At 39.2% G+C, this 144,179-nt stretch overlaps 3 protein-coding genes and 1 pseudogene across 6 annotated transcripts; 2 read left to right on the top strand and 2 right to left on the bottom strand.

Moving 5' to 3' along the window:
• The first annotated feature begins 29,670 nt into the window (after window positions 1–29,670).
• On the top strand, window positions 29,671–65,949 carry CCDC80 (coiled-coil domain containing 80). 2 transcript variants are annotated; one of them, XM_054504174.2, is made up of 9 exons: window positions 29,671–30,619; window positions 31,059–32,965; window positions 36,134–36,220; window positions 40,964–41,120; window positions 53,196–53,332; window positions 54,981–55,129; window positions 61,820–61,923; window positions 64,356–64,436; window positions 65,446–65,949. In XM_054504174.2, exons 2-9 carry the CDS (start codon window positions 31,070–31,072, stop codon window positions 65,790–65,792), a joined length of 2,958 nt encoding a protein of 985 aa, XP_054360149.1. In that variant the 5' UTR covers window positions 29,671–30,619; window positions 31,059–31,069; the 3' UTR covers window positions 65,793–65,949. The 2 variants fall into 2 exon arrangements, with proteins under 2 accessions (XP_054360149.1, XP_045758818.1); XM_045902862.3 differs by lacking the exon at window positions 36,134–36,220 and having other exon boundaries at window positions 29,675–30,619.
• A 10,195-nt stretch (window positions 65,950–76,144) lies between these two features.
• On the bottom strand, window positions 76,145–95,951 carry SLC35A5 (solute carrier family 35 member A5). Of its 2 annotated transcripts, none has more exons than XM_045902863.3 (7): window positions 95,650–95,951; window positions 94,681–94,829; window positions 90,494–90,592; window positions 89,024–89,157; window positions 86,389–86,456; window positions 79,150–79,930; window positions 76,145–77,622 (listed from the first exon to the last, which is right to left on the bottom strand). In XM_045902863.3, exons 1-7 carry the CDS (start codon window positions 95,691–95,693, stop codon window positions 77,554–77,556), a joined length of 1,344 nt encoding a protein of 447 aa, XP_045758819.1. In that variant the 5' UTR covers window positions 95,694–95,951; the 3' UTR covers window positions 76,145–77,553. The 2 variants fall into 2 exon arrangements, with proteins under 2 accessions (XP_045758819.1, XP_045758820.1); XM_045902864.3 differs by having other exon boundaries at window positions 89,024–89,154.
• Window positions 95,952–96,002: 51 nt separating this feature from the next.
• On the top strand, window positions 96,003–132,360 carry ATG3 (autophagy related 3). Of its 2 annotated transcripts, none has more exons than XM_064589989.1 (12): window positions 96,003–96,471; window positions 99,997–100,038; window positions 103,642–103,691; window positions 106,636–106,706; window positions 108,203–108,310; window positions 111,868–111,917; window positions 114,196–114,277; window positions 117,669–117,703; window positions 118,177–118,332; window positions 119,130–119,257; window positions 121,415–121,483; window positions 128,370–132,360. In XM_064589989.1, exons 1-12 carry the CDS (start codon window positions 96,400–96,402, stop codon window positions 128,410–128,412), a joined length of 906 nt encoding a protein of 301 aa, XP_064446059.1. In that variant the 5' UTR covers window positions 96,003–96,399; the 3' UTR covers window positions 128,413–132,360. The 2 variants fall into 2 exon arrangements, with proteins under 2 accessions (XP_064446059.1, XP_045758821.1); XM_045902865.3 differs by lacking the exon at window positions 128,370–132,360 and adding an exon at window positions 123,355–123,592 and having other exon boundaries at window positions 96,005–96,471.
• A 1,629-nt stretch (window positions 132,361–133,989) lies between these two features.
• Window positions 133,990–134,974, bottom strand: LOC123834897 (primary cilium assembly protein FAM149B1-like; annotated as a pseudogene).
• Window positions 134,975–144,179: the final 9,205 nt, after the last annotated feature.

The raw sequence follows: 144,179 nt of genomic DNA, 5'->3' as shown, positions 1-144,179 counted from the left end.
GTGGAAGACTGGGAAGAAGAGACTACCAAGGACCACAAGAAAACTTTTGGGGGTGATGCATATGTTCACTTCCTTGATTTTGATGGTGGTCTTATGGGTGTATATCATATATATTCTCAAAATTTATCAAATTGCCTACTTTAAATATGTCAGTTATACCTCAGAAATAGTTTTTTTTTTAAATAACAGAATTATGACTATAAATTGAAATTTAAAAAAGTTCAGTGATCAAAAACATGTAAGTTTTGGGGCCCCTGTGTAACTTATTCGTTAAGTGTCTACCTTCGGCTCAGGTCATGGTGCAAGGGTCCTGGGATCGAGCCCTGCGTCGGGCTCCCTGCTCCACAGGAAGCCTGCTTCTCCCTCTCCCACTCCCCCTGCTTGTGTTCCCTCTCTCACTGTCTCTCTCTGCCAAATAAATAAAATCTTTAAAAGAAAATTTTGGTATTGTGGCTAAACGTTCTTAATCCTCCCAGTATTAAGTAGTAATAAACAGGTATACTTGGTGAAAGCGTCCCATGAAGTATATAAAATTTTAAGTACTTTACATGTATTCACTTGCTTAATACTCACAACATCCCTGCGAGCTAGATAACCCACTATAACATTTTATAGTTGGGGAAACCGAGGCATGGGTAGCCTTAATCAAGGGCTCACTGCTAAAACTAGCCAAGCCAGGATTTAAATCCAGACTGTGTGGCTCTTGTATGTTTACTCTTGACCACTGCACTGTATAACCTCCCAGACAAAACTCTCAAATGGTTGTGAACTGAGCTAACTGGCTGGAAATAGAAATATTAGGACAAGAAGGGAGACTTCCAGAGAGCCAAGGAGGAGGGCTGCATGAGGTCCAGACAGAGTGGCCCAAGTCATCCAGATCTGGCTGGGTGCCTGTCCTGCAAGGGCCCGCCTGGCTCTGTGCACCCTACAGCACCACCTAGGTCAAAGGGTTTAGCCTACACCTTGACTCCTTCCCTCATTTGGGAGGTTTGACTGTTTCTGCCCCAGGCCAACCTTGATGCTCAAGGCCCTTCACCAGCTTTCACAAGAAATTCAACCATACTGAGAAAATCCAGAACTTTTTAGTTTTCATGGAGATCTGGGGCTTTGTGTGAAAGAGGGACACCTCCCAGTGCACAGCATTTATTCAACTCCTTCACATCCTGCAAACCTCTCTTCTTCCTTCCCCGGCCAGTCTCCCGTCCCCCCTTCATATCTGTCCTGCCATGCTTGGTTCCAGCTTCCCTTTGATTTTCCTTCTCCACTCAAAACCTAGTGCATGGCTTCTACCCTCCTCCCAAGCCTGTCAAAGTCATTCTCAAGTCAGTTGCTAAGAAGATAAAGTTGTCTCCATATCCTGATAGGAGCTCTTGGCCGACTTCCCAAGGCTGACCTGTCTGTGTTGCAGTTGCAAGCCTATCTAAAAGAAATGCCTGGAGGACAGGCAAGGACCTTCCTCCCAGATGGAACCTCAGCCCTTGGGTACGGAAGCAAAGGCCCAAACTCAATAGTCCCTCAGGAATCTCACTGAGTTTTCGCAGACTGATACCAGAAATCTGCGTGGGCGTCAGTTTGTGTGGTTCTGTTAAGGAGGAGAGAAAAAGGCTTGGATAGTTCTCCCCTCTCCACAAGCTTTGTACAGCTGTCCCACTTGGGCTTGCAAAACAGTTTGCAGTGTGAAGGCAGCATTGACAGAGGGGGCATTTATAACTCAGGATCTCAGGTCGCAGAAGGTAGGAAAAACAGAAGGAGAATGATCTCAGCCACCCCCTGCCCCCGATCTGGATTACCCTGCCACCCCCTCTCTGTGACTGCATGTGGGAGAGTAAGGGGTGGAGAGGGAGGAAGAGAAAGCAGTTGGGGCCTCTCTCCAACAGTGTGCGCAGACCGAGGTGTGGGAGCAGAATAAATTCTGTGAAAGGAAGTGAAATCCCCGATGGGACAGTCGTAGGGCCCTCACTACGCCTCTTCTTTGCTGTGTTGCCCCCTCACTCCAGTGATGACTGAGCTGATTCATTCAGGGCACATCCATTTTCAAATGGAGAGGAAGAGTTAGGGCTTGGGAGGGAAGGAGAGAGGGCTCAATGTCCTCTCCTGTAAGAGCAAAGATGTGTGTGCAGGACAGAAAGATCTGTAGACCCATCTTCTGATAAGTAATCACAGTGTTTTACACAAGCCTGAATTAGTTGCCAGTGTGTGAGAAAGGGAGTTAGGGGTTATTTTTACATAAAAAATCAGAATTCATGAGTATCAGCGCATCTGATAACCTCACCTTATCACTTTAACAGCTTCCTAGCAGGTCTCCCTGTTTACAGTCTGTTTTAAACCCAGCAGCCAGAGGGATCCTTCTACAGTGTAAATCACATCATGTCACATCATGGATCGAATCTGCCTATCATGGCCCATCTCATTCAGAGCAAAAACCTGAGCCCCAGAAGTGTTCTGCAAGACCCTGCAAGGCAGGGCACCGGATTTCCTTAGCTCCCTCCTCCTCCTCTTTCTCCTCCTCCTCCTCTCCCCACAGACTACCAGATTCAAGTCCTGACTCTGTTCTCTGTGTGTCTTTGGGTAAATAACTTAGCTGGGCTGTGTCTCACTTCCTCATCTGTAAAACGAAGCTAGTCATCTTATCTTGCTCACCAGGTTGTTATGAGGACAAAAGGAATTAATATTTTAAAAGCCCTCAAACAATCCTGTTGCTCCTCTGCTCCAGCCAAGCGGCTTCCTTGCTTTTCTGAAGATAAGCCCCTTCTGTACCTTCCTCAGTGCCTTCTGCATGGCCCTGGCTTCCAGAGATACCCACGAGATTTGCCCCCCACATCCCCCCACCACCTCCAAGCTTACTTACCAGTATTTGGGATGAATCAAAATTTTAAAAAATTCAAAGCAAAAATGGACCAAAGAAGAAGAAGAAGAAGAAGAAGAAGAAGAAGAAGAAGAAGAAGAAGAAGAAGAAGAAGAAGAAGAAGAAGAAGAAGAAGAAGAAGAAGAAGAAGAAGAAAAAGCCAGTGCAGAGGAAATGAAATGGGTATTGACTGAATTTAGGAAAGAAATGGGAGAAAAAGATAATTACCTCAAAATAAAGATTCAGTTACAAAGTGGCTAAAGGAGAAGAGATTCTGATAAGAATTTAACAAGGAGCATTGAAAAAAGACTGAAAAATAACAAAGACAATTAAAATATGTGATAATTTTTTTCTAGAAAATCATGAGGACACCTAAAGTTATAAACTAGATAGGCATCAGTGCTGTCTCATTTAGGATTTACTAAACTGTGTTCTAGATGGTCTGTCTGAACATCCAAGACCAGCTTGTCACCGTCCCTGGCTACTGAAAATTTTTACCATGATTTCCATTCTGCTTCTTCCCCCAGTCCAGGCTGAACTGTCCTGTCCGGCCCTGTGGCCACCCAGGAAGCAGAAAGGTACTCCCTGTACCTGTGTCTAGCCCTGGCTGAGATGCACCATCACAAGGCTCCCCAGAGTTTCCAAGTGGCAAATTATGCCACATGCCCAGCTCCTCCATCCCCTCTCCATCCTTCTTCTTCCCCTCCAAACTCCATGGTCAGGGTCAGGGTTAAGGTTAGATCCTGTGGACCCTTTGCTTCTCTGGAAAATCACAGTTTTTCCATTTCTATTGGGCATGCCAGCAATGATTACTTTCATTCATTCATCAACAATATTTATTTTAAGCAGTAAGTATCTAGTAGTTCCTTTATTTCTAGAGAAATCTGAACAATTTTATGGGTTTTTTTTCTTATTTCCAAAGAACTCTGAACAATTATAAAGGGATACTTCAGTGTGAGTGCCTTAAATTAATATCACCTATTCAGAGACAGTAGAAGATGCGAGAGGGGCACACTCCAAATTCCTGCTTTGGTCCCAGGCTAGGGAGGGGAGGCTACAGAAAACGGTCTCTTCTAGGCAATTTGGAAGATTGCCTGTAGCTCCTGACCCACCCTCCCCTTGGTGATGCCTCTTCTGGGCTCCTTGGCAGCATAAGGGTTATGTAGGGAAGCCTGGCCCAAACTACAAGAGAGAAAGAGATGTTTTCTCCTGCTCCTGGCACAAGCCCCCTCCGCACATTGTCCAGAAGAAGAGATGCTGAAGTCTGGGAGAACCAGGCAGACTAGAGTGCATCCAGACATATAGGAGCTGTCAAATGGGTGCCAGTGAACGTCACATGATTGAAAGCTTTCCAAAATACTAAACAGCTCAGGGTGGGGAAGGGAAACAAAAATAGAGGAAAAAAACTGAATCTCCAAACGTGTAAAGATTTTGTTTGATGTGCTTTGAATGAGAACTGGAGTTAGAGTGGAGACAGTAGTCACTGGCCTTTCCCTGCCCCTTCTGCCTCCCACCCCCCACCCCAACCCCGCTAGACTTGTTTTAGGGGAGGGAGGAGGCTTAGGGATCTCAGATGTTGAGTAGTTTTTTTTTTTTTTTTTCATTTCAGGAAGCTTGTCTGTTGGAGCCCTCATCTAACAGCTCTCTGCCCCTTCAAGGGAGATCATTGTTTTGCTAACAAGTTTTGGGGTGGAAAAAAGTCTTGTGGATTTGTTCCAGAATACTGTCACTTTAACTGAAGCTCACTCATTGATTAGTGTTTTCCTTCAACCTGAAACAAAACCAACTTCCCCATTCAGCCACACCCCTCTTTTCTCCTCTCCTTTCTACCAGAAGCAGGGTTCTGTCACCACACTATGGAGGCAGTAAGCTGGTCCAGCATTCCCACCTCTGCAGAACCCTAATGAGCATGAAATGACCCTGTTCAGGATGCTCGTTGGCATCACCCACTGTCTCTGACCTGTGGCAGAGGGAAGAAGGCGCAAGAAACATCGTGCCAGGGAAAGGGATTAATTAAGAGGCCAAACATTAAGAACACTCATGAATGTTTTGTAATTAAAATTTGGGTTTATACATGTGTCAATTCTATAAATAGAAATTTTAGGAAAATTCTAGATTTGTACATTTTCCCAACTGAAGACCATGTTAATATTCATTTCTGTAGTCACATAATATGCTACTTTGCCTAGTTGTCCATTCAACCCCAATACTACTGCACTCTGAGATTATTTAAGATTTAACCATTTGAGTTTTGACTTTTGAAATTAGATATGTTTTCAAATATAAAATAAACTGTCTTTTAAAATCCAGAAGTGAGGGGTGCCTGGGTGGCTCAGTAGGTTGAATGGCTGACTCTTGATTTCAGCTCAAGTCGTGACGTCAGGGTCATGAGATAGAGCCTCCATCAGGCTCTGCATTCAGCAGGGAGTCTGCTTGGGATTCTCTCCCCTCCCTCCAAAAAAGAAATCAAATCAAATCAAATCCAGAAGTGAATAGCTTTCAGTCTGACACCCACATTGGAGCATATCAAGGTTTCCGGAGACACTTCTGTATATGACCCCACTCTCATCAGATTTCTCCCCCTGTCACATGGATATACTTGTCCACCTCTGTTCTTACCTGCTGCCCCTGGATGAAGCCTGACTGCTGTTTATATATTCTAGGCTGTGTAAGTGGTAAGACCACATTCTGAAGGTTGACTGCCTGAGAACATGTCATGGCTTTGCGACTTCTTGGCTGTGTGACTTTAGGCAAGTCACTTAGTTTCTCTGTGCATATTGCCTCATCTTTAATATAGGGGATAATTTAGTTCTTATGTCATAAGGATATTGTAAAGAATAAAATCAATTTGTACGTATGAAGTGCCTAGAACAATGCCTGGCAATGTTATGTGACTGTTAGCCATAGTTACTCTTCAGTCCTAGAGTTCATATTGTCTCTCCATGAGCCTCTCCCGGGTCATCCCTCTGTGATAATCTGAACCCTTCCTGTTCCTTTTAATCTCAGATAAATCTCATCTTTCCTACGAAGCCATTACGAGTACCATGTACTTAATCCATAGTGTGTCTTACTTTATTGTATAATGAATTTTTCCCTATGTACCTTTTATCTGCCTCAATTAGACCAAAGTCCTCAAGAACAATAATGCTCTTATATGAGTTTTTTCTATCTCCTGTGTCCTGTACAGTGTTTTGCCCACATAGATCCTCAAATAATTTTTGTTACTGGGGCTAGTGAAAATAATAACAAAGAAGATTTGGAAAGAGCATGGCATAAAAATGAAGAAACTCTATTTTGGGTGTGTTGGCTCCTATCCTGATCCTGAAGAAGGGAGAATTTCCATCCTTTCTGAGTTGTAGAGCTGGGATGATCACAGTCCTCTTTGTTGATACCATGTGGGTTTTCTTTGAAATGTTATATCTGCAAACCACACAGGAATTTTCATTTGTCTTCAAATTTATCCGATAAGGATAAGACGCTGACATGCATTAGCCAATGCAACTCCAGTTTCGTTTTTCTCTCAAAATAGTCTACACATCCCTCCACAGAAAGTTCTGCAGGGCTTTGGCATGAGTGTTGCCCAGCACCTTGTCACCACACATGGTCATGTAGAAGGCAGGCTTTCTACCTGGGCCAGTGTTCCTGCAGCTGGTGTTCCTGCTGAGATTCTGGTAGTGAGATGGATGCATGCAAGTAAGTGCAGAGGGAGGGTGGAGAGAGAGATGCATGAAGGCGTCCTCATATTCTCTCAGGCTCAGGTGGAAGAGCCTGTCTAGTCTGGCTTAGCTTAAAGGATGTGGGTTTGTCTTGGCGTGAGCTTGATGGGAAAAGTTTACTCTAGTTCTGAACTCAGTTCTTGGAAACTCCTGCCAAATTAATGTCTGCTGAATGAAGAAATGAGTCAGTGAATGAGGGAGTGGACTTAAGAAAACCGAGTTTGGTATAAGCCCTCAAACTGAAAATGTGAAAAAGACTACATTGGTCTGTGTGGCTATCCTAGTGTCTCAGGCCATACCTTCGATGTCTCCTGAGTTTTAGAATAAAATGGCATCAAAAATTATACAATCTTTCCACCTGGGTCTCTAAGCCTTATACCATCCTCTAATCCATTTCTACAGTTATCTAAGATGCAAATGTGATCATGTGATACTCACTCCTTCAATGGCTTTTTGCCACACTCAGAAAATGTCCAAAGCCCTTGGCATATCATGCAAAGTGCTCCATGTTTTCCCCTCTGACTTTTTTTGTCATCTTTCTCTTGGTCTTCGATTTAATATTTAAAGTTCCATTTCTTGTTCTTTGACTATGGGAAGCTATTTGCTGTCCTCCAATGTGTAGGACACCCTCAAGCCTCCTCACCTTTGCATAAATGGTTCCTCTGCCAGGCATGCCCACCAGTCTTTTTTCCCTGGCTACCATCTACTCATTCCCCAAGGATTAACTCAAGAGTTTATTCCTGGATGAATCTTTCTCTGATCCCCTTCTAAGTAGTTAGGGGCTCTCTTCTCCATGTTCTCCCAGCAACTTTTGCTGATTTCTTTTGTAACACACTTTCTGTCTCTCCAAACACATTGTGACCTACTCAAGGAAAAATACTTCCATCGTACACATGAACATAATTCTGGTAGAGAGCTATTGTTGTCCCTAAATTTAATGACGGAATTGTAATATAGTCTAATGATGATATTATGGATATTGAAGTTAGTATTGCCTGAATTTCCATTATAGACAACCCCATTTTCTGAATTGTGTTGGTTTTGTAACCTCTTTAAGCCTCAATATCTCCATCTATGAAACAGAGATAATAATCAGCCTCTTGTGAGTATTAAAAGGAAATGTTGACTGTCAATGTCTCAGCACAGTGCCTTGAACACAGTGTGTATTCAGTATTGTAGTGCAGACACAGACGAAGATAAAAGTTTTGTTTTCTCTGCTTCAGCAAAGAAGAAGCCAGAGAAGCACTTTGAACTCACTGAGGCCAACCTTATTTAGAAGGAGGTTGGAATGAGGGATGTTCTTTAGAATCACTGTGGATGGCTACCCTTAGAAGGGTAAAGGGATGGAGAAAAGGGACAGACTAAGACTGTGTTGAAGCCCAGACCGTGGGCTAGAAGGGAGAAGAGGAGGATAGGGTTCTGGGTAGTGGCAGACTGCTCAGCCAAACCTCACTCTGTGCTCCAGGTCTGACATGTAGCTAGAGTGGGGTGAATCTGTACAAAGGAGAAACACTGATGTAAAAATGCTGGAATTGAGAATTAGCCCTGCAACTGAGTGCTGGGCTCAGGTCTCACAGCCAGCTTCTCCTTAGCTCTCAGGGTCTCACCACCCAGAGGTAGTGCAGCAAAGTCAGGTGGTGCTAGGCTGGAATGCCGCTCCCAGCCCAAGATACTCTTTTTTTTCTAGCCCTATATACTTTCTTTTTTTTTTTTTTCCTTGAATGAAAGAGAGTGCAAGCCGGGGCGGGGGTGGAGGGGTGGGGTGGGAATCAAAGGGAGAGGGAGAGAGAGACTCTTAAGAAGTTTCATGCCCAGTGTGGAGCCCAACATGGGCTTGATCTCACAACCCTGAGATCATGACCTGAGCCAAAATCAAGAGTCAGGCACTTAACCAACTGAGTCACCCAGGTGCCCCTCAGCCCAAGATACTGTTATACTGGAACAAAATAGAGTCCAGGGTTTTGGATTGGCTCCATTACTGTAGGTAGAAGGATGGTCTTCTTCATTAGGTCTCTGGATTGAAACTGGATCATAATAGTTGTGTAAGGATACTTAGGAAGGGGTTGGGGACACTCCCATTATGATGTTGCCATCAGCTGTTAAATGAATTGACTCTATAAGGTGGGGTTGATTTTGAGTTTCCTAAGAGTATCCAAAATGGATGTATATGCCACAAGCTATGCAAGACAGTCCACTGAAGTGTGGGAAGAAAATATTAGAACTTCTATTTATAATTTTTAATATATGTATAAAAATACATAGAGTTTGGTTTAACCTAGACAAACCACACAAAATGAATAAGTAGCATAAAAAAGATTTCTGCAAAAAACTCCAACACCAAAATCTCCACAATACTCCACATCTTAAAGATAATACTAACAGTATAAAAACAAGAAAATAATAAAACGTGTCAAAACTGACACTTTTCTTACTTTTAGTTGTTAAAAGATAAACTGAGGCATATTAAAAATTTTTAGTTTATTTGAACAAAACTTGATTTGAATCAGGCAGCATCCAATCTAGTAGATAGGAACTCTGAGGAGCAGTACAAAGTGAAAGACTTTTATAGGGAGAAGAGAACAGGAACTACGAAGTTGCACTAGGCAAAAAAAGACAGTTGGTTATTGCAGTTACTTTCCCTTAGGGGATGGCGGGGGTTTATCTGGCAGATGACCTAACTTCTGCTAATCAAAAGATTCCTGATCCCCGTGGTTTAGATTCCATTCTGGAAGACCTGAAACTGTAATTAGGTCTCTGTGTGCTGATGTGGGGATAAGGATAAGCAACTCCTTTTGGGGCCTATTGTCTTGTTTTCAACATAGTATAAACTTGTCAACCATGAAATTATATTAATATAATGATGACTTAAGCAGATAAGACAGTATGCTATATTACAGATATTTTGTAAAAGTAAACTCAACATCTTTTTTCAAGGTAAAGAAAGTATTTTAACAATGAGAGAGACAATGATTGTTTTTCAAAAGAACCCCATACTCTGAAATATGCTTTATGAAAATGATGCTTCCATTAATAAGTGATTTTGTTGCTGAAAATGATTTCATGTTATCAGATATTATTCTTTATACACCTACAAAATTAGAAAATACTGCTTTCTGAACTATTTTTAAAGCCTTCTAAAAATATTTAGTGTTGTTTTGACTCATTTGCTTAAAATATATAAAAGTGCAACACCTTGCAGTTCACTTGCAAGAGTAATTGATATCAGGACAAATGTTAATTTGCTAGTTAATTTCATTAAAAAATTTTAGCCTAATTTTAGTGATTTGACTATCCACTCAAATTCTAGAAGCAAAGAAGAGTGAACAGAAGTGTTTTTCTACCCCACTATCCTTACATTATTAGATACCTTTCAATGAGGCAAATGGAGTCCATCTCTCAGTTGGAAGATAATTTTGTGTCTACATCAAATAATTTTTTTCCCAACAAATATTAAGCCACATAGGAAGTATGACCATACTTGTCTTACTGTTTTTCCCCAAATAGGAAGTTTGCGCCACAAATGTGTGAGTACTTTTCTTTCTGGGACTCCAAGTTTCTGAGGAATTTACCTTCAGGAATAAAGAGCTGGCCAGCATTCAATTAAAAGTGAACACCGACCCAGGGACTCAGATTCTAGGATTTCCTGTGGGTAAATCGCTTAAATGAAAAATATTAAAACTAACATTTTATTTAATCTTCATGAGAAAAATCAGAATCTTAACGTACTAAAAATTACAACACACACACCCCTGGAATTAAGAAAAGAAAAAAAAAAAGAAAAGAAAGGAAAAATGACACTGATACATTTGACTATGTCTTTTATTTAATAGGGTAACAGGGGCAAACCCAGCAGGTAATCAGAAACTGCTTCAGTTTCTAGGTAAACTGCTTCTTGTCCACCTTTTCTTTGGAGAATTATGCCTACAGACTGTAGCTCAAATGAATGCCAAACCTTCTGACTATGGGCTGTCCTGATTACTGCCCCACTCACCTCCAGCTGTCCCCTAGATCCAACACACATTCTGTCAGAGTACTGGGGATGGGAGAAAAAAACGTATCAGTTATGATTAGGTTCATTTGCGAGTAAAATAGACCACTTTTCCACCCTTCCTCTCACACACAAAAAAGTGCCTTAAAACAGAAGTACCATTCCCTCATGTGAAATAATTTCAGAGATAGTAAGTCCAGGAATGATGACAACCTCACAATAATCAAGGAACCAGTCTTTCCCCAAGGTTCTGCTTCAACGTGCTTAAGAGGTGGTCCTTGTTCTTGGGGTTCAACGTGGCTGCTGGAACTCCCGCCATCATAGCAGCAGGATGGAGGAAAAGCAAAGGAGGGCTTTTTAATTAAGAAGAACTCCTGAAGTGTCACACAATGCTTCCACTTATGTCATATGGCCCCAAATTAATCATGTGGTTAGTCCTAGCTGAAAGGGAAATTGAACATGTATATTTTTTACTATATTCTAGGCTAAAATATGTATCTCTTATTACTAAAAGGAAGGGGGACGGAAACGAATATTAAAAGACAAGTATCAGTCTTTCATGTTTTATAAGAATGACAAAGTCCATCTCAATTATGTAAATGTGACCCTTTTATACTATGGAGTATATAATTGCTTTTAATCCATTTCCCAAAGAATTTTAAGTTATTGGCCCAGAAGCCAAACTCCAGAAATGTAGACTTCCATATGGCAGTGATCTCTAAATGTGACCCACATCTTTGCTCCAATCCAAAGGTCAATGATTCCCCAAACCATTTGTTTATTGATCCCACTATCCATCTTTTTATTAATAGCTATAGAAAATGGATACTCTCAAATATATTCAGATTCACAACATGTACTTAGAAGTCTGGTAATTCTACGTGATGCTACTCAAAGCATTGTTATTTTTTTAAAAATAATGAAATTATAGGGCCTACATGACAAGTAACTCAATATTTCCAAATTTCTAGATATTAAAGCATTGTGAGATCCCAGCTACTTGAGAATCAACCACTTATCTTTTATATGGATTTTTTGGCCTCATTTAAAAATAATATTTTCTTTTTGTCCAATTCCAGATTTTTGAAAAATCATCTTCTTGGTATTCCAGGTTCTTCTGTAAAGATTTTGTGAGCTATTTAAGATATCTGCCATCTCTCATTTGATACTTATTAAATCCACTTCTTTATCATTCCTAACTTCCTAACTTATCTTCTTAGTATTTTTAGTATTTTCTTAAAATCTTGGGCTTTCTTCTCAAAACTTCTAGAAGACTTCCTGATTATAGAGGCCATATATGCATGAATAAACATATATCTCCTGTTTCAATTCCCTCAAAAAGATTTTTTTGTGCCAGTGATAGGTGGACAGAGCATGGAGATTCCTAGGAAATCCCAATCCTAGACTGTACTCTAGTGTTTCCCTCACTTGTAGTTTGTACACAACAATTTTGATGTAGTCAAATGACCAAAGAAAGGTACAGTGACCTGGGCATGGTCTTTGCAAGATGTTTTCTAAAACCCACATTTTAGCTATTGAAATAAGTAGAGGAGTTAAATTAATTTACATGTTTGTATAAAATTTATTTATACCTCTCAAATGGTCCTTATGGGTTTTGGCTTGTTTCTCCTCATTTGAAGGTATCGGTATGTGCCTGTGGTATTGTCCTTGTGGTTTTGTTTTATCTCTTCTCTTTAACTTATTCTGACTCATATTCCCATGTCGGAAGAAGAAGAGCACAGCAAAGGAGAGAGCTGGAGGTACAAAGAGAATGAGAGAAAATGGCAGAGGTTATACGGAGTATAGGCTGCCACATCACATTGGTTAGGCAACTAATTCCTTCAAAACCATCATTATATATTACATATCCATTACACCTGGGTATGTCTTGCCAATCCCTGAAGGGTGAACTTCCCCTGGGTCAACAACTGGGGTTATACCTGCTTGGAGCGGGAGGGGGCATTAAATGGCTATTATGGTGGGAAATTCCAGTGGGAGAAGGGGACTAGAGTAATTTACAGGTGGGCAGTAAGGACTGAAAGTAGGCTGGTGCTCTATCAAGACCAGAACCAGACAACTGAAATGAAATGACGTTTAAACCTGATGATGAAGAAATAACAGTTAACACCAGAGTGTGTGATAGTTATAAATCGTGAGGGGTCAAGACTAAGGACTATGGGGGACACCTGGGTGGCTCAGTCGGTCAAGCATCTGCTTTCAGCTCAGGTCATTTTCCCAGGAGTTCTGGGATCGAGTCCCACATCGGGCTCCTTGCTCAGTGGGGGGCCTTCTTCTCCCTCTGCCTGTCACTCCCTCTGCTTGTGCTCTCTCTCTCTCTCATTCTCTCTGACAAATAAATAAATAAATACATAAATCTTTTTTTTTAAAAAGGCTAAGGACTATGGTAAAGAAAGGGAACTGTGCTCATTATAGGTGGCAGCAGAAATGGGAAGAGCTTTCAAGGCATTTGCAAGAGCCCCTTCTCTTACCTTGCTGTTCTTGACAACTTCTCATCTCTTTGGATCTGGGAACTCTACAGAACTGACCTGGAGCCCTGGAGTACATAGGTGGATACAGGGGCCTATCAAAGAAATGACAACTTATTCCCTATCTTCAGAAGAGGAACTTCCATTTCTATTTAAATTTTATATATGTGTGTGTGTGTGTGTGTGTGTATATATATATAATGGAATATTACTCACCCATCAAAAAATGAAATCTTGCCATTTGTAACAATGTGAATGGAGCTAGAGGGTATTATGCTAAGTGAAATTGGTCATTCAGAGAAAGGCAAATACCATATGATCTCACTCATATGGGGAATTTAAGACAGAAAACAGATGAACATAAGGGAAGGGAGAAAAGAGAAAAAGGAGAGAGGGAAACAAGTCATAAGAGACTCTGATTTTTTTTATTTTATTTATTTTTTTATTTTGTTATGTTAGTCACCATACAATAGAGAGTGCGAGAGAGCATGTGCAGGGAATGGGCAGAGGGAGCAAACTCTGAGCTGAATGCATCGGCCAACAGAGGTCTTGATCTCAAGACCCATGAGATCGGGGCGCCTGGGTGGCTTAGTCATTAAGCGTCTGCCTTCGGCTCGGGTCATGATCCCAGGGTCCTGGGATCCAGCCCCTCATCGGGCTCCCTGCTATGGGGGATGCCTGCTTCCCCCTCTCCCACTCCCCCTGCTTGTGTTCCCTCTCTCGCTGTGTCTCTCTCTGTCAAATAAATAAATAAAATCTTAAAAAAAAAAAAAAAGACCCATGAGATCATGACCTTAGCCAAAACCAAGAATCCAAAGCTTAACCAACTGCACCAGCTAAGCACCCCTACCATAAGAGACTCTTCATGATAGAGAACAAACTGACAGCTGATGGAGGGAGGCGGGCAGGGGATGAGCTAGATGGGTGATGGGTATTAAGGAGGGTACTTGTTGTGATGAGCACTGGGTGTTGTTTTTTTTAAAGATTTTATTTATTTATTAAAGAAAGAGAGATAGTGAGAGAGAGAGAGAGAGCACAAGCAAGGGGAGCGGCAGGCAGAGGGAGAAGCAGGCTCCCTGCCAAGCTGGGAGCCCGACATGGGGCTTGATCCCAGGACCCTGGGATCATGACCTGAGCCGAAGGCAGACGCTTAACCGACTGAGCCACCCAGGTGCCCCAAGCACTGGATGTCGTATGTAAGTGATGAATCACTGAATTCTACTCCAGAAAACAATATTGCACTGTATGTTAACTAAGTAAAATTTAAAATAATTAATAATTATTTCTGCTTCAACATGCTTAAGAGGTGGTACAAATACTTAGAAAACTCTATCCCAAAGGTGTGTTTTTATTTATTTATTTATTTTACAGTTTGCATTTCAGTGTTCCCAACTCCCTTTGCAGATGTCTTTTTCAAGGGGGTGTTGGCTGTAAAAGTGCCCGGCAACAAATTTGAAGTAAGACCATGAAGACAGTAGCAAGAAGACATAAGATATCTTTCCAGTAGTTGTTTTCTTTTGCAAAGCTGGGTTCACGTAAGTATTTTGCACCACAAGTAGCCATGAGAACAGAAATTTTTACAAGATTCTGTGTGATGTCAGCTTTGGATCACTTTGAGAGTAATGGTTCCATCTAGGGATTTTTAGATGTTGCTAATCTGCTGTTTTTAAAAGCTTTCTTTAAATCCGTATCCCAGTGATAGGAACCTGCTGTGGGTAAAAGCAGGGTTCATGGGAATGGTATTAGAGCACAAAACTTTGGCCTACAGGTCTTTTGTTTTGATCCAGTACATTTTGTGAATGACTAACTGCATACCAGTAGTTTGGTAGGTGAGGTCTGCACAGAAACAAAGAAAAACACATTGTCACTAAAGGCACCATAAATATTAAAGATGCAAATTAGATGATGAGTAGTAAAGATTGATTAACACTGATTTATAAAATATGAATAAACTGGATTCCCTCTTAGAAATCATGTTGAAACAGCCTACCTTTCAAATGAAGTTTTAAACTTGGCTTCCCAAATGTATGTTGGGAAAGAGAAGTCAAACAAATATATTGATCTTGTTATAAAAAGAAAACAAACATTTAAAATCATCATCATCATCATCATCATCATGGGCATTATTTAACTCTCATTTTTGCACACATGTGTTAACCAAACACACCATTTCAAGCCCAATGACTTGACCACCAACCACAGTATGAAAACACTATGAAAGAGGACTCAGAAAATTACAAAGTTAAAGACTCCCTTTTGACTTTAGGCATGAGGAAAGTTGTTAAGTCAGAAGAAAGTCTTTCCCCAAATTTCACATAAAGAAAAAGGAGATTTAGACAATTCAATCACATTCTTTTCTTTTGAAATTCAAAAGATATAAAAATAAACCATTCTTAAAAATGAAAGCAATAACATTTCCCTTTGTAAAATAGAGGTAATAATAATGCCCACCTCATCAGGTTATTCACCTCAGAAGTCCTGGCATGGGGCGATTGCTCAATATATGTTCGTTTTCTCTCTTCAAAGACAGCAATCAAAATGTAACTATAGGGGCGCCTGGGTGGCTCAGTCCTTAAACGTCTGCCTTCGGCTCAGGTCATGATCCCAGGGTCCTGGGATCCAGCCCCGCATGGGGCTCCCTGCTCAGCAGGAAGCCTGCTTCTCTCCCTCTCCCACTCCCCCTGCTTGTGTTCCCTCTCTCACTGTGTCTCTCTCTGCCAAATAAATAAATAAAATCTTTAAAAAAAAAATGTAACCGAATATTCATCTGGATCATTTAGGACAAAGCAAATTGTGATGGGGACTTATTTTTTACTCTTAGATCAAAGCAATTCTTTCATTTCAAGAAAGCAGAGACCTACAGTAGAGGTAGAGAAATCCTTAGAAAATCATTTCCTCCCTTCCAAGAGTACACCCCCATCTACCTTCACACAGTGATACCACTGGACTCTGTAATTGTGACTAATAACTTATCCACTATTTTATAAATACAATGTCTATAATTAACAGAGATAAATATTTAAGAGTTAAGGTAACCTTTGAAAATGTCTTTCTTCTTATAGGATTACAAAGCAATTAAAAGTAAAAAAATAACAAAAGAAAGACTACTTAAAGGCACTTCATAGAAGGCTGATGGTATGAAGGAAAAGACATCAGATCTATAATCACAAGAACTGGGTTTCGATTTCAGCTACACGCACAAGCACTGTGTGCCCTGGAGACTAGATTTCCTTGCCTGTGAAATGGAGGTGATACCTGCTGTGAGAATAACATAATGTACATAGAACACTCAGCCCACTTCTTATCTCATGGTATTCACTCCTTCCTCCATTCAGCAATGTTTAATGAATTTTTATGTCTGGCAATGTGCAAGGCACTGGAAATACAAACACGGTTCCTGCTCTCATGGAGCTTACAATATGGTGGAAGAGGCAGACATTAAGAATGGCACAAATCATAGTTTGATAAATAAGTAAAGGTTAATTCTGACTAAAAATTAGTTCTGTTTCCCTTCTCCGCATTTATAATAAAGAGAACACATGTTCTTTGTACTTTCACTTATGAGAATTAACTGAATTGATGAATGGGAATCTACTTTGGAAATTCTACAGCTTTCTACAAATGTCCATTACTATATTTGTAACAAAAATTGATCATGCACCCACTATCTGCAAGCCCTAGGGCAAGTACAGAGGTTACCTGGACGCAGGTTCTGCCTGCCCCTGCTGGGGCAAGGTAGGACAACTGGGCACTGTGAGCTATAATTCCAGGCAGAAAGTCCTAAAAAGTGCTTTAAGATAACTTGGGGAAAGTAATTAGCTATTTGGAGGCAGCAGAGATGGGATTTATTGAGAAGGCTTAGGGAGACTTTAGAGCAGGTATATTTGAACTGGCCTTGACAGGAAGCATTTAGATTTGAGGAGATCAGGAAACAATAAGCAAAAGCACAGAAGTGGGATAACAAGGGGCAACAAAGAAACAGTACATGGTGCATTTTGGCTAGATTGAAGGAAGTGTTAATGATAGTACTTGGCAATTAAGAGTTTTGACAAGTAGTTTGAGATCAGATCATAAAGGACCTCGAATGCCAAGCTATGGAGTATGACCTGTATTTTTTAACAGCTTCAAGCCATGGAAGGAATTTGAGCGAGACAATAACATGATTAGAGCTGTGAGTCAGGAAGAGTAATCATCCTATAACAGCGTGTCAAAAGGAGTGTTATGACTATTGATATAACTTTGCTGAAGGGCCTGGAGATGAAGCTTTTGAAGTCTTGTATTTTGTCTTCTTGAAATCCAGGGTCTTGAAGCTATGGTCTAGGGAGCTTAAAGCATTCTCGTAGTTGGTGGTACTGACACAGGTAGAAAATAAACTTCCTTTTCCAAATAATATAGAACTCATAATATAGATCCAAAGAGCATTTTTCTTCGGTGAAAATAAAGCACTCTTTGCAACCACATCTCTCATTTGCCTTAGCATGGGTCACATTATAATATCATCTCACAGACATAGACAAGAGAGACACCAGGAGGTAAAAACAATTGCTCTAAAAACTAAGCTGCTATGACTCACCATTCTAAAAGGTACACACCAGACCCTGTTTCACACCCACTCAGGGCTGTGACTTTAGCATTCAGTAATGGCTGATCAGAGCAGCTTAATGAAATATCCCTGCTTCTGGAACTCCCATGGGCTGCAGCACAGAACAAGCTGACCCTGACCCTCTCCCTGTACACCCAAGAGCCTCTCAAAGCCAAAACAGCTGTGGGAGATGAGTGGCAGCTGGTCAGCCAATCAACAAACAGCTGGTGGATGACAGGCTCCATTTGTGACTCTACAGAGGTGGTGGGGGAAGAAAAGTTGCCCTACCCAGCTGGGTTCAGAACCTCTTGACTGAAAGAGAATAACAGATGTTCATTTAAAAAGTCCAACTACAAACCCCAAACGTAATTTTACTGCACAAGTACATGCCAGTGAATATTTGGGGAATAAGAACATTTTTTTTTTTTCGCCAGCCCTCACAGGGCGTTTGGAAGATAGACACAGAGAAAGGTCTACATATTTCTAATCTTTATCACATTTCCATGATGAACTCCAGAGAGTGTGAGACACTGTCTTGGTATGTCCTACAGAGCTCTCAGGGCTTGCACTGGGTTTGTTTAGAGCTGGGACAAACATGGGACTGGGCTTCCTATTCCCAAGGCAAGAAGAATTTATTTAGTAGGAACAAGATAGGTATCTGAAGGCTTTGTACTATTACTTCATATATAAGTTTTCACATTAGATAGACACATCTGGCATGAATTGACCAACATAGAAGAAAATGACACTAAGCCATCTACATAAGCTTTTAAAGAATTCAAAGTCCATAAAGAACTTTTCATCCAAATAAGCAACGAGCAACTAGGGTTGGGCCTCGTGATGAATGGATTATGTAATAAAGGGAGGCAGCCAGAGGTTAAGCTCTTTCTCCCAATGATGAGCAAGGAAATGGAAATCTCCTATCATGGAGAAGATCATCTGAAGGCCTGTTCTTCAAAAGCTTCACCTTGTTGCCTTGGCCCAAATATCAATGTGTTTATGGCCAACATGTGAGGTTATGAGTTCTGTAAAGGTCAAGGAAGATGCCAGAAAGGTCTTGAAAAGTTGTTTAGGCTGGTCTTTGGGCTCTAGTCTATTTGTGGCTCTGTCTTGTCTGAAATTGCCTCCAAAGTCAGAAAGCTCAATTATGAGAAGGCTGAACCTCCATGTCTGTATCAGGATTTCCTGATCTCTCCTGGAGGGCATTACTCTGTAATGAGGGAAGGAGAAAATTGGCTTCGAGTAAACTAGAGGTTTTGGGTATCCAGTTCCCTGGTACTTCGCTTGGGGTAGAGTTAAGTTTACTTTAGAAACCAGGTGATATCTGTGAGGATTGTGAGAGTAGAAATGGACTCCAATAGGCACTCAAACTGATGTGCTGGATCCCAAAACACTAGAGGTAGGTCAAGAGACCAAGGTAGGGTTCATAGAGTAGAGATCACAGGCAGAGTTGGGATAGACCTGGTTCAGGAGTAAACACCCGAGTCTCAGTATGCTGAATCACCTAAAAATATATCCCATTGTCACCCATAATTGCATTCAGTGACTGAGATCCCTCATGCTTCCTGCCTTGTGTAAACTGTTTTGGGTATAATTGATTAGTGGAATTATCTTAGATTTCTAAAGAAGCTTCTGACACAACAGCATAGACTTTTTCCTTTTAAGTTAACATAATGTCTGCTATTTCTACTGCGGACTTGTGTAGAGTGGGAAAGTTTAAATAATTTCTTTAAAATGATTAATACAATGCTTCTCATTATATATGTTTGTTTTCAGATTGCTTTAAGGCGCTCCCTTGGAAAATACACTAAGTCTTTACTGCTCAACAAAAATGTAATCCTGAGAGAAGACCACCAAAACGAATCCATCTCAACAAGTACTAAATGTCAGAAAATAGTTCAAAGTTTCTTTGCAACTTTATCTTGAAATCTGAGAGAAAAATATAAAGTTTACTTATTTTAGGTATAACATATTGAGTTGCAATTGCAAATGTGGGTTATGTTCTTAGGATGATTAAAGAATGACTCAGCCCTTGATTTGGGGCAGAGTACAATTTTCCCAGCCAAATCACATAATGTGACCCAGTATCCATCACTTCACAGTGGACTTCTATAGCACAGTCCCAATGAGGATCACATTTTTAAGCTTATTCAATGGCTTTTCAGTGGCTTAATTGATTTTCTGAAAGACCTATTTCCAAATAATTTTCAAGTGCAGTACCAATCATTTTTTCACCCTTGTTGATTTTTGTCTTCTGCCGGATCCATTTGCGTGTATCTTTAGCAGTTCTTCACTATTTCTTGTTAGATAAAGATGCTAAATGATGGGCACAGTTGTTACATGGAGAAGAACTTTTGGAAACTAACTTTGTAAGTTAGTTACGACACTTTGTAAGCAAGTGTCGTAATAATGCAAAAGTAGTGGACTGTCTACTTACTTACAACTTATTACTTACTTTTGCGTTATTAGGACACTTGCTTCTTTTCTACCTTGTGTCTTTAGATAACAATTTTGATGACAGGTATTTCATTAAATTTTTTTTTTCTCAAAAGCAAGCCAGGGAAATTACTTCAATTCATACACAGTAATTATAGTAACCATAGACTCCCAGACTCAAGGCAAAATATTTACCTGGGGTAGCCACTCTCCAAATGTTTGAATTCTCTGTGAAGGAACCCCTATTTTAACACTTTCTCCAACAGGATGCTTACTGCCTCCCCAGGCATCTCTTTTCATGTTTGAACAGCTCTGGTATTTATAACATTTTCCTTATAGTAAGCTGAAATCTTATCGAGTATTTGGGCATATGAAAGTACAGCTGTCAGGATGCTGGAAAAACACAGCGGGGAAAAGGGAGGAAAAAATGAACTGGGTTATTTTTGCCATGGAGGCAAATTGAGTTTGAATAGTGAGGTGAACATTTAGCTGGGTCTACTGTAGTTGAAAACACGAAAAGAAATTGTTCTTTTAAGCATCTGTCAGATTATCATGCTCTGACTATCTACAGAACAAATAGTTTGAAATCTCTCTTTAAGTACTCGTGTCATTTCAATAAACTGGGTGAATATTAAACATTTAAACATAATAAAATATTTGTTTTTCAAAAAAACTCTTAAAAATAACCTGTGGATTTAAAATCTTTTTTTTTTTTTTGCTCTATGTCTATCTATAATCACTTACTGAATCAGAAATCTTGATAATTTAGACATACTAGCTTACCATGAACATGAACAGATGTACATGTGTCATGTTTTAATGCCCATCTATTTGAGACAACACTTAAATTAAAAATAATTTAAAGCTACCATATTTTAAAAATCAAAAAAATTATTTTATTTACAAAAGTAAAATTAAAGGCATAATTTTCTTTTCTTCCTTTTTTCTTTTCTTAAGTTGTATGTTATAGCCAGGTTAATTTAGGGGCAACATAGTAAAAACAAATTATTTCCTTGTTATTCCAAGTTTACACTCAGGAAAACTTTTTTATAATTAAGTTGTTAAAACCCTTAATTAATGGAATCACAGCTCAATTTCTAATGCGATTGCACTGCTCTTTAATTAAAGACAAAGGCTCTGGGGCTCTGCTTTCCCTTCTTACATGGGGATGTTCACCATTTTTGGTGGACCCTATAAAATGTGTCTGGGAAGGGGCGCCTGGTTGGTTCAGTCGTTAAGCGTCTGCCTTCGGCTCAGGTCACGATCCCAGGGTCCTGGGATCGAGCCCCGCATCTGGCTCCCTGCTCTGCGGGAAGCCTGCTTCTGCCTCTCCCACTCCCCCTGCTTGTGTTCCCTCTCTCACTGTGTCTCTGTCTGTCAAAAAATAAATAAAATCTTTAAAAAAAAAATGTGTCTGGGGAGTTTCATAGTTCCCTGCATTTTGAGCAACTCACATTCAAACCATGTTCTTCTGAAGACCATGGCCCTGAAGGTCATGCATTTCTCATGTTCCTCTAGGGCACCTTCACACTCATCTCTTGGTTAAAGTTCAAAACCTTCTTTGCAGGAGGAAATCGCAGGGTCCCAAGCTCCACTCAGGTATTTTTACTGAAGGCCTACACTCTCATGACCACTTCCAGCTTGATCTGACTTCACACCCTCAGCAGGTTTCCATCGTCACTGCTAAAATCAGTGCCTATTTTCCAGCTCACTTCTAGACCAGGGGAACTGTGAGTTTTCTCTCTAAAGTTCTCTGCTCACTGTTGAGGAATTTGCAGCAGGAATGAAATATTGATGTTTGAGGAAAATTACAATGACAACCATTTCGGGGATAGATGAGAAGGATGAGTCTGGTGGCCAGAAGACCAATTGGAAGACTTTTGCAGCTGTAGAGGTGAAAGCTAACAGGAGACACAAAATGTAAACACTAGTCTGGCTTCTGATTTCACGACAGATTGGTACAAAATACTTATTAGGTGAGTCCTCTTCCAGTGTCTAACCATTTCTCTTTGTGTTTGGTGCTTAACACTTCTGTCTGACACTCTAGTTCCTTCCCACATTGCTCCAGTAGCCTTTCACCTTAGGCTGGAAGCCTGAGTTTATGGCTGTTCTTGTGCAGGCACCGTTCCCCTCTCCCCGAGTCAGCTGAGTGTTAGCATTGTGGTAGGCACATTGCATACATTAAAAATAGCCATTCACAGTCCAATCCATAGAGACAGAAGGTAAAATAGTGGTTTCCAGGGACTGAGGAAGGGCAGGCAACAGAGAACAACCGTTTAACAGGTAGAGTTGCAGTTGGGGAAGATGAAAAAGTTCTGGAGATGGATGGTGGTGATGGCTGCACGACAAAGGGATTGCACTCAATGCTGCTCAACTGGACACTTAAAAATCGTTAAAATGAGGGCGCCTGGGTGGCTTAGTCGTTAAGCGTCTGCCTTCGGCTTAGGTCATGATCCTGGGGTCCTGGGATCGAGTCCCGCATCGGGCTCCCTGCTCAGCGGGGAGCCTGCTTCTCCTTCTCCCACTCCCCCTGCTTGTGTTCCTGCTCTAGCTATCTCTCTCTCTGTCAAATAAATAAATAAAATCTTAAAAAAAATCGTTAAAATGAGAAAAAATCGTTAAAAAGGTAAATGTTATGTTATCTATATTTTATCACAATGAACAAACAAACAAAAAAAGAACGAGAACTCCTGGGGCAAATCAACCCAGAAGCTTGCCCTACTTCAAGATACTTTATTTGTGTGAGCTAACTAATTCCCTGTTGTTTACAGCAGTTAGCTATGGATTTCTTATAATTTGAACCATGAAGCACTCTAATAAAATCACTGTTAGAGAAAAATTAACCCTATTGTTTACATAAAAAAACAACCATTCACATTTTTATAGAAGAAGAAACTGAGAGGTTCAGGGAAATTGACAGCTTGCCCAAGTCACACAGTTAGTGAGTAGAGAACCCCACATTCCAATCTAAGGCTTGTTCAGCTGCAAATTTTATACTACCTTCTCTTAAGCAAAACAAATCTTAGCCAATGAATATATGAAATCTCAAACTATGGGAACTGGGAACTGTTCTTCAACCAGGAACAGGAATTTTTTTTTTTAATCTAAGTTGTTTCTCTTGTTTTTGATGCAGTTACTTACCAACATTATTTGTAGTGATTGAATTTCATGATAGTTAATGCCAAGACTCCTGCCAAAATCCATCAAACCAAATTATTTGTAAAGGGACCACATGCTTTTGTTTTCCATGCTTAACTTTTAAATAAAAATCACACTTAAAGCTTTGGAATGTTACCTGTTAACATATTCAGAATGAATTTTGTTTTGAACTTTTTAAACTCACTTTGAAGACCACTTTGTATTTGATCTTGATTCTGGAATTTGTGCAACAGATTTTGGCTAAAAATATTTAAGTTATAACAATATAATTTTTAAGCTGAGATTTCTGAGATGTGATTACAAACTAATGTGACTTTTTAGAAAACAGTGGAGTCCAAATTCATATCATTGACTTCAAAGCAAACATCTTGGGAGACTGTACATACTGATATTTAATTATCCATTCACTGAAACACATAAGAAGTACTTATTCTGTCAAGACACTCAGAGAATTTTTGAAATTCCTTTTTGATATTTCTTCCAAAGCCAGTTAATGAACCATGCAGAAAGCTTATTTATTTATTTATTTTTAATTTTATTTATTTACTTGAGAGAGAATGAGAGAGCACAGAGGAAGAGGGAGAAGCAGACTCTCCACTGAGCAGAGAGTCTGATGTGGAGCTCAATCCCAGGACCTAGAGATCATGATCTGAGTTGAAAGCAGATGCTTAACTGACTGAGCCACCCAGGTGCCCCAGAAAACTTATCTCTTTATAGTCATCTATTATTTTGACCCCCAACCAAAAATATACAATTTGGTCATCTACTTTATTCAATACATTTGGCTTCTAGAGACTTCAGGCTATGACTAAAACTCAACTCCAACTTCAGATGTTGAAGAATTGACAAAGCGGAAGATATCCTAAAGATTCCTTTACATGAAGCATACAACTACTCTCGTAAGGCTTGCACTTGGTAATACCTGATCACCCCGTCTTAAATAGTACCTTTCTTCCTTCATTCGCTATTACTTTCCCCTACGTTGTTTTTCTCTATGGTGCTTATCTCTCACTAATAGAATGTGAGTCTCATGAGAGCAGAGACTTTTGTCTGTTGCTGTCTTCCTGACACTGGAATAATGCCCAACACATAAAAGGTGCTCCATCAACAGTTGAATGAATGAATGAATAAAATGAAGATTTATATTCCTTTACATAAATGTTTTGCTTCAATTTCACAATTCCATAATTCAATGCAAGCATAAGGTTTCATTGTGATGACTTACAGTGCCATGTACTCTGTTACTACTCTTATTATTCAATAAATAGAAATAAAGTGATTCTTTGGTTCATTAACAGTGTAGATTCTTTTCTTCTGTTCTTTCCTACTTTTAGGTGATAAGTCATAGTTGGATTGTCTTCTGGAACTTTGCTGTCTCTCCTTTTAACTGTATTAGATTGGTACAGGCTTCCCATTTTTGTACCATAACTACATGCAGGGTGCTAAGAAAAATGCAAAATAAGAGTAGGGTTACTCCATGTTTTCAGAAGGTTAAAGATGTGTTTGGAAGAACAAGAACCTGTATTTGAAGTACAAAACAATTAGAAGAGTGATGTTCTGCAGAATACCTTCTCAGAGAAAGTAGAATGGCTTGTGTTGGGGCTTCTCAGAAAACACTGTGGAAGAGATAGTACAGGGCCTGGACACTGAGAAATGAGCTGAATGTGGACACATGCAGTAAGGACCTGTTGAGAAAGGGTCAGAGGCAACATGTGATTCAAGCTGTGGAAAACAGCACGTGCTCTTGCCTTCCTCCTACCCCATCAGCTGCTCCTCCTCCGCGTCCTTGACTCCTCTTCTCATCTTTTAAACATTGTGCTTCAGGCCCCAGGACTCTTCTTCTCTACGTGTACTCACTCCTTAAGTGATTTCTTCCAGCCTCATGCTTCAAACAGCCTCCCAAGTTTATAATTCCAGCCTTAGTCCTCCCTGACGTCCAGACTCATGTACCAACTGCCAACTCAACATCTGTACCACAGCGTCTTAACAGAATTTTCAAACAAAACATTTGATTGTCTCCCCCACAAACTACTCATATAAGCTCTGTCTTTAAAGTATATACCAAGAAGGATGGCTTTTCTACACCACCCTCCTGCTAACAGCCTAATTTAAGCTACCACACTGTTCACTTGCTCTAGGACAATGTCTTCCTAACTGGTCTCCCTGCTGTCATTCTATACTCACCATGTAGTACCCATAGTGATCTCTTCAAATTATGTATCAGTTCTGGCCACATCTTGCTTAAAATCCTTCAAACATTGCTCTTCTGTGACACACTTGTGTAACAGAATCTGCTTCAGTGCCTGTGTACCTGCTATTCCCTCCACTTAGAATGTTCTTCCACTCCCCCAGTACTTGGGTGTCTCGCTCCCCTAGCTTCACTTAGGACCATTACGCTTGACCCCTATCTAAAATGGCCATCCTACTCTGAAAAACAAACTGAGGGTTCTAGAGGGGAGGGGGGTGGGAGGATAGGTTAGCCTGGTGATGGGTATTAAAGAGGGCACATTCTGCACGGAGCACTGGGTGTTATATGCAAACAATGAATCATGGAACACTATATCAAAAACTAATGATGTAGGGCGCGTGGGTGGTTCAGTTGGTTAAGCGACTGCCTTCGGCTCAGGTCATGATCCTGGAGTCCCGGGATCGAGTCCCGCATCGGGCTCCCTGCTCAGCAGGGGGTCTGCTTCTCCCTCTGACCCTCTTCCCTCTCGTGCTCTCTGTCTCTCATTCTCTCTCTCTCATACCAAACAAGATTTTCCAGTGCCACGCGGTAGCTGCCATGGGAAGCCTCTTTCTGGGGAAAAGCCTGCTCCAGGAATCAAAGGAGCAATGTCTCCAACAGGACTGGTCTCCATGCATATTGGCTGCAACCATAGTCAGCACTGAATTTTTACATGAGAAAGTTGGCTGTACTGCTGTGGAAATATAATTGATAATTGTTTATCTTCTCCAATGGGCTGTGAACTTCTAAGGGGAAGAGACTTCCTGGTTCTGTATTGTTCTTGATACAAAGTCTGCACTCCTGGCAAGCATGTGAGAGAATGGCTGAAAGAAGGGAGAAAAAAAATGGATCATTAATCTCTTCTTGGCAATACCCACAGGTGTGCAGAGAAGCATAATCTCAATTTGCCTCTTTAAAGCTGATTGATAGAAATCTTTTGCATGCATTGAATGGCCAATGGTTAAGACTTTGAACACAGTACAGTCTATCCCTTCCCAACCCTGAACTGACCCCCTAAGCAGCAAACTGATATGTCCACCAATTTACACCTCTTGCACAGATAGAATGGCAACCAGTACAGATATAAATTTCAAATCATTGATATTAAAGATTTAAAATGAGCCATTAGGTTATTCACATAGTTCCTTAATCTCTGCCAGGGCAAGATCTTTCAATTTGTTCTAATTAAGAGTTCAACATTCTCTTAACTAAATAACCTTCCACTTGGGAAAGAAAAGTGCCTTTACGCCACACCCCCTACCCCAGCAAATTCTAAAGTAATTAAAAATAAATGAATAAAAAATATACTTATAACTGTTTCTCAATAGTTTTGGCCATTATCCTGTCAAGTATTTCTTATTTTTATTTATTTTTTTAAATACACATATTCCTCAATTTTGGATTAAACATGTGACCCCGTTGACATTCCAGGAACAATTTCAGAGTGTTTCTTTTTGGGGATTAGCCTTTCTCAGAGCCTCTCTGGGCTGGCACCATCCTGAATTAACACATTGCTGGCTTTCCCCTGGACCCTGTTGTTTATATTTCTTCCATTGTCCTACCCTGTGAATACTGAGAAAAAGGAGAATTCGTTTTCATTCCGAAGGACATAAACGTGGTCTTCATCCTTAAGACTGAACCTGTGATTAAGGTCTGCAAGTGAAAAGGAAAAGCACACAGCAATCTTCAATGTATAATTCCACATCTCTGTCACAAAGATGTGATAAAATGGCTCTGCTATTTCCCGGAGTCTTCGTCCCAGGTTGCTGAAGCCTTGGGTCAGTGTGGAGCTGACCAGTGAGCACACCTCCTTCTGGATGCCTCCTTACATTTATTCTAACTTCCATCAAATAACTACCCCCATCCTCGCGTCTCTAATCCCTGGGCCATTCTGTTTTGCACGTTCATTTCCTTTCCTTCTTCCAAATCACTGTGCAACCAGTGTCAGGCAGTTTCAACCAGTGAATTCCCAAGCTGGCATTTCTAAAATCTACTTTCAAATGTTACTCCTTTTACCTTTCTCTGGCGCAACATCCATCTCTTCCAAATCTCTCTTCTCAGCTAATGGGTTAATGCCTCTTTTTTAGGTTACAGGGGGAAAAAATGGAAAGATCTAAGTGGGAGACTTTTTAATACAGAGCTCTTAAATCTTGGACTAGAAATTGAGAATCTTTGCAAACCATATATCATTATAGGGTTCTCTGGAAAGGTGTGGATGCTAACCTGCTTACCTAATCGCTCTTATTAAGTATGTGCTCCCTGGACTTCTGAGGTCTCAGGGAAGGCTTTAGGTATAGAGAGTGAAAAGTTCTGAACAGGTGTAAAATCCCCCGCTTTGCCAGCAGGTCTGTGCAGATGGGGAGTGCTGGGGAGACGCGGAGGTGGTGTAGTCGGTCCTCTCCTGCCTATGTGTTTAGTGCGCCATCTAGTGAAGCTCGCAGAAGGCAAGAAAGCCTGAGGGCCCCAGGAAGACACACACCGCTCAAGGTTGGGCTGGCTTCCCCTCTGGGTCAAATTTCCATGGCAAAACTGACTGTACTTCAACTCTACCAGTGCACAGGTGACGAATGCTGTACACATCATTAGCAGGTTGGTGGAAGTCATGGGATATTTAAGGAAAAGGATAAAAGACTTTAAGGACCTCTTAAGAAAGGCAAAAAGTACTGTTATGCAGTTATTCCAGAGAGTAGGGCTCTAAAATTATAAGTCCTCTGGTTGAACAAACAAATAATATTTCTCTGTGAATACTAGAAACACAAAAAAGGAGTTGAAGGAAGAGAAAAAAGAGGACATGGAGAGAAAATGAAAGATGGGGACAGGATAACATGCTTTCTAGGTAGTTCTAAACCTGGGCTCAAATTTCGGAGCTACCACTTACGATTTGTGTAATGGTAGGCCATTTATTTAAACTTATTAAGCTTCAATACGTTCATCTGTAAAATGGGCATCATTCCACCTATCTCAAAGAGATGCTGTGAGGGATAGATAAAGGAATATATGAAAGCACCAAGCCCAGAGATGCACGTGAAAATGCTCAATAAATGGTAGTGTTATTAGTAGGGAAAAGACAAAAGGAAAAGAGAAGGAAAGAAGAAGGCTCAGTAAAGGATAGCGTAGAATACATTATGATGTGAGGAAGGAAATAACATCTAGGACTGTCCAACTTAGCAGAAGGCATTTATTTGATCAACTGAACAAGTGAACCCATGAAAGGGGATGTCTTCTCCGACTCCAGCGGACCGAGGGTCTCTGTCTGAAGTCCACCTTTGTTACTGTACTCACAAGTGTCAGAAAGGGCTCCACGGGAGAGCCCTTCCTCTTGGCACCCCTTGGTCTTCAAGCGGTGGGCTGAGAAGCCTACACTACTCCCCCTACAGGTCTTTCATTCAGTGCTGGGATCTTATGTGAAGGAAAGGTAAATGTGACCAGTCAGAGATGGGGCTGATCAAGGAGTAGCAATTAGGAACTAGGTTTTAGCCAATGAGAGTAGCCACTAACATGGACTAACGAAGCAGCCTTCTGAGAATCCTGGTTCACCACTGTCTGTGGCAATTAATACCGACTGAGTGATATTTTTTCAGAGACTAGAAGAAATATCTGTATACCCTGAGACACGTACTCTCACCACCAAAAGCCGAATGCCCATGGCAGACCCAGGAGGTGGATACACACAGCTGCCTCAGTCTCCCCTTTGGAACCTGATCTGGTGACTTCTAAGGATTGCCTAAAACCCTCCAGACTCCTGCAGCCTCTGGAGAGCACAGCCCTGCACTTCCCCCCATACCCTCTCACACACTCATGTCCTCCGAGGAAGCCCCTAGCCTACCATCTCTAGCCAGAGCCCAGGGCTGGAGGTCATAATGCCCTTCCCCTGATGTAATGACCAGCCACAGTCTCAGGGGAACAGCAACCATCGCCTGCCATTTCTAACCTTTTCCCAACTTCCTTCCAGGCCAAAGAGAAAACGAGGAACAAGAACTCAGTAATATGATCCCCAATTAGCATAAAATAAAAACAATCCAGTCATGTTTTCCATGGGCTTTTCCAACCTCAAACTAAACACATAAAACAGGGAGAAAGAGATAAAAATATACACACGGAACTAGAAATATATATATACTGTCCATGGATGTACAGCCAAGCACCCTGACCCAAATGAGTATCTGTCCCTAGGAAAACCAAGCAGCCAGACGTAGAAACCTGAGAATTTTCCCTTCCCGACGTGCAGTGTGAGTCCAGACAGGAAGGGAAAGTATCCTGATTCCTTGGTATGGAAGGGGTTAAGTCCTCAGCCATCCTATTCTAAAGTGATTTATGATGATGTGTAGTGTTTCAAAACTTTTCCCCCACCCCAAAGAACAGCCCTCTCCTTCCCCACCGAGTCCACTCTCAACGTGCTGAAGTGGGAAGGAGGTGGTGTTTTGCTGATCTGTTAAATTCTTAGTGAAGTTTCTTTGATTTCCAGCGGCTGCTGTTGTTTGAGTTTGGTTTGGATCAAAACTGAGGTTGTCCTGGCATTTCTGGGACCGGGTCCAGGCAAGAGGAAGAAGAAAAAGAAGGAGAAGGAAAAGAGGAGGAAAAAAAAAAAAAGGTGGGGAGAAATAAAGGAGGGGAGAAGAACAGGAAAAGAAAAAAGTCCTTTTTCAACATCACATTCCTGTGTTTTCTCTCAGCCTGGAAAACATATTAATCCCAGTGCTTTCAGGCTTGGAAACAAAGGGACTCAGCCAGACTGTGGGGGAAAGGGTGATAAGAAGGATCCTGGAACTCTAAAGAGAGAAAGAGCAAGAGTCAGGGAGAGCTGGGACTTCACTTTCAGGGGTGCCCTGTGTTGTCCGCACACAGGGACTGGCACACACAGACACACGAGCAGAAACTACAGACAAATGGAGATGCAAAGACTCACAAGGACAGCTCCTTTCCCCTCATCCTACTTGTCAAGAAGGTGAGAAGACAGCCAGAGGAAAGAAGAAAGCAGCCCGGCCCTCAGGTCAGGACAGGCTGTGGGTCCGTGGCGCCTTTGGGAGCCGGCGCGGCACCCGCCCCCCCTTTGTACTGCTCAGCCGGGCGAAGGAGAACGAGGCTTGGGAGGAAAAGTATTTCATCTAGGAGACTGTCCTGGGACCCACACTTCAGATTGCCTTTTAAACCCTCTACATTCCATCTCCATGAGCCACGATGTAAGTGTGTAATCCTTGCTGTCTTTGGTGGGTTTGTTTGTTTCTTGGTTGCTCATTTGAAGAAATGAAGCAGGAATGTTGTCATAATTAATATGCTCAGTGTGCCTTTTCTCTGGAGCATCAGAGAACCGGGTGGAAACAGGGCAAGCACGCTGAATGGGGAACGGAGCTGGGTTTCCTGCTTAATGTAACTGTCTCTGTTAAGCACTAACAAATTACAGGGGTTTAAAAGCAACAGGATCTCATCCTTTTTTTCCATTCCCTGACCTCCTTGCTTCTTCTTTCACCACCCCTTCCCCCACCCCCTTGGCCAAGACAGAGAAAGAGAAAATGCCCAGTTCTGTTTGCAATTAAATGATTTTCTTCTTTTTCTTTCTTTTTTTTTTTTTTTCCATTCCCCCTCTCCCTTTCTGTCTTTTGACCCTGCTGCCTTTCAAAGCGGATTGCACAATGACATGGAGAATGGGACTCAGTTTTACCATGCTGTTGGCAATGTGGCTGGTGTGTGGTTCAGAACCCCACCTCCACGCCATGGACAGGGGGAGCCACGGAGGGCGGAAAGCACCTCTGGTTTCCCCAGCCAGCAGAAGGCCAGCTCGGCTTCTGAGGCACACGGGGAGGTCTCAGGGAACTGAGAGAAGCACTCTGGAAGAACCAAACCTTCCGCCTCTCCAGAGAAGGAGGAGTGTGCCGGTGTTGAGAGTAGCTCCCGCGACAACCATGCCGCCAGCCCCACAGCACATCAGTGGGGCCCCAGTGCGACCCAAGCAGAGACCAGTAGCCCCGAGCTCTCCCCGTGACATGATCCGAGATGAGGGGTCCTCAGCTCGCTCAAGAATGTTGCGTTTCCCCTCTGGGTCCAGTTCTCCCAACATCCTTGCCAGCTTTGCAGGGAAGAATAGGGTCTGGGTCATCTCGGCCCCTCACGCCTCGGAGGGCTACTACCGGCTCATGATGAGCCTCCTGAAGGACGATGTGTACTGCGAGCTGGCGGAAAGGCACATCCAGCAGATTGTGCTGTTCCACCAGGCAGGCGAGGAAGGAGGCAAGGTGCGGAGGATCACCAGTGAGGGCCGGGTCCTGGAGCAGCCCCTGGACCCCAACCTCATCCCAAAGCTGCTGAGCTTCTTGAAGCTGGAGAAGGGGAAGTTTGGCATGGTGCTGCTGAAGAAGACGTTGCAGGTGGAGGAGCGCTATCCCTATCCCGTCAGGCTGGAGGCCCTGTATGAGATCATCGACCAAGGCCCCATCCGCAGGATAGAGAAAATCAGGCAGAAGGGTTTTGTCCAAAAATGTAAGGCCTCTGGGGTCGAGGGCCAGGTGGTGGAGGAGGGGAACAATGGCGGAGGGGCAGGAAAGCCGGTCGTGAGCAGTGAGAAGAGAAAGGACGACCAGAGGAGAGCCCAAGTCCCACCGACCAGAGAGAGTCGGGTGAAGGTGCTGAGAAAGCCGGCCGCCACCACGGCCGCCCCTCCCCCGCCTCCTCCAACCCCAAGGGCCACCACCCTGCCTCCTGCTGCAGTCCCAACCGTGACCCGGGCCACCTCTCGGGTGGTAACTGCAGCTGCAAGACTGACAACCACCACGGCCTTTCCCACCACCCAGAAGCCCTGGACCCCCAGGGTGCACCCCTCCTCAGATGCCCATAGGCCCCCCGCAACGGCAGAGGGGGCCCCTGCCAGGGAGCCCGGGGCCTCAGAGAATCTCTACCCTCAGCCCAGGAAGGAGCAGCACAGGGAGAGGCTGCAGACCACGAGGAGGCCCGGCAAGGCCACCGGCTTCGAGAGCTTCACGGCTGCCCCTCCCACCACCATCTCAGAGCACAGCACTAGGGCGGGCGCGGGACGTTTCCGGGACAACCGCACAGACAGGCGGGAGCACGGCCACCGGGACCCAAATGTGGTGCCAGGTCCTCACAAGCCAGCCAAGGGGAAACCTCCCAAAAAGAAAGCCCAGGACAAAATTCTTAGCAATGAGTATGAGAGTAAGTATGACCTCAGCAGGCCTACTGCCTCTCAGCTGGAGGAGGAGTTGCAGGTGGGGAATATTCCCCCCCAAAAAGCAAAGGAATCGAAAAAGCATGAAAAGCTTGAGAAACCTGAGAAGGAGAAGAAAAAAAAGGTGAAAAATGAGAAAGCAGACAAGTTACTCAAGAGTGAAAGGCAGGTGAAGAAGGAGAAGGCTGAGAAAAAGAGCAGGCAGGAGAAAGAGAAGAGCAAGAAGAAGAAAGCAGGGAAAACAGAGCAGGAGGGCTACCTGAAACCCACCACCAAACACTTCGCTCAGAGTCCCAGGAAGTCGGTGACCAATCTGCTGGGGTCCTTTGAAGGCAAACGAAGGCTTCTTGTAAGTAATCTTCTCCCCAGCATTGTTCTGTGGGCTGAGGCAGGGCATGGTAATGTTTGCTTTACGTTATTTTTCTACAATCATGTTGCTGGATGGCAGACTGTGGCTGAATCCGTGCCATGTCAAGAAGATCAGGAGGTTCATCCAGAAAGGGCAGCTAGGCCAGTAGCTCCTTTTGGTTTAGTGCTCTATGAACCATACTCTGTCCACACAGGTTCGTGGCCCTGAGGTCCAGACTCAATGGCCGGGAACCCTTAGACATAAGCCCAGGGAAGCCTCTGTGCACAGCTTTTTCCAAACTTGTCAGTACCCATCCCCCATCCTTAGCTCTCTTCCAACGGATAGTTCTGGGTAAGAGCTCCCTTTTACCAAGTTCAAAGAATAAAAGAAGAACAAAGGAGTTCCTAAAATGGCATGCATTGACTCTGGTCACAACTTAGGAAGAGGATGTATCTCTTCATGAGCTTAGGAACTAGAAGCATGTGTATGGGGAAATGGCAAAGTTTCTCCTTTTTCTCCTAATTAGGTCTCTATCAGAGTGGAAGCCTCAAAAAGGAAAGGAAGGCAGCCTGGTTGGGGAGTGGGTATGACTGGGAGTGGGGAAGGGTCCTTGTTGGCGTGACCCTCACGAATACTTTTTTTTTTTTTAAAGATTTTATTTATTTGACAGAGAGAGACACAGCGAGAGAGGGAACACAAGCAGGGGGAGTGGGAGAGGGAGAAGCAGGCTTCCCGCCGAGCAGGGAGCCCAATGCGGGGCTCGATCCCAGGACCCTGGGATCGTGACCTGAGCTGAAGGCAGATGCTTAACGACTGAGCCACCCAGGCGCCCCCTCACGAATACTTTAAAACCAGCTGGTTGAAGTCTTCTCCCCTTAAAGACTGCCTCCCCCATCACTGCCCAACTCACAGTAAGAGGCCAAAAAGACAGCGTGGGGAACTGGGTTAATTGTTCCAATTTCCAAAATGCTAGAGACAGATGTCAGTTTCTCCTGAGCCTCTGTCAAATGAGTGCCTGTGTGTGTGTGTGTGTGTGTGTGTGAGAGAGAGAGAGAGAGAGAGAGAGAGAGAGAGAGAAAGGAGACAAGCAAGTCTTGCTCCCACTTTGCCTGTTTCTGAAGCCACTGATACAGAGTAAGTCAAGGTCCATCTCAGGAGCTCTCTCTTTTGGGCCCATTACTAGCCTCCATCCCAAGAATAATTAAAGAATCTAGTCAAGCCAAAGGAAGCCTTTGGGCAGAAAGAAACCCCACCTTAAATGTAAGGGCAGTTCTCATCAGCCGTGTGAGAATGGTTCCTTCTTCCCCTCTTCATGTCTCCTTGCCCCCTCTTTTAGGGCCGTTCCAAGATTTCTACCCCTTCTTAATGCTGTCATTTTACTCCAGGCTGTCAAGGAGGAGAAGGTACAGTACAACCACTTCAGAGAAAAGGATCAGTAAATTAATGTCAGGCAGTGTGAGTGAGGAAGGATTTTTTTCAGATACATGGGTGGGAAGGAGACAGCTCATGCCACTGAGGACAGAGTTTGTCCTACTAAAGGCACGAGGTGCCTGCACCCTGCATTATCCCCACCCGCAGAGATAGGCACTCTTCTCTCAAGGCGTCTCTCAAAGGGGCTTTTAGTTTTTCCCGTCTGGTCTAAATTTGGATTAATGATCTGAGCAGAGAGGTTCGGGTGTCCATTTATCTTTAGCAGTTTCAAAAAGTTTAAGTATGTATTTGAAATGTCACTCAGAGCAGAGTCCCTGGTGGTGTTTATCATGGGTGGGGCACGTCCCAAAATTCTCTCAGCTGTTCCACAATGGTGCCCCTATGCATTAGAACAAAACGTAAGTTTTCATTGATTCTACAGGCTTGTGTGTGTGTGTGTGTTGTTATGCATTTTTTGTATATTTTAGTCATTTTTAACCAGAGCCTTAAAGTATATAACTTAGTTAGCAGAGGATAGGCTGTCTGCTAGAGTAGTTTAACAGCTACTTGGTTATTTTCAGAGTACATAAATTTAAATGAGAATATTTTAGTCGGAGCCAAAAGAACCATTCATTTCAGAGGAGAATTAATTCTACCTGGTACTTAAATGTTTGTTACAGAACCTAAGGGAGCCAACTGCTCCCTTTGAGGTGTAGGCAAGCCTTCGCGCACTGTGCTCCTCCCGAGGACCCAGGACTTTGTCCAGCCTGTTAAAGCACATCACCCAACCCTGGCCATTTAGCCAACAGGGCGGGCGAAGTGTTCTTCATGGGCAGGTTTTAAGCAGGGGGAAAATAATCATGGGTAAAATGTCAGGATTGTAATTGTGCACCCATCTGGCAAATACTTCCATTACCCCTGGTTTGTGAGTGCAAAGAAAGAGGTTTTCATACTCTATCCCTGATATTAGTCATGCCTTTCATTTCTCCCCTTTCACTCTACTCCCTTAGTCAGGGATTTGAAAGCCCAGCTGGGTATTTTCTGCTTTAAACAGTATCCCTGATCATAAATTTCTAGCAAATGAAATTCAAACGACAGCCTCTGCTGATGTCATGTGAGGCAAGCCAGAAACCAGCTGGGATGGTTCATGGCAGCATTGCTCTCTGGGGCTGGCAAGAGAACCAAGTTTGTTATTAAGAAGGAAGTACCAACAAGAGGCAGTTCAGTCTCGCCGTCCCACATGTGCCCAGCTGATGATCATATCAGAAATGTATTTCCTAAAGAGATAATATCTAAAATAGGAATGGATTAGAAAAGACAAGATGAAGTAAACATGATATAATATCAAAAGATGGAGAGAAAAGAAATCTGTTTCACCAGGCAGAGAGGAGACTTGGGTTTCTGGGTGAAAGAGCTGGTTGGTGCCTTTTATCTTTTTTCCACTCATTTTTTCCTACTATACATGCTGATGTTATTCAGGAAGTGCCACGATTCAATTAATATTCATTAAGGCTTAACATTCTCCAAGCTGTAAAGGGGGGGCTGACAACATATACCTCCAACTGGCCTCAACGAACCCAGTGTGTTCAAACTGAAACGAGGTTACATTCCAAGAAGTCATGCAGGACTTTTAGCTCCTCTTTGCAGTTTCTCAGTAACCAGCTACGATGTATCATAAACCCCCAGGGCTTCACATTTATCTGTATCATTCTTTAGATGTGAAAACATCATGTAACCGCTACTTAATCCATTTTTTAGAGAAACAATGGCCACCATGGTGAACAGCATCCAAGGGGCCTTCCAGGACCTACAGATAGAACCAGGTGTCCTATTCTGAGACCAGAGGTCAGTCCTTCAAACCCCCTTCCTCTCAGCCTATAAACAGAAAAAGGCACATCCTGCAAGGTGCTTTGCCAAAGCTGTGTGGTTTAACTGTCATAACAACCCCATGAGGAGGGACTCATTAACTCCACTACACAGTCAAGGAAAGAAGCTTAGAGAAATTGAGAAGTTTCCCAAGGTGTGCAGCTAATACATGGCCAAGTCAGAATTAGAACTTGGGTCCGTTTGATTTTAAAATTCATACTCCAGCCACTCCCCCCATTCTGCATTCTATGGGTGTGAGCCTTCAATGGGCATATGCCAGAAAGTGAAGGAGAAACTGAGAAATCATCCTGTTAATCAATACAGATGTTTTAAAATTCACTTTTAACCTTAAATTACTCAGATAACCTTAAATTACTCAGATAAATTCACTTTTAAACTTAAATTACTCAGATAAGGTCTATCAATTGTCAACATTTTGTGCTAAGCAACAGTGTAGAGTTTCCGACCTTGATGACCAGCTGGTTCTCTGCACCTGAGCCCTCCGGCTTGCCTGGGGGTCAGTCGAGAACAATAGATTGAATCCCAGTTGACTTAACCCCTCAGACTGATTGGTGTCAGTTTGGGGCTGACAACAGTAAGAATAGAGAAAAGCCGTTTATCGCTAAAACGATGGACTATATGGAGTAGAGCTGAAAAGCCATCATTTTGTGCCCTGAGATGTACCTACTTGTCAGCTAGCAAGAGTCCTCATAACGTGGAATTACATAGACTCAAGATCAAGTTTAAGCACCTGGAGACTGAATTTCCTATAATTCAACCAGGTTCTTACTTTTAACCCTACCTCAGAACTTTGGATATTGGGACAACAATCTATTTATTTGGTTTAATTTTAGAAAGGGTTATAAAGCTCTGCTTTACTAAGACGTACTACTAGCTTGGATGTTATTTTTCAGAATCCTGTAAAAATCCAGTGTTTTGAGCTTAACACAGTGCTTAGAATAAGCTGAGACTTAAAATATCTTCCCCCTAGCATCTTCCCACTCTTGTTTGCTCCCTTTACTTATGCAAACAGACTTCATTATATTTGGAGGCTCCTTGTGCCAACACACCAGTTGGAATAGAAACATTAAAAAATAACCACAACACAATTCTGAATCCATGATACATGCCCTGATTTATCACCGCCAAACTGGAAGGAGGCCAAGTGTCAGACAATAATGTTTACTGAGAAGTTCTAGGATGCTCTTTTTAGGAAGAGAGGATTGGACACGGTTACCATTTGAAACACCGTTGAAAATACTGCCAAACTTGACAACGAATGGGACGGAGGTGTCAGCACACAGGGAGAGAGTGGCTGAAATATGTTCATGTGATCGACCTCCTCTACTGTCCCTGATGCAAGCTCGAGCAACAGATTAAATGCAAGGGAAGAGGGGTCTTTAGCAGCTGGTTCGCGGACGGCATCTAGACATTCCTAAGCAGGGGACCACTCCTCCTCTCCTCTGGCTGGAGTGATCTATGGAAACTGAGGAACATCGGCCAGTATTTGAACAGCAATTAAAAGGAGAAAGTGACCATCGTGGGCTAGGAAGGATGTTAAGGAGGATGCTGCGTTTGAAGACTGCTTGCATGCAGTTAAGGTGGAGGGTAGGGGAGAGCTTTCTGGGTGGAAGGGGTGATAGGGGCCAAGGCAAGGGAAGGAAAGAGAGTCAACTCTTCAGAGGCAACATACACATATGGTGCTTGTGTGCACACAGCGGGTACATATACTTTTTTTTTTTTTTTCTCCCTGATTCTCACTACGATTGTCAGGAAAGTTGTTCCATTTTAAAGATGCAAAAGCCAAGGTTCAGAAAGTTAAGTGGCTTTGTTGAGGCTACAAGGTAGCCAGCGTTGAATTAGGAGCAAATGCAGTCCCTCCCACCTTGACTACACTCACCCTTTCTCTGTGCCCCTCTGCTCAGATTCCTTTCATTTCATAACGGAGATGAGTCTGGCTACAGAGGGAAGAGGTCATGTAAGGGAGGAATAGGAGGAAAGGTTAGCAAGAGAGAGCCTGGGGCCAGGTTGTGGAGGGAGGAAGTGAGTCATGCAAAATAAATGTCACCTCACGGGTAGGTTAAGGCATCCCAGGGCACAGGTCCTGAGGTGAAAATAAACATCAGGGCTCTTTATTTATTTATGTTGATTCCCACTGGGTATCCAATGGCCTAAGGCTACTGTGTTCAGAGGTACTGAGAGAAGCTGCCAGGCAGGGGAGGATGAGGTTCTGTATGATTCTATGTTGTCTGAAGTTCTGTTATTCACAAGAGGGAGAAACAGACCAGAGAGAGCTGTGAGGACTCTTGAAATCCTGTCCTATCATGGTCTGTCCATGTGCTGTAAAGGTCCATGGCAAAGTATAATAAGAATGAAGTAGAATCTATGTATGGATTTGAAGTTACAAAGACAGGTAATTATCAGTCATCTAGCACATGGGCAGCTGTGCCCTAGAGACTCCTCTAAATATATTCTAATTTGGGTATATCCTTCATTTAGAAAAGAGAATCCAAAACCATTACCACTAAATCTTCCCTTTGTTTCTGGCTACTTTGTGCTTTCACTTAAACATTCATTTATTTCAAAATAGTGTGTTTGTGAGCAAAGAATGGCCAGAAAGAAAAACCTAAAACATACCAACTGAAAATAAAGCTCCAAGATATGGGCCACCATCAGAACCTGAAGAAATATGTTCAAATGTCATAAAACCAATTAAAAACTAACAAACAAAGCAAAAATATTATTACCGTATTTTTTATAGCCACTTTAAATCTTTTTTTAAGGCTAAGTATGAATCAATGAATAAATTTGGAAAAATATTATTTTTTCTCTTGGGAAATTACATTTCTAAAATCAGCATGTTCTACCCACCCTGTCCATCTGAACAGGCATATAAACACAAAATCAAAAATAAACAAAATCATGACCACTTAAATAAATAATAACCTGAGAAAAAAATAGCTTCATCCCAGAAAAATCTTCGTTAATGTTCTGCTCAAAAGTTATTGAACTTTTTGAACATTTTGATTTCCACAAGGGATAGTATTTTGTATAGCACAGGGAATTTTTAAAAGGGAAAGCCTGCAGGAAACAATAAACACATCTCTGACAGAGAAGGAAAAATAGCAGTATCAAGCTGGGAGCAGATTTATTAACCATTTCGATAAAGTGTTTGGAAGAGATTAACAATAACAACATGGAGACTTGCCCTCTGAAAAATGTCAAGCTAATAGCCACAAATTTCAGAAATATTTTATAAGGTTAGATGGTAAGAAGAAAAGTGGCTGATAAATTTGAATGTGGTCAGGTTTGAGAAAGTGTATAGAGGCTGGTCTCTAAGCCAAGTGATGAGTTAGCAAAGGGTGAATAGACAGTGTTCATACAGACAACAGCCTAGTGAGCTATTTAAGGTCAGAGAGCTCAGCAAAGACCTGCTCGTCATCAGAATGAAATTCCACGTTCTTCCACCTCCAGGGTGAACAGCACCATGCCCACCCACTCGTGGGGTGTGGTACCTAGCTCTGGTCTCTGCTCATGAAGAACCTGGTAAAATTGGAGAAGGCTCAGGAAAAGCCTACAAAAATAATCAAGGAAGTAGAAAAGCTTTTATATCCAGTTAGATGGAAATATTGAGACAGTCTTAGAGCATTCAACAGGAGCCCTAAAAATGAAGGATATCCTCCTTTTATCCAAAATTATAAAATATGCTTTTCCAGATGACTCTGGTGACTATAGCGTCTCTTTCTTTTGCTCAGTCTGGGGTTCACAGTGAGCTTAAAAGACACACAGGAGCTCATTGAAAAATGCCAGGCCTAAATTACAGAAGGCTGAACCGAAAGAGCAAAATCCATCTTGCTGGGGCAGACTCCAGTGTCAAAGAAGTCTACCACGAGCTCTGTACAGGCCCAGTGTGACAATGAATATATTCTGTGTGACAAAACATAGGCCAAAGGTCCATCCTAAAAACTTTCTGCAAGGTTGCCTAGTGAAGTATGGTAAGAATGAAATAGAATCTATGCATGGATTTTTTTTTTTTTTAAAGATTTTATTTATTTATTTGACAGAGAGAGAGACAGCAAGAGAGGGAACACAAGCAGGGGGAGTGGGAGAGGGAGAAGCAGGCTTCCCGCCGAGCAGGGAGCCCGATGCGGGGCTCGATCCCAGGACCCTGGGATCATAACCCGAGCAGAAGGCACATGCTTAACGACTGAGCCACCCAGGCGCCCCTATGCATGGATTTGAAGTTACAATGGCTATGAAGCTCTCTCAACCCTGTGGGACATAAAAAAAAAAAAAAAAAAAAGTAGTAACCACTCCGTTCACAAGAGCAGCCCATTAGGATAATAAAGACCAAAAGGAAGGAAGGGGGATAGCACTTACTGCACTATTATTACCTGTCCAGTATTCATGTAATGTCCACAACAGCCTTGTAAAAATAAGTATTCCTGTGCAGAGTTCACTAATGAGAAAGCTAGGACCCATGAAGACTAGTACTAAAGAGAACTAGAGGGAATAGAAAACTCCAAGGTATTCGGAGCAGGGGCCTTTCCAAATGGACCGTTTTGGGGCCAGTTATGCTAACTATTCAATAGAACACTTTAGTTTAGTTGACTTTAGCATTAGTCACTGCCAGCCCTCTATTCCAAATTAGCCCTTTGGATTTTGCCTCTGTGTACAACTATCACTGTGAATTGATGTTTGCTTGCCTCCTCCCACCTCTAGCTGATCACAGCTCCGAAGGCTGAGAACAACATGTATGTGCAGCAGCGAGATGAGTATCTGGAAAGTTTCTGCAAGATGGCCACCCGGAAAATCTCCGTGATCACCATCTTTGGCCCTGTCAACAACAGCACCATGAAAATTGACCACTTCCAGCTAGGTTCTCTTAAACATTTTAATTACATTATTGTTTTTCTAGTACCTAAGGTGAGACAAACTTTATGGGAGAGGTCAGCGGGGAATTAAGAGGAAAATTCAGATGTTCAGAGGGCTCTTTCCTTGTGGTAACAAAGGTCAGTTTACCTACCTCTTTATGTAACTATTCTGGATGGTTCTGGTGTAAGTTTTTGGCACTTTACAATGAAAAAAATATGCAAGCATCCTATGGTTTGAAAGTCAATGAGGCGGAGAAAAACAGGAGAAGTAATACAGTGGTGGGAGAGCCAGGAAGGTATGTAGATAGTTTCTTCTGGATCCAGAGTCTTCTTACCTGTGAATAATATCGTTTGATCTTCCTGCCACCCTGATGCTGCAGGTGAGTCACTCACAGATGGGAACCTGCCAGGCCCCTGGAGGCACTTGACTCTGGCAAGAGTGGGGAGGGCTGAGAAAGGCTGTTCAGCTAAATGAAAAGTTAGTGAAAATATGGACTGAATTGCACCCAAGTCCTTTTGGAGAGCTGCAGAATTTGGCTGAATGTAGAGTTTTCACAATTTTTCATATTAATGGTGTATGTGAGGCTCATGAGGTATACAGCTCAGCGCTGGGCAGCTAACTCCTTGCAGTTCTCATGGGAATGTTGCAAGACTTACTGTGAGTAGTTTGGTCACAGTCAGAAGCCCCAGATCTGACTCACCCAGTTTCTTTTATAATTATTACATCTCTGGGGCTTTATATTTAAAAAAAAAAACAAAAAAACTTTTTCCCTTCATGCATTCTCTACTTTTTAAATTTTTTAACTACAACGAAAGTTCTTCATATTTCACCATTTGCAGATCCTGCATATTTTTCATAAAATACATTTCCTCGGAAAGAATATAAAACATATTTTCCCCATTAGTTAACATTTAACTTCAATATATATAACACATTATCTCACAGATTTTTCTGTTGTGTGATCTTGATGCAATAGAACACATAGCAGTCATAATTATGTCATGATAATGCCAATTTGGTTTGGATATTGTCTAGCTTCTAAATCATATTTTAAAAATTGTGGTTAAGGGGCACTTGGATGGCTCAGATGGTTAAGCGTCTGACTCTTGGTCCCAGATCAGGTCTTGATCTCAGGGTCATGAGTTCAGGCCTTGTGTTGGGCTCTACACTAGGCGTGGGGCCTACTTTAAAAAAAAAAATGTGGTTAAAACATGTGATCCCAACCTTTTTTTTTTTTTTTTAAGAGTGAGACAGAGAGATGGGGAGGGGCAGAGGCAGAGGTAGAGAGACAACCCTAAGCAAGCTCCATGCCCAGAACAAAGCTTGACATGGTTTTCAATCTCAAAACTCTGAGATCATGACCTGAGCTGAAATCAAGAGTAGAATGCCTAGCCAACTGAGCCACCCGGGTGCCCTGAGTCCAATCTTCTTAACTAATTTTTAATTGCACGATACAGTATTGTATTACAGTCATAACTATAGACACAATATTATATAGCAGGTCTCTAGAATTTATTCAGATATGAAGTTTCAGTTATGCATTCTCTATTTTTATTAGCTCACCTTCCCCTGAGTTAGCTCCAAAGGCAAATAAATACCATCCTTTCCAATGTCCCATCATAAAACACTGGAGATCAGTGACTGGTTTGTGGACATTCATCCCTGTGCTGAGTGTATGTTTGGGAGGGAGAACAACAACAACAGAGCCCTTAACAACAACAACAATAATCGTACAAACAGAAGACACAGAACGAGTTCTAGAGTCAAACAGACCAGTTCCCAACTTCTTTGTTGTGTGACTTTGGGCAAATTGCTTCCTAAGCTTCAGCCTAGAAAATAATTATAGCTATTTCAAGGGCTATGGTGAGGATTTAGTAAGATAAGGCCTATAAGTATCTGCCATATAATGAATACTATTATGTGGTCACAATCATCACCATTTTTTCTGGCAGGCATCTGGAACTCTGAGCTGTCACAGGGACTAGAGCACCTATAATTAAAAAGCACTTGTAATTGCTTTCAGCTAATTACCGAACGTTGACAGGGAACCCTCACAAGTGCCCTCCCAGGTCACAAGGTGCATTACTGCTCCTGGTAATAAAACCAAAGCCCACAAGACTAAGACTGCAAAGCCACCTATTTAGTGTTTAATCGAGATTCAACCATTTGTTTCTGGATTTCCAAATAGTAGCAAGAGCCAGTGAGCTTAATTACAATCCAGATGTCTAGAGAGGAAGTAGGTATTCAATCCAGTGCAGAAACTGGTGCTGGCTGGCGATGAAAGTCCTCCCCTGCCAGGTGTTTCCAGTGTCAAATGTGTTGCCCAAAGAATCCTCATTCTTTATTTCGGAGAAGTTTGGAAAAATCATTATCTGTTCTGCTTCAGCCTCTATGTGGTCCCAACTGTTACAAGCATCTGGTGTTGCCTTGGCAAGTTTTTAGCATTAACCCTGCTGGTTTTTTTAGACATCTGGATTGAATATGAGCAGTAGAGGCACTGAGGGGTTTTTCCTGCCCTATTGGAAGTCAGGTATTGTGCATTGGGTGTTTGCCTCTCACTGAATGGCAGCTTGGACATGATCTGGGGGGCCTTCTATTTTGTTCCTCATTTAATTCCTGGAAGGCCTTTCTCTCCTTGTGTTATGTCCCAGCTTACCCTCCTTATGGGAAAGGCCATAGAATTTTCAGCCAAGACTGGGAGCCAGCCATGGGAAAACAGGAATTGGCATGCACCATGGACTCAGTGAACCAAACTCTAGCCTTGACCGATTTTCAGCTGGAAATCTATCAGATGGCCTTACTTTCCTTAAAAATAAATCAAGCACTCTCTACTCTTCCAGACTTTTACTGGGCCTTAAAAAGAGAGACCCACATCCAACTACACTGTAGGCTGTACTCACCAGCTGGTCCATTTTGCTAAATGTATATGGACTACAGATGATGGCCCTACAAATATCAGGAAATTTACCTTAAGATTGCAGTCATTAGCCTAATGAAAGTCACTCTGCCTGAGCAAATTGTAATGAAGAATAAACCCATCTGGTTTTGCCATCCAAGCTAATATTATACATGAGAGTTTAGAAAAACATAGCACATAAAAGCATTCTCAGTTAGTGGTATTTAAAATATCAATTGGATAGAAAAATTGGTGTATATATGAAGAGGATGGATTATAGACAAAGTGTGCCAGATAGGAAGAAGTAGCTGGCTAAAGGCACTTTACTGGGATGCGTGAGTGGCTCAGTCAGTTAAGCGTCTGCCTTTGGCTCAGGTCATGCTCCCAGGATCCTGGGAGCGAGCCCTGCATCAGCGGGGAGTCTGCTTCTCCTTCTCCCTCCACCTCTGCCTCTCTGCTCTGCTCATGCTCTCTCTCTCTCTCTCTCAAATAAATTTAAAAAAAAATAAAGGCGCTTTACTGCAGAACGGAAAGAGAAATAAAGGGAAAACACGGCAGGCATGTTTCTCTCTTAGCAAGATACAGGGATGAAAACTATTTGACAGTGATATTCAATCACCAGCTTTTACGGGCTAGAACATACAAGACATTTTTATGGGCAAAGGAAGTTCTTTGCAAGCTTCCTTTGAAGGAAGACAAGTTTGAGGGTATTCGGTGAAAAATGAGGTGGAAAGTTGATGGGGATGCAGCTGGAATGTGACAACAGGAGAAAAAATGATTCCATAGTCATATGAGTAAGAAATTCATGGGTGAATTTCTAAAATACCTTTTATAGGTGAGAATGATAGACTCCATTTCAGCCTAATATTCTCTTTCTGTCTCTGATCCTGTGGAAGAGAATTGTTTTTTATGGACAAGCCTCGCCTGCTCCATAACAATGCAGAAATGTCACTTCCCCTCAGGAGCACCTGAAAATTTGACCCTTTGCCCCAGCTCCTCCTTTCATCATGGTGACAAAGTCTGGCAGCTGCCCCCTTGTGCTGGGAGGCCAGGCTGGGTGAGGGATCCGATTTCCAGACACTGGCTGGGTGTCCCTCTCTGTTTATTCAGTCTCTGATTATCAATCACTGTGTGCCCTGGAGGCTGGGGAGCCTGCCCCCAGCTTGTTCAGTCATCCCATTTCACCAACCTCCTGCCTCTCAAGTGCATCAGTGTCGAGATCAACCCCTGATGATCAAGGGACAAAAAGCACCTGATATAAGTCAACCATACAAAACAGTGCTTGAAGAATGTGGTGGAAGGTTAAGCTCTTCCAATTGCAGTCATTAGAGAAGCTGTAAACATCAGAGAATTTTAAAAAGTGGGCTGATTTATTGGAGAGGCCTTGAAAATGGAGATTTTTTGATAGGTGATGACTCCATCAAAGTACTTTTTGTTTTTATTTAATTTCTTAAAGAGATGATGCATTTTTTTGGATTCCAAAGTCAAAGTTACATAGAAAGGTATACACAGATAAGCATTACACCCATTCCTGACTCCTATACCTTATTAATCTCTGCCCCATAGGTATCTTTATGATTTCTCATTTATCTTTTTTTTTTTTTTTAGGATTTTATTTATTTATTTGACAGAGAGAGAGACAGTGAGAGAGGGAACACAAGCAGGGAGAGTGGGAGAGGGAGAAGCAGGCTTCCCGCGGAGCAGGGATCCCGATGTAGGACTCGATCCCAGGACCCTGGGATCATGACCTGAGCCAAAGGCAGACGCTTAATGACTGAGCCACCCAGGCACCCCTATGATTTCTTATTTATGAATTTAGTGCTTCTTTATGCAAATACAAATAAATATAAACACCTATATCCCCCCTTTAGTACAAAATATAGTATTTATACTACTCTGAACTTTGCTTTTTTCACCTAAAAAATATTTCCTGAAGACCTTCCCTTATGAGTATATAGAAATTGTCCTCATTCTTTATTAAGCCATTATAAAATTCTACCACAGTTTATTTAACCAGTCACCTTGTTAATGGGCACTTAGATTATTTTCAGTATTTTGTTATTATAAGCAATTTCACAGTAAATAACCTTATCCTATGTCACTCTATCTATGTGGGTATATCTTTACAATAAATTCTGAGAAACAGGATTATTGGGCCAAGTGGAAAATGTATTTAGCTTTGTTAGATATCACCAGATTTCTCTCCACACAAGGCGTATCATACTGCCATCCCACTAGCATGTATGTCTATTTCCCTAAACCTCTCCAACAAGAGTGTATAACCAAACTTGTGAATGTTTTTAGCCAATGTGGTATGTGAAAAATGATATCTTAGTGCAGTGTGTTGTTGGTTTGCATTTTTCTTCTTATGAGTATGATTGAACATCTTTTCATATGTTTAGGAAGCATTTATATTTTGTTTTTAGTGTCCTCTACCTATTTTTCTATTGGATTGTTCTTTAAAAAAAAAAAAATTTATTTATTTATTTATTTATTTGAGAGAGAGAGAGAGCATGAGCAGGAGGGGCAGAAGGAGAGAGAAAAATCTCAAGCAGACTTTATGCTGAGCGCGGAGCTTGATGCGGAGCTCAGTCTCATGACCCTGAGATCATGACCTGTGCTGAAACCAAGAGTCCAGACGCTTAACCAACTGCACTACCCAGGTGCCCCAGGATTGTTCTTTTTAATCTCAATTTATAGGTACTCTTTATAAATGAGGATGAAAATTCAGATTCTGGCTCCCTTCCCCCTTCCAAGATATTGAGCCAGTTTGGGGATAAGGTTCGGGAATTTATATTTTTAAAACGTTGCTCGAGTGGTTCTGATTTGCAGCTAGGTTTGCTTGAGAGCAGAAGATTAAGTGTAGAACAGAGGGAAAAAGAGGCTGGCACCAGATTTTAGAGGATTCCAAATACCAGGCCAGAGAATCCAAACTTTATTTGGTAAACCATGTGGAGTCACTAAAGATTTCTAAGTATATTTTTCAAATAAATTTTAAATAACTTCTAAGTTTTGGTAGAGTTAGTCTGTGGAACAGAAAAGAACCTGGCAGGACACTTTCTTCATTGATGGGACAAGTTGCTCTTTCTAGAGATCAAGTGAAAGCAGCAACTTTGTGATCAGGAATGGCCGGGCTAGTCCCACCTATAGGTTTAATCCAGACACTCATCTCACAGGGGTTGGTAGGCAGGCAACCAACCCACTCAAACAGTAAAATAGGAGGAGGGGAATCAACTACAAAGTCATTTAAATTGATCTGTTTCCAATCAAAAGAAAGTAAATCCCATCGGTGGAGCCCAGGGTTATCCTAACTGAGATTAATCTACTACAGACTGCTCAGCAATCCCAGAAATATTCTTGAGATCAAAGCAATTCAGCTTCTGCTGGAGTCTTTGCTTTCAGATTTATCCACAGCTTTGGCCTGTGCTGACTTCTTGAATAGGATAGTTATATTTTAAATGCCATATAAACACACTTTATCTATGCTGCCTGTTACCCTCCCCTCCAACAGGGTTTATTAAGGTATGGTGATGAATGGGGCAGCACAGTGAATGACACTCAAAAGATCAGAATGCCAAAGGAAAATAGAATTTATTGCTCATGGGTCCCAGAGAGGAAAGAGCAGTATGCCTCCCAGGGCCACAAGAGGAGCCTGGGTTGGGTCTGAAAGCAGAACAAGGAGGGGAGAGCCTTGGTCACTGCCTTTATCCCCGGGGTTCCCAAGAGAAAGGCAGGGCAGGACATGGTGAATAGTTTCTGGTTGGCTAGTTTGAATGATTTCAGCAGGCTTTGGGCTATAGGGGTGGTCCCTAGTTGCCTGGTACCTGACCCTGGGATGATTAAAGCAAAGGAATACTGTTTCCTGGGGTGCATGTGCCAGATCCAGGAGGTAGGGTATTAGGTTGGATGGCTTGAATTTAAGAGAGCTGCTGCAGGCTGGACCTTTTGCTGTCTCTAAGAATTGGCTAGCCTTGGGAGGGTCAGTCTCTCCCCAGTCAGAAAGGGTTTTTAAGATGTCAAAAGATCATGATATATAGAAAATTAAAAATATGAGCAATACAATTATAAGACCTTATACATGAAAACCCAAATTTAGAAAATAAATCTATATGATGAGTCTCAAATTACACTTAGAATGGCTGTGTTATAGGCTCACAAGATAAAGGAAGTGCAAGGGTTTAACGATGGGTTCTCTGTATAGACTCAGAATTGCTCACCTTCTTTATCCCTCACTACCCTCTTTTTTTTTCTTTTTACGTGACATCTTTCTTAGGGAAGAGATTTTGTGATTACCAGATCTGTACCTAGTGTTTATGTGTGCCAGGCTGCAGGGATTTAGAAGATAATCAAAGGTCAGTCCCTATTGATGAATTGCTCATATCTAGTGGGAAGACAGATGCATAAACAACTTGCAGTGCAAGGTGATAAGCATGTTTGCAGAAGCATGTAAAAGTGTTGTGAGTGCACGGATGAGGTAGAGACAGGTTGACAGGTACTTAGATCCCATGTGGACAAGGGTAGGGATAGCATTCCAGAAAGAGAAGGCGTATTTCCAGAAACCAAAAACAGAAGCTGGAGCATAATATTTGGAAGAGTTAAAGGATCAGCTAGCTAAGATCAGCTGACTTCAGGACAGAAATGGCCTTGGTTGCTAAGCCTAAGATTTGGATTTTATCCTGTCCTTGTTCTCTGTCCTTAGACTGCATAACAGTCACTCAGAAAACTTGTTAAAATGCAGATTCCTGGGACACCTGAGTGGCACAGTCGGTTAAGTGTCCCGACTCTCCTTTTCAGCTGGGGTCGTGATCTCAGGTTCGTGAGATGGAGCCTCAAGTCGGGCTCCGTGCTCAGCGTGTAGTCTGCTTGAGATTCTCTCTCCTTTTCCCGCTGCCTCTCCTCATGCTCTCTCTCTCAAATAAATACATACATACATACATACATACATAAATCTTTAAAAGAAATGTAGATTCCTGGGCCTCACGACTAGCAACTCTGATCCAATGGTTCTGGATCCAAGGATTGTAATGTTAACAAGTGCCCCAGGTGATTGTGATGAAGGTAGACAGTGGATCATGCTTTGAAAAACTGCTAGAGGAGATAAGAAACTTCTGAAGCAGTGGGAGAGGCTGATGTGGTCCAGGGACATTGGCAGAATGCCTAAACTCAGGTAGGACAGGGTAGGAGGAGGAGATATACCATGAATATCACAGAGAAGAAGCCATCTCGGATGGAAGCTTCAAATGTAATGCCTGGCACCAGTTGGTGATTAATTAGTTGTGACTGGAGCGGAATTTTTCGGCAATGTCATTGCCGTCTGTAGTCAGACTTGGAAGAACAAATACATGAACGAATCTACTGCAATGTGAAATTGGCCACTGACTTTTGGAATTGAGGTTCTTCAAGGATGGAAACCCAAGCCAATGCTGTACTTGCAGGACAAGTCCCCACCAGCATGTGACAGAGTTCACACTCCCTTCTGTGCCTCCTCAGTCACCTTAGGTCAGGGACAAGCTGTGTGGGATAGCCAAATCCCACCAAATGAGTCTGGATCTGGGAATCCGTTTAGCTGGATCAAGATCATGTGGACGTTTATAGGATGTTTATAGGAGATGTCCTAAAGAATGTTTGCTTCTAAGCCCTGTGAATGAGGACTAGAGAGCTTTGGCAAAACTTGGATAAATATAACAAGAAGCTGTCAGATGTATGCTGCATTTCCAGACTGAGGAGAGCCTCGTGTTCACCCAGTCCTGTCTCAGCTCCAACTGACACAGAATGCAGAGCGTTAACAGAGACCTGGAGCAGGGCAGGCAGCTGAGCTGGGAATTGGCTTCGCACATACCTTGCTCAGAATTGGGCCAGAGGGGAACTCTGTCTTGTGGTAGAGCTGCGCCCATCTTTGCAGCCACTGTTGATCAGTGTTTTCATTGTTTTTTGAGGGGGGTGGATGCTCCTCCTTGACACAAACGTTCATTTGGGATTTAGATATTCTGTAGTCTGGAAGTGTAAAATGTTTTATGTTTAATGTTGAGTCAAAATGTTTCAGAAAATATTTCAGTTGAAAGGAGAAATCAGACCATGAAATTGTTTTCTTGCTGTATCCCAGTTACAACAAAGTTTGGCTTGAATCTTGGTCATAGGTCCTTCCTATCCTTGAGTGGGACATATTTTGGTAAACTAGAGAGAACACTAGAGAAGAGTGAAGTCTTATTACCTGAGGCTTCACCCTCACTCTGTTATTAACTACTAATGTGAACTTGAGCAAGTTGCTCCCCTCGTGGGCTCTGTGATAGGTTCATCCTCTGGGAAAAAGACTCTAAGACTCTGAGATTTGCATGCATGGGGTGAATGGGGAGTAGTCTCAGGAATAATGCTTATGAGAGGTAAGGGATAGGCGAGAACAGAGAGAGAATTTTAATTGTAATGCAGTCAAACCTTCAGAGTGGTCCACTTCGAGGCAAGGGGGACAGCTTTTAGATCTACCCCCTCCCCACCTCATCAACCATTGAATGTGGGCTCTCCCCTAGTAAGTGTGTGACCAGGGGGAAAGGCAGTTCTTTTCCAAGGAGAGTGATTTTTGGAGAGGGAGTCAGCTGCTCAGCTTCACAGCTGCCTTGCTTCTCAAGGTGGGATCTGGACAGCGCACCACAGTGTCTTCTTCAGTTCCTGTTCCATATAATGTTTCCTATATTATTGTTTCTTGATAATGTGACTGGGTTGTGCCAGATAACATCTGTATCACTTCTCTATTGCCACAATAAGGCTTTGTAAAGAAGACCTGCACACTTCAGTGGCATATAATTATTAAACATTCAGTCACATGTCTGTAGGGTTCTGCTCATCTGGGCAGGGCTTGGTGAGCCTCAGTGAGGCTGGTCCATGTATTTGCAGTCCTGCTGATCTTAGTTGGGCTTGAACACGTTAGTGGTCAACTGGTGTTGGCTGATCTGGATTGGCCCTGTCTGGGCTGGGGCCAGGGTGACTTGGTGTATCTTAGCTTTCAGAAGGCTAGTGTGGATGTTGTTCTCATGGCCGTGGTAGAGGCAAGAGCAATCCCAAATGTACAGGCCCAATTCTAACCTCTGTCTGTGTCACTTGTGCTGACATCAGCTAGCATTGGCCAAAGCAAGTTGTATAGATGAGCTCAGAATCAAGGGGCAGGATAGTTGAACTCATTCACCTTAATGAGAGCTGCAGTTACTGAGCAAAGAGTCTAGGTATAGAGAGGGGTAATGAGTCGGGGCCATCTTTGAAATCTACTACAATCTCCTTCCATCTCAGCCATTCAGTGGTTTTTGTAACTTTTTCTGTTAGGTAGATGTAATGGTTTAATTTTGATTCTAATTAGGAACTTGAACTCCATCCAAGTTACTTATCTCTGAATCCTGGGCCCAGCATAGACTTAGCTCAGGACACTGGCAACAAATATTTTGTTGAATGAACGACTGTATGTTGGGAATTAAAAATGCTAATCCTTAGGTTCCAGATAAAATCTTGTTTGTAAAATTTTAGAAACATCAGTTGTTAAAAACATTTTTTAAATCAGTTTTTAATGATTTACCTTAGTATTATTATTATTAATTGTAAAGTATGCTTCTTGTTAAACTTTAAATGCTATAGACGTGTGTGAAATAAACAATGAGAGCTTCCACCTCACCTTTTCCATTCCCTAGAGGCAGCCATTGTTACCAGCTAGATGTCCTTCTGGACATTCTCTGGCGTCTATTCCTGTGCAGATGTGTTTTCTTTTGCTTTATTTCCTTTTAACCAAGAGTAACGTTTACTATACATTTTCTTCAGCAACTTGCTTTTTTTGCTCAATGAGACATATTAAACAAAAACCAACATGGATCTGGCAATTCTTTGTCATTACTTGTAATTAATTAATGGCAGCGAAAAATATACATTTAAAAAATAGTTCATATGCATGAAGCATGTCATTTTTCATTTTGCAGACAGTGCTTGGTCTTCATATAAGCTATCAGCTCCCATGTCTTTGAACCCCCTGCATGAAGAACTGTCACAATTTGGGGGAGGAAAATAGATTCTTTCTCCTCATGTTTTGATCTGCTTTGGGGGAAATCAAGTTCCTTGTTTGTATACTTTCAATGATCCTAATCAAATAAACCAAAGTAATAGTTAAATTGTAATCATCCCCTTTTTATCCATAAAAGAGCAATGGTCTATGGTACATAAGCTCTATAACCTCTGTATCTGCAAAACTGTGGTTGTTTCTACTATAATATTATTCATGGGTAGCAATGTGGATAGTAACTGATAGACTCTTTTCACTAATATATTATCACATATTTGCTAACTTTAATTTTTTTTCACTTTTTTTTAAGTACAGGGGATTATTTTGCAGAGAAATATTTTAGTAAGGTTGAGGGAAACACAGTGACATGTAAGGGAGGGAAGTAGCATTATCATCTCAGAAATGTTAAAATGATTTCCAGAGACATAGGAGTTGCCATGTTCATACTTCCCATCAACCTAGTGACCTCTTCAAGAATGATTTCAAATTATAGTAATTTATTTTTAGGGCTTGATGTTTTAAAAAATACATAATGGTTAAAAACTTCCGTATATTTAGTAACACTTGGCTTGAAATTGTCTTCACTCACAACATTTGTATTATGAAAAGCCCTACATTTCTGGAGCTAAAATGAACCTGTGGCCAGGCTTGAACCTAGGCTTATTTTTCTCTATAGCAATGACATAGTTCACTGAGTCCCAAGGTGATTCTCTAATAAAAGTGAGGAAAAGACACAGATTTTAGACTCAACTAAATAAATAACTAAAACTAAAATAAATTTTAAATCTCCTTGGTGAGGTGGGGTGATGATTCATTCCCAGGGTAGAATTGGCGGTCTTCTTTCAGGGATGACTCAGCTGCCTTCACTCTCACTTTGCTCATTCTGATTCACTACGACTAAGGTAGGTAGAGGTGGGGCTTGATCAAGTCAGTCAGAGTACTGACTTTCAAAATTAGTTTATTCATTTATTTCTATATTTACTTATTCACTTGGGAAACTTTTGTTCAAACAAAATGTTAGTTGAATGTGTGTAATTAATGAAAGCTGTTCTAATTAACTCAGGATGGAGACCCAGAGCCTTCACCCATTTGCTTCCCACTTATTTCTGTCTTGTCGCACCTATATTTATTCACATTTCACTTGCCTTAAGATAATGAAAAACCTATGCGAGTGGTGGATGATGAGGACTTGGTAGACCAGCATCTCATTGGTGAGCTGAGGAAAGAGTATGGAATGACCTATAATGACTTCTTCATGGTGCTCACAGATGTGGACCTTAGAGTCAAGGTATGGGTTTCTGTTTTAGATGATACAGTTCTATTCCTTTGAATACAACTTGGAATTTTTTGCCAATGAATCAATTAGACATATGAATAGGCACAGATTATTTTATAAGTGGAAAGGTTTGGAATGGTTCAGATATTCCACATCGCCCTATAGAATTTGTGCCTAGAAATGAAGTATATGGAAAGAGCTGGGTTGGATGGCCTCCTGTGGCCCAGCTGTTTGACTCAGACAAAATTCAGTGTCATGCATTCATCAGACACTGGTTGAATAGCTATGATGTGCCAAGCTCAAAGGATAAAAGGTGAAGAGTATTTGGCTTCTTCCTTCAGGAAAGCCAGATTTAACATGACCTACTCTGGAAGGGCCTGGAAGTTTACCTCCTGATCCAACATGGACAAGACAGCAGGGTTTTATACCTACTTTCTTCCTATGCTTAGGGACAGAAGTTCTGACCCATGAAAAACTGTGCCATGTAGTAACACTAATAATAATTATAATAGTACTATCAAAAATATCTAACTTTATTAAGTGTTTTCTGCATGCCAGGCACTCACGTCAACCGTTTACAATCCCTATCTCAAACCTCTGAGATAAATAACAAGTATTACCTTTATTTTACAGAAGAACAAAGAGAGACCCAGAATGATTAAGTAACTTGCCCAAGTTCACCCAATTAGCATTGGGCTTCATACCCATGCAGGCGGGCTCCAGCTTGCATGTCTTAACTATTTGGTACACCAATAGCATACCAGGCTTATGTGAAAATCATCAGGAAAAAGGTCACCTGGACTAACGGAATAGGAATAGCTGATCCAACCTGCAGTATTCTTCTGGATCTGGAGAGAGGACCTTTTATTAATCCATTCCTCACTTGTGTTGCCCCACCTCTAATGTGAGGGGCTGGACTAGATGGGCCCAAAGGTCTCTGCCAGCTTTCACATTTCACATTCCCACTGGGGGCAGAACTCCAAGCTATGTCCAGACTTCTCTCTAGTTTATGCTGCCTATGCTCATCCAGCCCCCAAATCCATCTTAGGTTGCTGCTGTAAGTCCAGACAGCTGTGATCCAGGAAACTGAATTGCATTATCTTGAAGCTGGATTCCAACTTTTTTCTGAGAATACGTATAGAAACATGACCTAATTTTAAGTGGCGCTTGCTCAATAAAACAGTCTCTGGGAATCACAAAGGGTTTATGTGGATTCCTGATGACCACAGAACAGTCCTCCCTCTGGTGGAAAATTACCCTTATTGTGCAAGTCAGATACTCTTAACAGGTTATTCCATTCCTGTGTTGTTTATAGTATTTCTCACCTTCTCTTCAGTGGTGTAGTGAACAGGAACCAGTTTAGTCCTAGAAATAGGGAAGCGAACCTAAAATATGTGTGATGAGGAAGGCACGGACCCTTTCCACTAAAAGGTACGCAAAAAATTCTCATAAAAGGTAAGGGACAGTTGTTTCATGGATTCTGAACCTCAAAACATCAACAGAGGTACTTTTGCAAAAGAGAGTTTAGTTTATAAATCAATGAACCCTCCAGGCTCTGATTTCTCCAGTGCTCTCTTGAATTCTCCCAGGCTTTCTATCCTCCAAATAGAGGGAGGAAACACCCTTATACACTATATGCTTTCTATTCGTTCTTAAACAGCAATACTATGAAGTGCCTATATCAATGAAGTCTGTGTTCGATTTGATCGATACATTCCAGTCCCGAATCAAAGACATGGAAAAGCAGAAGAAGGAGGGCATTGTTTGCAAGGAAGACAAGAAGCAGTCATTGGAGAACTTCCTATCCAGGTACCCCACCTTTGAAGTCCCTGAGGAGGCGGGTGGGAAGGTGTTCTGGGTGAGCTAATACAAAGGCTAAGGAAACACAAAGTAGACCTGTGTGCAGACCTTCCCTGGTGGAAGTTCTGTCTGCTTCATAGCCCTCTGGCCACTGGGCTTAGTCTTTTGAAAGGGCTCTGGTCGCAAGGTTGACTGGGGTCAGCTCCAAGATTGAATATTGATTTGGTGGTTTTGGATAGGTCTTTTCTCTCTTTATGGCTCCTATTTTGGCACAGAATAGAGAATTCTGACCTGGGAGGGTTCATTTATTCCATCAGTGAATTTAGAGGGCTTTGTATACAGCATTTTTATTTTACATATTTATTTATTAGGCCCCTCTGGTTCCAAACAGGATTTAGAACATTCTGCTTGATTTTCCACTTCCTTCTAACTGTGCAGAAAACAACAAAAGCCCCCTCTAGGACCTCAAAAGAAGAAATCCTCTTGACCCAGCTCCCTGATTCCCTGGGGAGTAGGGTTTATTGAAAGCCATTGTAGGAAAATTTCAATAAATACACAGAGAAGATTGATTTAAACAATTGCTCCACTTTCTCCCTTCTCCATCCCTTCCCCCATGTTGGATAAAAATTCTACAGGGCCTTTGGGGCCCTAGGAGGTACAAAGCGGCAGAAATTCCACTGACAACAAATAAACGCACAGAGATCTCAGCGTAACATCTCCCCTCCGCACCCCCCACACCTAGCTGGACTGTGTGGCTAAGGGGCTCCAGAAATGGAGCAGCATTTACTTGGAGACTCATTAACTTGGAAGCTGTTAACTTCTTACTTGTGTTTATAGAGCATATTCTCCATATGTGAGTTGGAGAATCAAGGATTCTATGATTAGTAGATGAATAGATCATCTGAATTCCTCTAGATTCGGGAGGCTTGGGTCTCTTAAAAGAGAACTTCACAATGTGAAAAGAGCATAGGACTTATTGTTCATCCAAATTTGGGGTCTGCAATTTACTAGCTATGTTGATTTCTCTATGGTTCTCAATTAACCTGCCTTAAAAATATCACCCATAATGGAGAATATTAACAAGTAGCCCTGACTACATCCCAGGGTTGCTGGGATCACTTTTTTTTTTTTTTTTGATAGAGTGTGTGCACGGTAGCAGGGGGAGGGGCAGAGGGAAAGGGTGGGAGAAAATCTTAAGCAGGCTCTATGCCCAGCACAGAGCCCAACAGGGGGCTCCATCTCACGACCCTGAGATCATGACCTGAACCAAAATAGGCGGACACCTAACTGAGCCACCCAGGTGTCCCAAGAGATCACTTTTTGTATGCTTGCCTCTGTGCCAAACACTTCATCTTCCCTCCTGAGTTTAATCTTTACAACAATCCTAGGATCTGAATACTGTAAGTATTATTGTGTTGCAGATGGGACAACTGAGGCTAATGGAGATTAAATAACTGTCAACACTGAGTTAGTGTCAGCTCTAGGACTCGGTGGCCCCAGGAGAACTGAGCTCCCAAAGTCCACATTCTTACCTAATACTCCTTTTGAAAATATAATGTGAATTATTTTTAGTCTTGGAACCAGAAGCCCTGGGTTTGAAGCAAAGAGAGATATCCCTAAAACCACAGGATTTCAGAGCTGAAAGGAACCTGAGGTTCTTCCTTCATTCAAATTTTCAGTGCAGTGCAAGCATCTGAATAGAGATGGAAGGGGCATGTCTTTAGAAGGATGTGAGGCTCCACTCAGTCTTCAGGCCACTCTCTTGGCTGAGAAAGGGCTCTGCCACTCCACTGGACAGATGGCTCTTTGTCTAGTCTTGGGTGCACTGAAACATCAACTTCTGGTCCAAGGTCATCCCTCTCGATGGCACTGATGTAGAAGATTGATGATAAAAGCTTTCTGGTTCCCTTGAGATGTTCTTTTTCCTTTTCCTTCCTTCCCCTGCTCTCCCCTCCCCTCCCTCGGACTGCCTGCTTGCCTTCCTTCCTTCTTTCCTTCCCTCTGTCCGTCCTTCCTTCCTTCCTTCCTTCCTTCCTTCCTTCCTTCCTTCCTCCCTTCCTTCCTTCCTTCCTTCTGGCAGATAAGATTCTTTAGAAGTTTACTTTTGATTTTCACAATTAGTGTTAAATATATCCAAGTTATAAATTTAAGACCGTAGCTCTCAAACTTTTAAGTTTGGCTTTTAAATCTTATTATTCTATTTATAACCTAGCAAATTTTAGTTATCACTTTTAATGGGCTTTGAATAATGTTTGATCTTGCTTGCAAACTCAATAATTAAACAATTTTATTATTTCAAACATTTTACATTTAATATGTATTTTTGAATTGTTTGAAATAAACGAATAAAACCTTGCTGAGTACTTAAATGATCCAGTAATCGTATAAATACAGTGAATCTAAAGTTTTCTCAGGGGGCACCTGGGTGGCTCAGTCGTTAAAGTATCTGCCTTCAGCTCAGGTCATGATCCCGGGATCCTGGGATCGAGCCTCGCAGCGGGCTCCCTGCTCTGCGGGAAGCCTGCTTCTCCCTCTCCCACTCCCCTTTCTTGTGTTCCCTCTCTCGCTGTGTCTCTCTCTGTCAAATAAATAAATAAAATCTTAAAAAAATAAAAATAAAAAAAATAAAGTCTTCTCAGATGTTCTAGTACCTGCACACGATGTAAAACCACACATCTAAGCCAATTACTCAATTACACTTTATAATTTAAAGTTTCAAGGTTGTCATTTTATTAAGCCAAATTCTCTTAAGTTTCATGAGAACATAAATTATGTATATAAAGAAGACCAGGATCCTTCTTAGAAATATATATTATCACTATGATTCTTTGAAAACTTTCTCTTCTTAGTTCTAAATCTTCCAGGACGAAAAGATGCATACCTGCTGAACCAACCCTGTAAACTCAGGTTGCCCACGCTGTACAGCAGTTACCACCCAGTTCATTGTTGTTATTTATAGCCAAGGATTTGGGCCAGCTCTGGGACCTGCAGCTACAGACATTCCGAGAGATTTTTCTTACCATCCCCAGGCAGGCTGTCTTTTTTTTTTTTTTTTAAAGACTTTATTTATTTGAGAGAGAATGAGATAGAGAGAGAGCATGAGAGGGCGGAGGGTCAGAAGGAGAAGCAGACTCCCTGCTGAGCAGGGAGCCTGATGCGGGACTCGATCCCGGGACTCCAGGATCATGACCTGAACCGAAGGCAGTCGCTTAACCAACTGAGCCACCCAGGCACCCGGCAGGCTGTCTTTTTTTATAATTACTGTGTCATGGGTTTCAAATCTTGACAGGGAAGGCTTGACATTATCTCAATTTTGATCACATACAAAGCTTGCTGTGCTCATTCTGGTTGATCACTGATCTGAATTTGGCATATCTTTGATTTTTAAGACTTGTATGCACATTTTTCATCTAAAGCCTTTTGTACTGGATAGGGCACTATGATATGTAAATGTATTTTCATTCGAATGTCAGAGGCTTATGGACTTTAATATTCAGTACTATGTCAGGAACATGCATCTGCTGTAGATACTCAGAATGGATATGATTATAATTTGGATGTCCTATAGCTATGCATGATTTGTGGTAACAACTCATGAAATCACTGTGTTGATAATTATCATTGATCTTAAAAGTTAAAGTAGAATCGTGTATTACCTAAAGGCATGAATAAGACAGCCCTGAGTTTGATTCCTGGTTTCTCCATGTATTAGCTATGTGACCTTGGGCTGATTACTTAATTTCTCCGAGTTTTGGTTTTCTCATTTGCAAAATGAGGATAATGAGTGTATCTATTCTTAAGATTGTTGTGAAAGGTAAATTCAATAGAAGTAATGATGGGGGGTGGGGCTCCTGGGTGGTTCAGTCCATTAAGCGCCTGCCTTCAGCTCAGGTCATGATCCTAGGGTCCTGGGATGGAGCTCTGCATCTGATCCCCTGCTCTGCGGGGAGCCTGCTTCTCCCTCTCCCTCTGCCATTCCCCCTACTTGTGCTCTCTGGCTCTCTCTATCTCTCTGTCAAATGAATAAATAAAATCTTTTTATAAAATAAAAATAAAATAAAATAAAATAAAAATAAAGGTAATGATGGCACACAGCCCAGTACAAAGTAAGTCATCAACAAATGCTGGCTATTAGTAGTATTAGGACCAGTTATTCAGCTCCTAGTTAGAGAACTTTGTCGTGAAAGGAGAGGTAGGGGGAGATTTAGTAAACACCTCAGGATTGAAACCCAGGCAAAAAGAACTGAAAAAAAAAAAAAATTTTTTTTTTTTAAATAGCAGTTCTATAAATAAATGAGTATCCAATCGGAATTTTCCTTCAAATTTGCTGAGTTGTTGGTGAGTCTATACAGCCTGGTTCCAGCTGACCAGATTCTGAAGCCAGTCTGGTCTTTAGTGACACTCATCTGGTTCAGGCTATAATTACATTCCTCTGAGACAGAAGCCCCAAAGAGTGGGCAAATGCACACTAATTTGGGAATTCCAGTTAAGAGAAGCAAAAACACACACACATGCAGCTCACAGAATTTTTATTCACTGATAAGTTAAAGTGACAGGAGAACAATTTGTCCGAAATAAGGATGTGGGCCATGTTGACACCCCTTGTTACCCCTATGCAAGTTATTTCCTTCAGTGTCCAGAGCCGGAGCCTTGTATCTTAATGTGAAGGTCCGTGGGAGAAAGAATCATTACTTAGGGGAAATGACCTTTGCCTAGTTGTGTCTGCGACAGGGAGTCTCAGATCCTGTCCCTGTCCAATCAGGACAGCATTCAGTGGTGCACACAGGTAAACAAGCCAAAATATACCTCACCCAAAATAGCTCCTGCGAGGATACCCTGCAGCTCTGTGTGAGGCCAGGAGGCTGGCCTGGTTTGGATGCTGGCTGGGGGGCCAGTGCTGGGCTGGCCTGCGTCCTAAGGAAGCAGGGAGGGTGCAGGAGACCATGTTTGTGATCTGACAGCAGTCACTGTTCCCTTTCCCAGGAGATCTCGGACAGTTTCAGACGCTCCTCTCCCCTCCTCCATGCCAAATACATTCATCTCCCTATCCTCAGTGGAGGTTTTAGTTTTTCTTTCCCTTTGAAGAGAAACAAGCAGAGGAAGCAAATGTAATGTCACAGCAAGCAGTCCTTGGCAAGCCTTGCTATAGGCGTCCATTCAGAGGTTGTATTTCATCAGACTATCATTTTCTCTCATTCACCCAAACCACTATTCCCCCAAGAGGCCATTTTCTGTGGGGTTGAAAACTCTCATGTTCACTGTGAGGCTAGAACGAGCACAGGGAGAGAAGTCATGAATATAATCAACTGGCTTCCAGCTCAGCGAGTGCACTAACACCCCACTGTAGTCTGCACAGAAGGCAGAAAGCACAAGCCCTCCTCCAGTGAAAGTGGGATTGGAGACAACTCCATACTGTTAGCCCTTGGATGCATACCCTCTTTCCTTCCGAGATTTATCTCCTGAGGGACCCCGGCTGCGTCAGCCACGCCTCAGGATCTCTGAGGGCGATAGACTAGGGAAGCCATTGGTACCACCTCTTTGATTTACTAGGCAAATTACTTCTCTAAGCCCCACTTTGTCATCTGTAAAATGAAGACAATAGGCCGTGCCTTCACTGATCTCTAATGTTGTCAGTGTAGATGAATGTGTGCTATGAAATGAGACACAAACATAAGGACTGAATCACTTATCATTTGGCATTATGACTGACAAATGTTCGAGGCCCATTGATAGACAAAGTTCTACATCTAGAAGCCCACAAATCAAGCCACCATCTATATCCACGCCATCACATGGACAACTTACATGGATGGGTTTTAGTTTCATTCTTAGGTGTTATCATCTCTTTTGAGTAGAAGCTATTTTTGGTTCTAGAGATAAGGAAAAACTGAGACTTCGATGAACTCAGTGACATGCTCAAGGAACCCAAAAAGTTAGCAGTGATGAAACATGAACTCAGGTTATAAGACAAAAGCTCTTTCTACTACCCTACGGTGTTGGAGCAGAAACAGGTTTACCATACATGCTAAAATCCTAGGCTCTAGGTATAGCCCCATCCCACTTCACAGGAGGACTCTGTAATGTTGGTTCTTACTAATGATGGTAGGCTACATTTTAGAACTTGCATTTGCTTCTGGAAGAACCACCAGCTACCAAGAAAGATGCCTAGGGCTTTGTTTTACCAGGAACCCTCCTTGACCTCTTTGAGCCACTTCCCCATTTTCCTTCTTCCTGTCACTATCACCTACTTTAAATTTAGTTCTCTTTTTCTACTGTTTCCTGTCCATACATTCAATTCTTAACTCCCTCCAAGCCCTAGTGAACTCTATTAGAACTTGAGTTTTCTTCAGTTCCCTTCTGATTCCCTATTTCTGTGGCTACAGTGTAACATACCATTTTGGCCAGTCTTCATGGCGTCTGAGAGCTTTGTGTCTCCCCAAGTGACCCCCCCGGCATGGTGGCCAGGCTCATGCCTGATGCTTCATGCAAATGCTACAGTAGGCAGACCGTGAAGTTATAACAGAAAAAGTGCAAGAAATGTGGAAATGCAGTTTAATGGCTTTGAGGAACTATGAGATATTTCTAAGGGCCAGTGTTTTCCATTCTGGGCACAGGCAAACCCACCAGCCAAAGTGACTCCTCTTTCTTACACTAGCCTCTATTGTTTGAAGCAGTAATCATGCCTCCTGCTTGTTCCAGGTTCCGATGGAGGAGGCGGTTGCTGGTGATCTCTGCCCCTAATGATGAAGACTGGGCCTATTCACAGCAGCTCTCGGCTCTCAGTGGCCAGGCCTGCAATTTTGGTGAGTGGGAAGCCTCGTCATCACTGTTTTCCCATACCACTCTCTTTCTGGTCAATTCTAGAATGGAACATAGAAGCTTAGATCATCCAAATATTCCTCAGTCCAGACTGGAGATTCCCAGACACTTACTCAGTTGTACTGAGTATAAAGTTGCTTTCAGACTGGAGCCTTAGTCAACTGGAGTTTCTTTGTTTTTGTTTTTGTTTTTCTCAATATTCTCCCCTCTGGGTTTCTTCACTGAAGTGTTTGAAAATACCTACTGTTTTACTTTGAGTGATCTGTATTATGTGTATTATGTGCCTTCTTTTTTTTTTTTTTTTTAACTTGTCTCAACATCATAAAACTCAGGTATTATCATTTACTTAGGTAATACTTAGCTACAAACACTGGACCTTTCTCCATAGATTAAATGTCTTTTGTAAAACAGGAATGGCTTTGAGAAATAATATATTAATGGAAGCATACTGTACTATATTGCCATTCCCTTAAAAAGGATTTTGATCTATAATTGGGCACCAAAGACAGCGAGATTTATTAAACAGAATCTTATTTTTAGGACAAGTAGGTCAAAGAGAAACATAATTTATTATTTATTTTTTATAGTGAACTGCTCAGTATTTTGAAGACTAACATTTGCTTTCTTTACCAAAATTACTATCCTAGTGGCCTATAGTATCATTTTGAATATGGGCACATAGAATGGAAAATGCATAGTACATAGAACATTAAGTGCCATGGTGAATGGAGGAGCTAAGGGCAGTTTCAAAAGTGGAATTCACAGTTGGAATCTCATTTAAAATGCACTTCTACAGAGGAAGAATTTGACAATCATGGGGTGGGGGGGTGGGGGTAGCTAGAAGCCACAGATTTTAAAAATTCCATTCCTAACTGGAACACAGGTGAATCAGCATTATTTTGATCCTTCTACTAGGAAGAAGAATCATTTGTTAGTTATAGAACTGTGCTTGATTTATAAAAAGATGGCCGTATAAGTTTTGTAAAGCATTAACAGAGCCTGGGGCCTTACTATGACCCGGTATCTTAAATTACAAATACATTTCAGTTTTAAGATGTAAAATAATAACTCAAAAGCAGGCAGAAAATAAGCTCATAACAGTAAGAACAACTAGAAAATTCATGAGTTTTTATGTATAGTCCTTATTATCAAAGTTAATAATTAAGACTTTATATCAATATAAAGGTGTTTTTTTTTGTATTTTTAAGCATATTTTAAATTATTTGTAGCCACCAATGTTGCTAGGTAAGACAGAAGTTCTTAGAGAAGTTAATGGCCCTTCACAATAAGAATATCAATAAAATCATGCCTTGTTAATTTTCTAAAGACAGTTTTGGAACAGTTATTAAGTGGTGTTTCATTTAATCTCTGCACACAGAACCTAAATCACATTAGTGCAAGCAAACCCTTTTGTAATATACAGGAAATGTAAACAGGTCCTATTTTCTGGGAATAATTAAATTCAGGATCTTCCCTTTTGAAAAACATGACTCAACAACGTGGAGAACAGAATGCTTCACTTCTCTGGGAGAAGAGCAAGACCACAAACTTTTTTTTTTTTTTTTTTTGGAATAGCCTTTTGCTTGGATTTTAGCTCCTCCTTAAAACAGCCCCTGCCATGACAACTGTCAGTTTTCTCCTCTGAACAAAAAACTCCATCAATATTCATATTATTAGTCCCAAGTTATGACCCTGCCTAGGTTGGCATTTTGTCTAACACCATGAAATCTTGGTATGATGAACTGACAGCCCTCTTGTCCTCCAATGTTTTTTTCTCCTGAATCCCTTCCTGTGCACTTCATCCTCAAAAGAATTCCAACAAGCTACCAAGGCATGACCTCTCCTTTCCTGAAACTTTAGCTGAATGCGGCAAGCACACTGTGCTTGCTTAAGTGCTTCTCCTTTGAATCCTCTAAATAAGTGATAAGAACCTGCCCTTTACACTGACAAACCTTTGTGCAAGAAAGCCAGAACTATTCCTTTAACAATCAAAACAGATGGGTTCTGCTGTCTTTTCTCCTAGATACAGTTGAATTATCCGTGTAAGCTGTTATAACCTCAGGCATGACTTTTTTCAGCACACAAATCAGCTCAGATCATCCCAGATATTTTAATGTTCCAATGGCTTCATTTTTGTTTTGTTATTTAATAGAACCACAGTTTAAGAGCAAATTCTTCTATTTCCATCTACAAACAAAACAAAACAAAACACCACATCTGACCCTGTTGTTAATCCTAAATCTACAATTGGTCTTTTTCGAGGTTTTAAAAGTATGTGATTATTATTTTTATAGCAAAATAATCCATCAGGTTATGTTCTATGTTCTTTTTAATGTAGAGATTTCTAATTGTCAAACATCGGCCTTTGGAGGTAAAACATGATTTACCAATTTTATGGTTTTCTTTTTTCTTTCAGGTCTGCGCCACATAACCATTCTGAAACTTTTAGGGGTTGGAGAGGAAGTTGGGGGAGTTTTAGAACTGTTCCCAATTAATGGTAAAGTGCTGTTATTTTAGAACATTATGAACTACTGTTAAGTTCAATTAAATTATATTAAACTGTATGCAAGCAGTGGGTGTACCTCTAAGGTGAACACAGTTCACTGAACTCACCCCACCTTGTGCATGTGCATGCAAACGGGAAATAGAGTGCAATCACTATTATTGTTTTTAATATAAAATCATTCATAAGTGACAGTAAAAGTATCCATTTTTTTTTTAACTAGAATAATGCTTTTTGTCTGCATAGGACTTTATGATTTACAAAGCATTTTTATCTGTGCCATCTCATTTAATTCCCACAATAATTTTAGGAAGCACCTGGGTCATATCTTACTGATTCCCTTTTAATACATGAGGATCAATACTGAAAGGCTCAGAGAAGCTGAAAGAAAATGACTAGTGACTCAAGTTTTCAGAAAGCAAATCAGTTCTTCCTTGCAAGATCAAGTTCTTCACAAGAGATAAAGTGCATAAACTCCCTGGCACACAAAGCATCAGCACCCTCCCCCTTCCCCTTCTCCTTTTCACTGACCATAATAGTTTAAATACATGTAATCTACATCTTGCATAATTGGTATTTTTCCCTTTGAAAATGAAATAAGTGTTCTGTTATACAAAAAAGTATCAAAAGGAAAGCCATATTTGCAAAGAAGTAACTAAGCTAATTGGAAATAAACTTAGAAATATAAACAATATAATCTCTGTTCGTGACAACTTGAAAGAAGTTGATCTTGCCAGAATTAAATTAAAGGACTGGTTTTATATTTTGTAACATTCCTATAAAAGAGACATCACATGTCCTAAAGTTTGACACTAATAGTGTTGCAGAACATCAGGGACATTTAATTTCTAGTGGAAAAACCCAGCAACCTTCTTTAATTGGATTTTGAACCAAAGGACTCATGGGTACTTTCTCTATTCTCATAGTGATTTCTTCTCATTTTGATGTTTGCTCGAGGGGTGACTTCAATCCCCTAACAACAACTTTTCTAACCCTGTTCTAGGGAGTTCTGTTGTGGAGCGAGAAGACATACCAGCCCATTTGGTGAAAGACATCCGGAACTATTTTCAAGTGAGCCCAGAGTACTTCTCCATGCTTCTAGTTGGAAAAGATGGAAATGTCAAATCCTGGTATCCTTCTCCAATGTGGTCCATGGTGATTGTGTATGATTTAATTGATTCGATGCAACTAAGGAGACAGGAAATGGCCATTCAGCAGTCACTGGGGATGCGCTGCCCAGAAGATGAGTATGCAGGCTACGGTTACCATGGCTACCACCAAGGATACCAGGATGGTTACCAGGATGACTACCGTCATCATGAGAGTTACCACCATGGATACCCTTACTGAACAGAAACACGTAACCTTAGTCCCAGCCAGTTTCCCCTGCAGCTGTTAAAGCCACAAGTGGCCAGCTATGTAAAGGAGTTTTTCCACACTGCCTACATCCCCTGGCTTTTTCTTTCTGTGTTCTTCCAAAATTAAATAAATAGCAAACTTTTGCCTACTCATGAGTTGTTATTGAAACCTTAAATCATAAAGATGTTTAAGAGAATCGTTTCTTTCTCTAACTGGAGGGGATCTGGTGCTGAATGGATATTTCCCTCTTCTTATATGATAGCCATTATTTAGAATACAAAATTCTATGTAGAAGTATTTATACCTCTCATTTATTTTTTAAAAAGTATTCATTGGTAAGTAAAACTATGATTGTTAAAGAAAATTAAAGATCACAGCACAGATGTTTTCAGGAAACATCTGAACACATGTAACAAAGGAAACACCTTCTTAACACTTTTGGAAATGTCAGTCTAAAAATGATTGAGATGGCTTTGCTTTATATTGTGAGATTCTTTCATAAAGCTTGATACCATAGGAGTCCAATGATATTGGCCACCAAAGCCAGGAAAAACACCAAACCCAGCTTTGCTATCATAGCCATTTTCTGCCCTGTTTCTCTTATTTTATTGTACTTTCAGAGACAGATCAGAGGGCCAGGAAAAGGAATCCCTAAATCATCACCAGAATCTGGCATTGCAACCAGAGGTGATACTTCCAGAATTTTAGCAGGTGCCATGGAATTCCTGGCACAGAAAAGCTTGACCCCTCACACTTGACACCCCTGTACTTACTAGTTAATGGACTTATTACCATGCTGGCATCTTATATAAGAAATTGACAAAAAAGGAGAGTATATCCAAGGGTTCTTTCTGTTTTCAGAGGTAAATGTTACTAAGTTACAATGGATAGAAGTGTAGCTGGAGTGCAAAAAACAATATTTATCTTTGAAAAAGAGCATTTATTTTTTAGATATGGCAATTCAAACTAAACTATGCTCCCTCCCTCTTTCCCTTCCCTCTTTTTTTTAACAAACACCAAGTAATATTACCAACTAATATCTATGAACTTGCCCTGGGCTGTCAGTCCAATTCCCAGGCATTTAGCATCTTAACCGTGCCAGCCTCTATCGATAATTCTTATTTTTTGTCCCTCTTATTAATAATTAATGCTCTTGGTATTGATTATTAACTCTAATGAGCATAGTTACTAATAACTGCATTCAGACCACATGTGAATACTAGTTATTAACTTATCTGTGCCTATTTGCACAAATTTGTCTTTACATCATCTGGACTTGGTTATACATAATTATATTGTAAAAGTGGAATTTGTAGCTCAATAAACTTGAGAAATCCCTTATTTTGCCCTTCATTCTCCATGAAGACCATTCATTCTTACCTGTTTTATAGGCAAATGAGGTCCAGACAATTCAAGTGACTTTAGAACACAGTTCTCTTATTGTGTAAACTATGCTTCCACCCCTAACCCCTCCCATGGTGAAAAGCTTTCTTCCTCTCTCCTTTTAGAACAGTCTATACCAGCTGCTCAAAGTGTGCAGGTGGGAGAACCAGGATGTTGTAATTGCTCTTAAATATTTGCCAAGGTGATGGCTAGCTTAAAATCACCAGTTAAGAAATGGAGTTCTTTACCATTGCTTCTGAAATTACGCAGGGACGATTTCTAAGTAAGGGGCCCAAAGAGTCTCAATTTCAGGAAATATAATAATGAGTAAGTTTCATCTCCCAAGGAAACCAATTAGATAATAATTGAAAATTTACTTATAGAATAATATTAGTAAAGTTCTAGCTGCCCACAACCAAAGAAAGACAACACTTTCTCATAACCTGAGATTACTTTTCACTGGCACTGAAATCATTAGTAATGTATCTGAACTCTCTTTCCTCCTGTGAGTGGGCCAAGAAGCCGTGAATCATCCATTTGCAGTGCTGTAGAATAAGCCATAGCTCAGCAAAGGGACTGAGACACATGCAGAGGAAAATGCCATTGGTAAATGTCCTCAAATCCTATAATGTGGAAAAACACAAAGTACATTTCAGTAAATGGGAAGATTAGACAATGAGCTCACCTGAATCTGTGTCTTCTGGGAGTACAGGTCGGGTCATTTGTAATCTGGGTATTTTGTTTTGTTTTGTTTTGTTTTTTAATGAAAGTGCTTCCTTCCAAACAATAGCAACAAAAAAGACATAGTTTTTGAGAATTATTATGGAATTACGGTATGCAGAAAGAAAAACACCCAGGAGAGTGAGGGAAACAAAGTTGCTGGTTGTCACAATGCACTTCCATGAATTTCCAGGAATTGTTTTTCACTGGAGAAATTGCAGAGCTCTGGGATTTCACTGGAGAAATTGCAGGGCAGAGAGATCCTTCCACAGAGGCAGAGGGAGGCAGTCCAGACACAGTGGAATCGGTAGAACCCAGCTGGTCTCATTTTCTGGACTATAGTTAACATTGAAGTTCACACCTTCTCAACTTCTAGAGCCTTGGTGATAAAAACAACTCAAGACCAGGGGCAATGATGGCTCAATGAGCACCAATTGATGATCTCAGTATTCAATAATGTATGGAAATTCCAGAAAAAGAGAAGCTTCTTGAAAAGGACCCCTGTCTGTTTTTCTGTCACCACTAACTCCCCTTTCCCTGCAGGATTGCTTTCCTTGCCTTCTTTCTCCTCCTTGGCTGCTCTGTACTTAATGGTTTGGGGGGTGCAGATAGTGGGGTGTGGTTGATGAGTACTCTGAACTTCATGACAAAATTAAGCACAGTTAAATGCTAACTATGTCTCTTCAGTTCTCTCAAAGTTGGTGCAAATCTCCCAAAGCCAAACTTTCTCTTAGTTTTGTACATGTTATTAAGAACTCAGGAACCAAGGTTAGGGCAGTGAGAGGCAAAGGGTCAGGTGTCATAGAATTCAAGGGTGCCATAAAATGGCCACCCGACTTGGGAAAATAGCTGGTCCTCCCTCTGCCACAGACTGACCTGTGTGACCTGAGGTGAGTCATTTTACCTTTGGGACTCAGTACCTCATCTACAAAATGAGAGAGTAGGAATAGATATCTAAGTTATCATCTAACTCCATGGTATTTATGAATCTTTCTTGGCCATAGGGAGAAGGATACTAAACTCAGAGGTTTCCTCTGATTGAACTAATGTTAAATTTATAGAGAACCCAGACTTCATAGTTCAGATTCCAGTTCCAGGTTTTTATGGGAATGGGGAAATGTATTGAATAACTTCTTTCCAATATGGTGCACTGCTGCAGCTGGACCCAATGGGCTCATAACCTCTAACACAGAAACCCTCATCATCTCCATACAGCTAGACTGGAGCTTCCAATGACATTCAGGCTGGCAAAGACTGAGCATCCTGAACACTGATGAAGTCCCTCCGACAAGGCATATGCTTGCTCTCCAACACAACTGCCTAATGTGGCGACCACAGGCATCACCTCTCTGATATCCTGAAGCCTGGACAAACTGGGATGTCCCTGGACAGGCTGCAGAGAACTTAAATAATAGCACTTTCCTTCTAGAAAGAGTGATTCCCCATTCCTCCAATCTATGGGTTGATACATGTGGCAAAGCTGCTGCGTGAAGGGAGGGGGTGATTTCGAGTAAGTAAAACTGACCCTGGGCAAAATTTTCTTTGGCTTTCTACCTCCTCCATAAGAATCTTTTTCCTCTCTCCTGGGCCTTTTCCCTTTTCCAGCCACTTTCCCATGACCCATTCTGGCTCAGAGATGGCTACAACTGATTAGGCATAACTGATAGGCTAAAGGTGCCACCCTTTTCAAGAATATCTACAATGCAAAGGGAAATCCTTGAGGGAGAGAGATAGGGAACAAACCACTTCTGGAAGATTGCCAATCCCTGGAAGCAAGCCTCGCTTTCCTTCCCAAAAATGTTAGAGAAAGAATAATTTCCTCCTGCAGACTTCACCGCCATTCCATTTGTCTCCTTCAGTGCTCTTTTCTATCTTTAGCTTACTTCTTTGTGATGAACACTCTTTAGAGAGCCAAAGTAGGGTAGGGTAGGCAGAGGCTGGAATACTCCCAAATTTGGCAAGACCTGATCCACAACAGCTGAAAGCCTTGATGTATGCAAAGAACCATCTGGTCATTCTGGTTCTTAATCCAAGACACTAGCTTGTAGATTAGACTCAAGTTATATGGTGACTCAAACATTTATAGTATTTATACTATTTTCTGTGTAGTCTCCTAGAAACCAGGAATATAAAACTGGAAAAAAAAAATTTCCCTGCACAGAAGCTCATAGACTAGTTGAGAATAGTCATATGCACAGTTAATTATAAAATACTGTGCATGGATAATCAATATTGGGTCCTCATGTGGGGGGGGTATGGGATGCAGAGGGAACCAAGGAGAGATGAGTGGTGATAGTTCTTCAGTCTTTTGCAGTCTAGAATTATAAACTGCTCTTCCTGTCAAGTCCACATGACGTGAGCAAGTGCCTCATATTGACTCCATTGTCACCATGGTCAAGGGCTTTGGATACTCACAGTGCAAGCACTGCCTCTCCTGGGAACTTCTTCCCTCTCCCAGATTTAAGAAGTTGTCTAGATATCCATGGGAAGATGGTGGCATTAATTCATTTGTAAACACCACTTTCCCTGAAATAAACCAAAATGGACAAAAAGTAGTGAATTTATAGAAGAAAACTTCATCAAAATTGAAACTAGGGAATGGCCTTAATCTTATAGCACGAACTCTGAGTAATGTGTGCCTATTTACCATCCCCAACTTGGGGAGACTTGGCAAGAGGAAAGATAAGGAAAACACTTGTAGTCCATTGCCTATGCAAGGGTCAGCTGTTGGGAGGCCAAAGATAGGTGACATGGCTGTGTCCTTACGTTCCCCCTTCTGACTCATCTAGCTTCCTAATTGGAGAAAGGAGGCTTGGGGGTGAGGGTGTATATATGGAGGACAGAGTTGGTTTACAGCTAGGCTTGGAAATGCTTTATCTTTATCTCTGGGGAGATAAGGATGTCTGGTTTTTGACCCTTGGCCAAGATTACAGCAGTGGGATTTATGATGTGCTGTTTAAAGTCTGGAACTACTCTGGTGATCCCTAGGGTCAGTTTCTTTAATGATGGTTTCCAACTGGCCTAAGGATTAAGTAAATCCAGCTGATTACACAGCCAGCAAGGCATAAAAATCCTGGAAAATTCTGCTTTGAGCTCTCCCAAAGTCAAGATTCCTCACACACATCTTGGTAGTTCAGGCAGGAGACAGTGGAGACAGTGTGGTCTGTATGAACAGAAGAGAACCCTGCAGAGCATAGTCATGAGCTCTCTCTTGGATTGCCAATGTCTACGTTCTCCTTTTCTTGCTGTACTGTATCCTTGGCCTTTAAATAAAAGTGTACTTTGTGGAGTCTGGTGAGTCCTTTCAAATGTATGAACTTGGGAAATCTTTGCAGGGTGGTGTGTTATGTATATATGTATGTATGTGTGTGTGTACAGATATTTAAGTATGCATTTGTATACATATATGTGTATATATAAAATTTATAAAATATAAAATAGAGCATTTTATATAGCATATTAGATGTATATAGAGTATTAAATATAACATATATAATATTATATGATATAGAAGTATACAATATAAAAATTCTAGCAGTAAATTTCACAGCTGTAGAGAAAGTTTGTGTGCTACTTTCAAGGCACTTCGCTTAACCTGACTTCTTAACCAAAGCAGGGTGCTCCACCTAAAACAGAGGAATAAACTAAAACTCCAAGTGACACCCCCTCCTCACAGACAGGAGACAGTTTTCCCCCATCTTTATGGAACTGGCCCTCAAAGCAGAAGTTTCAACCTATAAGAAAAGCATCATCTACAAAATTCCCTCATTGCAATTTTCTATGGTCCTGGCTTCCTAGTATCCAGACAAAGAGCAATTAGGTAAAGGAGATTCTACCTATGCCATTTTGTGGCAAATATGTGGCATATATTTAGCTCAGAGTGTTAAACTTTGTTTAAAGAGGAGTACACAGAAACCTTAAAGAAAGGACCCATACAATAGGCATTCAATCACCTAGGCTTAGAACACAGTTCACCTATAAAAGAAAGAAAAAATACACAAACACACGTCCATACACAATAAAATAGCAGGGAAACATTTAACTTCTTGCAACCCTAAATGATAAAAAAATTGATTTCTGATAATAAAAAAAGGTGATTCAAGAAATATTTTCCAGACAAGCTGTTATTCATGTTAAATGACTATAGAAAGTAATAAAAAAATGTAAAACCTGTTTGAGCAATATGACTAGAAAAAGTGTTGTTAGTAAATAATTGCTAGATGCTAAAACAAACAAACAAACAAACAACCCAAAACCTCAGAAAGTGTATCAGCCAAAAGCCCTTTCAGAAGAGAAATATCTATTTCGTGGCAGCTTCCAGCTGAGACATAAATTAGCATTAAAAAGTTATGAATGAGGAAATTATGTCATGAGCAAATCAAGTTTAATTAGCTGTGATAATTGGGATTACTATTAATTCTTGAAAGAAAAGGTACAAAACAACAAAAAAATTGAATGAAAAATTTTACCATGCCTATGACAGCATTAATTCCAAAAGGAATCAATCACTATTTTATGTCCCCACTAAGAGAGCACACTGTCAATTAAACATATTATTTTTCACAACTTAGAATTTTTACTTTGTATTTCTTCAAAGAGCTCTTAAAGACGAATGTACCATTTTCTGGTTACATAAAAAGGGAAACTGTAACTTAAATTAATTAAGCTATTTCTAAAACATCTTCCCATTTTGAGCCAAAAATCTTTTGAATCACTTTCTGGCGCAGAGCTGCAGATGTCTGAGGTTTTCCAGAGTTCTCTGCGCCCTTGAGAGAACTGATGATGATGCAGCATTTCTTAAGTTTCTCTGTCGCCAGTACTTTCAAAAACTTTCAAGCTATTGACACCCATTTTGTAAAATGTAATACTGGCATGTTCCTGATCTTACCAGGAGGTCTCATTGGAAGATTTTCAGACAACAACCAGGACTCTTATCCTCTCCTCAAATGGTTTGGCCTTTTTTTGGGGGGGGGGGAGGGGGGGAGGGAGAGAGAGAGAATCTTAAATGAGCTCCACACCCAGCATAGAGCCCTACATGGGGCTCATTCTCACAACACTGAGATCATGATCTGAGCAGAAATCAAGTGTTGATGCTTAACCGACTGAGCCACCCAGGCGCCCTTCTCCTCAAATGGTTTTTAAGTGGTTTGTTGACTGAAACATTGTCCAGTCACACCAAATACCTGCACATGCAAGCGAAGACAACTTCATCATTATGCTGCAAGACAGTAGTTATTTTAACCTGCCATTGCTTAAGGCATTCCAATTTTAAAGACGGTAATGTGACAACATAGGAGTTTTAGAGTAGATAAAATATAGTATAGCAGACCTGGATAAAATTCTCGAGTTTATTAGGAAAAACTGGGAGTTGGGAGGAAACATAATATCCTAAGTTCCTCATCTCTTAGTGAAAGGAGTTGATGACTGTATTTTAATTTTTCAAATTGATAAATTTATAAATAAGGTTCTAAATTTGCTTTCTTAAATGTAAAAGTAATGGTGATGAAATAGATTAGAAAGTTAAGTGGAATAAATGTCAAATATAACAAGAAACTTTCAGACTGGTTCAAAATATCAAATCAATACGAACTTTCTCAAAAAAGTTATTGCATACTAAAGGACCAGCCAAATTACACTTAATAATTCAATAAAAATATGCAAACAACAGAAAGAATACAGATCTCATTTTCTAATCAAGTGTATGAAAACCAGGAATTAACAAAAGTATGAATAAAAACCTCAATCCCACAGCCCTTGACTCAAAACAGATTAGTTAGAAAATAATGACAATACCATATTTTAAAGTCTTTGGGGATTGGCCTAGTATGTACTTACTCCAGGAAACATTTCTACTAGTTATAAAAATGTTCATTAAAAAACAATAAATGTATTTCAAGTACATAAGATGGAAAAAGGACATAAAACAAATCTTAGAAAAATGGAACATAAAAGAAATGTCAATAAAATAAAAATTAGAAACTGCTTAACTTATTTAAAAAAGAACAATAGTGAAGCCATTCACACACACAAAACTAAGCAAATAGAACTATAGTAACAGAAGAAATTAAAAGAATTTTGAGAATGATTCAAAAATTCCTATGCAAATAAATTTGAAAATCTGGATGATTTTTTAGCAAAATATAAATGACAGAGAGGATCCAGAGTAGGACAAGGAGTAAATAGAGAATGTTGGGGGGGGAGGGGCTCAAAAAGTGCCAAGCCTAGGCAATTCTATTGGAGAGTTCTTTCAAAACTTGAGGGGACACATAAAGCTGACGTTTTAAAAATGTTTCCAGGGCACCGAGGCCAATGGGAGTTGGCAGCTTGACCCACACCACATCCGTATGGGATTGTCAGGGACATGGGCTGATAAATCCCAGCAGGATTAAATGCATTACTAGCAATGTCAGCAGGTTTCAGTTATCTTGGCAGAAGACAGGATGGTGTTTGAAGCAAGTAAAATAGCAAGTGAGGGCAAATGTTCTGCAGGTCGTTAAGGGATTTATTGTGATTTTATTTGAGCAAAACAACCCCTTCTCACTATATTCATATTTGAATTGAAAGTTTATTGCTTTTATAGCTATGTTTCTATTTTAATTTGCAAATTTGTTTTGGTTTTCATATAAAAACTATAAGCAAGGAAGTTTATACTTCATATTACGTTTGTATGAGTTTCAATAACAGCAAAGGAGAAAAAGGCCAACACAGATCTGTGAGAAAAAAAAATTTTTTTTTCTCTTAAAAGAGGAATATATATTACTCAATTTCAGAAAGTCAGCTGTAAGTGTTAGAGAAGGAAAGCCACTGTCTTTACTTTGAGTTTGGCTTTCTCTGCCTCTTCTCCATACTGGAGTGGTAAGAGTTGGTGGGAAAAATCAGGATTTACATAAAAGGGAAAAGAGCCAAGGAGGACCTGGGCTGTGTTAGGTCAAGTGTGTTAGGCTGTTCGGAGAAGTGCAGGGATGCCCTGCAGCTCCACAGTCTCGTCCAGCTCACATGCAACAGGACTTCCACATGGGGACTGAGAGGCAGGTTTTAGAGCTGTAAACAAAGGAATCTGGCCATAAGTCTCCTCTGCATGTGGACCATGAAAACCTATGGCAGGAGGACACAGCTGGCCAAGGATTTGGGATCCTGGGTCTAGGCCATCTTTCCCACTACAAGCAGCATCCACATCCTGCTTCCCCTCAGGATTAAGCACAGGGCTGGACCTAAATTTGGTCCTGGGGCCAGTGACAGAGCTGGAACCAGGCTGCTGCAGGCCCAACCGAAGGCTATTCAGAAACTATGAAGCAAGCAGATTCAGCACATCAGTTGTAGGTCATAACTGCTTAGAAGGGCATCTAAAAATTAGAGGGGACTTCAGAAATAGGTCAACTTCTATACCAATGAAGGACTGTCTTCTAAAACATCCTGATGGTACAACCTCTCTCTGAAAACTTCAGCGATCGAGAATTCACTACTACGCTCTACCACTCTTCAGGACCTTTTCTACTGTTGAAAAGAACCATTTGTTAAGAGTGTCTTGCTTATAAGGAAAGAATAACCGTCACCCTATAACTTTCACTGTAATTTGGTTCTTTAGAGTAGGAAAGACTACTTCTTTTTCCACATGACAATTGTTCTTCTCCCCAGGTTATACACTTGACTCTAAGAGCACTTGAGATGATAAGCTATGGTTTCGGGACCTCTCACCTTCCAGTGATTCTCTTTTTAAAGCATTAGTGCCCACAAAGTACTACAGCGCGTCCACACCAGAACTTTACATTTTAGTTCCAGTTTTCATTATCCTATTAATTGGTCAGTTAACACAAGTAAAGCTGTAATTACAAATAAAGTTGTTGTAAATAAGAAAATCAAGCTCCATGAACTAGTGAAATCTGCTATTTAATGTATGTATTTAATGTAGGCAATACCTTTGCCAATAATATTGTTGTAATTTTTTCTGTTCCATAAGATAGATGTTTTTATATATTATGGTTCCTAAAAGTGAGGTCTTTCTATACTTGATTTCCTTACCTTTAAAATGAATTGCCATAATGATGTAATCTCCCTCTTTCACAACATGGAGGGGTATACCTATGATAAGGTGATTCTCAGTTTTGCTATTCTCAGAAGTCAAGATCTATGGAAAAAGAAAGTTTTAAAAGTTGTTTGGATTTCTTGCCGCCTCCATTTTTTGAAATGAAAATGCAAAGAACCCCGTGTCCCACTTCACATGACAGTGATGACTCAAGGTACAGGTTTAATAATTATTTTATTTATAAATTTCCACCAATTCTTGCCTGTCATATTATTCCAGATATCACAGATGGATTATTTACACTATTATCACATGTTCATCTGCATGAAAATTAGGGGAAAGAAGAGATGTACAGACTGCATGAAAATGACACCTTAAAGTTCACATCTACAGTGTAGTGCTCTATAAACATACAGTCCTCTGAGCTAGGCCTGTCTTATCGCCATCTAGCTGCATGACCTTGGGCAAGTCACTTCTGTTTTCTCACTTTTAAATTATCTTCACCTTACTTCTCTACCTCATACTTAATTGGCTGCATGCAAAAATACCTTGAAAAATATCATGCATTTGAAGTGTCAGTATTATTACTGTACTTTATTATGATGTTTCCTTGTTTTAGAGTAATACTATTAATGTTTCAGTGAAAGTCATTTGTTTGCAAAGTGACCCTCTTAAAAGGAACTCTCAGGCATTAATCTTACTGACAGTCTGTTATGATTCTGAAGCCAGTGTCTCAATTCTTAGGAATAGGGTATGATAGTAAGAATATAACAATCATTAAGTTCTAATTAATAACTAATACAGTGAAATGGCTTTAGTTCTCTAAAATCTAATAATCCAAGAGTAATGAGGTCAAACTGAGGAGGAAAAAATCCACTGTGGCTTGTTTAAATGATTTAAAATCCAAGTGAGAATCGTGGTAATTGGGAACCAACTTTTACCTAATTGAAGCTTATTTGTGTAGAAAGACATCAAAAGATAACCACTGAAAATCAAATTCCCTATGAATTTCTAAAAATTAAAATTCTAACATTTTCTTTCTGAAAAATTGCTTCTTTGGCAAAACATTTGGTACAGATTACACTGCCCTCAAATCAACGTTGGTCCAGACGGTAAGGTCCTGCCACCAAACTTCTTAGAAAGAGTCACATTGCTTTTTAACTGCAAAGTGAATGTCTCCAGGACTTCAAAATTCAAGGGACAACCTAGGTGATATTTATAGTGATACATAAGGAAAGACTTTAGAATGCAGAATGGAACTACATAATTGTGAGTATCTGGCAAACTGATCGCTATTTGTGTATTTATAAGGTATAGCCAACGTGATTATTACAAGTTTTTTGGAACCCTGGAGGACAAGGAAGATAACCTGGGAATGTGTCTTGTCGATTTACCAAGTACCATTAATTCAGTCTCCATACTATTACTCCCATGTCAGTTCCTTAGAATGTTTTAGCCTTTGGGTACTCTAAGCCTTGGAGGAACTGTTTAGGGAGTGGTTACATATATGCAAAGAGTATAATGCTTTAGAAATGTTCTTGTTTATCAAAGTGAAAAGATAAATATTACACATGCTGAAAATGTGAAAATAAGGTTTCTGAGAGCTGCCAATCATTTGGGTACCAATTAGAAAGTATCTTCATCTGACTCAATATCACTTTTCGGTTTGGTAAGTCTTTCCAGTTCTTCTCCATCCTAAAAGGAAATATGAAATCAGTAATTACTTTAAAACACTAGAAATCTACCATTTTTAATGATTACTAAGGAGAAACCCTACTGGCAAATTTATTTCATTAAACTACAACTATAATCTAGTCAAATGAAATTAGGTAACTTGGAAAGCTAATTTTAGACACACAATGAGATCACTAAAAATGGACATGCACCTCAGTACTTGAATTTCAAAACTAACAACCGGAACACAGTAAGGAGCACCCTCTGCTGGTCTTGAAGGGAAGTAACTAGTGGTTGGAGAAATAAGTATGAACTAGGCCCTTACCTAAAATCGGTATTTTTTTTTTTTTACCTAAAAATTAGGGCAAGCACTGTTATCAGACCATTGGAAAAGAATACAGGACTTTTGAAACTGTACTCTGGCTGAGATCAGGGCATTTGAGACCCACCCTTCTAATTTCTTCATCTTAAGAATCTGTTCTGTCTCTACTTCAGAGACATTACTGATGGAAGCTCCACCACGAACTAATAGGCAAGAGATCATTTTTGTGAAGTACTTAATATTTTTTTTTAAAAGATTTTAATTATTCGACAGAGAGAGAGAGAGAGCACAAGTAGGCAGAGCGGCAGGCAGAGGGAGAGGGAGAAGCAGACTCCCCGCTGAGTGGGGAGCCTGACGCAGGACTCGATCCCAGGACCCTGGGATCATGACCTGAGCCAAAGGCAGACGCCTAATGACTGAGACACCCAGGCGCCCGAAGTACTTAATATTTTGTATGTTCATGAACATTTTAAGTTTAAAGCTAGTTAGAGGAGTTTCTTTTAAACATATATCTAACTCCTTACTTGAATCTCCAAAGACCATTATTAATCTGCTAATACCATGACTAACAGACCTTCCTAGAATTATAAGCAACTGGCAGAATACTACTAGAAAAAATTTTTCTCTTATGAAGATCCTTTTGAAAACCACCTTCTTAATGAGATAAGGCCTGCCCCTCTGGCACACTGGGGTTCATGAGTAACTCAGGGAAAATCAAGGAGCCAGGACTTCCACTTATATTTAACAAGACTGACTCATGTCAAAGACCAACTTTTATGATGAATGAGGCATACTTCCCGACTATGGTGGGCTGGAAAGAGTAATGGACTAGGAGTCAAACCTCATGGGTTAAGTATAGTTTTTTTTTATGTACTATCTATAACCCACTTAGCCTCTCTGAGTCCGTTTATTCATTTACCAAACTAGAAAGACTGGACAAGATAACCTGTGGGACATCTCCCAGCTCTGCGGCTCTAGAACATTCTAAGATACAACTAACACGTAAGGTCCTCAAGACTGTGATTTATGCTCTTTTTCGACCCCTTACAGCATTATCACAAGCCCTTGCACACCAAAGTCCAATGAATGTTTGTTGAATAATTTTTAAAAGTCACAGAAATCCAATACATCCTTTGCAAAATAAGCACTGACCAATTTCTCTTCTTGTATAACCATGTGCTGACTTTGGGAAGAACAGGCAAAAGGCAGCATCCTCACAAACTTACCCCACTGGAGCGCTCCCAGAGACTGCCGCTTAGATCTCGGACTCTTTCTTGCCTAGGTGCGAACTCCAGACCTGGAGGCTTGCTGGCTTTGTAAATAAATATGGAGAGCAGAACTGAGGGCGCTTCTAAGAAAAACTGCAGGGAGGGCCTGAAGTCAAAGACCAGGACAGACACCGTCGTGATGATGACAGTAGTGACCTGGGCCATCAAGACGTGGAACATGTTATCCAGGAACTTGAGAATAAAAGCCACCGAGAGGCCCTGGAATGCAGTCACAAAAATAAGAGCGACTGAAAACACATTGTGGCCATAGAAGACCCCGCAGTTCTTAATCTGATCACGGTTACTGCTCTGAAGGCCCAGCGTCAGTCCGTTAAAAAGAATGCCAAAGAAATAGAGTTTGCTGTTCTGTATGAAGATGCTTTCAGCGAGCTGGTTCCCCTCCTTCAGTATCTTTTCATTATAGATATTGGCCATTGAAGAAATAAAACACTGGACTATAATAAGCACATGGCCCAAGCCGAGATGGATGTGACTAAAAACCACAGTTGTGGTGTTCCACTTAGCTTCAGGAAAAGTCCATGCCTTTGCTGTGCAATGGCCTTTTCTGGGGCACTCGCTCCTGAAAAGGAGGCAGGCATTGGATGGGCTGAAGAAGGCATCATGATGAAATCCATGTCCTGCCGGGTTATGCTGTGAAGTCTCCGTCCCGGCAGTAAGGGCCACAATAGACAAGAACAGAATCAAGAGGGAAGCCCACTGTATCCAGCTTAGATGCCTCCTATTCAAAGAGGAAAAACAAGATTTTACTACTGTCCCCCCTGCTCCTTTCCCATATCGACTGTTTCTACTGAAAACTCAGACGCTTAAGTACTTGGTTGAATAAACTATACCCAGTTTTTGCTAGCATTCCCAATTCAAGTTCAAAGGAAACCCGTTGGTGTCTCTGGTGCTTAAGCATGATATTTTTATTCACCTTTGTAATAAATTGTCCCTTAATGCCATTCAGTCACTTCTCCTCATTAAGTTTCCTTTTAACTTTAGATTCAACTAAGTCTCCTTTTTACCTCCAGAGCTGATCGTAGACCTTTGTTAACAATAATTTTTTGCTTTGCTGTGAAGTAAGTATGGCAGATTCTCAACCTGATTTCCATGAACCTGAATTTGGAGCCTTAGAAATCCGCAAATCCTTGCAGTAGGTGCCAAATCTTCTATACAAGTGAATTCTCGGCCCTGCCCCCACCAATCCCATGAGACCCTTCAAAGCTGTCAATTTTCAAAGGTGTTCATGACCCAGAAAAGATTTAAGGAGGGAGCCTGCTCCTAGATCCGTGGCTTAATCATAAAAGAATTTTACAGTAAACTACTGTTTGGGACAGTAAGGAAAAAAGTATTTTTAGTGTTTCAGTTTACAAAGTCTCAACAATGCTTTATTTCTTTACTTTTTTGCCTAACCACAAACTTGTATGATACAGAAGACATGCTTTATTGTCAATCTATTTGTGGATTCATTCAGTTCAACAGACATTTAAATAAGCAGCTACAATGTGCCAGGCTACTATGAGCCTGGGGAGATAAGACTTGATCTCCATCCCCAAGGAATTTACACTTTAATAGGGAAAGAACCTTGAAACTAAACAATGCAAACATCATGTCTGACAAGCGATACATAGAACAATTGGGGCACAATAAGAAAGGAACCTTGAGTCTGTAAATGGGAGTCAGATGTTGTTTCAAAGAAAAAATGACACTTGAGGTGAAACATGAAAAATAAACTGAAATTTGCCAGGTGAAATAGCATTTGGCGATATATCCAGGCAGAGAGAATAGTCTATACAAAGGCAACAAGAATGTACAATGTTGACTAAGGAAAGAGGAGCAGCTGACTCAGGTTGGGGTAGACACGGAGATCTGAAGGAGAACAAAATCTTCAAGTTTAAAGATCAATTAGTCAGATGAAGAAGAGGGAACGCACACACACACACACACACACACATACACATACACACTGAGAATATAAGCAAAGGAAGAAGTGTAAACCAAAAGGTAAGAAATGGAAGTTACAAGAACTTTGGAGCATTTACTGGACACCTACTATGGGTCAGGCAATTTCTGTTCTAAGGAAGGAAAGAGTGCTCTGAGAGGTTAATGGACTTCCCTAAGGTCACATATTTATGAAAGAGCAAGGAAGGGATCTGAGCCATGGTTTGAATGTCTTCCATTTGGACCAAGGTGCCTCTCAAGTACAATGAGCTCCCAAGGTGCATATATAGGGAGAGGTGTCTGATTTCACCAATGCTTCCACAGAGCTTCATGAATTAAAATTTTATGTGCACAGACCAGCCTAGATAGCAGCACACACGTGCACACTATCATGTCTTCTCATGTATACTTTCAAATAACCAGATCTAGCGTTTAGTTATGAGGCTAGCATAGCCCTAAGCCATGAGGTCAGAACCTGTGTACTAATCACATAAATTTCTAAAGGTGTAGATGGTATGCAATAAGTGGTAGAAAGCAAATTGATTGGAAACAGAAAAGACAGATGAAAAGTATATGCCCAACTTATAAAAATCATTATATAACCGATTATTGGACATCAAGACAAATATAATATATATTATAATTATATATAATATAACCTATAATTCCTTTAGAAGTTTTCAATTCTGACAGCTACAGATTTTCCACTAATACTGACACTGAGAAAAAAGAACCTAATGAAACAAAGCCTTATCCAAGTTAATTGGTACCACTGCAAATATTGCTCATTCAAGGTAATGTTCTAGAAGAAGGGAAAAATTATTAAGGGTTAGGCTGAAAATGGTAGATTTTCAGCAAAGAAAATAAAGCTTAATAAATTATCCCATAAAGTCAGCTGAGGATAGGTGCTCTTATAAATAACTGTGCATGAAAGAATTCCCACAGTTTAGTGAATGCAACAGTAGAAACTCACCTAACTGATCTCTCCACTACCCTAGTAAACAAACCATTCGGATTGCTGATTAGAGCTGAACGCTTACAGCTAGAAGGCCACTCTACCTGAGCGCTTCTGCTTCCAAATGACCTCCATGCTCACAAAGAGTCTCTGCTGCTGTGTTTTTGCCAGGTGACCTCATTATTGTAATTAGATATTTAATGATTACATAAATGATAAATTACGAAAAAAAGAAAAGGATTGCTCTTTTTATGAAAAGTTGAATGCTTTGGAAGATTAATTAAAGGCAAATTACTCGCAAGATTAACCGGCCTTCAAACTGGGTGCAAATGAGCTAATTATAAGATTAGGAAATAAATAATAAAAATCTACAATAATCTACACTAAAAGTATTTTTAAGAACTTGTTCTACTTTAAAGAAACTAAAACCAGAAAGCATGGATGATGTATAATGAATGTAGTTTCAAGAAAGAAGCCAAAAAAAACTCCAATCAGCAAATCCCACACATTTCAAAGGAAAGGCCTGAGCTCTTCAAAACATTGATGAATGGACATTTACACATCTTAAGCTGTTTAAAGTATGTGTTTTTTTTTTTTAATGATTCACCACTTTGAGTTTTCCTAATAACTAAAAAATTAAGTCCAAATTGTGTTAGATAAGAGCATCTCTACCATATTTGGTGACAGTAAAACAGGGCAGAACATGAAAATAAAGTGGAAAGACTCACAGGGCTTTAAAAAAAATTGTACATAAAACATTTCTTAGTAGCACAGAGAGTGACCAGTGGCATATTTATAACAGGAAATTATAAAAAAGAGTTATCAAGTGAATGATTTTGAAGAAATGCTTGTACCAGTGAGTGGCACTTTTTTTTTTCTTTTGCTTATGTGGAGAGTAACTAAACGTTACCATAACTTCTAAGACACCCATCATGTGTCAAAATGTTTTTCATTGATTTTTTTTTTCCCAACAGCTTCCTTTTGAAGATATCAGAGAAATTTATATACATTTTTTAGATAAAAGTGCTTGTTTGGTTATCTTTTGCCCCCAGACCTCAATGTTCAGGTTGATACTACTATTTCCTAAAGTCTAATTAAACAAGATAGTACAACTTTGCCAAGCCTTAAGAGCAAACCAGTAAGGCTCCAAGGCATAATGCCTGCCACCAGTTCCCACTGTGGACCAGTGGCTATACTTCAAGGAACAAATCTACACATTCACATGGGGCTTCTCTTGAACATCCAGTAAGATATTTGATTGGTGATATTTTTCTTTCTACCACTTTCAAATTCTTCCAACTAATTCTTGCATTAGTCACTGGTCTTTTTTCCTACCTGTGTAGCCTTATACTCTTTGTATGAGAAAGGTATTTGATGGTTCTGCTAGAGTCAAGTATAAGACAACAGCTTTAATATTCTAAACGTAGGGGGCTGGGGGGATAGGGTAACAGGGGGATGGGCATTAAGGAGAACACATAATATAATGAGCACTGGGTGTTATACTATATGTTATATACTATACTATATAGTATATATAATATAGTATATGTTAACTAATTGAATTTAAATTAAAAATATTCTAAATGTAAAATGAGTTATTTATGGCAAACACATTAAGAATATGTAATAAGACTCAAGCTGCTACTCCTGGGTCAAAATTTTATTGTTAAGGGCAAAAGAACATTAAATGGTTCACAAAGAGTAGACGAATAAGGAAAACTAACAACATATGCGACCAACGACAAAAAGATCAAAATAGAACAAAGTTGATTTAAAATGTAGTAATAGATAATACAGTACTTGGAAGACATTCTCATAAAAGACAGTATTAGATTTATTATATTCTTTTAGCAATATTAAAAGTAGCTTCAGTGCTGATTTGTGAATCAGTCAAATTAAGACCCCCTCTAGGAGCTAAGTTAGTGCCTGCAAAACTAATAAAAATGGAGTGATTTTATTGTCTATTTAATTAACTTCGAAGGATTCAAAACAGAGATATTAACAACAAAGCAAATACATGTCTAAGAATATTACTGCTCTGAATATTAAGAGGTAAAATATGGGCAAAACCTTGGAACTTTAGTTCGTAATGTTATTAAAACTAGCAACAATATAACAATGTTATTATAATTAAGTTTACAGTATAATTAGATTTAGATTTGGTTATGCTAAGAACTAACTTTCTTAATATAAATAGTTAAATGCTTAAAAATTTAAGAGGGCCATCTCTGCCCGTGTGCCAGCTGTCTTAGCCTGACAGGGGCAGTTCACTTTGAGTTGGTCCCTCTGCCTCTAACCCTGCCGCCCCACATGCTCCCTCCCCTGTGGTCAAAGCCGCCTAAATGCTGCAAAATGCCTGGTGGCTCTGGGCCCTGGGCACAGACTCAGCTTGGGATGAATCTCCTGATGAACCGGGACAATAACTCCTGCCTCCTGGGGTTGTTGTGGAGTTAAGCCTAGATAGGGGAAAGGCCCTCAGCTCAGCCCTTGGCCCAGCCCTTGGCCCTGAGGAGTCCTTATTGTGTTATCTTCTCACTGTCCAGCTGAAAGCCTGCCCGCCCTGTTGCCTACAAACCAGTCAGGCCATCCCTGGATAAGGCCTTTCTGAGAGGCCCTGACCTCCGAGCCACAGCTCATGCTTTGGAGTAAATTAAAACAAACAAAAATAAAAAAAATATTATATACAATTAAGGGCACAGCTAGAGCTATGGGCCAATTCCAAATCTGGCAATACATATTTTATGTATTTTTGCTTTGGCAAATTCAATTTTAAATTGATATAATCTTGACACAATACTTATGTATTGTATAATGTAAGTATAATACCACGTGTACCCATAAACTCTCATTTCACAGAAAAAAAAATTTTACTTAAAAAAAAGCCAACATGTTTTTGAGACCCCTTTATGAGACTCCCTTATCAAATAAGGAACCTTTTATTACATGGCAGGGCCAATTTTATTCCTCCATGGACATGCATCTCCAATTTTATGACAGGAATCAATATAAAGATATTACTGTTTATATATAACATATATATATATATCTCAGATATATATATTTATTTATATATCTCAGAAGCCAACTTTTTATCCTATAAAGTGACTTTTATGTTAATTTTAAAGACTTCAAAACATTTTGGAATTAGCATTAACTTGCTAGTTGAATTATTGTCACAATTCATAAATAAAATGAAGAACCTGATGCAAAGCAAATTTCAGTGCACTCTAACTTTTAACCTGGATGAAATATAATGTTCATTTTTTTCATCATCTCTCACATCAACTGTTAAACTGAATGCTTCTTAAACTTATCATCAAAATGCCTCGGGATAAAAGAAAGTCTTTCAAGAACTCCATATAATCAATGTACTGAATCCATCATGGATTCAACAAATATTTACTGAGTGCCTATGTACTAAGCCATTCACCCTTCTGTACACATAAATTATGAAAGCACATACTATGACATGGCACATTGAGAAATAAGAAATTAAAAGGGGAAGTGAACGCAAAATTTAAAAAAAAAAACAATCACAACAAATATAACAAGAAGTTAATTTTATTTTTATCATCATCAAGTAACAAATTAAACTGGAGTTAAATACCCAGATCCCATTACATCTTAGAATGTTCTGGCCTTCGCTTGGTAGCAGAGCCTGTTTACTTAAAAATGTTTATTTTATTCAAAGGTCTTCCTGGAGAAAGGAAACACTGGTGACAGCATTTTTAAAAAAAGTTTAAAAATCTATCATTCTTATTAATTGTACTTTTGACTAGATTCCTCATGCAAATCCTCTGCCAATCAGAGCTTAAATCATGTACCTGTCTCAAGTAGTTTAAGAAGGAATTTGCCACTCTTTATCATATCCAAACTACAAATAACAAATGCATTAGCAATATTTAGGAACTTCTTGGTTCCCTACTAAAGTATAGAGATCCTGGGGGGGGTGGGAGGGGGAAGCTCATGAATTCTTTGTTGAAAATCTGGCACTAAAAATTAAAATAAGCTGGTCAATTATTTATTTATTTATTTTTTTGAGATGCTTAACCTACTAAGCCACCCAAGCGTCCCAGAGACGCTAAGAAAAAACTTTTCATACATCTAGTTGCAAAGATTTAGACGGGCCAGCACTGGAGCTGCTTTCTAGATGGGTTAAACAATTTGTCCAAAACACAAAGCCAGTTAGGAATAAAATCCCGGCCCTGGGATTCGGAGGGCTCAGTGCTCTGGGTATATCATCTAAAATAAGGCTGTGCTGTTTTAAAGTATGATATATGATATCAGAGCTAGTTACTTACTTCAGCACTATCCTGAATAGAAGAGCTGTTGTTATAATGCTAAAATTTGAGAAGATAACAGCCATGGCCTAGAAAGAAGGAGAAGATAGAGTTACAATCCAAACAAAGTAGTGACTTCAGAAATCTCCCAGCTCTCTGGTTCACCTGATAAAAAGAGCTTTTTGGGCAAAAACCTGAGGGGTTATTAGGGCAGCTCTTTCACTAGAGGATTAAATTCCATTTTTATTGGTTGTTAAACGTATGCAGATATGACCAAATTATTGTATAGGCTTTGAAAACATGCTTAAATTCAGCAAATGCCCTGTGTAAATAATCTGTATATGCAGATCTGGAAATGCTTAGAAACTCTAAATGTTCAGGTCTAGAAATAACAGCTACCTTGCTTATGAAGTATACTTTTTCAAGCTCTTCAAGTGCTTTATAGACTTTTCACGCTATTTCCAGGGGTGGAGGGAAGGCAAGGAGTGTTAGGCCCATTTACACAGTAAGAAAATTGAGGTACAGGTTTTTAAGCATCTTTACTATTGTAGCAATTCAATCAGTTCTCCTGGTTGAACTGCAGTGACTCAGTACCAGTAATTCAATACCAAACTCGTATTTGACAGTCCTTTGATTTATTCATATTGTTCTCAACACTTAGAAATGTGTTAGCCAGATTTCATAAAGGTCTCTTTTCATGAATTCAGTCATATTTCACATATGAGATATTAATCTGAACATGTATATATTTTGGCTCGGTAAGTATGAAATTTCATCACTGCTCCCCATGATTGGATCTGACAATATTAACAATTTTTCAAAACAAATCCTACTTGTTTATTTCACTCTGCCTTTTTCTCCTTGCTGTCAGTTTAAGGTGACTGAACTCCAAAGAGTATTTTTCAGTAGTCTTATATAACCAGCAAACATGGCTACCGTGTAGGTGAATTAAAGAAATAAGAATAAATCCAATAAAAACCAGCAAAAATTCCAAGAATACAACATTGTTGTTTTTCTATTGAATTTCTTATGGGAAGCACTGTTTTAAGGATTTCTCAGTGTCCTCTGGAGACAAATGTTTATGAACCCCTGCATAGGAGAAGAGTAAGAGCTGAGGAGGAAAGTAAGTGGCTGGTGAGAGGGAGGGGGCAGTGGCTCTGATCGATCACAATAACGGTGCACATCACCTAACCAAGCAGCCTGGCTGCCCTGGTGAGTTCTGAGACTGCTTTCCATGCCAGACCAGAGAATAAACAAAACACCAGAGCTCTTTGCCCCAAAACTTCCATGCATCTCTAACTCTTTCCAACTAGACTTGGGCACAGCAATATACAGAATATGCCATGTGACTGATTTTGTAATATCTGTGGTTGTGCACAATCAGGAAGGAAGAGCAAAGCAATAAGCTGGAAAACCAAGGAAGCTGCAATCTTGCTTTCATATTGAGGACAGAGGAAAGGGATATAAATTTAGAGCTGATCTAAATAAAATACAACGACTATGTACTCATTGATGCAAACAATTACGTTGTTGGGTAAAGGAATTCTCAGATCTGAAAAACAAAGTGGAAGAATGTTAAGAGAGAACACATTCTAATATTCAAGACTTACTAATAACATGGATCACACAGCTGAAAGGAACTTCAGGTGATCACCCGGCCCAGGTTCCTGCCTTTGGGTTGGTATGGTATTCTAATGTTATTCTATTTTACAGATGGGCAACTGACACAGTAGTTGGGGGTTGCTTAATTAGACAGCTTCTAAATTGTGCAAAAGAATCAAATTCCTGTTTCCTACTTAGTGCTCTACTGATCTCTCCTTCTTGTCCCACTCTCAAACTGATTTGGCTATATTTAAGAGGCTTCAGATAGAGAATGAGTGCCAATAAAAATCCTATTTATCATCAAAATGCCTGCATATGTTCTTTAAAGAAACTTAAAACACATTTTGGCAACAATGGCAATAGAAATCATCATTTTATAAAATATTAGGGGAAAATATACACATGCCCGAAACTGAGTAATATGTAAAAGCAGGAGACCAAATTTTAATTCCGATTACGAATGGATTTCTCAATTGGCATGGAGGATGCCAAGAGGGATGAGAAACATCCCTAGTATTATCAGGTATAGATAGCATTTATAGCTGGGAAAATGTATTTTCTACTCTTAAGGAACTTGTTGGTTAAATGATAGAAAAGACTAATAGAAAAAAAAAAAAAAAGATCATACAAACAGAATGCATATACTACATTAAAGCAGGTATAGGACAAAGTAGTGCACTGAGTACATCATTTTCTGAGTTAATCATGGAAATCTGTTTGGAGGTACTAAATGCTAAAGTTAATGGAGGCTGGCGACCATAGGATGGCTCAGCAAACAGGCAGACTAACCAAGGTTACACACAGAGAGATGGCTCCACATTCACTGGCCAGGGACCAGCTCCTGCCAGTCAGCACAGCTTTCTACAGCAATCTTTAACAGAGAGAGAATGTGGCAAGCAGATTGTACCGTATTCAGATGATTCTGGTCAAACCTCAGGAAGACCACTGGGGGCAAAGAGAAACTAACACTGACAATGAAAATGATAAAAAAGATTAGTTCTGGGATTCATTTCTCTGTATTTTTCCAGTGCTATTATCTACCATATTTACTTACAGGCTGAAGGTAGGAAATGACATAGAAGACGATCAAATTATCCAGGAAATAAAGAAAGGCAGGGATGGACCACTTCATGAAATTAGAGAACTCCTTCCAGGAAGCACATCTCAAGTTTCTACTTTGATGATCTTCTAAAGAAAGAAAGACAGCAATAAACAAAGGATCTTGATGAGAATGCCCATATTTTTAGAGTTGTATTTGATTACTGATACAATTCTTTGAAAGAGGCTTTATGAACTTGCTTTCATCAGTGACTATTAGCCTTAAGAAATCAAAGGCAATGTAGGATTTCATATTGTCTCTCTTTCTTCAACCCACCAACTACCCTGCCTCATCACTGACAATCAGCAACACCCTTAGGAATACCTAATTCCTGTTAACTTGAAACATCACTTGGAACATCTCAGGATACTTAAGGTTTCTCTTACTACTATGAGAGCCTAAAGCCAAGAGAGCTAGATGTTAGAATATAGAGGAAAAAAAAAAATCAAGTATTTATGCTGGGATTTTCTTCCCCCTCGGGTGGGGGGGTGGGGATCAGGAAAAGAAGATACCAGACAAAAATTTATAATGTAGGAGTAGAGAAAACTGAATTTTACTAATCCTCATATGAGTTATGATCCCATCTCCAGATTTCCAAAACCTTAGGAAGGTACCATAACAAGAGAATGTAAAATAACCTGCAAAAATAGAAAATTTAAATATAAGCCCTGCAAATAACACATAAATTTCATGAGATTAAGAAATGTATTCCAACTAGAAACTTTGCACAAATTGAAACTTTTAAGAATAAAAAGAAATCTTCCTGGAAAAGACCGTTAATACTTTAAATTCTGTTTACCTCACATGTGAGGGCAGATTAAAGAATAGAATGTGCTAAAGCTCAAGAATTGGAGAACTAAGGTGGAGAATTAATACATAATACATATGAAGAGCCACAAAAGGCCAAATGTTTTAGATGTGAGGAAGGGATGAGTATCTCTGCTCGATAATTGATGAAATTAGAAGTCAGAGAAGTTAAAATAATCTACCCCAGAATATAGTCTCTCTGACTCCAATCCACTATAGTACCTCCCCTGTAGGAAATGGGGGCTGTTTTGGCAATATGCTACGTATCAAATCAGACAGCCGTGATTTAGAAAATCCTGAATTTGAATAAAAACTAACTCGCTGTGTGACCCAACAAAGGAACAAGTAACACGGCAGAGCAATGGCCAAGACACGAGGAAAATGTGGGCTAGAGTCCTGGCCCTGCCCCTTCCTATCCACCATTGCGTAACATTTTCTCTTTGGGCCTGTTTCTCCACTTGCAAAACAGCAGTAATCATACCTAAGTTTGTTATGTTAGTGTCCTCATATATATAAAATTAGTGGGCTAGACTAAATGACACTGAATGTTCCTTTCAGTTCTAAAATGTTTTGATTCTGTGATTTTTAACAAGTATAGAGTACCACTTCAGGACTTACCTTTCTTTACAACCCAGAATGACACAAGCATGCAGAAAACTAGCTTCACCAATTCTGAGCACACATTCACAGTAGTTGGAAGATAATCATACTTGTTTTCTGAAATGTAACAAATTTTTTTAACTATAAATTTTGTTCTACATAATGCTTATATACAGTTAATAATTTATAGCTGTTTTTAAAAGCTAGATTTTAATACTGGTTATATTAAATTTCAATCCAGTTGGCTTTGTTCTCTCTTGGATTTTTTAATCTGTTCACCTAATGTTTTAGCCATCCCTATGACATTCAGTGTTTTATTATTCTTGAATTTGATAAACAGCCTTCTGATGTTTTCATCCAAGTTGCTGATAAATATGTGGAGGAGGTTAAGGCTATGGGCAAAGAAGGATTTGGGGTATGGCAATAGAGATGGGCTTCTAAACTGACCACTAATTAGCACTCAGGGCCTGACTCCTCAAAAGCTATGGATTTATCTGGCTGAATTAGGACCCAGCTCATGGTTCCTCTTGTGTGACTTGTCTGCCTTGCTAGAATCAAGGTACACAGTCTGTGATATTCCCTTAGAGTAGTCCCATCTGTTTCGTATCATGGCATGTACAGAAAACGTTATTTGTTTGGCACTCTGGGATAAACAGTACCTTGGGGTAAAAGAAGGAAGCTATTAGAGCCAAGAGGCAACTGCCCAGGGCTCTGGCTACCTCTAGGGCTGGGAGGAAATATCTGACATAATCCAAACCCACTGATGAGTTGGGAAGATAGGTCTTAACTTACAAGTAAATTTAATTAGGAAATGAGGTTAGGTCAGTATGCCTTGGTCTTAGCTGTTACCTCTGTCTATTCCAAATGCTGACAAACAATTTACTGTACAATTTTGCCAGGAACAAACAAACTTTGTTAGGTCCTATTTTAAGGAATGCATTATCCCCCCTTTCGAAACATTTGCTTGTTTCCCTTGGTCATGATATGAAAAACCAAAACTGGCCAAGTACAGAGGGAAAATGCCAGCTCAGCATTCTTTCTATCCAGAACACCTTTTTTCTTTCTTCTGTGGTTTCCCTTGACCTTCTCAACATAAGCATAGTCAATTCTTTGTTCATCTCGGATCCTGCTGCACTACCTATAAACCTTTATAGCAGTACTTGTCCCACTGTATTATAGTTACTTCTGTGTATGTCTTACCTTAGAATGTAAGCTTCTTATGAGAAAGGGCCCACGTTAGTCATCTTCATATAACTGGCAGGTTAACAGTATTCTGCACTTAATAAATGTTCACCTGAATTTAATACTTGCCTGTTAAACTTTCTCCATCATTTGAAGCCTCATTAAAACTTCTCCTCCCTTCTCTGAGCTTAAAGCTAGGCTGAGATCACACTCTACTACCTGCTAATAATTACTTTGGACTAATCTCTATGACACACACAAGCGAACATGCACACAACAAGAACGGGGGAGAGGCCTTCAGATTACAGCTCTCAAATTCTTGCCACTGCTCTAGAACTCACTTTGGCTTTTATTTATTTTTAAATTGTATTTCTGTCATGGTAGATCCCAAACTGTGACTCAGCATCACATTGGGCCTCCTTGCACTTACCTTCTGCCCTCACGCATACACCTTATTTACACTGCATCCATCCTTACTGGGCTCCATTTAGTCCGAAGAAAGGGGGCATGATCCATTATGACCCATTCTCCCCTTTAAAACTTTCCTTTCTCTTCAGGAACTTTGCTCCAATAAGTACTTCCTCTGTCTTCTATTAACTGGCTTCCTCCCCTTGGCCTGTAAGTATGCTCAAACTGTCCTATCCAAAAAAACCCAAAATATAAGATCCTACCCCTGCCCCAGCTATACCATACTTTCTCCTTCTTTCCCTAAAATAGCACCAACATTCATTATCTCCCCTTTTACCCACTTTCCATTCAGGTCTTATTCCCAAGCAATCTGGTTTCTGATCCCATCACTTTATTCAAACTACCTAGTCTCTGAGATTACCAAACATCTTCTAATTACTAATTCCAAAGGGCACGCTTTAATCCCTATCTTATTATGATGATACTATTTCCTTTGTCTCCAAACTCATTTCCTTCCCTTCTGTAAGTCATGTGCATTTAGTTCTCTTATTTCTCTAATGATTCTTTCTTAACATCTGAATGTCGGCATGGCTCTTAAATGTTGGCATTCCTAGTAATTCTATCCTTGGCTCTTATTTTCTCCTTCTGCATGCTTACCCTGAATGAGCTCTCTGCTCCTATGGTTGTAAATGTCAATTTAATATTAATGTCTCCAAATCTGTATTCTGGAACATTTAATGCTCACTAAACATATCCACATGAATAACTACCTTCTTTGTATGAATTCAATTGGTATTTCCTTCACATATGTGATGTGCTAGATAGTGCAGAATATTGCAATGAACAAGGACATAGCTCCTGGCCTCATGGAAGGTACCTAACTAAAACTCTACTGTAATCTTTCTAAATTCTGGCCAACCTGCTTCTTTCTACTAATAGCTTCCGTCTGAGCTGAGAACACCATCAATCTACTTAGCACCTCAAACCAGAAACCTTTGAGCTATAGAGTATTTTATGTTCTTTAGTCTCCATATTCATTACATTCTTGGGAGTCCTGGCTTTTCTATGTTTAGAATATTTTTTTTAATCTATCCTCTCTTCTCTATTTCTGCCTCAAAAGCCTTGGTTAGTCTTCTTCATCTATGGCTTGAATTTGCAATAACCTCGACTGGCTACTCTGCTTCCAGTCTCTTCCCGAGTCCATCCTCTATCCAGCTACCCTAACAGTCTCTCTCATTTTGTTTATAATCTCCAAGCATTCCCACCCCCCAGACTCTAGGGCCTAGAGAATAAAGTCAAAGTGCCAGCTCCTTAGCATGGCATATGAAGTCCTTAAGTATCTGATCATAACTTTCCTCTCTAGTCAAGCACGCTTTGCCCCTCTCCTCCAAGTCCTTAAACTTTTTGCTCAGTAATTCTGAAGTACATGTTCCCACAATTCATCTTTTTTTTTTTTTTTTTAACGTATCTATTCATTTTTATGGATTGTTGCTTCTGTTCTGAATACCCCTGCCCACTGGTCTTCTTGTGGAGCAACTTCGCCTTATCAGGGAGTGTTCCCTGATCCCTTTGCACTCCATACCATCCTCTCCCGGACAGAATATATCACTTCCTAATCTAAACTATCTCTGCATCTTTGATATAGAACTGCATTTATTCTACCATATTTTCATGATGTTTCACACGTACGGCTCTCCTAATAAACCGAGTTCTTGAGAACAATGTCTATGTCTTACACACTTTGAACACTGCTACTCAATACTTGGCCTAGTGCCCGAGAGATAAATGTTAACCAAAGTAGAGATTTATATACACATCGGACTCCACAAGCAAACCATTAAGGGTCGTGATGTCATGACTTTGTGTGTCCTCAATAACTACTGAAAGGTTCTCAATACAGCTTTGTAGAAATAGTTTATCTAAATACAAATTCCTACATTAAAAAAAAAAAAAAAAAAACAGAAGGGGCACCTGGGTGGCTCAGTTGGTTAAGCGTCTGATTCTTGATTTCAGCTCAGGTCATGATCTCAGGGTCTTGAGATCAAGCCCTGCATTGGGCTCTGCACCACACATGGAGCCTACTTAAGAGTCTCTCTTTCCCCCTTCCTTGGCCCCCTCCCCGACACCATGCACACACAAGCTCTCTCTCAAAAAAACAAACAAACAAACAACAAAAAAAACCCAACCAGAAGACTTCTTGAGCTAATAATTTCAAAGCTAATAATCTCTACTGCCACACTGGTATAGTAATTAAGACCGTACCTCAAAATGCCAAGTGACCATATATATGCTCCTATTTCAAAGTAAGTTATAATTACACGTACTGCTACAGACCCAGAGATATCTGTTGATTAAAGCAACAGTCAGATGTTATTATCTGTTCTCTAAAGGGCTCAGCACTGCACTTGACTAATCCAAATTTCATTCAGCATCAAACATTTTTCTTGCTCAGGAATGAGAGGTTACAGAATCAAATTTAAACATACTTTATCATTTACATGAAGCAGAGTACCTGAAAGGGTATTATCTCTATTTTACACATAAGGAGACCAAACACAGGAGACATAATGTGTGATTAGATAGAAGTGCTCCATATATTCCAAGTCTTAACTTACCTTCATTGGCTGAATATTTTACCAGTAGGATTCGACTTGAGCTTAAAGCAATGAATATAGTGCCTAACAGGAAGGTATACATTGTTGACAAGGAGCAGAACATGGGATGACCACAGCACTTGCTTTCCATTCCACTGCTTTTTAATTGCCTTAAAGAAAAGAACATATTCGTGAGCAACGCTGCAGGCAGAAAAGCATAGAACAAATACCACTGATTAGTGAAGAACAGAAAAGAACTGATGTAGATTTCCGGCTATGGTTATATCAAAACCAAGAAAACTGAGGAGAACAAGAGGAAATGGGGAAAAAATGAAAGAGCCAGAATCTGATAGGAGGGGAAACTCGAGAGACAGAAAAGGCAGTGCCTGATTATAAGTGCTACCCAAAGTAGCAAGTGAGCAACTGACACTTTGGGGCTGTAGAATTCTGCAGAAAGCAATTTTAACCTCGATTCCTATTAGCAACTTTGCTCTAGAGGAAGAGAATTTCAGATTTCTATTGTTCTCCTCAGCAGCAGCACTTCTCTAGAAAGTGGGAAAAGAGCTTGCTGGGAAAGATTTCGTTACAATAATGAGCCAAATGGAAATATGTGAAACAGTGCTGTGAATTTATACTTAACTAGTGGTAAAAGCATAAGAGAGCTTAAAAATCAATGCCTCTAAGGTCGTCTTTTTGATATGTTGAGGAAACCTCTAGGCAGGGTAACTCCTCCACAGCCTCCCACTGCAGGGATGGTGCACAGGGCCTAGAACACCGAGACAGACGGGCTTGAAACGTCAATACGGACAGCCCACCTGCGCGCAAGCGTAGAGGTCAAAGATGTACGCTAGGAAGGCAGGTTTCCCTCAAAGGGGGGCAAGGGGCGGGGGGGGGGGAGAATCCTTCTTGTCACATGCGCAGTAGTTATCTCGAGCGGAGCGCCCTCCCCTCATACGCACGCGCACTTGTTTGTCAGCCGGGTGAGGTTACCTCTGTCCGTCCGTCCGAAGGGTTTTTAGTGGAGGAGCGCACATCCTAAAGCTGAGGCAGTAACTGTGTAACTCCGCAGAAGCAGCAGTAGCTTTTAGGGTCCATAGTTGGGGAAGCTATGGGAAGAAAAGAAAGGCCAAAAAGCCTCCGCCCTGGAGCCTCCTATTCCGGAACAAAAAGCACAATAACGTCCCAACTGGGAAAGAGCGGACCTGGTACCCATTGCGCAGGCGCGTTCAGTGTACGCTTCCGGAAGGAGGGAAGAAGCGGTCTGAGCCCGCCCCAGCGCGCCCTTTCTCGCGTCACGTGTCGGGAGAGTCCTGAGTCACGTGAGGCCCAGGTGGCGGCGGAGCTACGGCAAGAGAGAGAAGGGGAAGCCGGAAGGGGCGCGAGTGAAGCCAGGGGGAGAAGACAGCTCCCGAGAAGGCGAGGGGTGCGCGTGCGCCCGCCTCTCCTAACTCCCCCCTTGTCCCCGCCGCCCTCCCTCGCGGCCAGGTGACACCTTGGCCCGGTCCGCCGCGAACTGCCTGGGTGGCGAGCAGCGCGCGCCCTGCCCTCGCGATTGGCGCCGGCCGCCCCTCCCCCTCGTCCGGTCCGTCCCGTCGCGTCCCGTCGCGTCCCGTCCCCTTGGGTGCCGCCGGCCGGGTGCTGATGCGCGTCGGCGGCAGCGGGGATTTTTTCTGACTCCCGTCCCTTCCCCGGCTGCCCTTGCCGCCCCGTCGCGGGGCCGGCCGCTTCTCCGGCCCCAGGATGCAGAACGTGATTAACACGGTGAAGGGAAAAGCACTGGAAGTGGCTGAGTACCTGACCCCGGTCCTCAAGGTAAGCCAGGCCGGGCTTGCCATGGGCTGGTCAGGTACACGCTCAACTCCGCAGGAATTGAGGACCCGGCGCCGGGAGGGACACCGTGTCCTCCGGCGGGGAAGGTGTAGGAAGGTGGTGAGGGTGGGACACAGGAAAGGGTGCAGCCCTACCGGAGGTCTTACCGAGCTGTTCTCTAGGGCTTTCGGGCTCTGAATTCAGGTAAACTTGGAGCGACGCTGTGTGCGCATTGCTGTCGCCACCCGTCAGAACCCGGCGCGTCTGGGTACGTCAAGTTGGAAGGTGGTCGGCAGCTAAGTAGATTTGAGAACATAAATCTTAACATTGGAAGTCATTTAAACTTTTTAGTTTTGCTTATCTTTTTAAAAACGAAATCAGTATTTGGTAGTAAAATGACATGTCAGTATTTTCTTTCAAATGTCATAGAAAGTCTCTTATAATTAGGAGCTTGAAATAGTAAGTTGTGACTGAGGTACCCTCTTGTTAGATTTCAGAGGAACAAGGTGAATTGCAACATTATCTCTGTCAGCATCGTTGAACCCAACTAACAGGCAAAACTTCCCTTTCCGAGTTTTTAAAATAGCCGAAAACTCTTTGTAAATCCTGTACTTCTTTGTTAATAACCAGCAGCTTGATCCTCCTATATTTACTCTTTTTTTTTCCTTTGTCAATAATACAGTGTTTTTAAAGTAAAAGTAGTAACAGATTAGCTATTTTAACAGTGACTTTAATTTTCAGAGATAAATTTCTAGAAGTACATTCAAGTTTTATAAGTCTTATAAGTTTTTTGTCATTGTAACTTTTTCCTTTCTGATAAGTGAGCAATGAGAATAAATGAATAGGGAGTTCTTGCTTAAGTGCTTTTATTTTTTTAAGCTTTCAATGAAAATTTTACAGATCTTATTGTGGGGATGAAATATCCTTGGATATGGTTGGTCTTCTTTATAATAAGTTATCCCAGTATGCTAAGAAGAATAGTGGATAGTTTTACTTTGCTCCCTTTCCATGACAAAGGGAAATGTTAGTCATGTACTTTTTTTAATATTTATTTCTAAGACTGATTTTAAAATGATACCTTGTTGGGCCAAGTTTAAAACAAAAAAAGAAAAGTTTATAAATGAAAATTCCAACTCTTGCTATGCTTATATATTTTTTACTGTAAAATTCTTTGTAATTAATATTAGTCAACTTTGAAATTGAAAATTATTCTGATGTTTGAATCAAATGATTCTTTTGCATGTCATTTTTCAGAAACATGTCTACCTAGATAAGCAGCATTTAAATAATATACGATTGTTAAACTCTTTATTTTCAGAGAGAAAGTAAAAAAAGAGTTCCCAAATTAAATATTAAACTAATGTTTCAGGGGCGCCTCGGTGGCTCAGTTAGTTAAGCATCTTGCCTTCCTCTCAGGTCATGATCCCAGGATCCTGGGATCTGGCTATCTGCTCAGCGGGGAGTCGTCTTCTCCCTCTCCCTCTGCCTGCTCCTTCTGCTTGTGCTGTCTCTCTCTGTCAAATAAATAAAGTCTTTAAAAACAAACTTCTGTTTTATTGGCCAGTTGTATTTTATCGAACTTATAACAGAATTATGTTTTGAGAAATCATTTTGCTTATTCTCCAAACTGGAAAGTGTTAGTTTGTCAGTATATATTTGTCAGTATGTATTTTCAGTAATAAGGAAAGCAGAATTACTGACCCTCTCCTTGCCTGTCCCTATTTACAGAGAGGATCCTTGTAGTTTCCTACTAGACATAAGAAGGAAAAACTAAATCCTTCGGAAAGAAAACAATGACTTACCCTAGCAAGTAGAAATTAAGAAAAGTCAAGGTACAGTAAAAGCCAAAGTCCTTACAATGATCTTCAAGCCGCTACTTGATGGATAGAGGCCCTTATCTCAATGTAGCTTTGTTCCTTGCTCACTTTTACTTGAGCTAGTCTGACCTCTTTGTTACTCCATCAAATACTCTCTTGCCTCAGGTTTTTGTACTCGGCGCACCATCTGCCTAAAGTGCTCTTTTACAGCCTTGTGCCTTGTTCATTTTTTTAAGGTCTCTGCTCAGTAGTCACCTGTCAGTGAAACCTTTGTTTTCTTAACCATCCTATTTATTATTTATTTGTTTTAGATTTTTTTTTTTTTTAATTTTAGAGAGAGAGGTGGGGAGGAGGGAGAGAGAAACTCAAGCAAATTCCACACCCAGCATGGAGCCTGATGCAGGGTTTGATTTCATGATCCTGAGATCAGACCTGAGCCGAAACCAAGAGTTGGACACTTAACCGACTGTGCCACCCAGGCACCCCTATTTTTTTTTTTTTAAGATTATTTATTTTAGAGAGAGTGCGTGTGTGAGCAAGAGGAGGGAGGGGCAGACGGAGAGAGGAAGAGAGAGAATCCTCAAGCAGACTCCCCCGCCCCGAGCATGGAGCCTGCCATGCCCTGGGCACCATGCCCTGGGCTCCAACCCAGGACCCTGAGATCATGACCTGAGCAGAAAGCAAGAGCTGGCCACCTAACCAATTGAGCCACCCAGGCACCCCACCATCCTATTTTAAATAGCCATCACTCTCACTCCACCCCTGACCAGTTTCCTAGCTGCCTCATTTTTTTCCTTGTGGTTTTCATTACCATTTGGCTTTTTCACTCCACTAAAGTTTAAACTCCTTATGAGGACAAGGCTGAGTTTGGTCTATTTTACCTACTCCTATATCCCCCTTACTTCAAATAGTGCTTGGCACATAGTGGTTATTCGGTAAATACTTGTTGAATGAATGATGTTCATCAATGAATCCTTTCATTTTTGTAGACTGTACTACAAAATCTTAACATTTAACTTAAAATTTAGAAATATTTGGTAAATAGCATCTTTGCTTTAGAGGAGAAAATATTGTATCAATATCTTGGAGATAATAATGGGAAAGGATTGGGGTACCTGGGTGGCTTAGTCATTAAGCATTTGCCTTTGGCTCAGGTCATGATCCCGGGGTCCTGGGATCAAGCCCCGCATCTGGCTCCCTGCTCCGCGGGGGGCCTGCTTCTCCCTCTCCCACTCCCCCTGCTTGTGTTCCCTCTCTCCCTGTCTCTGTCAAATAAATAAATATAATCTTTTAAAAAATTAAATAAATAATGGGAAAGGATTAAATGATTTATGACTTATAGATTTTCTAGTGTTACTCAATTGAAATGAGATGTTGGAGATGTTGGCTGCATAGTAAAATTTCCCTAAACATTTTTAAGACATTTTTACTCTTCTGTAAAATAAAGATATTTGGTCATTTCACAAAATCATTGTAAGGCTTAATGTTTTTCCAAAGAGCTTTGCTCTATTATAGCACTGATCAAATTGCATTGTAATTATTTTCATGTCAGTTACCTTCATTAGACTTGTATATTCCTTGGGGTCAGGTACCAGTAATAGATTCTTTTTTGTATGTGCTCTGTTGCCTGGAAGGGTGCCAGACAAATACTTGCCCACAAACATTTTTAATTTGAAAGTGAAAAATAATATGTTATTTTTGCTTTCTTTAGGAATCAAAGTTTAAGGAAACAGGTGTTATCACCCCAGAAGAGGTGAGTGTTAAAGATATTCTGAAGCTATTATATTTTATCTGGGTGGTTTTTTGGCTTTATAAGGAAACATCTTAAACTTCAATCTTGATTCTTTTGACTATATTAGCAATTTTATAGGGATTTCTACTTCCCATAAGAGAGGATGTAACTTCTCTCTCAGTTTGCCACTTCTCATATTTCTTTATAGTTCCTCTTTATTTAGAAATGGAGGTGGGAGAGGGAATGGAAAAGATTCTGATGGTTGTTTACCCTCCACTCATATTTGTGTTACACTGAGGCTATAAAATGGGCTCTGTGGTGTTTGCTGTTGTCTTGCCTCTGTCTATATCAAACATGAGTTTTTGTGGCTTTTCATTTGGAAACTTTGGCTCTCTGCTTGGATATTAAATTTTCTTTCAATATTTAGCTTAAATATTTTATTGCTACATACTTAATGCTGATTTTTTTCTCACAATTCTTTCATTTTTTCTATTAACCAAGTAATGTTGAATCTGCTTAATACTGAAACTGATGTCTGTTTTATAGATGAGTTGTGTTTTATTGAACTTTTAACATAGAATTATTTGAAGGAATAATTTGAGGAATCACTTTACTTGGTCACCAAATCTATATAATAAAAGTGTTGTTTTGTTATCCTTAGAGAAGGATGTTCTAAACATCCTTTTACATCCCAGTTTCATGAATAGTTATGGTTGCATCAGACTTATTTTTTAGTCTTAATAAATAGCAAAGAATTTATTTTAAGTTTCACCTTTAACTTTCATTAAAAATACCACTTATTTGGCAATAGAATTTTACTTACTGTATTGAAAGAAACATTTTGAATTGGGGCATATTTTATGATCTGGCTATTGCCAGATCTAAGACCTCAAGCCTAAGAATTAACTGATCTTTCAGTTTTCAATTGTGATGGAATCTTTTGAGTCCCAAATCTTTGTGAGTTCTGAGGATGGTGTGCTGAATTGATCTTTTATCTAAAATTATCTTTATTTTTAATGAAGACACATGGTGGTATAGAAAGAACATAGGGGATTTGCCTTCTAGGCCCATTTCTCTTAATTTCTCCTTTTCTGACTTGGACAAATCTAAGCTCTGACAGTCATGTTTCCTTGTTTGTAAAATGAGGGATTTGGGCTAGACATTCTCTAAAGGACCTATTCTACCTTAGGCACCATGAGTTTAATACCTTGAATGCCACATAAAACTAAGTTTTGATATTGTTAACTTTCTTGCCAAACAGAGGTGTAATTTAGACTTGGCTCTTAAAACTATTTGAAATCAGGAGCAGGGATGAAAGTATGCTGTTCTTCTTGCACTCTTTGGCTTTATCTAGGGGAAGATGACTAATTGGTAAATAGATGGTTGGAGTTAGAGATGCAAGTCTGTGGTCATTGGATAGACTGAAGCTGTTTTAAAACAGCTACTAACCATAGAATGAATAACACTTAACTGTATCATTAAGTGGTTTATGAATTTCCTCCTTTTTAAAAAAAAATGCAAGGCAAAACTAGCTTAGCTGGGTACCAACCACATAATGCTGATTGAGATAGAGCATGGTTACGGGATTGAGTTAGATTAGAATGAGTCTAGAGGAGGAAAACAAGACATAATTTGCTTTGGATAAAAGATCTACTGAGGTGATCTATTTATTTGTTTTCTCTTACTGTTTCTGGGCTTCTGGCTCTTATCCTCCAGCTCTCTCTGTGTTTTCATTGAGAGCTGTTGGAAGTACTGTGTTTAAAAAGAGGGGTAGGCATTATCTAATACAGAATTGCCTGACTAAAATTACTTTAATATACATATGTATGACTTAAGTAGAGTATTAGTAGTAGAATAGCTTGAAGGATAAAGTTGCTGACCAAAATGTTAATAACTGGTTCTATCTTGGAGTTATTCAGTATTGTATAATATTTAGTCACTGAGAGAAAGCTCCTGCAAGGGATACTGAGAATTGAGAAATTTGAGTCTGCCTTACATTTTGTTTCATTTGAGCATATGAAGCCTGCAATAATGGCCACTGTTAAAGAGGGCAGATATACACATGTACTAATTATCTGTGCAATTCTATGTTCTTTTATAGTTTTTCTTACCTTCTAGTGGTTTGTTATTTTTAAAAAAATTTTATTTATTTTTTAAGTAATCTCTACACCCAACGTGGGGCTGAGACTCACAACCCCAAGATATAAGTTGATGCTCAACTGACTAAGCTAGCCAGGTGCTCCTATTATTTTTTTAATAGATGCTACTAGAGGTGCCAGAGAATAAAATATTAGAGTCTTGTGACAAGGCAATATCATTAAAGAATTTATAAATTTTTAACTCTTTGTTTGCTTGCATTTTGTTGAATTAATACTTTTTTGGTGGTGATAAATTAGTTCCTGGTAACCACAGAGTTAAAGGTAGCATTTGGTTACAACGACCTAAAATGCTTAAAACTTTGGGAGGGAGTATTGTTTTTATTTGGGTTTTTGTCTTTACCTAACTAGTTGAAATAATAATAAGATTCTTTAAAATACAAGAATAGAAACATTTGAAAAGTTGCTGTTGGGAATATGCTGTTAAATCTTGTTAATGTATCTCTTGAAAGAAATTACTCTTAGAAAACTTATTTTATAAAATTTTTACTCTCTTAAATGGAAATAGAGTATTATATATAGAAATTCTTTTCTGAGACAAACATTAGAAGATTAAAGATACTGTATTTTTTTGCTATGTAATTAACCATGAACAATACATGAATTTAAGTTAGAGCTATTATGAAATAGAAGTAATTAGGAAAGTATGTGTCTGTATTGCCTGAGTTGGGACACTGCAGTCATGCTTAAGAGACTTTCTTTCATTTTCTGCTCTCAAGAATAAGCAGGATTTCTGTCTTACAGTAAGGTCAGTTCATGCTCATGTATAATGGAAATTCGCAAAAGGTTAAACTCTTTCTTCCTGAGTCTGTTTTTGATTTCTGAAGAAAAACAAAAACTTTTGCAATGTTCAGCCTGCCCAGAAAGTCTAAGGTGTTAGAGGATTCAATTTCTTAACTGTGTTGGTATTTTCTGAGTCAATCCAAAAGCTTCTAACTTTCCCCATTGTTTGGCATTACATTTTTCACTCTTGTTAACGTGAAAAAGAGAGAGAAATGTGCACTGTGATGTCATAAACTCCTTACATCATAGGCCTTTATCTATTTAGTAATTTTTCTCAAAGATCTTCGTTGAGTTTTAAGCCCCTAGCAGGAATCTGTCTTCATCTTATTTATCCATAAAATGGTTTTGACATTTTAAATCCTGCAGTGTTACCTTTATTCATTTCATAATACTGTATCCTTTTGGCATTATTTAATCCAATGATAAAAATTGAATTTAAAATAAATAAATAGCACTCAGTGTTTTTTCTTGCAAAATTTAAACTTTATGGATGTAAAAAATTTTGCAGTGTAATAATCAAAAATCATCAGACTAGTAGAGCAAGTTTGGTGCTGTTTGCATTTGTATGATTATTGGGTATCAAGCTTACACAGGATGATCACTTCGGTTTTTTATCATCTTACACTCAGTGATGTTCAATTTTTTTTTTCCTTTTTCTTTTATATTCCTTTTCAATTCTAAATAGTTTGTGGCAGCTGGAGATCACTTAGTCCACCACTGTCCAACATGGCAATGGTAAGTAATCTTGAGTGAGGAATAGAAATTAGTAAAAGGTATGACTTTATAATTGTGGCAGTTTGCAAAATGGATGAGGACATGAACCTTAGAATGACCAATTTAACTCTGTTCTAGTAGATTTTTCTGTTAAGCAGTGTGCCAGTGATACTTAAGGTAAAATAAAGGCTGACAAATTGGCTGTTATACCTATTTTGTATTGCTCTGTTAGAATAAAAGAGACATTTTTAAGATAAATGCCTTTACTTCTTCATTAGTACTCCCTCTCTCTATAGTGTCTAGGTCTGATTTTGTGGTGGATCTTTAAAAAATAATGTTCAAGAGTTTAATAAATTTGACCAGCTCATTTTTTTCAAACTGAAATGTTTACTGAATATTTTTATAACATTAATAAATGCAGATATTTTGCAAAGTCTTAGGTTTTTTAATCATAAGACCTTCTATAAGGTTCAAAAGTATGCTCGCACTTTAGGAATTAGTTGAAAGGGAAAGTTCATGATACTCATTAAAGGCCGTAACTGGAAATCTGCTGGTAATAGACTTTTTACATTTTTGTTTTTTTCATAAACTTTTTTTATTGTAAAAATTAATTTAAAAAAAGTAATTTAAGCAACTTAGCAGATCTCATAACATATTTTAAATATTCTGAATAATAAGAGAACGTTTTAAAACAAATGCTGTTTCATTATGTTTAAGTACTTAGGGTAAAACCACCTGACTGTGGCTGAAAAAGTGATCCCAATACTGGCAGAGCTATTTTAATTAGGCTAGAATTGTTTTGAATTATCATCTTGTTTGGATGTAAGTGGTTCAACTTGTTATATCCTTTTTTCTTTTTATTTTAATTCCCTTAGTGACACTTTTTCAGTTGTGGTTGAAAGGTACAGTTTTAATTTGGGAGCAGGGTTTCTAAATAAAGTTAGAACTGATAATGTTTTCCTTCGTATAAAGAGTTAAAACTATTTTAAGCCAAAGTTGGAACTCTCTTTTAGATGTGGCCTATTCTCTTCTCAATTTTTATATTTGACTCATAACCAAAATTGTTTTACAGCTTTTTATCAATTGCGCTTTATCTTTTAGAACATTATTTCTTAATGTACCAAGAAAGGCCAAAATGTCAGGTTCATTTATTTTTATGCCCTTGTTTTCCTTATATGTATTTCTGTTTCATATTTAAAACTGCGTTAATATCATAGCAGCTCTCTGATGATTTAGTAAGGGTGATTGATTTTTTTAAATTATAAATTGTCTATTAAAATTATATTTAGCTTTGTTCTAGCCTATAATTTTTATGTATTTGAAGTCAAATAGGTATATAAAATTTAAAATAACATCCATTTTATAAAAGGAACTAATTTAGGATTTTCTTCAATATAATAGATACACATTTCTTCAGGTTTCTTTGTGATAGTCCTTATTTGTCTAATTAGTTCAGACATATGATTTATAATATTGTTACAGGAATATGTGTATATGGACAGGATCTTTTTTTAGCAGGTAGTTTATAGTTTCACTTTATGAACTGTGATAGTTGAAATAATTTAGAACTCAGTTATACACTACTCCAGCGTCCGCACTTCTGGCTGAACTGGGGCCAAAGGAACAATTCATTTTATTATTTATTTATTTATTTATTTATTTAAGATTTTATTTATTTGACAGAAAGAGAGCACAAGTAGGCAGAGCGGCAGGCAGAGGGAGAGGGAGAAGCAGGCTCTCCGCTGAGCAGAGAGCCCAATGTGGGGCTCCATCCCGGAACCCTGGGATCATGACCTGAGCTGAAGGCAGACGCTTAACCGACTGAGCCACCCAGGCGCCCCGGAACAATTCATTTTAAACCAATGCTAGAAACAGGTTATTTCCATGTTACAGTTTTGTGTCTACAAGTGCCATCATGAGAGTATTGTATATTCTTCACTCAGAACTTCAGGCATTGCCATGTCATTATTGAATTTGACACTTGAGAATGGTTTAAAGAAGCCTAGAAGGTTACTAAGATAGTAGGTCATTTTCTGGCTTTATCTTGTGCTCGTATCTGTGGTTTAAACTTTAGACTGAAGCTTTGATAAAAGGCAGTAGACTCCAAGTTTTTTTCAGATGTTTGTGACAGATAACACATGCCACTCCAGCTCTGGCCAGTTCCATTAGGTGACCCACAGAAGAATCTTTGAACAAATTCTTAGTAAGATAGTCCAGGGTAGCTATGAAAAATCAGAAGTGGTATAGCTGGTCTGACCCACAGAGAGAGTAGTGTTTCAGAGCAGGAGCCCTGGATTCACTTGCTCTTCTATGTTCTGGTTTCCTGACCTTGAGCAGTCTGACTTCTTTAAGCTAAAATGGGGATATTAATATTACTCACCTCTTAGGGTTCTGAGGAGTAAATAAAAATAATGCATGTTAGAGTTCTAAGTAAACACTCAATGAAAGGGTTTTTTTTTCTGTTTTCAGTCATTATTTTTTATATCACCATCTTGCGATTCAAAGCATCTTTTTTCTCTCCGTTCCAATTTTAGGGATCTTGCCAACCACCTACTTTGTTATGTAATGTCCTACAGATATTTTTCTGCCTCTTCTTGATCTGAAGATGAGCAGTACTTGAGAATTAAAAGTCTGAGATTATACTCCCTAGGGAACAACATTTTCTTTTTGTTTAGAGGCAAACATAATAGTTGCTTAATAGTTCTATATTCTGTCTTTTTTATCTAATATTTAATTTAAATTCTCTTAGGTCTCTCTGCGTCTCTTAGTACGTTTCACTTATAATGCTATGCTCTTCCATGCCCTAACATACATCACTTAATGGCATCCTTCCAAAACTAGTCCTAAAACAATTTTCTCAGGAGTGTGGATTGTGTAGTTTTAATATTTACATGTGATATCTTCTGTTCTGTCTTTGCCTTTTAAAACAGTTCTTATGTTTTGGTGCTTTTTGCTCTTTTTAAAGGGCTACAGGGGAAGAATTGAAAGTGAAGGCATACCTACCAACAGGCAAACAATTTTTGGTCACCAAAAATGGTAAGAATTACGTTGCATATATTAGTGAATTTTGCACAAAGAGTTGTATTAAAAAAAAAACAAAAAACAAAAAACCTTAGCATTTTTTTAAAAGTTGTTTTTGAAGATTTATTTATTTATTTGAGAGAGAGAGAGCAAAAGAAGCAGGGGAGAATCTCCAGCAGACTCCTGCTGAGTGGGGAGCCTGATGTGGGGCTCCATCTCAGGACCCTGAGATCATGACCTGAGCTGAAACCAAGAGTCAGATGCTTAACCGACTGAGCCACCCAGGTGCCCAAAACCTTAGCATTTACTGATCTTAATTTATGCTTGAAGCCATACAGAAATTTGGAAATTTGATGAAACTCTGGGTTTTCTATTGCTAGAGTATTTTTTTCTGTATTTCATTTTTACCTCCTTCCTTTTTGTCACTACTTTTTGCCAAAAAGGTCTAGTTTTAAGATGTGGAGGGAAAGGGCCCAAGCAAATTTGGAATTTGGAATTTTGATTGCCTTTTTTTAAAGTTGACTTCATAATTATAAACTTTTTGGTTATTTGATTTTGATCTTCTTTAGACATAAACATTTGTCATGAAAAATGAAATTGATACTACCTTTGACATTTAAAAGTTCCAAGCTAAAGATTGTGTCTTTGAAAGATTGCCTTTAGGAACAAAAAATGTTTTTGAAACTGCTAGTTTGTCATTTATGAAGTTAATTTTGAAAACAGCATCAGAAGGTTGAGTCCCTATCTAACCACATAAAGTGCATTGATTTTTGTCCTAATTTATCTATTAACAGAAAGGGAAAATACATATAACAAATCAGTTTTTTTCTTTCCTACAGCATATGTTTTATTAGAATTGATCATTCATATCCTGCTTTTTTTTTTTAAATCAAGAGGTTAATAGCCATTTCATCATGTTTTTACATTATAATTGTTAAGTTTTAGGCTTATATGAATAATACCTGTTAATTGACACATATACTGTATGAAAAACTTGGCTCCAATATTGTGTAAGATGGTAAAATGTAGCAATTTAGTGAATTTTACACTGGCTTATCCATTATGAATAGCTGGAACTTAAATAAGAATTATGAAATACATATTAAAAGTTACTATAGCATTGCAAACTGGAGGTCACCTCTACCACCCCTGAGAATGACAGGTGGTGCCTTCCTGTTTTGAGAGTAAAGCTGTTAAAATAAGGTATTCATTAGCCTAAAGTTGAACAATGTTATGTCTGGCTCTAGCCTGCTGTTCTTCACAGACCATCAGGGTAAAGAATACATAGAAAATTTCCAGTAGAGCCTTTCTATTTGTGTTCTAACAAAGCCATTAGGGAAAGATAAATGTGGTCATTAATGTGTCTGTGGACTGCATACAACTCTTTAATCACTTTTATTAGAAGTGAAATATAATATTTCCTTAAAATGGACTAAACTGTCTCTTTTTTCTAATAGATTTATAGGAAGCAGATTATGTGCTAGTAACTGTGTTTGCCATTTATTTTATAGTGCCATGCTACAAGCGGTGCAAACAGATGGAATATTCAGATGAATTGGAAGCTATCATTGAAGAAGATGATGGTGATGGGGGATGGGTAGATACTTATCATAACACAGGTAAGAGGAAAATAGAAGACCATATATTAGTTTAAATTGTTTTAAATGTTTTTACAATCTTTTATTACAGCGTTGATTTAAAAACAACAAAAACAAGGGATACGTAAGGTACAGTTGTCCCAATAGACTTTTATCTGAAAAGAAGCAGGAAGACAAATTGGAAAAAAAGAAAAAATGCCCTTGGAGTATACCAAATTTCTATAGTACTGCTACTTCAGTTGCAAATTGAAAATACCCATATCATTTTCTTTATTTCTAAAGAAAGAAAGACAGAACTGCTGCATAGGCATACTACTTTGCTTTAGAATTCCTTATTTACATGTCATTCCATTGCTGGATGATAAGCTTCAGGACAGGAACTATATGTATGTTTATTTTACTCAGAGAGCTGGCATTTAGAAGTATTTAATATTTATTTGTTGAATGACTATAAGAGGATTGTAAGGACCACACTCCTTAGGTTGAGAGTCACTCACTGTTGAATCCTCAGTATCTGACATAGTATCTGGTACAGAAGTTGTTCAATAAATTTGTGTTAAAAGAATTGACTAAATTCAAGCCTTTTGTAAGTGTATGTTTGCAGAAGTTATTTATAAGCCTGAAGATGATTTTTTATTTCAAGTCCTAAAAACCTATTTTGCCACTATATTTATATAACTATGTAAATGCAAATTAGCGTATGCTGCTATGCTATATTAACTTAGCCATGCTAACTTAGCGATACTAACTTAGCTATAGCAGCGTATACTAATCTGCATGCACATAGTTATATAAATATAGTTATATACAATACTATAAATTAATGATAGTACTTAATTATAATAGTTAATTTATGTAGTTATATAAATGCCATTTATGACTTAGTTTTAATGAAGAAAATGTGTTCTAAGTTTAAATCTAGAATACTAAAAAATAAGTTTTCTCCCATGAAGTCCTGGAAAGTAGCAGGTATATCAGAAGTAGTACTAGAGCAAGGTTTCTTAACCTTAGCCCTACTAACATTTTGGACTGCATGATTCTTTGCTGTAGCATTTTCTGTACATTGCAGAATGTTTAGCAGCATGTCTGGTCTCTGCCCACTAGATGCCAGTAGTATTCACCCAGTTGTGATAACTCAAAATGCCTGCAGACAGTGCCAGATACTCCATAAAGGGCAAAATTGCTGCCATCGGCTGAGACCCACTGCAGTAGTCAGAGAACTAAGTAATCTGCACAGGAAAAAGTACCTTGTTAGGTCAGTTTTCCCTCTACTTTTAAAAAGGGACATTGTCATGTGTTTATGATGATATAGGCATAGATTCAGGACTTGGGCTTCTTGATTTGAAACTTGTTTGTTTCTTGATGAGTTGAGTTTAACGTTAATGTCAAGGCCTTGGGAAAATAGTGGATTGAACAACTTTTTAAAATGATTTAAAGAATCATCCTATTTCCCCCACTGAGAGTGCTGGTAGATGGACTTCTTTATTTTTTGATCTTTCCAAATTTGTTCAGGTGCTCTGCTTTAGTGTTCCTGTGGTGGAAGATGTGGGCAGCACATGTGTAGGAAACTGTTGACTAACTAGAGCCATTAGTTATAGCACTGTGTTTCTGATGTCAAGTAAATGACTTATTTTGATGTCTGGTTGTGTTCAATTCCATAATCACTAACTCAAAATCTAGGTGCATATTTACAGAGGCATTCGTTACGGAGATAAATAGGTATCAGTGTGATTGGATTGATGAAAATCTATTATAGAAATTCAACTGAAAAAATGTTTGCCCTGCTGGAGAGATATCCTTAGAATTTTAGTTTAAACTATATTGTGATTTGATTAAAACACTGCTTCCAGTTGACTTAGAAGGTCTTGTGCCTGGTTCCTTATTCACCTCAGTTCTCTTTGCTTCATCTTTACTTCTCATAGGTTTCTTTTATTTCTCTTAGCCCTTGTATTGGTCATGGTTCTCCAGAGACACAGAAAAATTGATGTATATATAGATACAGGTATTAGGTGTAGATAGATTTATTTTGAGAATTGGCTTACATGATTGCAGGAGCTAGCAAGACTTGGCAGTTTATAGGACGAACTGGCCAACAGGCTGAAGACCCAGATAAGGGTTGATTGTTTCAATTCAAGTCTGAAGACAGTCTGAAAGCAGAATTCTTTCTTTTTACTGAGTACCTCAGTTTTTCCTTATAAGGCCTTCAACTGATTGGATGAGGCCCACCCACGTTATAGAGAGTAATCTACTTTATTCAGTCTTTGGACTTAAATGTTAAAATCTACAAAATAACCATCACAGCTACATCTACATTGGTATTTAACTGAGCATCTGGACATGATAACCTAGCCAAGGTGACATAAAATTAACCATCACAGTTCTTGAGAATATTACCCTCATTAGAGTCATTTGAGCTTTTCTTTTCTTTGCCAGTATGTCCTACTTTTAGAAGAGTCTAGTTTAGTGGAATACTACTACATTATTATATTGAGATGGATTGAAGAGGTTTATTTTGTTTGTATCTAAGTACTGGATTCATTGATTGTTTTGTAATACCAATTCAGCTTGCCAAGATTTGGGTTTTATTGTTATGAAATAATTATATTTATTATGTAGTAATTTGTAGAAAAACTATGAAGTAAAAGCTTTATGTTAGAGCTGTGGATTGTGACATTTTCTGTTAGTGAAAGTAAGTTACTAAGTTTGGAGATATTGAACAGGTATATAAAGGTTTTAGAAGATTAACAAAGGGGCAAAGCTTATTTTGTATGTAGGGTGTTTTTTTTTCCTCTTTAGTGTATTTCATCCTGTTGAACTATTGAATTAAAAACACTGACATGTATTTTGAATTAGAAATATTATTTAGCTGACTTGTGGTGCCCCTTCTGCATAGTGCCACCTTCATTGAGACAAGTAGGTTCAAAGTAGTTGCTTAATGAGGTGTAGTGGACAGAACATTGAACTAAAAGTTAGCACATGTGGATTTGAATCCCAATTTCTTCACTAACTGTGAGACTCAAGTTATTTCATCTTTGGAGACTTTATTTCGTCATAGGGAGAAATGATTTATTAATTACCTCAAAGGATAGTGTTTGTAAGGCTGAAATAAGCTATGGAAACAATAAAATAGAAAGCCCCATATAAATGTGGTGTGGTATTACTACTTCTGGATGTCCTAGATTTCTGAAACAAATAATATTAATATCTTCTTGAGAAAATTTCAATGTGGTTTTGAATAAAAATAAATATGAGTCCTGTAGTCTCCTAATGTGTTCACTTTGAGAATGAATATGTTGGGTAGAGACTCACACTGGGAGAGTAAATGAGGAATAATAAATGAGTGATAGAGTAGAATAATCATGGTAAAATATCACATTGGTATTTTTTTTTTTTTTTCAATTTGAAAAGTGTTTTTGGTGTTATTCATTTTAGAGTTCATTTGTAAAATTCTACTAACATTGTCTCCTCCTTTCAGAGAAGTTGTGAGAATTTAGGTAATTTTAAGTGCTTATATGTTGCTTGAATCTGGTAAATAGAAGATGTTTACAATTTCAGTTATTTTTTTAAATTTTAAACAGGTATTGCAGGAATAACTGAAGCAGTTAAGGAGATTACATTGGAAAGCAAGGTACTGGTTAATTAGTTACATTTCTAAATTTCAATGACAGTTATTTGCATATATATATATTCTTCTTCAACCTGATTATTTTCAAGCTTTTTAAAATTCCAGTTATTTTTTTCTTCTCTCACTTTCCTATATCCAAACTGCTGCTGCCCAATGCTTATTTTCCTTAGTCTGTTGTATGGTTAAAAAAATTTTTTTTGAGATTGTAACTACTAATTTTCACCAATTGGGAAGGCTACTAGGCTAGTTTAAAAGAAATAGCTTTTTATTCTTAAGTGTAAGTACCAGATGTTCTGTAAATCGAGGTTTTTGAGGTTTATGTACTTGCTGATTAGATGCTAATGATAATATTGTTTAAATTTTATAGTTTCTTAATTCACTGCTATTTGGGGTGGAAGTTTTTGTTTTTGAAAATTTAAAGGTAAACTTTAACATCATCCAAAATACATATTTTGACTGAGTGGAAGCTAAATCAGTTAGGTTTTATTGTATGATTTATTGTGGGGAGGGGAGTAAAAATCTATAACTTGGTGGAATTTTTCTGATTGAAAATTTTCAGTTAATTCAGACTGTCTGTATTATATTAGCTTTTCATTTCTAGAGAGAAAATGATTGCAGTTGTTTTCATATATTTGTTTGAAAAGAATACAAAATGCCTTTACCCTTACCTTTTCTTAATTATTTTTTAACAGATCTCTTAAGAGGATAGGAAATTTGGACAGAATAATTGAGTTTCTTTTGTCCTTATAAAACATTTAGTATAAGAGTTACTAGTTTAAGATACTCTCTTCTGTGTGTTTTTGTCATTTGGATCTTTTGGGATTTATAACTGGGTCTTAACAGGAAGTGTTAGAAACTAAAACAAGTTTTTTGTTTTTTTTTTTTCAATGTACAATTTTATGCTTGCTGGGGATTAAAGTTCACTTCATTGGCCTGAAAATTCATTCTTTTGAAATTCTACTTTTTGGAGAATTTGAACGACTAAAGAGAAATCACCAAAATGGCTTTTGCTACTTTAGAAAATCTTGTTTACTCCAGCCATTAACTGTATATGCTTCACACTTTGGGAATGATAAATGGCAGAGTAGTGTGGATAGCATTTTTTGATAGGTTTATGGTAATTCAAGAATTTTTTAAAAATGCAGTAATGGTTAATATGGTACTTGTTATCCCACTTAACATCCTTATGTCAGACTAAAAGATGACTCCTTAGAATAATGTACAACTTGAATGTCTTTCCTGTCATTTCCTATTTAATATAGAATTTACATTATTTTTTATAATTTCTTACAATACTTGTTGTCCAGACCCAAGTATTAATCTTTCTTGTGGATTTCTACTGTTTTACTGTTTCAGGTATGATCACCATAACATCAACATGATTAAAATTTCCCTTAATGATCAGTTTGTTAGATATTCGCTCATCTAATAATTATCTAGATACTATCTTCTAGTATCACATTTGGGTGTGGTAATGATAAGTAATTTAAGTAAAAATTAAAAGTAATTTAAGTTTCTAGTGGTAAATAGAAATCTTCTCTAAGTAAAACTGTAAATTGGGTGAAACTAAATGTCCAGTTTTTTATACTTTACTACATTGACTTCAGATTTTTAGAATATTGATCTTGTAAAATGATAATTGTATATTAGGCTTGTCTTTGGTTAGTATTATTCTTTTATTCTAGTGCAAATATAGCTTAAAAATTTAACTGAAATCTTACATATTATAGTAACTGTAAAGTCTTGATAATTTTACTTAAGTCATCCTAAAATATTGTTAACAAATTAGACTATGTTTGATTTATAATAATAAATGTGATTTATAAATATATACATTTTTTCTCCTTTAAATTATATGATAAATTAAAACTCTGAACCAATTTTCTAATATTGGTGTTATTCCTTTTAGAGTTCATTTGTAAAGTGCTACTAACATTGTCTCCTCCTTTCAGAGAAGTTGTGAGAATTTAGGTAATTTTAACCAATGAATTGGTTAAATAATACTATTTTTTGGAAGTGCAAAAATCGTTAAATTTAGCTTAGATGATTCTTGGTGCTTCTATGATACGTTTTATATTTTTCAGTCACAGCACTTAGCACATCACTTTTAATATTTGGTTTATGGATTTGTTATCTCCACTGGAGTAGGAGTTTCTTGAGGATAAGAACTGTCTTTACGACTCTTATTTTCACAGTGGTTTGCATTGTGCTGACACATGAGTGTTCAGTGTTTGAACTAATGGACATATTTAAGTGACTTTAACTATAATTAATTTCAAAGGACAGTATAAAACTTCAAGATTGCTCAGCAATATGTGAGGAGGAGGAAGAAGAAGACGAAGGAGAAGCTGCAGATATGGAAGGTATGTTCTAGATTTTCTTTAATCACACTAGAATGTTGATTTTGGAATATTTGTAATTGATGTGGATAAGAATTGTACTCCATTTTTAGATTTTAACATTTAACAGCTTAGAGAGGATTTTATTTAGTTTAAATTTAGTTAGTGCAGAACGTACCTTGGTCTTGGACTGTTGGGCTTTACCTAGGACATAGTCTGTATAGCATTATTTCTAGTGGGATACATCTTAGTCATAAATCTTTAATGCAGTTAAAAGTTCGAAGATACAGATTCTTAAGCTAATTCTTTTTTTTAAGATTTTATTTATTTATTTGACACAGAGAGACATGGCGAGAGGGGGACACAACCAGGGGGAGCGGGAGAAGGAGAAGCAGGCTTCCCACCGAGCAGGGAGCCCGATGCGGAGCTTGATCCCAGGACGCTGGGATCATGACCTGAGCCGAAGGCATACGCCTAACGACTGAGGCACCCAGGCACCCCGTCTTAAGCTAATTCTTAAAAACTATTTCAGAGCAGAACAAAGTTTGCTCATGTATTATGTATTTTCTTTCTTTTTTTTTGACCAAATAGATAGAATTTATGGTGAGATAGAAATGTTTTATAGCATGCAGTACTGGAAGATGGTGCCAAGTGGAGTTGAAGCACCATAATAGCAAGTGGTGTTTGCTGATGAGGAGGTGATGCATAGCCACATTGCCAGAGTAGCCATGGCTCAGAGTACCTTTTCTTTTGTTTGTTTGTTTGTTTGCTTGAGAGAGAGAATACAAGTGAGGGGGAGGGGCAGAGGGGAAGGGAGAAGCAGGCTCCCCACTGAGCAGGACTCGAGGCTCAATCAGATCCTAGGACCTGGGGATCATGACCAGAGCCAATGGCAGACACTTAACCAACTGAGCCACCCAGGCGCTCCTTTTTTTTTTTTTTTTTTTAATTTTATTTATTTATTTGACAGAGAGAGACAGCGAGAGAGGGAACACAAGCAGGGGGAGTGGGAGAGGGAGAAGCAGGCCTCCCGCAGAGCAGGGAGCCCGATGCGGGGCTCGATGCCAGGACCCCGGGATCATGACCTGAGCCGAAGGCAGACACTTAACGACTGAGCCACCCAGGCACCCCGACCCAGGCGCTCCTTAAAGTACTTTTCAGTTTTGTTTCCTAAATTACTTTTAAGCCCTCATTAAACCTAGCTGTATATCTGTTCCTGAATTCTAGTAAGAGTTTCGTCCTTATTTTTATGGTAAACTCCCATCCTTTGAAGAAATCAAAATGAATTACTTGTAACCAAAATTGCTTACAGCAATCTCACATACCATCTCTGTGATCAACTTCATATCTAAACCTCCAGTCCAGATCTCCTGAACTTCAAATGTACTTGTTTATTTTCACTTGCACCTGAATGTCTTATAATTGTCAGCACCACCTCCTTGCACAAATACTTTCTGCATTCCATCTGTCTGAACTGTGTACAGTTACCCAAGCTGGGGTGGGGGGTAGGAAGAATAGTATGAGTAAAGCACTGTTTTTAGAGTACAAGCTGTGGGACTGCCTTAAATATCTGACAGCCTTTTATTGTGTTTGTTACATTCCCTTGGAAAGAGCTAAAGAAAAAATTGCTTTATATGGAATTTTGCTTAAAAAAATAGTGTTGATGGTATAGCAGGTAATATAACAATTAGTATAACGGGCAATTTTCATTCCTTACTCAACAAACATTGGGCACTATAGTATCTATATATCAGGTACTGTTCTTGGTGCTAGAAATAAAGCAGTAGACAAGATTTTATGGAGATTATATTTTAGTTATGGGAGACATACAAAAACTAATAGATAAGCAATATATATGCTATATTAGATGGTTATAAGTGTTAGGGAGAAAAATAAAGGAGGGGAATGAGACAGAGAGTCTTGGGGAAGGATGAGTGTTATTTTAAATAGGTTGGTCAAGAAAAACCTAATTGAGAACATGAGTTTTAAGTAAAGCCTGGCAGGAAGTGAGTGAGCAAGCTATTTGGCTATCTAAGGAAGAGTGCAAAGGAGCTGAGGTAGGAGCTTATGTAGTATATAAAATACTGTGAGCAGGGGCGCCTGGCTGGCTCAGTCAGTAGAGAATGTGACTCTTGATCTCAGATCATGAGTTCAGGCCCCACATTGATTGGGTTTAAAAAAATAAATACCCGTTCAGAGAGGAGCAAGCGCAGAGGCGGAGAAGTAAGGCGTGGAGTCAGTGAGATAACCTTGGGACCAGATCATGTAGGGCCCTGGCTCCAACTCAGTGAGATGAGAAGCTATTAGAGGGTTTTTCTAAGTAGAAAAGAACTTAGAATGAGATTTAACATTTTAACAGAATCACTGTGAGTGCTGTATTAAGAACAGATAGAAGAGGTTTAGGGACAATAGTTAGGCTATTTTGATAATCTAGGCAAGAAATGATAACACCTTGGGCTCAAGTGGTAACATTGAAAGTGATGAAAAACAAAATTCTGGACATATTTTGAGGGTAGGGTCAAAAGGATTTGCTGCTGAGAGGGAGTAGCATGAGAGAGACAGAAATAGTCAAGTGTGACTCCAAGGATTTTTGACAGTGTCTGGAAAGGTGTCTTAACTGATACAAGGAAAATTACAGGACCGAATCGCTTTGGAGGGGGAGTTTGGGAGTTCAGTTTTGGATGTGTGCTCTTTGCAATGTACATTAGTCATTCCAGTAGAGCCATAAGTAAACGAATATCCAGGTTTGTAGCCAGGGATAAATTTGGGAATTATTAGCATTTAAAGCCATTAAGACTAGATGAAATCATCAAAGGAGTAAGTGTGGATAGAGAAAAGACAAGGTCCAACAACTGAGCCCTTGGTTACTGCAGTGTTTAAAAAAGTTGAGATGAAGAAGAATCAAGCATAGAAGATAGTAAAGGAGAAGCCAGTGAGGTGAGAGACAAAGGCAGGAAAATACAGTATTTTAACAGCCAAGGAAAGTGTTCAAACAAGGTGGGACTAAATCATCCAGATGGCCCTGTGAGAGATCAGTTAAGATGAAAACTGGGAATTTACCCCTGAATTCAGCAACATGGAAGCCTATGAGGATTTTAATGAGCACATTTTATGCAATTATATAAATAGCCATGTGTATGCGATGGAGTCACTGAGTGTTCTACAGTACCATTATGCTGTTCAGTATTGCTGATAGGCTGTAGTTTGGACCAGGCGTTGGCAAGCTAACTTTCTCTGGCTCTGTCAGTTAAAGAATCTGCTGCTTTGGAGGTGTAAAATTCGGTCCCTCATACCTGTTCAATATCTTCAGTTAAAAGCAAAAGCCCAGGTTTTGAATGATACTCTGAAGTGATACATAGTTTGGTTTGGGAAATTTTTTTGAACTTGATTAATCTTCTGTTGCTTTTTATAACAGAATATGAAGAAAGTGGATTGTTGGAAACAGATGAGGTTTGTAAATTGAGTTTTTAGTTAACTTTTAGTGAATAAACTTGGGGATTAGTATTTACAATAGTATCTTGATATTTCCAATAAACCTTTATTTATATGTTTGCATAGGTTATAGCATATAATATTTTAGCTTTGGCTTTTAAGTTCTGTTTGTTTTTGAAAAATATAGAGTGGGGAAAAATATTTTCTAAATTGTCAGATTCATACAGATTTTATTTTATTTATTTATATATATATTTTTAAAGATTTTATTTATTTGACAGAGAGAGACACAGCGAGAGAGGGAACACAAGGGAGTGGGAGAGGGAGAAGGAGGCTTCCCACTGAGCAGGGAGCCCGACGGTGGGGCTCGATCCCAGGACTCTGGGATCATGACCTGAGCTGAAGGCAGACACTTAATGACTGAGCCACCAGGTGCCCCTGTCAGATTCATACTGATTTTAATGGGTGTAAATTTCTCCCCCTATTGCCAGGCTACCCTAGACACAAGGAAAATAGTAGAAGCTTGTAAAGCTAAGACTGATGCTGGAGGTGAAGATGCTATTTTGCAAACAAGAACTTATGACCTTTATATCACTTATGATAAATATTACCAGACACCACGACTATGGTTGTTCGGCTATGATGAGGTAAAAACAGAAAATATATTTTAATGTAAATGTTTTAAATTGTTGGATTTAATTCCTTTGTCATTTGGTCTGTGGGTATATATTGTGGCCTTCTAAATTTTAGTAATCATTTGTTTTACAATTTCATGATTAATACTGAACTTGATTCTTATTTTGAAGAAACTATGAATTATTCAGTGTGACAGTAACACTATAAAGAATCAAACAGAAATAATCTGTTACATATTTATTGCTTGGTCCCAGAGGGTTATTCCTTCAAAATAAAAGGGAAATTAAACTTAGTTTGTTGTATTAAATTTGTTGAATATACAAGGAGGCATTTATAGAATGATCATATTGGCATGTGTGGTTTTTTCTTTAAGACAGAAAACCCTTTTTTTTTTAAAATTCATTTACTTAATTGAATTAAAGGATAACAAATAAATTTAACTTGTTTTAACCTGTCATTCTTATGATTATGAATGGGAAACAAAAAAGTGAAACAAAATAGACCCAAAATATGAGTTGTAAAGTTATAAAATGCTTTGACAGCCATGAACTTGCTTTTTTTGTGGGATCTTTATTGCATTAGATGGTGGCTGAAGTCACATAGCATTGATGTAGAGACTTCTCCTCTCTCCTCCGTTTATTGGCATAAATGGATTGTAAACTCTCCCCCAAACAGTCTGGTGATTCTAAATAGTCTGGAATTCTATATTACAAGTGATACGGGAGGTGGGGATAAATGTATTTTAAACATGGAAGTTTAGGTCTAAAAGTTTTTAAACTGATTTCAAAACATTTTTTTATTGTTTCAGCAAAGACAGCCTTTAACAGTTGAACACATGTATGAAGACATCAGTCAAGATCATGTGAAGAAAACAGTGACCATTGAAAATCACCCTCATCTCCCACCACCTCCTATGTGTTCAGTTCACCCCTGCAGGTGTGTGTGTGTGTGTGTGTTGTGTGTTGTGTGTTGTGTGTACTTCATGGATTTATTACTTGGCAATCTGTAAACAAAGTGCCCTAACAGAAAAAAATATAATAAGCAAATACAGTTCTCTTTCGTCTTTCTTAGAAATGTTCTTGTGTTTAAATGTATAAGAAAAGGGAAAAGGTCACCAATTTAAGTTTAATTCATTAATATTTTTTGCTCTCTTTGTGTGTTTAATTATAGTATAGATCTTTGTGATTCTACTACTATTTTTAGCTCCAAGAATAATTTAGAAGATGCTTTTTAGATTTTAAAAAATACCCATCATTTAGACATGGTTTGCTCTGTTGTGTTGTAGCCTTCTATGAATGTGGAGTATGAAGTTATCCTTGTGTTTTTCTCTGTGACCTATTTATCTCTTTTTATTGGTTAGTGAAGAGAGATGTATGCAGAGTTCTCTTTTCCTTTACTCTTCAGTTGAGAGATGTTCAGCCCTACTAAATCAAGTGCATTTTATAATTTGGGATTTTCTTTGTATTATTGTGTTTCTTCAGGGCCAAATAAGTGAAGCTGAGTCTGTATGCATGATTTGTTCAGTTATTTCTAATGGGTAGCTTTCACAAAACATTGAGAAATTCTGGTAACAATATTTTTGAGATGAAAACTTTAGTATTCCATTGACTAATTGGATGCAACATTCTAGTTTTTAAAAATTCTTTAATATTTTCTTCTCATTTTTTACAGCCTCTTGATTCTCAAACTTTATTGTATAGAAAGCCTAGTTCATTTTTCCAGTTTTTTTAATGTCAAGAGTTGTTAATATTGCTAACTGAAAAGTAATTCAAGAGCCATTAGTTTTAGTTTTGTATTATCTAAAAAGTTTTCATTTTATTTTGTCAGCTCCTGTGGTGGTTTGAGGTTTCAGGACAGTGCTTATCAAACTGAGGCATGTCTCTCTCTTGCTTGTAAATTTTAGTCTGGAAAAGAAATAAGTAGTTTAACTGGTAATTAATGTGAAACATTTTAATAAATGACTTATGCAATGTAATGTAAATAGGGCAAAAAAGTTGGGGGTCTATAAGATGAGATTTCAAGTACATTTTAGGCCTTGCCGTGGGCCATCTCAGGTTATGTTTTTGGATTCGCAGAGTTAATACTTTTACTCTCATCTTCTAAGTTGACAGCCTCTGTCATGAAGTTTATATTCATAAAAACTGAAGCACCATTATTTAAGCCAGAGTGTACCTAAAAGATCATTCTTTTGTGCACGGCCTTTTTCTCAGTTCATATACTTAGGCAATTACTTTGATATCAGAGGAAAGACACTGGTTGACTATGAAGAGATTTGTGGATTGGACAAAAACTTCAGATAAACATATTTCTTTATATAAAGCCAAAAAATTATTTCTAAATAGAATCAGATAGATGGTGCCTGGGTGGCTCAGTCGGTTAAGCGTCTGTCTTCGGCTCAGGTCATGATCTCGGGGTCCTGGGATCAAACCCTGTGTCAGGCTCCCTGCTCAGTAAGGAGTCTGCTTCTCCCCTTCCCTCACCCTCCCGCCATGCTCTCATGCGCTCTCCTCAAATAAAAAAAAAAAAATCAGATAAATTTTACAGTATGCATTAGGACAGATTAAAAATATATAACTTGGTGACTCTAACCAACTTAGCTTTTTTAAAACCCAATTTAGGCTTATTATCTGTTAAATATTTGAATAGTCAAAATCACAGCATTATAAATATGTCTGTTTTTTTTGATTAGCTGTTACCATGTAGCTTTTTTGAATTTTCCTGGTCTGATTCTTGTTTGTTTCTTAGAGCAGAGAGCTTTTGCTCTGCAATTACACCCTGGCATGATTTCCCTTTCTCTGGCTTTCTGCTGCCCTAACCACCCCCCAACTCTTTTCCACCCCTGTTATAGGGAAACTAGTGCTATTGTATTTTGACTACCATAGCTTTTAAAATTTAGCCTGTGTTCCAATAAAACTGTACATGATTCTCAACAATCTGACTTGTTGGGGAGTAGGGAGGAGAATATTTTATAATTATTATGTTAAAATTAAATCACAGACACTAATAAGGTAGATTTCTTCACAAAAACTTGCTTTTCCAATTTTGATCTAATTACTCTATGCTAATAAGATTTATTTGTTCTTTTGCTTTTAGGCATGCTGAGGTGATGAAGAAAATCATTGAGACTGTTGCAGAAGGAGGGGGAGAACTTGGTGTTCATATGTATCCTTACCTATATATGTCATTAGTGGCATATTGGCTCCTAGGATTTTTTTTTTTCTCTTTGGAAAATGTTGGTACAGCGTTAGTGCCACAGTACCTATAACTTGTTTTAGCCCCTCATATGTGGAAGTCTTAGTAGGACTTTATTTGGAAAATGTTACATTGTGATAGTTCTGCTTTGTTCAGTTGGTTAGCACATGTCCCTGTGTGCACCAGTCAGCTCTGCCTTGTTCCAGAGCCTTCGATCAATAGGTACTTTTCTAGGCAGCAGCTTGTTGCTTTTTGTTTGTCCAAGAGGCAATGGCTAAGAGCATGTGAACATAAAACCATTGCTCTTGATGGAAAAGAAACTCAGTGGGCATAATTTATTGATGAAAGAAGAGTAACCTACTAATTTAGAAGATAACACATGAGTATCTTTTCCCTAAGTATATTTCCAATTTAACTGTTATAAAAAATGTGCTTCCCATCAGGTAAAGTTAGGTTGTGTCATTCTGAGGTCTCTGAAGCAAAGAATTCAGCTTAACAAATAGGTTAATTAAAAAGTAAAACACACAAAGTATATTTCAGATATTCTTAAAGTATAGTATTTTTATTTTTCTCCAGATAAAAGCACCCTTCTTATATCTTACTATGGTTTTCCTACTTAGTTCTCTGTGGTTGACAAGAGGAATAAACTAAGTAAACTGCTGGATCCTGAAATACATGTACCCATAGCATGGATTCATCAATAGCAGCCAAAATCAATGATTTAAATGCCAAATAGTCTGAATTAATCTAGTGCTAGGTTGATGTTACACTTGGTAGTTCATGCCACTCAGTGTTAGATGTAGACTGAGGGGTCACTGCTGTCTTGGAATTACAAATAACTTAAGAATTGCTAATAAAGTGTGTTCCTCAGAGGAACACTGGTCCTGTTTGGCATTAAAAGAAACCAAGAACTTTTGGGGGGAGACGAACCATGAGAGATGATGGACTCTGAAAAACAAACTGAGGGCTCTAGAGGGGAGGGGGATGGGAGAATGGGTTAGCCTCGTGATGGGTATTAAAGAGGGCACGTTCTGCATGGAACACTGGGTGTTACACACAAACAATGAATCATGGAACACTACATCAAAAACTAATGATGTAATGTATGGTGATTAACATAACAATAAAAAATTTAAAAAGAAAAAAAAAAAAAGACCAAGAACTTTTAGTCTAAACCAGATTTACTCCTGAAACCCCATGATGCATAACTTGAGCGTTCATCTCTCTTATAGGCTAGGTAGCAACTTGGAAGACTCTGTGTTTAATAATTGACTCATCAATTCCCCCAATAAAAATTAAGCTCTTAATATATCTAAGAACAGTGGAGCATAGGGAAAAAATCAGGATTTTATTAAAGACAGTCCGTTGTAGCAGATTCTATGGCAAGTACATGCACTAACTTAAAATCAGTCCTTACAGAGGGTTTCCACTTTATTTTTTTCTCTTTTGCTTCAGTGCTTTTATATTCTTTACCCTGCCTTATTTTCTAACATACCCTAGCAAACTAACAGGCAGTAAAGGAACCATTTCCCACTCATTTAAATATGCACAACCTTGTCCTTATTTTTATATCAAAATAATTGGGCTCCTGTGAATTCATACTTATTAGGAAGTTTGACATTCAAATATTAAATGGGAATGGGTCAGGCAGTCTTAAAGTTACAGAGAACCTCATGTTGAATAGAAACAAACTTGCATGAGTGAATTTTTTTAATATACTTGATTTAAGATTTTGTCTTCCATATTTTTTCTGAGAAATCTGCTTAATAAGGATAATTACAGTGTTAGCTTAAATCATAGTACCATTTACCAATCTGTTTTCCTTAGCTAAAGACCTATAGGTATCTTCTAATTTTCTTGAAGTTTGTACAAGCTGTCATTCCAACAATAGAATATGACTACACAAGACACTTCACAATGTAACGAAGAGAGCATAGAATCTATCCTAATTATTGTTTCTGATTTTTAAACAATTAACCCATAGATGTGACCATTGACCATATTCACCAATATGTACAATTTCTCTAATAAAGAGACTTATATGTTTATGCATTAAATAAAAAAAGTTCCACTACCAGACTTATTTGTTTAATAAAAATGAGTGTAAAGAAACTGTTCTTGCTTCTTATCAAAAGGTGGTAACAGTATTTTCTTTAAATAAGAACTCTGAAAGTGAAGAAGTATCTCCTATAGGATGATAAAAGAGTATTTTTGGTTCACATTTATGAGGAAGGCATTAAATGTGTTGTAATAGTATGAACTAGGGCTAAAAATTACTGCAGGCTAGACATACCTTCCCTTTCTCTTCCTCTTTGTTCTTTTTATTTTCTGTCCCCTCCCCTCTTCCCAAGTCTCCTACCTGCTAATGGCCAATATTTATGAAGAACTTACTGTGTGGCAGGAAATGTGCTAATACTTACCTTGTTTCCTGATTATTTTAGTAAGTTGATACCACCAAAATTACTTAAGGATTCAGGAATATTTCTCCTGTTGTGATTGCATAGTAGAATATTAGCCTTTAAAAGGATCTCTTTGTTGTATCACATCAGTGTGTAGATCTGGATGTAGGAGTTCAGAAAGGTCAAATGCATTCTACTGTGGGACAGTCAAGCAGTAGGACCAGAGTGCCCATTAGGACATTCTCTTTATACATTGCCTCTTGTCCCTCCCTGTTCCTTCTATTCTGCACATAATGGAGTGACTAACCTTGCTTTTAAGGAACCTTAGTTGTTGTTTTTTTTTCCTCTTATCATCATTCAAGAATACTCTCTTTACTTTCAGTGCCCCTTTACTTTTCTCCTTTTACCAATTGTAGTTCAGTTCTTGTATTGCAAGGAAGTCTCCATAATAGAGATAATGACCAAGTCAGAGTTAAGGTGCTGATACAGTGTAATATGGAGATACAAATATGGGCATCATACTCTAATACACTTTAGGTATCCTGCATGCTCATAAAGCCAGCAAGCTCTCTTCCTTTCTTTATTTAATCTTCCAAACTGATTTTACTGATACATTCTGGTTTTGAATACCTTCAGTCTAAATGATATCCATTATTAGATATTACCACATTGTCCACATTTTTTCCCAGTTAAATCTTTCTTACCAAAAGTACAAATAACCTCAAATCTTTTTAAGTTGAGTCCTATCTATCTCCGTCACTGCCGGGGGGCATAAAAATTTTGCTGGTCAAACCTTTTTAGTTTCAGATGTTTTTTCCAATTGAAATCTTTGTAGGGATCCTTAATACATACAACAAAAATGGATTTGTTAATGGTATGTGTTTTTGTAAGTTCATAGGAGTTTATGACAACAGTGGGTTGTTTTGATGAAATTCAGATTATGGATAACAATCTTACAAGCCTTTGCAGCCAGTTTACTTTTTATATTAGCCTGATGGTGTTTTTAAACATCTGATTTGTATAAATAGTAGCAAATGGTAATAGTTTTTTTCTTGCTTTTTTTTTTTTACTTTTTCTTTTGAAATTTATATTTATAGAAGCATCACAAGTCCTGTATACCCTTTCCCGGCTTCCTCTAATGTTAATATCTTACATAACCATGATATGTTTATCAAAACTAAGAAATTAACATTGATACCATACTATTAACTGCATGTTTTATTCACATTCCCTCAGTTTTTCCACTTAATGTCTTTGTTCTGGAATCCAATCCAAGATACTGCATTGCATTTAGTCGTCATGTCTTAGTCCCTTCCAATCTGTGAAAGTTTCTGTCTTTGTCTTTTATGACCTTGATACTTTTGAAGAGTAATTGAGGTCAGAAATTTTGTACAGTGTCCCTCAATTTGGATTTACCTGATGTTTGCTCATGTTTAGACTGAGGTTAAAAATTTTGAGAGAAGACGCCTGGCTGGCTCAGTTGGTTAAGCGTCTGCTTTCGGCTCAGTTCATGATCCCAGCATCCTGAGATCAAGTCCCACATCGGGCTCCTTGCTCAGCGGGGAACGTGCTTCTCCCTCTCCCTCTGCTGTTCCCCCTGCTTGTGCTCTTTCTCTCTGACAAATAAAATCTTTAAAAAAAAAAAAATTGGGGGGGAAGAATACCACTGAGCTGGTGTGCCCTTCCTTCTCTTTGCATTATGTTAGGAAGCAGTCGGTTAAGGTGGTGTCTGCTAGGTTTCTTATTTTCAAATTCTAATTGTTTATTGCTCGTAATGGGAATACAACTGACTTTCATATAATGATGTTGTCTTCTGCATCCTTGCCAAATTCATTTTTAATTCCTGGTGTTTGTTGCAAGTTCTTTTAGATTTTCTACATAAATAGTCATATCTTCTGCAATTATAGTTTTACTCCTTTCTTTCCAATCTGTGTATCTTATATTTTTCTTAACTCATTCAACTGGGTAGGACTTCCAGTACAGTGTTGATTAGGAGTAATGTGAGTGGACATCCTTACCTGTTCCTGATCTTTGGGAGAAAGCACTCAGTTTCTCACCATTAAGTAGGATGTTAGTTGTATATGCCCTTTATTAGGTTAAGGAATCTCCCTTCTGTCTCTAGTTTGCTGAGTTTTTATTATAAATGTTAGATTTGTCTTCTGTATCTATTGAAACAATCATATAGTGTTTTGTATTATGTCTGTAATAGAGATTACACTGGTTATTAAGACAGCCTTGCATTTGTTAGATGAACCATGTATTTTATGTGCTGCTGTATTCAATTTGCTGAAATTTATTGATGAATTTTACATCTGTGTTTATGAGGGATATTGTCAGTAGTTTCCTTCTCATGTCTTTGATTTTGGTTTTACAGTAATGTTAGCCTCATAATATGAGTTGAGAAGCGTTCTTTCTCTATTTTCTTGAAGATACTATGTATAGAATTAGAATTTTCCTGTGAAACCATCTGGGCCTTGAGAGGTTTTGGAAATTTTTAAATACAGGTTCAATTACTTTCTTTATACTTAACTATTTATTCTTGAGTTTGATAACTTGTATTCTTGAAGGAATTTTGTTCTATAGTGGAGATAGAGGGGAAAGGTCTTGGTGGAGTTTCTGCCCCTTTTGCAGAGCTGCTGTTCCCTTACCCCGGATCTGTACCACAGTGGATACTTCTTAAGGCTCCTTCTGATCTTTTCTGTGAGTGCCAGGTAGAATTCATGGAAGAAGAGCCTAAGAGACAATGTGGACTCCCCCCGGTATCTTTGGTCCAAAGGGTTCACAGTGTTCTGCCATTCTGGAGTCTGCCTTCCCGTTTGCCAGCTATACCAGCTGTACTGCCTCAGGTGGGCTTGTGTCACCTCTCCTTTTTCCTGCAGGGAAGACTTTGGATCAGTTGTTTCCTTTGCAACCTTAGGTCTCCTGTGGATTCACATAAAGTCTTAAATTTGAAGCTAGTTTTGTTCTTTTTCTTGCTGCAAGGATGGAAGAAATACTTTTTCCTGGTCTCTACATCTTGAGGCAAAAGTCTTTGTTTTTTAAAACACCAATTTCAAGATATATTCATTTAAGCCAAGTGGTGGAAGAATGTTTATTCTGACCTCTGCATATAAATGATTTAAACTGGAAATACGTGATAGTGTGATAAAGACTTGAGAGCTCCCTTCAGTTGTCTAAAGAATGTAGTTTATTTTGTAGGATTTGGACTTCTAAGGAGAGACAAGCAAGAAACTTGAACCTAGATTCTCCTAAAGTATTAGGTAAGTAAGAAAAACAGGCTTATTAGAAGGAATTCTTTTATAAGCACATGAGCTCTAGTAAGTTGATTCATAGGTAAAGCTTATTACTCAAGCCACAGGATGGAAAATGCTTTGTATTTATAATTTATACTCTTTCTACATCCAAACAAGGGAGCATATTCTTTTTTTTTTAAAGAATTTTTTTTTTTTATTTATTCATTTGAGACAGAGAGAGAGAGAAAGAGCAGGAGCAGTAGGGAGAGGAAGAGAGAGAAGCAGAATCCCTGCTGAGCAGGGAGCCCGACATAGGGCTCGATCCCAGGACCTGGAGATCACATGACCTGAGCCGAAGGCAGATGCTTAACCATCTGAGCCACCCAGGCGCCCCCAAATAAGGGATCATATTCTTGCAGTGAAAAATTATATATGCCTGAATTGAGGTAAACCTGGTCTGATGAGAGCATAGAAGTAGGCCAAAAATACCCGTAAAGGGTGAAATTAAAAACTTCCTAGAAGAAAATGTAGGAAATACCTTGTGACCTAGGATGTAGAAGTCTTAAACACCAGCCCTTCCCCCTACCCAGCATGAACCATAATGCAGAAAATAGATGAATTTTACTATATCAAAGTTTCGGATTTATTTTAAGAAGGCAATACAGACAAATTTAATAGACAAATGGTAGATTGAAAGAGGATATTTATAAAGTCTAAAACTGCCAGGGGACTCATCTTTTTAGACTACGCAGGGAAGTCCTACAAATCAACAACAGAGAGCAATCGGGGTGTCAGTAATCTTTTGTATAACAAATTACCCAAAAATGTAGTGACTTAAAGCAGTAATAAGCACTTACTATCTTTTACAGTCTCTATAGGTTAGAAATTTGGGAGTGACTTAGCCCTCTTTCTGGGTCAGGGTCTCATGACTTGCAGTCAGCTTGTTGGCCATGGTTGCAAATACTTGAAGGCTTGGCTTCAGGTCCTGGAATATCCACTTCTAAGACAACTCACTTGCCAGATGACCAGCAAGTTTGTGCTGGCTGGTAGCTATTTCTCACCTTGTGGACCTCTCCATAAGGTTCTTTCAGTGTCCTCAGGACATGACAGCAGGCTTCTCCCAGAGCTCAAGTCATCTAAGAGAATAAAGTGGAAACCACAATATCATTTATGACCTCAGAATTTACACACCATAATTTCCTTAATACCCAATTGGTTACACAGATCTGCCCTATCCAGCGTGGAAGGAAACTACCCAAAGACGTGAATGCCATGAGGCAAGGATCATTGTGGGCCATCTTATAGATTCACTAAGTCCACAGCCAGGAATTCTAATTTCTTTTAAAAAGATAAAATATGTTTGAATAGGCAATTTATGGAAGAAAAACCCCAAAAGCTAAGGAGTATTAAGATAAACTTACCAGAGAGATTTTAAAACAAGATGCTTCTTTATATCTGTTTAGTTGGCAAACATTTGGTTGGATAATGACAGGCATTCAAAGACATGCGAAGATGCTGGAACCAACCCTGTGCACTGCTGGAGTGTAGACTGATACAGCCATTTTAGGAAAGAATCTGGTAGTACTTCATCAAATTAAGAATGTCTCACTCCTGAGTATAATCAAAGGAGTGGATGCAGAAGACCTTATAGGGATGTATTAGACAAACTCAGTTTTCTACCTGTTTCTCATGTAGAATACTTTACTTCTAGTTACCAAATGTGTAAAGGTTTTTCCCCACACCAAGCAGTTTTCTGTGACACCAGTTGGGTGTCCTGCAATTTAACTTCATTCTCACTGCCTGGAGATAGTATCAGACCCACAGGTTAAGGGCTCAGTCGCACAAAACTGTGCCCACCCTACTTCAAATCCCAATAGCAAGTGATAGGTCCCCAGGTTACAACTTACATCTGATTTGGTTACAAAATTAAGCGTTCCCACGATATCCTCCTCAGATTCGATTAACTTGCTAGAAGGGTTCACAGAACTCAGAGAAACACTTATGTTTACTGGTTTATTAAAGGATATGATAAAGGATACAGATGAACAGCCAGATGAAGAGATACATAGGGCAAGGTCTGGGAGGGTCCTGAGCACAGGAGCTTTTGTCTTTGTGGAGTTGGGGTGTCTCACCCAGTGTGAATGTGTTCGGCTGACTCGAAGCTCTCTGAACCCTTTACTACTGAGATTTTGTGAACACTTGCTCACATACGCATGATCAATCTACTCTATTTCTAGTCCCTCTCCCTTCTCTGGAGGATGAGGTGCGGTATTGAAAAACCATGAGAGACTATGGACCCTTGAGAAACAAACTCAGGGTTCTAGAGGGGAGGGGTGTGGGAGGATGGGTTAGCCTGGTGATGGGTATTAAAGAGGGCACGTATTGAATGGAGCACTGGGTGTTATACGCAAACAATGAATCGTGGAACACTACATCAAAAACTAATGATGTAATGTATGGTGATTAACATAACCTAACAAAATAAAAAGAAGAAAATCCCAAACTTCTAATCATGGCTTGGTATTTCTGGTGACCAGCAGCCAACCAAGAACCCACCCAGAATCACCTCAGTAGAACAAAAGATGCTCTTAGTGTTCTTTTTAGGAATTTCTAAGAGTTTTAGGATCCCGGTGTCAAGAACTGAGGGCAAGGACCAATCTATATATTATTATTATTTTATAGGGAACAGTTGGGAGGATGCCTTTGCTATATTGTTTGTGGTAACAGGAGTTGGAAGCGATCTGGCCATTTTCATTGTTGGGTTACAAGATGCTATACAGCAATTAGATAAACATGACACAACATGGATCTTAAATACAGTTCTGAATAAAAAAAATGGGTCTGTTACTCCTTTTGCAGTTTCTGTTTTCCATTTTTATTTGGCTACCTGTTAGACATTACAAACATGTCTAAACCAAAACTCCCAGTTCTATATCCACTACCAAACACCCAACTACCACAACTGAGCTGCTGACAATAAAAACCCATTATCTTCTTCCGATCTTCTATCTCAGTTAATGTCATTACTACCAATCCAGTTGCTAAGCGAAAAACCCTAGGAATCATCTTTGCTTCCTCTTTCTGTCAACCCCTACATTAGTAACACATATCATGTCTCAGTAACAGGTCCTGTCCTCTCTACCTCCACAATGCATCCTGGTGCCTGGGATTCTGCACATTGAACCAGCAACTCACATGATTCTAATGCAGGAGATTCATGGATCACACTTTGAGAAGCCCTAAGAAACACTTTGTCCTCCTCTTAATTGAGTAAACTCTTCCTTTTTGAATAATTTTAGGGCTTGAGAGGGAAAAATTAGAAGATACTTATTTGGGCTTTTTAGAATAAAAGTCGTTTTCTTGATTCCATTATTAATCAGTGAATCAGCAGGTCTCAAATGATAAAACCTTTCCAGATTTATCTCCAGTACAGTTGAACAGGGAGTTTAGTAAACAGGAGATAGCTAAGAACTGGGCTCTAGAGTTAGTATTTAATTCCCAGTTCCCTTACTTTAGTTGTGTAAACTTAGTCGGTTTGCTTGCCTTTAAACCTCCAGGTTCCTCACCTATAAGAATTGCATTTTCTAGCCATAGAGTTATTAAGGGGATTGAATAAGATAGTACATGTAAAGCACTTAGCACAGTGCTTGACCTTTAATGCTGCTGCTAGTATGATGATAATGATCACTATTGCTACCACTCTAGAACTAGTTTTGAGGTGACAAGTATCACATACATCCGGCAGAGGGCAGTAGAATAGCACAAGATTTAAGTACTTAAGCATACTGGAGATGCCAGTTACTGAAAATCACTTCTCCCTCTCCTGATATTTTTTGTTGTAATGGAGGAAGGAAATGGATGATGTTGGTGAACCTCCAATATGTGAGATTCTCATCCCTCCATTTACTGAAGAACAGTGATACACCCAGTTTATTTTGGTTATTAACCCCTTATCAACCATGTGGTTTACAAATATTTAGATTTTGTTTTTGTAATTATTTGCAGTTTCAATCTCCTAACACCTCTCTTGTCCTTCATATTAAAATGAGGGAAATGGACTAAAATTGTTTTTGTCTTATCAAGGTATAATTGATCAAATGATGTATTTAAAGCATACAAAGTGGAGGCGCCTGGGTGGCTTAGTCAGTTGAGTGTTCAACTCTTGATTTCGGCTCAGGTCACTATCTCTGGATTGTGGGAGCAGGCTGCATCTGGCTCTGTGCTCACAGCAATCTGCTTGGGATTCTCTCCTCTCCCTCTGCCCCTCCCCTTGCTCATGTGCTTGCTCGCACTCTCTTATTAAATAAATAAAATCTTTTTAAAAAATGTATACAAAGTGATGATTTGATATATAAATAAATGGTTAATGGATTCTCACAACACATCCATCGCCTCACATATTTCCCTTTGTGGGAGGTGATGAAAACATTTAAAATCTACTCTCTTACCTAAATTTCAATTATACAATAAAGTATTAACAACTATAGTCACCATACATTAGATATTGATACATTATTCATCTTATAACTGAAAGTTAATACACCTATTCACCAACCTCTCCCTATTTGCCCCACCCCCTGGCAACCACCAATCTACTCTCATTCTAGGAGTTTGATTTTTTTTTTTAAAGATTCTACATATAAGTGATAATGTGTGTTATTTGTCTTCTATCTGGCTTATTTCACTTGGTGAAGTGCCCTCCAGAGTCATCCATGTTGTTCCAAATGACAAGATTTCCTTCTTTTTGAAGGCGGAATAATATTGTGTGTGTGTGTGTCTTACATTTTCTTCATCCGCTCATCCGTCAAAGGACAGGTTGTTTCAATACCTTGGCTATCATAAATAATGCTGCAATGACCATGAGAGTACAGACATCTTCTTGAGATAATGATTTTGTTTCCTTTAGAATATACCCAGAAATGAGATATATGGATCATATCGTAGTTCTGTTTTTGATTTCTTGAGGAACCTCCATGCTGTTTTCTGTAGTACCTGTATCAGTTTACATTCCTACCAACAGTGCACAAGGTCCCTTATCTCCACATCCTCATCAACATTTGTTATCTCTTTTTGATAATAACTGTGTAACAGATGTAAGATGATATTTTATTATGGTTTTGATTTGCATTTCCCTAATGATTAGTGATGTTGAGCATCTTTTCATGTACCTGCTAGCCACTTGGAGGTCTTATTTGAAAAAAAAATGTCTTTGTTTGTTTTTTGTTTTTTGTTTTCTTCTTGAGGGGCCTGGAGATGGGCAGGGTGGGGAGGCACGAGGGAAGAGCAGGTCTGAGACGGGGGACCTGGGCACCCCACGGGCCAGAGGGCTCTCTGGAAGCTGGAGCAGGGCAGGCTCGGGAGGGACAGGACGGTGGGGCAGACCCCAAAGGGCATCACGGGCCATGTTGCAAGCAGCACAGTGACATGTCCGGAGTGCACAGCGCTTTATAAAGGCCACGGGGAAGGACAGGGCTCTTTTTGAACCCTTCTTGTCTGCTGCCTAGGTCAGACACAGCCACTCTTGCCTGTGTCGCTAGCCCAGGCCGGGGGAGTCGCTTTTCAAGTGGGGGGTGGGAGTGGGGGCCTCGGGTGGAGGGTGTCAGCGAGCTGGGACCATAACGCTCCAGCCCAAGCGCGTGTAGAGCGAGACGATATGGGGCAGCGCTGCAGCCGCCTGGACTTTGTGAAGCCCGGTGGAAAACCGAGAAGACATGGAGAGGTTTGGAGTAGCCATTACAGCAGGCCCAGTGGGACTGCTCTGCCCGAGGAAGGCCCGATCTTCCCCTTCCTTTGCCCTTTTTTTTAATTGGGATATGGGGGTGGGGGGCTTTGCTATTGAATTATAGGGGTTCCTTATATAATTTGGATATTAACCCCTTATTGGATATATGGTTTGTAAATATTTTCTCCTACTTCACAGGTTGCCTTTAACTTTTGTTGATGGTTTCCTTTGCTGTACAGAAGCTTTTTATTTTTTTATTTTATTTTATTTTTTTAGATTTTATTTATTTATTTGACAGAGAGAGACACAGCGAGAGAGGGAACACAAGCAGGGGGAGTGGGAGAGGGAGAAGCAGGCTTCCCGCGGAGCAGGGAGCCCGATGCGGGGCTCGATCCCAGGACCCCGGGATCATGACCTGAGCCGAAGGCAGACGCTTAACGACTGAGCCACCCAGGCGCCCTAACCCCAAAAAACTCTTAATACAGTAACGTGCAGACCAGCTTTACATGTAATAGTGCCAAAGTGAAAACAATCCAAATGTCCATGAAAAGGTAAATGGATAAATTATGAAACAATGGAATACTTACTAGGAATAAATTGCTGACACAATTACATGGATGAATCTCAAAATGATCATGCTGAATGAAGGAAGCGGACAAAAAGTAAATACCATGATTCCATTTATATGAAACTCTACAAAATAAAAACTAAACTATAGTGACAGAACATTTGTTGTCACTTGGAGATGGTGGATCAGGCATGGGCAGAAGGGAAGGATTACAAAGGCATGAACTTCTGGGGGTGATGGATATGTTCATTATATTGAATGTTTCGTGGTTTCATGTTTGTATACATAGGTGAATTTACCAAATTATACACTTTAAATATGAATGGTTTATTGTATATCAATTATTCTTAAGTAAAGCAGTTTTTAAAAGGTATTTGCCACTTGTACATGTTTTTTCTCACAAATAATTATATTCAAAGAAAACACAGTCTAGTCATCATAGAATAGGCCTTGTTACTCATCCACTCATTCTCAAAATTTCTGAATATCTGTTAGTGTCTGTGGGAAATACAAATATGAATCTTTTACACTAATGAAGCATATAATCTGATAAACTAGTTAGTTAGGCTTTGGAAATCATAAACAATTATTTTTTTTATACTGTTTTCACAAAGATCCTTACCAGAAGCCAATCCCTCCCAATGACAACGTGTCAGCTGCTCCATACAGCTCAGAACCTTGCTCCACATGTCGTCAAACATGTGAGCAAGGACATCCTCTTTCATGCAGTAAAATGGAGCAATGGGAGGGTACCCTAATTTCTGTTTCTCTGGAGCTGCTTGTAATTTCTTTCCCTGAAATCCCTCTTCCATATCAGTGTGGCCGAATGCTAGGTATTCCTCTATTATTCCTTCAGAGAAGATTACACAGCCTTTCTTTTCTCTTTCCATAGAATACAAGCTAGGGGATTTGGCAATGGAAGATGCTTTATGAGCATAAGAAGATGAAAAATGTAACTTATTTCTCCTAATACCAAATACAGTAGAATCTCTTTCTTAAGAAAGTGTTGCCTCATATGAAGCTGAAACAACAGAAGGGGATCTAGGATACAGCCCATAACTTTCACTTGGAGTGATTATCTGCCTACCCAAAATCCTGAAGTGAGGAAAGCTACATGTCCATTGTTGGCACTCTTCTTGTAGGCTCTTAGTATGCACACTCAACTTCTGCTCATACAAGAGCTCATCAATGGCTGTGAACATTGATGTGATTGCGATCAGTGGCATTTTGATCAAGTTCACTATAGGCCCAGGAGAAGTCCGAGCTACCTTCTGTAGAGATCCCTGTGCCTGTATAGCTTGGAAAAGCAGATCTTGAATTCCCAGTGTCAGCTGATGTGAAAGGTGATGCCTGTGTGATGACAGACTCACTTTGGGAACTTGTGTCTTTTTCATGGCTGTCATTGGTAGAAGAAATTTCATCCAGCTGCCCTGGAAGAGGATGGTGATTGATAGCATGTTTTGTTATTCCTTTCAGCTCCAAGCTTTGTGGCACCGCCTTCCAAGTGTATCTGGAGATCATCCTCCTATTCCTCTTCTGTCGTGGAGGGGTGGACATGCCAGTGTCGGGGCCTCCAGGCCTGGCCCTCCCGCCGGCTCCTGCCCGGCCCCCTCCCACCATCTTCCGGGCCCGTCACGCCCTGTCACCTAGACTCCGGACCGCCAACACTCCCTGGGTCCAGAAGCTTTTTAGTTTGATGTAATCCCACTTGTTTATTTTTGCTTTTGTTGCATTAGCTTTTGGTGTCAAATCCAAAAAATCATTGCCAGACCAGTGTCAAGGACATTACCTACTATGTGTTCCTCTAGGAGCTTAATGGTTTCAGGTCTTATGTACAAGTCTTTAATATATTTTAGTTGACTTTTGTGTATGGTATAAGGTGGGGGGCGTCCAATTTCATTCTTTTGCGTGTGTATATCCAGTTTCCCCAATATCATTTATTTATTTTTAAGATTTTATTTATTTATTTGAGAGAGAGGGAGGGAGAGAGAGAGAGAGAGAGAGAGAGCAAGAGAGCACAAGCAGGGCCAGGGACAGAGGGAGAAGCAAACTCCTCGCTGAGTGGGGAGCCCGACATGGGGCTCGATCCCAGACCCTGGGATCATGACCTGAGCTGAAAGCAGACACCTAATCACTGAGCCACCCAGGCAACCCCCTCCCCCCATATCATTTCTTGAAGCAACTCTCCTTTCCACATTGTTTATTCTTGACACGTTTGTTGAAAATTAATTGACCATGTGTGTATGGTTTTATTTCTGGGCTCTTGATTCTATTCCATTGGTCTGTGTATTTGATTTTATGCCAATACTATACTATTTTGATTACTATAGTTTTACAATACAGTTGAAAGCAGGCAATGTGATGTCTCTAGTTTTGTTCTTGCTCAAGATGCTTTGGCTATTCAAGGTGTTTTTGTACTTCCATATGAATTTCAGGATTGTTTTTTCTATTTCTGTGAAAAATACCATTGGAATTTTGATAGGGATTGCATTGAAAATATGGATTGCTTTTGGTAGTCTGGACATTTTAACAGTATTCTTTCAATCCATAAACATAGAATATCTTTCCATTTATTAGTGTCATCTCCAATTTCTTTCATCAATATTTTATAGTTTTTGTGGGTACAGATCTTTTATCCCCTTGGTTAAATTTATTCCTAAATACTTTATTGGTTTTGATGCTATTATGAGTGGGATTGTTTTATTAATTTCTGTTTCGGATAGTACACTGTTAGTGTATAGAAGCACAACTAATTTTTGTATATTAATTTTGTATCCAGAAACTTTACTAAATTTCTTTATTAGTCTAACAGTTTTCTGGCAGAGTCTAGGGTTTTCTATATATAATATTATATCTTCAGACAGAGGAAATTTTACTTCTTCCTTTACTATTTCCATGCCTTTTTTCTTTTTCTTGCCTAATTACTTTGGCCAGGACTTCCACTACTATGTTGAATAGAAGTGGCGTGAGTGGGGATTCTTGACTTGTTCCTGCTCTTAGAGGAAAAACTTTCAGCTTTTCACCATTGAGTATGATGTTAGCTGTGGGTTTGTCATAGATGGCCTTTATTATGTTGAGATGCAGTCCATCTACACCCAATTTGTTGAGAGTTTTTATCATAAAAGGATGTTGAATTCGTCCAATACTTTTTCTTCATACATTGGGGTGTTCATATTATTTTTATCTTTCATTTTGTTAATGGGTTGTAACATATTTGTTGATTGGCATTTGTTGAACCATTCAAGAATAAATCTCACTTGATCATGATGTATGATTCCTTTAATGTACTATTAAATTTGGCTTGTTAATATTTTATTGAGGATTTTTGGATTTATGGTCATCAGAGATACTGACTTGTAATTTTCTTCTAGTGTCCTTGTTTGGCTTTGATATCAGGATATTGTTGGTCTTGGAAAATGAGTTTGGAAGTGTTCCCTCTTTTTTTTTATTTTTTGGAAGAATGTGAGAAGAATTGGTATTAATTCTTCAAATGTTTAATAGAATTTACCAGTGAAACCAGATAGTTCCTGAACTTTTCTTTATTAGGAGATATTTGGTTACTGATTCAATTTCCTTATTCATTGTTGGTCTGTTCACATTTTCTATTTCTTCATGATTCAGTCTTGGTAAATTATATGTTTCCAGGGGTTTATTCATTTTTTCTAGTTTATCTAATTTGTTGACACATAATTGTTCATAGTAGTTTCCTATGATCCTTAGTATTTCTGTGTTATGAGTTGTAACATTTCCTTTCATTTGTGATTTTGAGTCTTCCCTGTTTTTTTCTTAGTGTAGCTAAAGATTTTTCTATTTTGTTTATCCTCTTGGTTTCATTGATCTTTATAATTGTCTTTCTAGTGTCTATTTCATTTTTTTTCCTTCTCTGACCTTCATTTTGCCTTCCTTCTGCCAATGTTGAGCCTAGTTTATTCTTTTTCTAGTTCTTTGAGGTGTAAAGTTATTATCTATTTGTGATATTCCTTCTTTTTTAATCCAGTCATTTATTACTATAAATGTCCTTCTTATTACTGCTTTTCCTGCATCCCATAGGTTTTGCTATGTTTTGTTTTCATTTTTGTCTGTCTTGAGATGTTTTTAAATTTTCTTCTGATTTCCTTTTTGACTCAATAGTTCAAGAGTTGTTTAATTTTCATGTATTTGTGAATATTCCTGTTTTCTTGCTGTTACTGACCTAGTTTCATTCCATCATCTGATGCATACATGAGAGAAATCAGGGAAGGGCATTGTATTAGTCTGCTTGGGCTGCCATAACAAAACATCACAGACTGGATGGCTTAAGCAACAAAATTTAGTTTCTTGCAGTTCATGATCAAGATACTGACAAGTTCTGTTTCATGAGGAGTCTTTTATTGGTTTACAGATAGCTGTCTTCTCGCTATATCTTCATATGGCCTTTCCTCTGTGGTGTGCAGGGAAAGTGAGAGAGAGAGAGATTGAGAAATGTCTTCCTCTTCTTTTAAGGGTGCCAGTCCTATCAGATTAAGGCCTCATTGTTATTACTTTTCTTACCCTTTAGTAAAAAAACCCCTATAGGTCCTATCTTCAAATACAGTCACATTGGGAGTTAGGGCTTTAATATACGAATTTGGAGAAGGAAGAGGGACACAGTTCAGTCCAAATAGGCATTTTTTAGAGATGTGAATCACAATTCCTTTAGCAAATGCAGGAAACAGGTAATTTCTTCACAGAATAAATGCTGGGGGACACTGAATAAAGAAAAAGTTAGTGTCAGCCTGGGGTGTGGAAGGCTTTTGAAAGATGTGAGGCATTCACATTCATTCATTTACTTGGGAAAGAGTTGTTGGGCGTCTACTGTATGCCTGGCACTATGTTTGGCATTAGCATATAAGATGAACAGGATATATGGTAAACGCCACTGACCATCTCAAGTTGACTGGGGCATGTGGAAGTGCACACACTGTAGCCTGGAATCCTGAGCTGGTGAATCATGGATCCTGTTACGTAAACTGGGCCTGTGGTTCAGATTACGGTTTTTGTTTTAGATTTCCTGTAGGTTTTGATGTGGCATGATTAGAAACAACTACAGATTAGCTCAGAATAGTTTTGCAGAAAATCTGGCTCCTTGAAGTCCTTCTTCCTGACCAGCCTTCCAGCCTCAAAACACAGTAATACACTTCAAAACATAAGGAGTGGGGGAGGCTCCCAGGAATAGAAAATAGTTCTTTCTCACTTAGGCATGAAAAGTGAGTATGGGCAGAATGATAATTTAGGCCATTTCAGTGTCAACTAACATTTAAACACATACAATCTAGACTTTGTGGGGCAAATGTAATCATCTTACTTTACAAACAAGGGAATATAAGCCCAGAGAAGTTAAGAGGCTTGCATATAGTCACAGTGCTAATAACAGAACTGGAAATAGCATCCTGTCTTTGTGTCAGTTCCTCTTAGCACTCCTTGGATATATTGGTGTTTATACTTACCACAATCTAAGTACAGAAATTGAAAGTAAGCTTTCAGAAAATTTCACAGCAGGCTGACATTGCCAAAACATCCAAGCTCTTGATCATTTGTTTTTTTCGTGATTGACTCATACTGATTTTACAGAAGTATTGGTTCCAACAAATCGGAAAGAAAAAACTTGTCTTTCATCACAGGTTGTGAAGCACTGCTGTGCAGTGTGCCATCTCTCAAGTAGTGTCTGGTGGTCTGGTGGAAAGGGTAGGTTGATATAATCTATACTGTGGGGCGGCCTAAGCCCTGGGAGACGCTGGCATATGCCAGAGAGTTTGCACCAGGTCCCTGCCCTACCCTCCGTTGATTCCTCTTGCCCTCGCCAGATGTCAGCCTCTCCCAAGGGCCTGTCTTCGATTCCCTTCTTTTCTTCCTCTGCACACCCCTTGAACTCTCATTTATCCCCCCACCCCCGAGTTGCATTATGAGCCTGTCTCGCAAAACTGTTTCCTGCCCAGCCCCTCACTGTTTCCAGTTTCTCATTTCAATTGTCCTGCTCTTCCCAGTCAACATACTTCAAGTTTAGGAAGCACAAAATTCTCTCTTCTCCAATCATAGTTCTCTCCAATTACGTAGATTCAGTTATCCTTACCTGCTTCAAGTTTCTCAACTCCTTAGCTAATCATTTATCCAAAATCTATTTTGAGTTTTCATTCAAAATATTTCTGGCACCTCCTTCCTTTCATCCCCACTGCCACCATGGCAGCTCAGTTCTTCAATGACTGCGATGGCCTCCTCACTGGTCTCTCTGCTTCTGCATTCTCTTTCTTTGAATATCTTTCATGTACCCTAAAATGCTCTTTAGTTGGTAGAACTTTATCCCACTTGCAAAACTTTCAGTGGCTCTCTCTTAATAAGAAAAATTCCAAAGCTTCACACTGATGATGAAGGCCTGTCCAGTTGCTTGGTCCCAATCTATCTGCCCAGGCTTGTCTCTCACTCCTCCATCACATACGTTCCTCTCCAGACAACTGGAATTTCCTATTGTGATTTAAGACAGTCCCTGTACTTTCCTATACTGCATTTCTGTTCCAGCTATTTCTCAGGCTAGCATGATCTCTCATCTCTGCCCACCACATGCCACTCATTCTTTAAAGACCAGCTCAGATCTTACTCTTCTCTCTCACCATTGTCAGACGTGATATTTCTGTCTACCGAACTATAGAATTTTGATTGTGTCTCCATTGTGGCACTTAATTTCTTACCATTTTACATTATAGTTATTTGTGTACATGTAACATCTTTCCTAGATTATCCACTCCATGGGAGCAGGGTTCAATTTTATGCATGTAACTGGTACGTTGAATAAACAAGTCACATGGATTATAATCAAAACTTCACTTTATTTTTATCCTTCATCATTCCTTCCATTCCTTCAAACTTTATTTAGTAGCAATAAGCCTGCCCTGACTGGGTAAAGCCTTCAGCAGGCTCATGGATGTTCTGATCTTTCCTGAGTAATAGATTGTCCTAGAATCATGTTTGCAAACACAGTCATGATTCAGTATCGTTATGCTTGATCCACTGTAGAAAACTAAACCCTCAAATTGATATGAAGTTTTCTCTCTTTGTCTTGCTAGAATGGGTGCCCTGCTTTCTATTCTCTCCCTGCTCACTTCTTTCCTCACGCTTGAGAGATTTTAATAAATTGCAGTTATCTATTTAAATGCTCAATTGTCCCACTGTTGGCCATTAGGAGCCTCTTCAAGTTTGCTCCAGATCTTTCTGATATAACCTAGTAATCTTTCATAGCTTCCTTGCTCTTTTTCTGACAAGATGTTCTAGATTTATTTTGTACATTTCCTGTTCCAGACCCTGAATTAACTGTTTCTCCAACAGGCCCTGTTTTTGCGTTGTTGTTTTTGTTTGCTTTGTTTTGTTTTTAATTGGGAAATTGTATGTCAAGACCACAATTCCGGTAGTAGAGATGCTCATTGCTACAGGGTTGGTCACAGTTTTTAGGCTTATTGGGTGGATAGAGCTTGGAAAGATCTCCCTCCTTCCTTCTCTCCCTTCTGTCTTTTTTTCCTCTCCCCACCCTCCTTTCTTTCCTTTTTTTTTTTTCCTATCCAACTATCTCCTAGCTCTGTGCTTTTATATATATATATATACACATACATACATATATATATATATATATATATATATATATATACACACACATACATACTTTAGGATAAAATATTTAATACGTCCATCCAAAATTTAGGAATGCTACAGAGTCTTTGACCTCCACATTACATCTGTATCTCCCTTCTTTCATGGAGACTCATGATTCCCAGAGACATAGGAATTGGTAGAATTAGATTATCCTATAAATACATATTTACTTTATCCTATATTACACACATAATAGTCTTAGATGACAATATTTTGTCCATTTCAGGAAAACTCTTTATGTTTTTAAGTATTTCTTCTCTTGCTTTGTTTTTTCTTCATGAAGGATTTATATTAATCCCATATTAAATCTTTTTTTGTTGTTTTGGGGTTTTTTTATTTTAATTTTTTAATTTTATTTTAATTCCAGTGTAGCTAACATACAGTGTTATATTAGTTTCAGATGTGCAGTATAATGATTCAACAATTCTATACATTACTCAGTGTTCATCATGGTAAGTGTGCTCTAAATGTCCTTCACCTATTTCACCCATTCCCCCTACCCACCTCCTCTCTGGTAACCATCAGTTTGTTCTCTGTAATTAAGAGTCTGGTTTTGGTTTGTTTCTTTTTTTCCTTTTGTTTCTTTTCTTTCTTAAATTCCACACATGAGTGAAACCATATGGTATTTGTCTTTCTCTGACTGACTTATTTTGCTTAGTATTATACTCTCTAGATCCATCCAGGTTGTTGCAAATGGCAAGATTTCATTCATGGCCGAATAATATTCATATATATATATATATATATATATATATATATATATATATATATATGCCACATATTCATATATATATACACCACATCTTCTTTATGCATTCATTTGTTGGATACTTGGGCTGCTTCCATAATTTGGCTATTGTAAATAATGCTACAATAAACATAGAGGTGTGTATGTCCTTTCAAATTAGTGTTCTCATATTCTTTGGGTAAATACCCAATAGTGTGATTATTAGATCACATGGTAGTTCTATTTTTAAACTGAATTTAAATTTAAATTTTTAAGGAACCTCCATACTGTTTTCCACAGTTGCTGCATGGTTTGCATTCCCACCAGCAGTGCACAAGGATTCCTTTTTCTCCACATCCTCACCAATGCTTATTGTTTCTTGTGGTTTTGCCTTTAGCCATTCTGACAGGTGTGAGATGGTATCTCGTCGTGGTCTTGATTTGTATTTCCCCGATGGTGATTAATGCTGAACATCTTTTCATGTGTCTGTTGGCCATTTGTTTGTCTTCTTTGGAGAAATGTCTGGGTTTTTTGGTGTTAACATTATATCAGTTCTTTATATGTTTTATATACTAACCCTTTATCAGATGTATCATTTACAAATATCTTCTGCCATTCAGTAGGTTGTCTTTTAGTTTTGTTGATTGTTTTCTTTGCTGTGCAGAAGCTTTTTATTTTGATGCAGTCCCAATAGTTTATTTTTGCTTTTGTTTCCATTGCCTCTGGAGACATATCTAGAAAAAAGTTGTTATGGCCAATGTCAGGGAAATTACTGCCTGTGCTATCTTCTAGGATTTTTATCATTTTAGGTCTCATATTTAGGTCCTTAATCCATTTTGAGTTTATTTTCGTGTATGGTGTAAGAAAGTCCAGTTTCATTCTTTTACATATTGCTGGCCAGTTTTCCCAACACCATTTGCTGAGGAGACTGTCTTTTTCCCATTGCATGTTCTTGTCTTCTTTGTCAAAGATTAATTGACCATATAATTGCAGGTTTATTCCTGGATTTTCTATTTTGTTCTATTGATTTATGTTTATTTTTGTGCCAGTACCATACTGTTTTGATTACTACAGCTTTATAATATAATGTGAAATGGAATCATGATACCTACATCTTTGTTTTTCTCTTTCAAGACTGCTTTGGCTATTCAGGATCTTTTGTGATTCCATACAAATTTTAGGATTGTTTGTTCTAAACCAAAAATGCTGTTGGTATTTTGATAGGGATTACATTAAGTAATATTAAGTAGTATGGACACTTCTAACAATATTTGTTCTTCCAAGCTATGAACATGGAACATTGTAATTTCTTTCATCAATGTTTTATAGTTTTCAGAGTACAGATCTTTCACCTCCTTGGTTTTATAGTTTTCAGAGTACAGATCTTTCACCTCCTTGGTTAAGTTTATTCCTAGGTATTTTATTATTTTTGGTGCAATTGGAAATGGGATTGCTTTCTTAATTTCTTTCTGCTGCTTCATTATTAGTATATAAAATGCAATGGATTTCTGTACATCGATTTTGTATCCTGAGACCTTATTGAATTCATTTATCAGTTCTAGTAGTTTTTTGGTGGAGTCTTTAGGGTTTCCTAAGTATAGTATCAGGTCAAAGAGTGAAAGTTTTACTTCTTCCTCATCCAATTTGGATGAGTTTTATTTCTTTTTCTTGTCTGATTGCTGTGGGTAGGGCTTGCAGTACTGTATTGAATAAAAGTGATGAGAGTGGACATCCTTGTCTTGTTCCTGACTTTAGGGGAACAGCTCTCAGTTTTTCACCATTGAGTATGATGGTAGCTATGGGTTTTTCACAGATGGCCTTTATTATGTTGAGGTATGTTCCCTCTAAACCTACATTGTTGAGGGTTTTTATCATGAATGGATGTTGTACTTTGTCAAATGCTTTTTCTGCATCTATTGGAATGATCATATAGTGCTTATCCTTTCTCTTATTGATGTGATGTGTCACATTGATTTGCAAATATTGAACCACTCTTGCATCCCGGGAATAAATCCCAATTGATCATGGTGAATGATTTTTTTAAATGTATTGTTGGATTCCGTTTGCTAATATTTTGTCGAGGATTTTTGCATGTTTGTTCAGCAGAGATACTGGCCGGTAGTCCTCTTTTCTTGCAGTGTCTTTATCTGGTTTTGGTATCAGAGTAATGCTGGCCTCATAGAATGAATTTGGAAGCTTTCCTTCCTCTTCTACTTTTTGAAATATTTTAAGAAGAATAGGTATTAACTCTTCTTTAAATGTTTGGTTGAATTCACCTGTGGAGCTGTCTGGTCCTGGAGTTTTGTTTGTTGGGAGTTTTTTGATTGCTGGTTCAATTTCATTGCTGGTGTTCAATTTTCT

This window comes from Mirounga angustirostris, unplaced genomic scaffold, assembly GCF_029215605.1.
Source record: "Mirounga angustirostris isolate CCGP_5_RB_7025 unplaced genomic scaffold, mMirAng1.0.hap1 SCAF_1, whole genome shotgun sequence".
Taxonomy (NCBI): Eukaryota; Metazoa; Chordata; class Mammalia; order Carnivora; family Phocidae; genus Mirounga; species Mirounga angustirostris.
Note: the sequence above shows the minus strand (reverse complement) of the source record. Positions and strands in the feature narration are given on the sequence as shown.

What these genes read in the sequence shown, in the direction of transcription:
- CCDC80 (XM_054504174.2), top strand. Translation starts at nt 31,070, where the DNA reads ATGACATGGAGAATGGGACTCAGTTTTACCATGCTGTTGGCAATGTGG. An exon ending in AAGGCAAACGAAGGCTTCTT is followed by an intron (nt 32,966 to 36,133) that starts GTAAGTAATCTT and finishes TCCATTTTTTAG; the next exon opens with AGAAACAATGGCCACCATGG. An exon ending in AGAACTGTTCCCAATTAATG is followed by an intron (nt 64,437 to 65,445) that starts GTAAAGTGCTGT and finishes ACCCTGTTCTAG; the next exon opens with GGAGTTCTGTTGTGGAGCGA.
- SLC35A5 (XM_045902863.3), bottom strand. Translation starts at nt 95,693, where the DNA reads ATGTGCGCTCCTCCACTAAAAACCCTTCGGACGGACGGACAGAG. An exon ending in AAAATATTCAGCCAATGAAG is followed by an intron (nt 90,593 to 94,680) that starts GTAAGTTAAGAC and finishes GTTACATTTCAG; the next exon opens with AAAACAAGTATGATTATCTT. An exon ending in ATTCTGGGTTGTAAAGAAAG is followed by an intron (nt 89,158 to 90,493) that starts GTAAGTCCTGAA and finishes TTCTTTCTTTAG; the next exon opens with AAGATCATCAAAGTAGAAAC.
- ATG3 (XM_045902865.3), top strand. Translation starts at nt 96,400, where the DNA reads ATGCAGAACGTGATTAACACGGTGAAGGGAAAAGCACTGGAAGTGGCT. An exon ending in ATTTTTGGTCACCAAAAATG is followed by an intron (nt 106,707 to 108,202) that starts GTAAGAATTACG and finishes TTTATTTTATAG; the next exon opens with TGCCATGCTACAAGCGGTGC. An exon ending in TGTTCAGTTCACCCCTGCAG is followed by an intron (nt 119,258 to 121,414) that starts GTGTGTGTGTGT and finishes TTTTGCTTTTAG; the next exon opens with GCATGCTGAGGTGATGAAGA.